This window comes from Akebia trifoliata, chromosome 3 (assembly GCF_017979445.1).
Source record: "Akebia trifoliata isolate Shusen 1 chromosome 3, ASM1797944v1, whole genome shotgun sequence".
Classification (NCBI taxonomy): Eukaryota; Viridiplantae; Streptophyta; class Magnoliopsida; order Ranunculales; family Lardizabalaceae; genus Akebia; species Akebia trifoliata.
Window position 1 is genome coordinate 43,113,005 of NC_141377.1, and position 144,179 is coordinate 43,257,183.

General features: G+C 35.0%; 8 protein-coding genes and 1 pseudogene across 21 annotated transcripts; 3 read left to right on the plus strand and 6 right to left on the minus strand.

Moving 5' to 3' along the window:
- Positions 1 to 14,900: 14,900 nt before the first annotated feature.
- Positions 14,901 to 22,299, plus strand: LOC147407150 (ABSCISIC ACID-INSENSITIVE 5-like protein 5). 3 transcript variants are annotated; one of them, XM_086435561.1, is made up of 5 exons: positions 14,901 to 15,059; positions 15,423 to 16,691; positions 19,179 to 19,250; positions 19,352 to 19,381; positions 21,819 to 22,299. In XM_086435561.1, exons 2-5 carry the CDS (start codon positions 15,567 to 15,569, stop codon positions 21,897 to 21,899), a joined length of 1,308 nt encoding a protein of 435 aa, XP_086291687.1. In that variant the 5' UTR covers positions 14,901 to 15,059; positions 15,423 to 15,566; the 3' UTR covers positions 21,900 to 22,299. The 3 variants fall into 3 exon arrangements, with proteins under 3 accessions (XP_086291687.1, XP_086291689.1, XP_086291688.1); XM_086435563.1 differs by lacking the exon at positions 21,819 to 22,299 and adding an exon at positions 21,408 to 21,809; XM_086435562.1 differs by lacking the exon at positions 14,901 to 15,059 and having other exon boundaries at positions 15,083 to 16,691.
- A 2,102-nt stretch (positions 22,300 to 24,401) lies between these two features.
- LOC147407151 (uncharacterized) lies at positions 24,402 to 34,238 on the plus strand. Of its 2 annotated transcripts, XM_086435559.1 has the most exons (8): positions 24,403 to 24,768; positions 25,431 to 25,542; positions 25,617 to 25,712; positions 25,779 to 26,465; positions 30,251 to 30,617; positions 31,344 to 31,425; positions 31,689 to 31,944; positions 33,989 to 34,238. In XM_086435559.1, the coding sequence occupies exons 1-7, from the start codon at positions 24,550 to 24,552 to the stop codon at positions 31,893 to 31,895; spliced, it is 1,770 nt and encodes a 589-aa protein (XP_086291685.1). In that variant the 5' UTR covers positions 24,403 to 24,549; the 3' UTR covers positions 31,896 to 31,944; positions 33,989 to 34,238. The 2 variants fall into 2 exon arrangements, with proteins under 2 accessions (XP_086291686.1, XP_086291685.1); XM_086435560.1 differs by lacking the exon at positions 33,989 to 34,238 and having other exon boundaries at positions 24,402 to 24,768; positions 31,344 to 31,508; positions 31,689 to 31,822.
- A 4,812-nt stretch (positions 34,239 to 39,050) lies between these two features.
- DJ1C (Class I glutamine amidotransferase-like superfamily protein) lies at positions 39,051 to 44,103 on the minus strand. The gene is made up of 8 exons (XM_086435573.1): positions 43,819 to 44,103; positions 43,550 to 43,750; positions 43,277 to 43,426; positions 42,975 to 43,154; positions 41,646 to 41,723; positions 40,946 to 41,146; positions 39,789 to 39,926; positions 39,051 to 39,703 (listed from the first exon to the last, which is right to left on the minus strand). The coding sequence occupies exons 1-8, from the start codon at positions 44,029 to 44,031 to the stop codon at positions 39,476 to 39,478; spliced, it is 1,389 nt and encodes a 462-aa protein (XP_086291699.1). The 5' UTR covers positions 44,032 to 44,103; the 3' UTR covers positions 39,051 to 39,475.
- Positions 44,104 to 44,353: 250 nt separating this feature from the next.
- On the plus strand, positions 44,354 to 51,970 carry LOC147407153 (methylcrotonoyl-CoA carboxylase beta chain, mitochondrial-like; annotated as a pseudogene). The gene is made up of 10 exons (XR_015176715.1): positions 44,354 to 44,613; positions 44,714 to 44,833; positions 45,958 to 46,392; positions 46,500 to 46,590; positions 47,698 to 47,941; positions 48,021 to 48,185; positions 48,333 to 48,407; positions 50,932 to 51,063; positions 51,344 to 51,409; positions 51,500 to 51,970. The product of XR_015176715.1 is annotated as a methylcrotonoyl-CoA carboxylase beta chain, mitochondrial-like (transcript).
- A 1,182-nt stretch (positions 51,971 to 53,152) lies between these two features.
- Positions 53,153 to 112,776, minus strand: LOC147407154 (putative RNA-binding protein C660.15). 3 transcript variants are annotated; one of them, XM_086435576.1, is made up of 14 exons: positions 112,742 to 112,776; positions 68,839 to 68,948; positions 68,666 to 68,755; positions 63,043 to 63,108; positions 62,592 to 62,657; positions 62,384 to 62,469; positions 62,229 to 62,274; positions 59,411 to 59,465; positions 56,855 to 56,931; positions 56,495 to 56,630; positions 56,270 to 56,403; positions 56,083 to 56,187; positions 54,238 to 54,378; positions 53,153 to 53,475 (listed from the first exon to the last, which is right to left on the minus strand). In XM_086435576.1, exons 2-14 carry the CDS (start codon positions 68,854 to 68,856, stop codon positions 53,407 to 53,409), a joined length of 1,089 nt encoding a protein of 362 aa, XP_086291702.1. In that variant the 5' UTR covers positions 68,857 to 68,948; positions 112,742 to 112,776; the 3' UTR covers positions 53,153 to 53,406. The 3 variants fall into 3 exon arrangements, with proteins under 3 accessions (XP_086291702.1, XP_086291700.1, XP_086291701.1); XM_086435574.1 differs by lacking the exon at positions 112,742 to 112,776 and adding an exon at positions 69,198 to 69,356 and having other exon boundaries at positions 68,839 to 69,033; XM_086435575.1 differs by lacking the exon at positions 112,742 to 112,776 and adding an exon at positions 69,169 to 69,304 and having other exon boundaries at positions 68,839 to 69,033.
- LOC147407155 (alpha/beta-Hydrolases superfamily protein) lies at positions 71,639 to 82,907 on the minus strand. 3 transcript variants are annotated; one of them, XM_086435567.1, is made up of 5 exons: positions 82,536 to 82,905; positions 75,403 to 75,596; positions 74,187 to 74,220; positions 72,905 to 73,518; positions 71,639 to 72,033 (listed from the first exon to the last, which is right to left on the minus strand). In XM_086435567.1, the coding sequence occupies exons 1-5, from the start codon at positions 82,840 to 82,842 to the stop codon at positions 71,749 to 71,751; spliced, it is 1,434 nt and encodes a 477-aa protein (XP_086291693.1). In that variant the 5' UTR covers positions 82,843 to 82,905; the 3' UTR covers positions 71,639 to 71,748. The 3 variants fall into 3 exon arrangements, with proteins under 3 accessions (XP_086291693.1, XP_086291691.1, XP_086291692.1); XM_086435565.1 differs by lacking the exon at positions 82,536 to 82,905 and adding an exon at positions 78,210 to 80,255; XM_086435566.1 differs by lacking the exons at positions 74,187 to 74,220; positions 75,403 to 75,596 and having other exon boundaries at positions 82,536 to 82,907.
- RID3 (Transducin/WD40 repeat-like superfamily protein) lies at positions 86,965 to 102,807 on the minus strand. Of its 5 annotated transcripts, none has more exons than XM_086435568.1 (10): positions 102,492 to 102,807; positions 100,332 to 100,472; positions 99,986 to 100,195; positions 99,322 to 99,435; positions 99,055 to 99,188; positions 98,785 to 98,932; positions 95,678 to 95,874; positions 92,658 to 92,785; positions 90,454 to 90,704; positions 86,965 to 87,469 (listed from the first exon to the last, which is right to left on the minus strand). In XM_086435568.1, the coding sequence occupies exons 2-10, from the start codon at positions 100,440 to 100,442 to the stop codon at positions 87,272 to 87,274; spliced, it is 1,491 nt and encodes a 496-aa protein (XP_086291694.1). In that variant the 5' UTR covers positions 100,443 to 100,472; positions 102,492 to 102,807; the 3' UTR covers positions 86,965 to 87,271. The 5 variants fall into 5 exon arrangements, with proteins under 5 accessions (XP_086291694.1, XP_086291697.1, XP_086291695.1 ...); XM_086435571.1 differs by lacking the exon at positions 100,332 to 100,472 and adding an exon at positions 101,120 to 101,181; XM_086435569.1 differs by lacking the exon at positions 100,332 to 100,472 and adding an exon at positions 101,120 to 101,181 and having other exon boundaries at positions 99,986 to 100,199.
- Positions 112,777 to 114,048: 1,272 nt separating the features above from the next.
- LOC147407157 (heat stress transcription factor B-4-like) lies at positions 114,049 to 115,456 on the minus strand. The gene is made up of 2 exons (XM_086435578.1): positions 114,981 to 115,456; positions 114,049 to 114,887 (listed from the first exon to the last, which is right to left on the minus strand). The coding sequence occupies exons 1-2, from the start codon at positions 115,227 to 115,229 to the stop codon at positions 114,225 to 114,227; spliced, it is 912 nt and encodes a 303-aa protein (XP_086291704.1). The 5' UTR covers positions 115,230 to 115,456; the 3' UTR covers positions 114,049 to 114,224.
- A 22,638-nt stretch (positions 115,457 to 138,094) lies between these two features.
- On the minus strand, positions 138,095 to 140,153 carry SBP1 (S-ribonuclease binding protein 1). 2 transcript variants are annotated; one of them, XM_086435580.1, is made up of 4 exons: positions 139,996 to 140,153; positions 139,752 to 139,849; positions 139,322 to 139,605; positions 138,095 to 139,014 (listed from the first exon to the last, which is right to left on the minus strand). In XM_086435580.1, the coding sequence occupies exons 1-4, from the start codon at positions 140,043 to 140,045 to the stop codon at positions 138,487 to 138,489; spliced, it is 960 nt and encodes a 319-aa protein (XP_086291706.1). In that variant the 5' UTR covers positions 140,046 to 140,153; the 3' UTR covers positions 138,095 to 138,486. The 2 variants fall into 2 exon arrangements, with proteins under 2 accessions (XP_086291706.1, XP_086291705.1); XM_086435579.1 differs by having other exon boundaries at positions 139,322 to 139,644; positions 139,996 to 140,152.
- Positions 140,154 to 144,179: the final 4,026 nt, after the last annotated feature.

Consider the following 144,179-nt stretch of genomic DNA (forward strand, 5'->3'; position numbering starts at 1 on the left):
ACCACGAATATTATAGGATAAAGAGCGTTATCTGCCCGAATATTTAAATGGCAAATAGGTTTGGGATCTGGCGAGTAAGATATTCTACACAATACAAATCTCAGTCCCTATCACTGTTATCACATTAAAAAAAAAAAAAACAAACAAAATTAATTTCATGTTCCAACGGTCACTACCACCACCTGGAGTTTAAGTTGACCAACCGTTACTCTCTCTCACGAGCTCACTTGTGATCCCACCGCCAGTCACGCTACCATCACGTGTCTCTCTGCGACCATCCGCTCCACGTGGGTACCACTCTTCCCATTAAAGACCGTTACCTCTCAGCACGTGCAACCAAAGAGTACTCCATTGTAAATATCTCGCTAGTCGAATTATTGACGAGAACAAGTCTTTTCCAATTGGATTTACATTGTGGCATCAGTTGGGGCCAATGTCGTCTTGTGTTTTGTGGGATTTTTGGATAATGGAAACAAGCAACGCTCACTTTAACGGTCGAATCTTTCAGGATCGTCCCATCTTTGTCTCGTTTATCACGATAAATTTTCAAAATATCAGATTTTGGTAAGTTGGACTTATCCTTCAATTGGAGCAGTAAACCCAATCCCTATCTAAAATTATAAGGGTTAGGATCTTGATCTTCAACCCACAAAAATAGGATTTGAGTTATAAAAAAAAAAATGATTAATGATATTCTAATTAGAAATATTTAGAAAGTCTTCCCTGGGTCAATACTCTGCTGATAGACACGTAATCATAGATCTATTTTCTCGAGATACACAAATGCATATTTCTTTTAGGGATTTACATTTTTGTATCCAAAGAAAATAAATCTATGGTTCCATGTCCATAACACGTCAGTCAAGTTTTGATCGAGGGAAAATTTTCTAATTAGAAAATCATTATTCAAAAACAAAAAAAAATTCAACCCATTAAATTAAATCAAGGCCAAGGTAAGGTTTACAATGCTCGATCCCATCGTCAGTTGGCTTGTATATAATTATATGTATAACTTGAGCAATTGAATCCCTATTTTTTCTTAAATCTTAAATGACTTCAAATTCAAAATTTGTAGGAACATTTTTTTTTTTGCTAACCGAGTGTCTTGGCTAGCTTGCGCGCACCACAACTAATCTCGGGGAGGACTACCACAGCAACCCACCGCCATGGTCCCCCAGTTAAATCATGAGTAAAACCTAAGAGGGGATTCGAACCCGTGACGTACGCCTAACCCACACTTCACGTGCTCGCCCTTACCACTTAGGCAACCCATGGGTGGGTTGTAGGAATATATTTTATGGGTCAGGTTCAAACGACAACCATTTCAACACACATATAGACAACGTGTTTTGTCTTATATGGGCAAAAATGGTTGGAATGGGCTGATTTTTTGTGAGGATGATCTCTGTGGTGAGGAGATCATCCTTGCCAAAAATCAGCGACTTCAGACCGTCCAATTTTTGTTCAAAAATTATAGACCGTCTAATTTTTATAAATCAATTTTGATGGGTTAGAAGTTTTGGAATGGGATGATTTTTTGCCAGGATGATCCCCTCATCACAGAGATCATCCTCACAAAAATCAGCCATTCCAAATATTTTTGCCCATATAAGACAAACACGTTGTCTATATGTGTGTCGCAATGTGTGTTGCAGGAACCCGACCCATATTTTATATATATATATATATATATAAATTTTAAAAATCAATCTAAAGTCATTAAGGTTAGGTTTGGACGATAAAAATTAAAAAATAGAAAAAAAAGGTCTACTCAATGGTACGGTTCATCACTTTAAGGTTAGGTTAGGGCTCGAACAAATCCGACCATAACCCATCGCTAACAGCCTACCTTTGCACTTTTCAAGCTGATGATTAATCCATTGACCATGGATTTCTATGAAAGCCAATAGAAAATGATCAAAACACCCTTATCTTCAACCTCTTGCTAAAAATTCCACGTTTTTCTTCTAAAATCCTTTCTTGAACCTTTGGTTTTGGTGATAGGACCACCAATTTTTATTTGTATGATTTTATTAATAAATCAATTTTCTCTACTATTTTGTTTGACAAATAAATTGAAGTGTTTATCCTAAAGATTGGAGAGATTGCAGAAAATGCACATTTTGAGAAAAAAATTTGCTCAGGATAATTGTGCTCTCTCTAACTCCAAATACCCAAACTCATGTTATAGTTTCCATGAGATTGACGATGAGGGTAATTAAATTTTTTTTTAAATCTCTCAACAAAGACCATTGCCGTAGGAGATATGTCATCAATTTGAAAATATGGGCCACTAAACATGGAAGATATGTCCAATTCTCCCCCATAAATCTATTGAGATAACAATACTGAATATAGTGCATTACATATAGGATATGAGGAGGTTGATCACTGTTATTTTTTTCCTCATTTAGATGAGGCGTGGGGTTGTGGCCTCTCTTGTCTGGGAAAGGAATCTCTTAATGTGAAACTGTTGAAGAGTTTTGGTCGCTTGTCTTGGCAAAGGAGGACACCTCCACTTGGGTTGGATTTAATGTGATGGGTGACTCGATTGCAGGGTTTGTCAACTTTAGGTTTGGATGGCGACCTCACATTTGAAATAAGGGTCATGGTTGAAACTTTGTTTTTTTGTTACTCATAATATCACTATTTCCACACACATTATATGGAGGTTCACATGTCGTGTTTCGAATAGAGCCAGGTGTGCATTCTTAGAGGCTGCTTTCTCCTTTATCTTCAATATATTGGGAGAGATAATATCATAGATTTGTTGGTAGTACTAAAGATGTTGGACAAAGATATGATTTTTGGTACACACATCACCTTGATAAGGAGATCTTGAAATGAATGACAAGATGTATATAATATGAATCTATTATGGAGGTTAAGATAATTAATAAGAATCGTTCATAGAAGTCCAATAGTGTAAAAATCAATTATTAAATATAGATTATAGAAAGAGCGCATGAAAAAAAAACCTTAAAATCATGCATGGAAACTAATCAATGCAGTTGAACGTGGGAGATCTCTGTGGCAAGATTTGACGGGGTGGGAATGAGAGCGGATCCTATGTATCCCTAAGGTACTCTTTCCACAGTGTGGAGAGGCCATGTTGAAAATAATTAATCCATCAAACATGTAATAATCGTGGAGGATATTTTTGTAAAACACTAGATGATGACATGTGGCACACTGAGATCCGAACAAATTCACAAATTATAAAAAAAATAATCCGAGCTTGAGGAAGTAAATTCTCTTGGCAAGTTAGGGATAGTCATTCCAAACTCAGAACTCGGACGATCAAGGAATGGAAGGTGGAAATGAAAGAGCAGTACACGACTAAATCCCTAGAAATTAGGGATCTGGGATAAGATACAATTTATTATAGGTCGATAAATCAAGAATTGTTTTGGATAAAGGAGGTTCCTAAATAAGAGCGAATAAGGACATAATCTCTATTGGATACATTCCAAATCAAGCTCTACCTCTTAATTAAGATAATGACAAAATTGGTAAAATGATCAAGTAGATCCTAAGATTTCACCTCTATAAATAAATAGGTAAAGACATCCTAAGGTACACTTTACTTTTTCCTCATTTCCATTATTTTTCTTTTGCATTTAAGTTGACTTGGGCATTGGAGGGGATGTGTTGCAGGCACACCCAGGAGTTTAGAAAATCAAGATCATCAATAGTTATTGCAGATCCCAAGGTAGTGCAAGTTTTTTGCATCTACAACCGTATAATTACATTACACAGAACTACCCCATAGCCTGGAAAATCAACGATCACTGAAATCCAAACATTCAACGAAGAGATTTTGATATCTCTATCACATGGTGCATTCACAACTGTATAACTACACTACACAAAATTACAGGGGGGAAGTTTTACAGAGGATCCACTCCCAATTTAAAACTTACTGACCCAATCCTTTTGTCGGAGGTGCTGCTCATGCTCTCAAACCTCGCTCTGGCTCTTTTGGAGTGAATCTTTCTCCAATCCCCGCTCTCAAAATGTTGAAACCCGCTCACATAAAATATTTTTATATCTTAAATAACTATTAGTTATATATGTTCTAAAAAATAAATATTATAACGAATTATTACTAAGTATTACAATTATAAACAACAATATTATAATAACTAAAAAAATTAAAATATTACTATAATTATAGAATTAATTTGAATCCTTTAAAATAGAAAGAGCATGGTAACAACCTTAATATGGTCAAACTATATAAATAATATAAAAAAAATACAAATAAGCAATAGATGTAGTGCCAGTGAAAATATAACAACTATGGACCATGGTGGAGTCATGTAAAGTTTTAAACCCTCCCGCTCTCACCTGCTCTGTGATTTGGTCACTAAGGTTTAAACCCTCCTCCATATGTTTATAAGAGTCACAATCTTATAGATAATCTTTTATCCCAACTATTTTGCATCAACAAGGTGAATTTTCTTTAACCATTTAACTCCACCAAGAGTTATGTCCTTTGTCCATGCATGTATCTTCAGATCTGTCCTATCTTGAATCTTGAGGTCTATTCATTGGATGAAAAAGTGCGTGTAAATGGTGGTTTTTAAGCACTGATTTTTTTCAAAATCGATGTCTAAAGTCCTGCACTTTTTTACGTGATCCCTCCACTCACAAAAAATATACTTTAAATTTAAAGTCCTTTTTTAGTAGCATAAGAAAGTGAAAGGAAAGCTAAAAATAGGATAAATCTGAATATACATGAACGGATTAACGACATAACTCTGGATGGAGTTAAATGGTTAAAGAAAATTCACCTTGTTGACACAAAGTAGTTGCGATAAAAGCATGTCATGATGATGCTGATGATGAAATTAAGGATTGATGAGGTTTTGTACAGTTTAACACAAGGCTACGTTTGGGATATAGACAATCATTCACCATGAACTGACAATATAACTATATATGGGCGAGACTAGAGTCGTTGCATATAGTGAAAAACAAATTGAAGCAACCCTGTCCATCGGATTACACGAGGCATTTCCAAGTAGGTATTCCAAATTTTGGTGGAAATGTAGGAGCATGAAATAAGTACAAAATGCCACATGTCTTATAACAAAATTTTGAAGTAGCCTGCCCGCTTCAAAGTCGGACTCACCTATTATAAGGATGATCTTCTCATTTTGGGAATCAAACCTCAGAAAAAATAAATAAATAAATAATTTTTCTTTCACCAAAAATGACCATCTTCACCAGAAAAAAAGAAAAGAAAAAAACAGCCCTTGTATGAACACGCTTTCCCTCGTAACTCCATTTTGGCTGAAGTTGGAAACATAGAATTACAAATCATAAAAATGTCTTAGTAAAATAGTTTGCATCGTTCAAAAATACAAAATCACTTTCATCTCATTTGATAATATCAGATGATTGATGCAAAGGCCAGGGATTTATAATAGGGGAAACAAGTTAGCCTTGCTTTTCTTAATTGACTAGAATACAGTTGTACCAAATCCGGGTTTGGGATGTTTATTTTTCTAAAGATCCAGCCCAATTAAGGAAGGGTGGGCTTAGATTAAATATTTAGGTCTGATTAAAAGCAATCCATTAAACGCCCAGCCTGTTGGAGGAGATAAAATGCCAAAAAGGATTCTTGAGTGGGCCCAATGCAAAGAAGAGGACGTTTCGTGACTCGTGAGAGAGTCAATGGTGAACAAGGGGTTGATAACTGATAAGGGGATTGGGTTGAGTAACCCAATAGATCAGCCCAAGCCTGATCCGAGTTCCTTAGGTTCAAATTTCCAAGTGATCATACAGTTGGACCTTTGGGCTTTCCTTAGATGCAAATTTCGAGTGATTGTAGGGTTGAATCTGTTGGGCTTCCCCTTTGGGGGTCGGCTTACGGTAAAACTAGTCATAGGAGTTTACTCCCTTTTGACATGCTTTAGAAACTGGGTGGCCTTCTGAATTCTATGAGGTTAGGGTGTACGACCTACGATATAAAAAAATAAAAACTTCTTTTGCTTACGGGAGGTGGAATCATTGAATTGTTCAACTTTTCATCATAGGGTTGGAATCCATTCATGGGCTTGTCTAAGAAAACTGTGAGGAAGGCCAAATCCAACTAACCATCACATGCATCACCGAACCGAGCATTCAAGAACTCAAAATCATGGGAAATTTCGATGATCCAAGTCTAAAAAGATCAAATAGCACCTTCATTAGGGCCCACGGACTCCACAACTATTGGCCCATCGTTTCGACGAACTTGAATATAAAAAAAATAATTCCTTACTATTTGATTATTGATCATTTTTCATTAATAGTTTGAAATCCTAAATTTTGTTCTTTATTTTGGATGATGAGAAAAATTAATCAGATCCACGCGAACATGTCCTTTCTTTTAGCACCTTCACTAGGTGCCTATTTGATAACGCCTTTCAAAAGGGCTTTTGTTGCATTTGCACACTATTTTACATATTGTTTTGTGCTTGGTAATGAAAAGTGGCCCTTAAAATTTGTGTTTTTAACACAATTCATAAAGCACCATTTTGGAGCTTTTCGATTCCGCGTACATAATTTGAATTATTAACTTTTGTTATTCTTTCATTACTTCATATTACTTTTATCAAAGTTTGTTGAATTTTAATGACAATAATAAATGTATCAACATTAATTAATTATTTTAATAATTTGAAAAAAAATTATATTAATATAATAACATATTTATTGAGGTCATTCTATTTATTCGATGAATTCTATGTACATTATTAAACATTAAAGGTATTTTGATTATTTTATTAAAATATAATAAAATCGAACAGTTGTATCAAACAATAATTATCAGATTCTACTAAATTACAAAGTATTTTTACAAGACTTACCAATCAAGTTTTCCACCATCACAAATTTTTTTTTTCTCCAGTTGGTTTGTTAAACTGTTTCAAGTTACAGAATCGAGTAGCAAAAGTTGACAACATTATCAAACAAGTCCTAGGTGATTTTTTTTATGCCAGAATATTAAGTGATGTATCTTTAGGGATTTTTCCAACAATAAAAAAATTCAAGATTCCTCATACAATCGATTAAATCTTAATTGCAGATGTTGATGTTGGAAGTTATGATGCCTAAATTCAAGAATCGTGATAATCTGTCTATCCCACATGGCACACTCAATCAACTACTGACATGACAAGTTTAGGAACCATAGATCCGTGCTCTTTGGTATACACAATTGCACTTCCCCATTTAAAAAAAAAAGTGTATCTCAAGGGAATTGTGTATATCGAGGAGCACATATTTACGATTTCCAATCTTATCACGTCAGGTAATCAATTGAGTTTGCCACGTGGGGTAGTCCTATTATCACGACTCTAAATTAAATTAACAGTCAATATTTAAAAATCTCATAAAAAAATTCATTTAAATCTTACCTTCCTTTTATTTTATGGGTTTGACATTCTCCCCTTATAGGAAAAAATATCTCGTCCACTTATTTTTCTTATAATTTCTTTCTTGATTCCAAATGCAACCATGTGCGCACTTTAGCATCCATGTCGATCCTTATGAAAAATAGCTTTGTGGAGGGGACAGACAGAAATTATTTGTCCTTTTGTGATGTTTGTCTTATTCAATTAGTCAGATCCTCTACTTAGTTTACTAGAGCAGTTGGCTATCGTTATCATCTCTTCTTCTATTACCGCGTGACACGTTTCATCAGATTTATCTTTTGTTTATGGAAACATTTTGTCCACCTTTTGAACAAGAAGCACTAAGTAGAGAGTAAAATAGTTCTTAGGGTTTGAATTAGTTCCTATTTCAGATGAGATTATTCGAAATATACAAAGTACTCGCAATAACTTTGTTCGAGGATTCCTTAAAGCAGAATCAATTGCTAACAAAGAAAATTATGAAGAGGTGACCACCCCATGATAAAACTCCAATTGACCTGTTTAGTTCAATTTGAACCAACCAGACCATCTTGTACACGTGTATGTTAGTGACAATGACACCTAATTTTTTTTTTTTTCAAATATGATTAGACTTGTGATAATATGATTGTCATACTCAATCGACTTCTTGACGTGATAAGTTTGGGAACTAAAGATACCTATGTCTCAGGACACACAATTGCACTTTCTCATAAAAATAAATATCTCGAAAGAGCCGTGTATCCCAAAGTGTACAAATTTATCATTTCTGAATTTATCCACATTAAAAAGTCAATTGAGTATGCCACCTGACCGGTCATATTATCAGGACTTATTTGATAATTGCTTTGAATTTTCTTTTGCTCGTAAATAGGGTTGACAATGAGTTGGGTGTGGGGGCGGATTTAAAGTGGGGGCATTTGCCCTCACAAGAATTTTCAAATTCTATGGATTAATGTGCTATTGTGACAGGTTTTAACTACGGATAAAGAAATCTATCATTATTGTCCTCACAAAATAAATTTCACTCTAAGTTTCCCCTACAATTATTATTTTTCACTCTTGACTGTCCTCACATGAGCAAAATCTTGGCTCCACCCCTAGTTGGGTGTGGGTCGGATGAAACTATTTCCATATCTTTATTTTTATTTTATATCTGATTATCCATGTCCGATTTTTTACCGATTTATGCTAAGAATATCCGTATTTGACTTTTAACCAAATTTCAAGAGAATTTCCAAGTGGTTGTAATACCTCATTGTAAAGATGCTAGAAAAACCTTAATTTGGGATCATACATATAATCATCCCATAATTTACCTAAATTTACAAAATTGACTAAGCTACTTAATAGCAGCCAACCATTTTTTCTTTAGATTTTTAAAAATAAGACCAAGCTCACTTTTATAATAACCAATGTCAATAACTGTAAAATGTTGATTTTTATTTATTGAAATATAATACAATGCATTTACACCATGCAGTAGTTTATAAGTTGATTAATTTAGAAAATTCTTTAAGAGGTCTATGAAATAATATTAATGATTAATTATTTTATTAAATATAAAAAAATTATTTATATTTTCGATAAATGCTTCTGGAAACTTGATTTGATGTATACAAATATTTTTCATTGTTTTCCAAAAATATCTCTCACTATTCAAAAAGTTCTATTAATCATAAAATATAAAATATAAAAAATAAAAAGCACCGACTTTACTTTCAAGCAAAATTTGCATTACTTTGATGGATATGCATGTATTTATCAGTGTTGGACACTGACTTCAACACTCAATTGACTTGGCAATAAATAAAGAACCGTTGATTTTTTTAACTTATATCTCGAGGAATAAATCTATGGTTATATGTGCAGTATCAGGTCAATTCAGTGTTGAACTCAAGTACTGTAGCACGACTCTTTAGTTTTAGGGGGTAAAAATCATTTTCCTCGAGGGTGGGATGGAAAGCATTTTCTCTCAAAAATGAAAATTGTTTTTGTGTATACAAATTAATTTTAAGAAAATTCATAATCATATTCGTAAAATTCTTATTTTCAAGGGAAATCATTTTTTCCACCCATTTCTCATGCATAATCATACAAACCCCTACCAGAAAAAGGTTTCATAACAATGTAGCAAGTCAAATATTTGCTACATAAGGAAAAGCATGGACTTAAATTGAAATTTGGATCCACATCAGACAATGTTTTAAACACAAAACTTGATTTTGAAAGTTTTTGGGGAGTCAAATAAACTTTGTGAATGTCTGTCACATGGATTAATTTTCTGCTATTTTTTTTAGCGGGCATGCTTGCATTGAGAGATTAGTACATCAAGATATAACGATAGATGGTACTATTTCAGTCAATAATTATTATAAACTTTAGTTATGATTTTATTATTCTACGCTAAAATTCCTTACATGATTTCAAAATTGACATCTGAGACGTATCGTCCAAATCGTCTCGATATTAGGCATGGGCGAGATAAACGAATAAATCAATTTTTTGGACGAAATTTAAAAATCCACTTTCATTTTTGTCATTTTTGAATGAGATATCTCAAACATATCAAAAAATTGATCCGAGATCACTCAATATCTGACATGAACGTGACGTGATCATGATTTTTAAACTAATTCGAAATCGAGATGTATCATCCGAGTTAACTTGATATTAGAGCTGAATGAGACCAACTCACAAAGTCATTTTTTGACTGAGATTTATGAGTCACAGTTTAATTTATTGATTTGTCTCACAAGTTGTCTCAAATGTATCGAAAAATTCGTTCGAGATGACTTGGTATCGAAGTTGAACGAGACGAGATGAAATACCAAGTTTAAAAATCATGAATGTGACACAAAATCAAATTTTAAAATCATGATTCCGTCCCTAATTAGAGGCCGAGTTTCTTTTGAATGGAGAGGAGAGAAAATATATTGACTTGAGGACATGAGGAGAGTTTTGGATGTGAAAGAGGTTGGAAGTACTAAGGGCATTAATTATTAATTGTTGTAGTGGTTATCTTGTACAGTGGGTACAGTGGGTCCATTATAGTGTGAAAGGAGAGGTTGAAGAAGAAAATATTATATTTCGAGAAACGTACCTTCTTGTCATTTTGTTTGGTGGTGTCGGGATCCAATGAGAACAAAATTAGCAAAAATATTATTCTTAGTGGAAGATATATTTGTATCAATTGTGTAAAAGATTTGAGGAGTTTAGCTATCACCATGTACTTGTGTTAATCACTTTGTTTTTCCAACATGAGACGCCACATGTATGGTCTATTGACCAGAGATTAATTGGATTACAAAAATGGTAAGAGAAGACCTAAGGTTGGAATCCCATAAAGAACCTCACACCCTGAACATCTTCCTTCTGTCTTCCATACATAGAATATTTAGGTCTAAATAAAGGATCACTAATTCTCTTTGGACTTCTAAGAAAAAAAGAGAGAGTTTTGAGATTAATTTGATGTATTTCTTTGGAAATTGATCTGAATCAAATTTCGTGTCTGTTTTAATCTTTATAGAGAAGTAATCAAATTTCTTTTGTGCTTAATCAGTCCTAGATCAATATGTAGTGATTATATCTAATTTTTTTATTTTTAAAATTAACAATATCATTTTTTGAAAGGAAAATGCTGAAATAATATTGAAATTGACTTCGTTTCTCACATTGTTGATGTGGATGTGTGTATAGAACCATAGATGCTTTTCATTGAGATACTAGTGATGACTATCTATATGGCTTTGTGCGTACTAATGTGTGAAAAGATACTCCAGCACAACATGACTTTTTTCTAAAATAAACTTGGTGAAGCATTAAAACACAACTGAAGGTTGGAGGTCAACCTTGATAAAAGTACTATGTTTCTAGTGGGAGACAACAGAGATATGGTGAATGATTTGGCCAACACCCTTGAGATTGGGAAGGGTTCGCTTCCAATTAGATACTTGGGGCTCCTCCTAAGATAAAACTTCAGTGATGATGATATGGAGGTGAATATCCTATTTGTTGTCTTAGCTTACGTAGAAAATGAACACATACACAAGAAATAGAGAGGACGAAAGATAAATTTTATGAGTTCATTGTGCAAATTAGAGATTACATCATTCTATACTTTATACTCATTTCAATAGAGATATTTCCATGCTATATATTACATTTCTATCAAAGCTAGCCCCAATATGTTCCTAGAATCCTCTTGCCCAAAAAACAAAACAAAAAAACTCTTTCCCCAACCTTGAATCCCCGCACCCTCTTTTTTCGAAAATTTTAGTTGTATTGGTGACGTGCCATCTCAATATTCTAATATAAGACAATAAATATGATATATGAGATGTGCAATCTATGTTAAATGAATAACTTTTCGTTTATTTGATTGAGGAAAATCTTGTTAGAGGTTATGATTTTGAAATGATGCATTGGCACCAGTTTTGACTAATGTACATATATATCAAGGTATCATGTGTTAATATGTAGCAATGTAAATTTTTTTATCTTACGCAAATGATTTTTGAGTAATGTCGGCCATACAACAAGAAAGAATTACTAACTTCTAAACAACCTGCACTTATTTCTATCATTTTATTAAAAAAATAAAAATAAAGAGTATTGTTTTATTTATTTACTTATTTATTATTATCAATATTATTCACAAGTCATTAAGTGTTTCTTAAGCCAAAATCTTCATGAGAATATGATGATCCCAGCAATTGATTATATTTTCTTGAATAATTAAAAACAAAAAAGTTCTTAAACAAATTTTTATTTATTTATTTGAGAAGCGCTTTCGTTACTAAGTGAGGAAAAATGCCTTATTAAGTCTCATCCACCATAAAAAAGGCATCGAGATGCGTAGAGCAAGACCTCAATATTTGTTACGAATCTCGGTGTCTTTTAACGATGGATGAAGCTTATTAAGGTCTTTTTTTTCCTCACTATGTTAGTAAGTCTAGTCGAAAGAGTCCTTGGCCTCACTTTGTGGCATCCAAAAACATGATCAAATGCTTCAAGGTTGTAAAGGACAAAATTTTATTAACTTTGAAGAAATAAATCCAAAAAAAAAAAAAAAAAAAAAATTCACTATTGAATTTTAATTTTAAGTTTGAGAATTAGGTGGAAGTTTGGTAGTCGTCCATTTTCAAAATCTTGGATCAAGCTCAAAAGAAAAAATAATTTGAAACCCTTTTTTTGGATGAGTTTTTAGATGAAATTTAGATGGTTGTGATGTTGGATTGTTGATGTGGTAATCCATTTGAGAAAAACTACCCATAGTCAAGCTTAAAATCTTACTGTGTTAGTAAGGAAATTGTTTTACTTTTTTTTTTTTAACATCCAATAATTTTTTTAATTTAAATTTTATGAAATTATCATTCATTCAAGATAGGTCTAGGGGTGTACATTCGGCCACCAGAACCGAATCCAACTTGATTTTTTAGGTATGGGTCGGGTATACATGAAATCGGAATAAACTCATAAATTTTCAAGTATGGGTAAAGATTAAAAGGGTATACTCGTACCCTATCTAAACTCAAATTTTCAAGTATTTTACAAGTATAGGTTCGGGCATATATTAAAATTTGATTTATTTATATAGATTAGTTTAATTTCAAAGTTTAAACCTAAATGAATGTTCAAATTTATAAATATATAAATCTTACAACATTAGAAAATTCTTGTACATACAAATTATATAAGACATTTCTAATATATTTTTAATTTAAAAATCTAAATATTTTATGGGTATCATTTACGATTATTGGTAACAAGTAATCAGTATTGAATACGATTATCAGGTATTTTACGAGTCAGTTATGAGCCGGTTCTAAGACATAAAAATTAAAAACCATAACTGAACCAATCGGTTAACAAGTATTTTGTACACCCTCTAGATAAGTCTAGAGGCCGACTACATACTTTTCACAAGTAGAATTAAGTGGATCGCCTGGTTTTTAAACTCGTTCGAGATCGAGACATATTGCCCGAGTTAACTCAGTATTAGAGCTGAACGAGACCAGCTCACAAAGTCATTTTTTGACCGAGATTTATGAGTCACAGTTCAATTTATTAATTTGTCTCATGAGACATCTCAAACGTATCGAGAAACTCATCCAAGACGACTCGATATCGGAGCTGAACGAGACGAGACAAAATACTGAGTTTAAAAACCATGAATGGATCAATTCGTACTTAAAAGGGGAAAGCAAAATTGAGAAGTGTGACAAATGATTGTGTCCTATCCGCCAATTGAAAAAAAAAAAAAAGCTGCTATTGGCACTCCAAATTTTATTTATTACATTCTAATTTTTTAAATTATTTATCACATCCTACTTAAAGATTAAAGCACACTACTCAAACACTACAAAGGGTTGGCTTAAGCCATATTCTCGACATTACAATTTTTTTTTTAACAATTAGTTCAAATAATATCACTAGTTATTTACAATTACGATTAGACTCATATAAAATCCTAAATCCAAAAACTAGAAATCGAGTAAGAAAAAATGACAAAGCTTTTTTGGCACCCCAAGTTTTACTCATTCTTAACCATTCACTTATTTAAGAATTTTTCCCAAAACATGTACAACTTATGTTCAAATTTCAATTTCGATATATTGTTAATTTTAATTCTCAAAACATGCATTTCAAGTGAATTCCTCACTTTTATAATCAATGAATTCATTGATATATCTATAAATTCGTATATATGAAAAATCTTTAGTCATAAAAATAACGAATGCATATTTTAAAAATTAAAATCGATAACGAACATGTAATTTCATTATATTCAATGCACGAAATGAAGATTCTCCATGTTCTTTATCTTTAATTGGGATGCAATAAGTAAAAGTTAATGTGACAATAGTAGCTCTAAAAAATTTCACAATTTTAATTAGTCGGCTTCAAATTTTGAATGAACCCTTTTGTTATAAGATATGTGGCATTTTGAATTTATTTCACACCCCTACATTTACAATAAAATTTAAAATACCACGTGTAATTCAATGAAGAGGGTTTCTTCAAATCTTTCAAGCGGGCTGGCGCCTTCCAAGTTTTTTCTAATTTTAACCTGTTGTCGGAAAGTAAAAAAAAAAAAAATTAGCGGTCCAGAATTTTCCATGTAACTCAATCTGATTGGACAAATGTGACGTGGTCTTCAAACGAAGGAAACCTTTCGTTATAAGACACGTGGCATTTAAATTTATTTCATACCCATACATTTCTACCAAAACTTGAAATATCTCCTTGAAAATGCCACGTGTAACTCAAAGAAGAGGGTTTCATCAAATCTTTGAAGCGGGCTAGCCACATCAAAGTTTTTTATAATTTTAACTGGTTGTCGGAAAGTAAAAAAGGTTTAGCGGTCCAGATTTTTCCATGTAACTCAATCTGATTGGACAAATGTCACATGTCTCCAAACTTAGTGGTTGTTGGTCCACGTTTTGCAAACTTGGTGGCAGTCCAGCCAAAATATTAAAATAATGATTTTAATGCTTTTTAACGAACCTCGCTTTCTTAAATGCGGACTCGTGTTCATGTAAATCCAACTGTGGACACTTGTCGACTGCATCAACTGCTAGGCAGCGAACAAGGAAGGGAACTCTCTCTCTCTCTCTCTCTCTCTCCCTCATCCCAAAACAGAAAAAACAGGTAAAAAAGCGTTTTTTCTTTTTCTGAGATCTCACATATATTATCTCAACTTTTCGGAAATAAAACTGTCTTTTTTAAAATTTCCGTTTGTAGTTAATTGTATTTCGGTTCAATTTTGTTTTTAATCCACTTGATTTCGATTAGCTGTCGTTATGATATGATTTTTCTTGAATTTGGGGTTTTCGCAAACCAAATTAGGTGAAATTCAGCACTAGAAATTTGTGTTTGTTTAGGGTTATGGTTTTGATTTTTCTAGGTTATAGTTTTCTTGACTTTTTCGAACTGGGTCACTGAATTTGTCGGATATTTTTGGATTGTTTTAGTTTAGTTTATGATTTTTAAAATTTCACATATGTCTGTTAGGTGTTTGTTCAAATTTGGATTTGAAACTGAAGAAAACGAGAAACGGAAAAACCACAAGTTCGAAGGATTCATGAGAAAGTTAGTTCAGATAATAAATCAGTTCTTTACACCAATTAGCTTAATTACACGAAAATTGGATCTCATATGAACTTCAAGAACATGGGAGATGCTCCGCCTTCATATGGCGGAGGAGGCGTTGGTGGTGGTAGGCCGCCGGGGAATTTATCATTGACCCGGCAGCCTTCTGTCTACTCCTTAACGTTCGACGAATTACAGAACTCGATGGGTGGGCTTCGAAAGGATTTCGGATCAATGAACATGGATGAATTTCTCAAGAACATATGGACTGCTGAAGAGAGCCAAGCCATGGGAATGGGATCTTCCTTTGGTGGGGGTGAAGGAGGAGCTCAAGTAGGGAATTTGCAGAGACAGGGTTCGATAACGTTGCCTCGGACACTAAGTCAGAAAACCGTTGATGAAGTTTGGAAAGATCTATTTAAAGAGAATGGTGGGGGCAAAGATGGGACTGGCAATGGTGGATTAAATTTTCAGCAGAGGCAACAGACTTTGGGAGAGGTTACTTTGGAGGAGTTTTTGGTGAGAGCAGGAGTTGTTAGAGAAGATGCCCAAACAACTGGAAGACCAGATAATAATAGTGCGTTTTATGGCGAATTATTCAGTAACAATAACAATAATGGTTTAGCTCTTGAGTTTGGACAGCTGAGTCAGAACAATCGTGTCGTGGGTAATCGAGTTGGGGAGAGTAATAATACTCCAGTTTCAAATCAATCCACTAATCTAGGAATTAATGTGAATGGGGTCAGATCATCTCAACAACAGCAGCAACAACAACAACAACAACAACTGTTTCCTAAGCAACCCAACATAGCTTATGCCTCACAACTGCCTTTAGGGAACAATGCTCAGCTGGCTAGCCCAGGGACAAGAGGTCCGATTGTAGTTGGGGATCCAACAGTGAACAAAGGTTTAGTTCCGGGTGGTGGGCTAGAATGTGGGGGGATGGGCATGGTTTGTTTTGGACCTGGAAATGCAACGGTTGCGATAGCTTCTCCTGCAAACCCTCTATCTTCAGATGGGCTTGGAAAGAGTAATGGTGATTCGGCCTCCTTGTCACCAGTTCCTTACATGTTGAATGGAGGTTTAAGGGGAAAGAGATGCAGTGGGGCAGTGGAAAAGGTTGTTGAGAGGAGACAGAGGAGAATGATAAAGAACAGAGAGTCAGCTGCAAGATCACGGGCTCGTAAGCAGGTGATTGTTTCTTCAAATAACTATTAAACACTTTTTTGTTTGTGTTGTGTTCTTAGTTAAAGTAGAATAAGATAAATTCAAAGACTCATACCTTAAAAGGCTGGACCATTTAACCTCATGGACATGAGACACCCTCTAAGAGTGGGAAGTGCATCAAACAAGTAAAAGTATGAAGGATCACTCATAAATACATAATTCTGCTATCAACCATATCACTTATGCATACCATTTTTTTTATACAGTTCCCACACCCACTATATAGGGTATGCTCTTTCTTTTTTACCAAATCCTGAAGCAAGTACCCTTCCCAATTTCTACTTAAATTAACTTCGGAACTTGTAAGGTTAATGTCAAATTATGCATTTCTTGTTATGTTACTATTTCTTCGATTCACTCATGTCTAACTTTTTAATTACATTCAATATTTTCTGAAAATGACAAAATCTAAGGCACGCTACCATATATCTTCTTTTTGGAGGTTGGGATGTGTACTAGGGCTATGTCACAATCAGTGTTCATGTGACAAAGGACTAAAAGGCACTACAAAAGGTTTTTTGCAGATACGTACCCACCTAGCAAACATGCTATCCCAGATGCCATTCAACAGGCTATTCACCATTATTTGTTGCTTGAAAACTTCCATCACTCTACGCACGACCATGCATTAGATGCAAGGAAATGAAATAGAGACACCTGACATTGATGGATCGACTTTTCACACCCTGCCTATAAAACCTATTGTAATTCAAGGAGTTCTTTGATCATATAGTTCTCAACCTTGGAACAATCGGAGGGTTCTCATGACTTTTTAGCCATCTATGCACCCTGAAGAGTAACATAGTAGTAGAAACAATGGCCAAAAGGCCATATAAGAGGTCCCTCATTGGCTAATGCAAGTACCTGTCGGTCGTTTCCTAGTTTAGGTGGGATCCCACGCTCCTTTCTCTCATGGGAAACCTACAAGTAGCCATCCTAAATTCCTAGTCTTCCCTCTTGCAATGGCATGCGTCTAGCATATAAGAAAGGAATGAGGGAAAATGGGAAGGAAAGTAGTTTCACAAGATGCTTTATGAAGTCCTAATAGTTATAAACTTTATGCTGTTGCATACCATGGATGTGTTGCTTCCTAATACTCGTATAAAGTTTGGCTATAGTTAAAGTATTTTATCGATTGGTTCTTATCAAGTGAAATGTCTAGGTTTCTGGGGTGACAAGTAAGATACAATTTTTAGGCTTTGTATTTCTTTGCCTCAATTCATCTTGTGTTATCTCAACTCTGTATAGTACATTTTTAGTCAGTTCGTCTCAATTTTCAGCTTACCCAGACTTGCCCTGAGACCAAGATATTAAACTCTAGATGCATTATTGTGTATTGTAGCTGACATGACATGAGGTGAAAGAACTAAGACATTTAATGTACTATGATCATCATACAGGTGACGCTGTTAGTGATAATGCAATGGTACATATATACGTTCATAATTGTCATATGTGATCACATATGAGATTTTAATGACCATTGGTCATTATGTCATCACACACTTAAGTATGCGATTGAATAATATAATATGTGATCGCATATGTTGTGTGTGATTGCATATGGCCCCCCAATGGTAAAGTTTTGACTGTTGGGCAAAACCTTTTTTTTTTTTTTTAAACCTTTTACTTCTATAAATACCCCTTTGCCCCGAGCTCAGTTCAAAATAAATAAATAAAATCCTACAACACTCTAACCTACTTCTACTCTCATTTAAGTTCCCGTTCAATTTCATTTTAGATCCCTTCGAAGTTCTAATTTAGTTTTTTATGACTACACTCTCTACTTTTCTACTCCCTAAATCATCTACATCAAGGATCAAGAAGCAAGATTTGAAGAATTTTGCAACTCTCAAGAATCAAAATTATTAATGCACACTTTTTTTTCTTCTTTCAAATTCGCTAGTTTATGTATTCTTTACTACTTGTTATACTTGCAAATATAATTAACTATACTGAAATTTGTAACTGAAGACTATAAAAAATATTATTTCTACAGTTATTGTTTTTAAATTGGAAAAAAAATGTATTTGGTGATGTGTGACCACGTATACTATTGTGCAATTGCATATGCACAGAGGCAAAAGTTTGAAGTTGGAATGTAGCATATAGATTTTGCAACATTGATGCTTCTGACATGAGGAGCCAACATGAAGTTGGAATGGTTTCACCTAAGAATGGATATAAACATTGAAAAAGATTGATCCCTATGACTTGAAGCTTTCTTGAGTTATAATTTGACAATGGTGGTTGGGGCGTGCAGACGTAGTGATTAGTCCACATCCCAAAAGGATGTGGGATCCCCTACATTACATTTAAAAAAAATTTATAAGGGGCCTTACAAATAGCTGACAGTAAATTTATGTAAATGTGTTGCTTATATATCTTCTTCTTGTTGTTGGGTATATGTGCTTATATGTTAAGTTCATTTTCTATTTGGGCTTCTTACAGGCCTATACCGTAGAATTGGAAGCAGAAGTTGCAAAACTTAAAGAGGAGAAGGAAAAATTGCTGAAGAAACAGGTATATTATTTAGTGCAGCTGAGTGCTTTGGCATTGTTTATGCATTATTTGAAAACTGTAGTGGTGGCAAACCCTCTTTGACTATACTTTGGTTGCCACAGGTGGAAATTACAGAAATGCAGAAAAATCGGGTAAATGGCTCTTTCACTTGTAGTTTCTTCATCTATCTAATACTAGTAAATCTATGCACCAAATGCAATGAAATTCAAAGTCTTGATGACTGATCTCTACCATTGAACAGATCATGCTGTCATGCAATGATTGTTTGTTCATGCCTGATGAACATTTTTTGAATGGTGCCCCAATCATCATTTCCTTGGTCTAGGAATCGAGTTAACATAGTTTGGTTGTTGACAGTTCCATTAATTTAACCATGGTTCAGGGTTTCCATAAGTCATATCTTTCCATTGATATGAAATTTGCATTAAAAGCACTTAAAGCGAACTGCTGAGAATTGAAACTATATTCTCAAGAAATTAAATTTGTCGCTAAAAGAGAAACCGGTAGTGTATTGTCCTTCTCCTGCACCATCCAATTAAATTTGGTTTGCATTCAATACGAAGCAGATTATAAACAAATCTTTGATGACAGCTTGGTAAGGAAAGTTCGCTTGATGAAGTTCTTTTTAGTTAGGAGGCAGATGTTCTAATTAAGAACATTTTTTTTTTCTAGCTAGCAAAGTTTGAGGCATATATAGTTGAAAAAATCATAGTTGACTCTGTGATTATGGTATCGTTCCTTACTTTGAAAATGGTGTTTAGACAGAAGCAGTAGCAGTGTTAATGCTGCTAATAATAACTTTAATTAAAAAAACCTTGTGTATGCTGATGTAGCAAGATATTTTGGTCTAGTGTTGATCTTATGCTACTTTTTCTTGCATGTGTTGTGGATATAAATAACTGCATGTTATATTAAAAAATAAATTCTTGCCGACTCCCACAAAGTTGGGATAAGTCAACGGTGCTGATGATAATATTCTGGGAGACTTTCTTTTTCCAAATTGGTTATTAAAAAAAAAAAAAAAGCAAATGAAGAAAGCTCTATAACTTCATCTCAACTTGGTCCAGACTAGAGATAAGATTTTTATGTGATTCATTCTTTCAAAATTTAGGCTCTGTATGGTTGCTAAAACCTTATGTGAACAAGAATTTATTTTTCCATGAGAATCTTTTCTTGAGAAAATATTTATTGATAAGAAAGGTATTAAATATCAATATTGGTAGTATTTCTGGAAATGGAAACATTTCAATCAGCATGGAAATCAATACAATTTTAATCGGAAATGATAGAAATGCTATGTGAGGGAAATATTGAAGAAATTTTCATTGAAACTCTAGGGAATGATAAAACAAACATTAAAATATAGTAGTTATGAATGTGCTAATATGCTTAGACTATTACCTATCAAAAATAAAAATACATGTGCGTAGACTTTATAAAAATAAGACGATATAAATATCTAACTAATTGTAATTCATTTCTACTAATGAATGAATATCATGTGTGATTTTCATTAGTGAATATTTTTATTATATGTAATTACAGGTCCATTTTACTAGCAATTTATATTTTTAGTTACTTTTATGAAGTTTCTTAGTATTTTTGGAATAATTTTGCTTTCAAGTATTATTCTTGTTAAATTTTATTGTTTTATCAGAATAATTTTGGAAAACTTATATTTGTATACCAAAATTTTGATTATTTCAGTTGGATCAGCAAAATAAATAGTATTTTCTATTAAAATATAGAAAAAAAAGAAATTTTCACTTAAATTTTGTGTCAAGCCTTGGAAATGAAAATATTTTGCTATATTTCATGGAAATATTTCTAAATTTAATACTATGTTGATATTTATTGCCATATGTGTGGTGACAACTGTAAATATTATTCAAAGGGTTTTCTGCAAATAAGATCTCAAAAATTTAGTTTCATCGACTTAATGAGTATTCATGGATCTTTCTGAACTATCCTAGTTCAGCAGATTTAGTACGCCCTTGCTAATTTCATGTTCCCAGCTGATTTATAACATTCCTATAACATACCAAATGAATTGGTTCCATTTTTTTTTGAAATATGGTTTTTTTTATTAATTGTTTAGTGTGGACTCTCTTAGTTTTACAATCCCAACTGATTAATTATAATTTTGTTTTACAACAGAAGCCAGAAATGGTTGGCACATTGCAATTGAATGAAAGCAATCGCTATCATGCATGAGTATCAATATCATATACAGAGTAAAAACTTATCAATGCGTGCAATACACAGTCAGCCATATCCTTTTATTAAATTTAATAAAGTAATTGATATTTTAACAGTAACAGTATAAGAATATTTTTTCTTTAAACCATGTTTTATCTTTTGCTCACATAACAATTTCATTTGTAATCCCTCTGTACTGTTCTGTTCCTGTATTTAAACTACATTTTCTCTTCCTTCTGCTTTAAGGTACTTCTTGTAAACGAGTAGACACATTTCGTGATTTGCTGCTTTATTGATGTATCAATGAAGCAAGTATCTTGAAATAAGTCAAATATTTTTTGTTTTCTTTATTTTATTTGGTGCCAACAGATTTTGGAGACAGTGAATCAGCAGAAAGGAGCTAAGAAAAGATGCTTGACAAGGACAAAAACCTGGCCCTTTTTAGAGTAAACGAGTTAGCACGTCAATGGATTATCTGAAATAGACCTTAATCTTCAAAGGAGGGTATAGGTAGAGCTGTACATATAGAAGGGAAAAGAAGCGTGATGTAAATTAAGGAGTGAAGAGTAGTATTTCCCATGGATTTATCTATCTTGCATCGTGTAAGCATATACCCCACACTTCTGTATTGATATGTAATGCCTAGCGAGTACATGTGAGCTGAGCTGACGACACACACGGTGAGATTTCTTATATTGGCTTATCTGCTTGGTTCATTGTACCTAAACAGGAGATGATAGGATATCATATCATGTAGTGTTACATGTCTTTTTTATGTCTCCTCTTTTCCTGTTTGTGTAAAAATAATGATTATAAAGAGTTGCTAGGAAGCTGTGTCCTGATTTCTCAATGTTGCATGGAGAGTAAACTAAATCATATTTCCTGCGTAAGAATTGTTAAGTTGGCTCAAAAATAGTGGCATCACTCTATTCTTATCTTTTGCTTCCTCCCCAACCCACTATTGTAGTAGCATGAACTTGCATTTCAAGAATTTGAACTAAATCACACACTTTAAGATTTGGAAATTTCTAATTGGAGAGATTTATTTGAAGCGCAATGGAATTAGACAATGGATTATCTTAGAGAGGTTAAGGAAGTTTAAGAGTATTATTGAATGTGGCAGTGTACAATTCATTCAACCAACCTCATTTTTGTGATGAGGCTTTGATGAAGTTTAATAAGGTTTGCCTCTCAAGTACAACTCCAGTAACATTGCAAGGTTAGTATGACGTTTCTTTTGAGTCGTGATGATTTGACTTGCATGTGGCACACACAATCGACTCTCCTGATGTGACAAGTTCAGGAGTCGCAGATCTGCATGCCTCGGGATATATGGTTCCCTGAGGATACACACATTTTTATGGGGAAGTGCAGTTGTGTATCCCGAGCTATACATATCTGTGGCTTTCAAACTTGTCAAGTTAGGAGAGTTGATTGAGTGTGCCCCGTGGGGTAGTCCGATTATCACAATTCTATTTCTTTTAAGAGGTTGCCAAACATGCTCATTGGGTTTCGTGCCTAGACCAACATGCTCAAACTGTACCCTTGCTGCTTTAAACTCATTTTTTAAAAACTCTGATCGACTCCCTAAGTTTAAATGAAAAGTTCTTTTATACATGGGTCTTCTAGTTCGACCACCAACATTAGGTTGCTAACGTATTTGTCTAATATGAGTTAAAATTTCAAAATGTACTGATTTTTTGTGAGATTATTCTCATAAAAAATCAGTCAAATCTAAAACTTTTAACCTTATCAAAAGTGATTTAGAATTGTGAATCGTTAATTTGTAATCCATTTTTTATGGGATTAGAATTTTTAGATTGAACCGATTTTTTGTGAGGATAATGTCCTCACAAAAAATTAGCAAATTCTGAAAATTTTAAGTCATATAACATTTAGCAAACAACGTTAGGAAGATGATGTTAGAAAACAAAATTTGTCCTCTGTGACTAAATTTTTTTGGATTGGATTGATTTTTGTGAGAATGATCTCTATGGTGAAGAGATCATCCTCGCAAAAAATGAGTCCAATCTAAAATTTCTAATCACATCAAAAGTGATTTATAAATTAATGGTAAAAATCAAAGATTCACAATTTTAAACCACTTTTGATTGGGTTAGAAGCTTCATATTGGGCTGATTTTTTTTGTAAGGATGATCTCCTCACCATAGAATCCATCCTCACAAAAAATCAGCTTAATCCAAAACTTTTAGGCCAACGTTGTTTGTCAAACACTACACATACAATGTAAATCCTATATGGGTTAGAAGTTTTGGAATTGGTTGATTTTTTGTGACAATGATCTTTATGATGAGGAGATCATCATCACAACAAATCAGTTTAATATGAAATTTCAAACCCCATTCAAAATGGTTTAGAATTGTGGATTGTCAAATTTTTACTGTTAATTTGTACATCACTTTTGAAAAGGTTAGAAGTTTCAGATTGAGAATGATCTCCTCACCATAGAGATTATCCTCATAAAAAATCAGCAAAATCTAAAATTTTTAAGTCATGTTAGGACAAATTTTCTCTCCCAACATTGTAAAACATTGAATAATTGAGGTTGAATAAGTAAAAAATAGTTTACTAAAAAATTTAAGAATTCAGTGGTGAAAATCAAGGCGGTTTTGGCTTGACGTTGGAGACAATGGCATTTAGGTCATTTTGCAGTATTCTACCAGAAAAAGTTAATAAAGGGGTATGTCTGTCAGTTTGAAAGGTCGGGGTGTATATCCAATTTTTATCAAAACATGGAGGGTGTGTGTCTAAATAACCCATTTCTCGTCCATGAAAGTAAAGAAACGGGCAAAAATTGCTGAGACTAAATTACCCCTACTTAACTTTCCCATACTTCAATTAAATTTCGTACCTTTCCATTAATGATAGGGTCTTTTAAGTCAAAAGACAATAAGCGCGAGAGATTTCCGTTAAATTCGTTCTTTAAGCACGCGCCACGCCCACAGGAACCCTGTTGTTCCTCTGAACCTACCACTGATCACTGAAGCAGATTTTCAGGTTAAAACAGGAATCTCTCTCTATCTTTCTCACTCTCTTCATCTCACAGATACTCTCTTTCTCTAATGAAAATAACACGAAAATGCTAGAATTAGGGTTTCCAGAGGAGGAGGAGGAGAAGAAGAAGAAGACGAAGCCATCAAGATCGGATTTCAGAGGTTGTGATGGAAGTCCCGATTCTGTAATCTTCACGAATGAATCCAACTTGAGTCACTTCTCTTCGGCTTCTGGAAGCGCTGATCGTCGCTCATTTGCATCCGATGTTCAAAATCACGAAGCTCTGATTTCCGAACTCTCCAAGGTGATTTCCCCGTCTCCGCAATCTAACGCTTTAACACACAGATTTATTGAAGGATTAAAGCAGAAAATTTCATCGAATTTTTCAGTTTTTTTTTTCGGGTTGAAAGCAAAAATCGATTTAGCTTATCTGGGTCATCAAAGGTGAATCTGCATGTTAAAAATCATATCTGCAATCTAAAGCTTTTTCTCTGTTTCGAGATCACAGACTTCACATTGGTGATCTGTGTTGAGTTTTCATGTAAGAATCCATTTATTATGAAACTGAAGCTTCTTTACTTCGTTGAAACTCTCTCTCTCTCTCTCTCTCTCTCTCTGTTTGGATCAAAATATGAAAGTGTGTGAATTTAGTATAAACGAAGTGTTCTTCCTTCAATCCTTATCATTCTTTAAGTTATATGAATTCAGATTAGGACTTCGAGATCGATATCTCTTTCTCGAATGCTATTCGACATTCAACTTAGAAAATGAAAAAATTTATCTGTTCGGCCAAGATCAGACAAAAGATCGGACAGAACTTCTTTGATTTCTTATTTTATTTTATTTTATTTATTTATTTATTTTTATTGTTCCAATTAGGGATGATATTTTTGAGCTTTACTTTTTGGCTCTTTAATCTGAGCTTTGTTTACTCCAACTGGCATTAAAATCTTTGATTTGATCCAGCATTTGTCAGGACACGATCTACATGAGTGTTCAAGTGGTCCAGATGTAGATCCAAACAGATCTGCGGTAAAAAGGAACAATCGTTATTTCAGAAATGAAGAAAAAGCAAAAGGTACTTCCAGAGCGCTTTAGATTTGCAGTTCAATGTCAGTTCTGTCACTAATTGCTTCCTTCAATTATTTATAGCCCACAAAAAAGAAGAAGAAGAAGAAGAAGAAACAAACAACAACAACAAGCCAACTCTAGATCCAGCAAAGAATCCCTTCTCTCAAGCTCTCGAAGGTACCAACCTTAATTTCCAAACTCTTTCCCGAATTTCCAATCCTGACAGCAACCCCTCTTCTCCAGAATGTCATAACCAGTGGCAAAGATCCGAAGCTCTTCCAGCAGCAAAGAAAATAGGGAGGCGAAGGCCTGTTTCTCTAGATCTGAACAATCAAGGAAGCAATGCAACTGGTTCTTCACCACGATTTCAAGGCATGAAGAAAAATTATGTTTCTTCTCACAAATTGGGTACATTTCCAAGTCCAGGAACGCCAAATTACTGGCACAGCGGTGTAGGTTGGAGCTCAGAACGAGTACCATTACCAACGAATGGTGGTCGGAGAATGTTGCCTTTCAACAACGGAAGGACTTTGCCATCCAAATGGGAAGATGCAGAGAAGTGGATCTTCAGTCCAGCTTCTGGAGACGGTCTTAGACGATCTTCGATGCCACCTCCTTATAGGAGGCCAAAGTCGAAGAGTGGGCCACTTGGATCACCAGGGACTGCATACTATTCGACTTATTCCCTTGCAAAACCTATGTTTGTTGGTGGGAGTTTTGGAAATTTCATTGCTGGTTCTCCATTTTCAGCTGGAGTTTTGGCCGTAGATTGTTTGCCTAATGAAGACCACTGTAGCGATGGTGGTAGTGGTGGTGACAATGTAAGATCTCATCCTGTACATATGGAGCCATGTATAGTGTGTTCAGCTAGCATATGTGGGTTGTCATTGGATGAGTTGAATCATTCTTCGTTGCCTGACGACTCCCAAGGTACCCAATTCCTGCCCTTGAGCTTTAGAAGATTATCATAGACAAACGGGTTGCTGGTTAGATTTCTCACCTAATCGTAGGGGCTAAATGTTCTCTTTTGTTGAAAATTGAATTAATGAAACCTTATGTAGAGAAACTATCGGGCAAAACTATTATGTGGTAAACAATGAACTTGTTTGACTTGAGAAGTGCTTCTTACCTTAGGGTTGTTAACATTTGGGAGGTTGATAAGAACCGAAGTAATAATTCAATTTAGGTGGTATGAATTAACTTTGTACATGTGTTAGTAGGCACCAAAATATTCTCCATCACTAATATAACCTACCATTACCTTATTCATGATCAACTACACCAAGATTCTTCTTCTGCTTGGTTACTACACTATGACAATTTGCGATCTCATGACCTTTCAAGCTATCCTACAGTCATATCTATCCAATTAGATTGGAAGGGTCATGAAAAGCTATGTGCAAATCTTTTTAAATTGAAATATGACAAACAAGAATGTAAGCAATTCAAATAAGCCCCTTTATGGTTGCTTAGAAAAATTGGCAGAAAATAAAAAAATTCTATGGAAAACTTCTACAATATCTTTCTTTGAAAAAATTGTGAGTCTAGAAATTATCCAAAAATTGTTATTTTGGTGATGATTTCGCTGAAAATTTTTCAGAAAAATATTTGGGTGGGACCGTAAAAAGCCTAAGTGATATATGGTAACTATTTATGCGTGCACTGCAATTATTGCTTGGGCGTGGGTCCCAAAAGAGGTCTACTTTTCTGGAAGACAGAATTGTTGCTGCCTTTTCTTATATTACTTGCCAAAGTTAATCTTTTCCATAAAGCGCGCTTACATTTCCATTTTCCATGAAAATAAGAAATCATGAGAGTTTTCTGTTTTGTCCTAACAAAAACTCTTGGATAACTTGTGCTCAAGACCCTTGTAAATCTGAACAGTATTTTGAGTCATCATCTGCTAATATAGAACACTTATTGGGGAAAAAAGGGCAACTCATAATGGGGAAGATGCTATTGGCCTCAACCCAAACCAGACCAGATTATACCCTAAACATGACCCACGACACCCAGAACAGATTATTTCATAAAAATGGACCATTTCTAGAAAGGACATGTCATGTTAAACTTTATAGCATATGAGATAAATTATTGTCTAAATATCCGTGGAAAAAATTTGTATGGCAAGCACACTGAAAACCAGTTGACTTGGATTTGTTTTAACCTTTTTCTTAAAGGGAAAGTATAGTTTACTTTGTTATGCCAATGAATTTCATGTTTCTGACCTGAGTGCTTGTAAGTCCCAAGTGTTATTGATGTGATCAAGATGCATCATACATCATAAAATCATTTCAGTGGAGTGCTTTTCCAATCCTACAAAACCATTTCCTGCAACCATAGATTAGAATTTATGTTGACTGACTCTAGTTGCTAGATGTTACTCTGTAAAGAAAAAAATATTATCTAGGGACAAAGTTTCAGTCAAACTGCCAAGTATTGATACTTCCAAATTAAAATACTTCTATACCCAATAGATGATCAATTCACGATCATCATTCTCTTCCTGAAAACTGGCATCCTGAAAACATTGCAACATACGAAAACTGTTTAAACATTATTTTTACGAGAAGGCCTTTTGTAATTTATAATCTAGTACACATTAGAGATTAGATTCAAAGTTGGGTTGGGAGATAAGGTTAGATTTTGGGAGGATCTTTGGTGTGGAACTTCATCTCTGTCTATCCAATTTCCATCTTTGTACGCTTGCTCTTTGAAAAAAAATAACTCAGTCCAGCAGTGTCTGATTCGAGACGGGAACACGAATTCTTGGGATCTGGGATTTAGGAGGAATTTCAATGATTGGGAATTGACGGAGGTCACATCTCTTCTAGATCTCCTTAATTCGATTCAATTCAGAGAGAACGAGCAGGACAGAAGAGAATGGTTCAAGGCTAAGGATAAGAAATTTTCTGTTAAGTCTTTCTATGATTGTTTGCTTCCGTTGCATGAGGTATCTTTTTCTCCATCTATCATTTGGTCAACTCTTGTTCCTTCTAAGGTGTCTTTCTTTTTATGGCTTGCTTCTTTGGGTAGAATCTTAACTTTGGATAATTTGATCTATCGGGGGTGGATTACCCCAAACTTCTGCCATCTTTGTTTGAGGGATGGGGAGTCAACCAACCACATTCTTATCATTGTTCTTTCGCCCGTATTATTTGGATGTTCTTCTTATCTCGTTTCCAGGTGGATTGGGTTCTTCCATTTTCTATTTTTGGGCTTTTAGAGGGTTGGAGTTTCAATATCTTCTCTGCTAGAAAGAGGCATTTTTGGACTATCCTTCCATTCGCCATTGCTTGGGGTCTTTGGAAAGAGCGTAACAACAGGGTGTTCCATAGCAAGGAAAGCTTACCTCATACGGTGATTTTAGAGACTCTGGGATTTCTTTTCTTCTGGTCAAAGATGAGTAAAGATTTTGAGGGATTGAGCTTCCAAGATTTTATTTTTAATTGGGATATGGTTTGTGAACCATAGCCTCCCGTCGGGCGTGTTTTTATTTTTTTGTATTTTCTCTTTCTTGTTTTTATGGTTTTGTTATTTGGGGGCTATCTCAGCCTCCTCTTATCTTTTTTCTTTCATTAATAAAATTTATATTTATCAAAAAAAAATCTAGTACACATTAAGTCTTAACACTTTATTAGATTATAGGAACTGCTTTCATTTCATCTAGTTTTTAGTGTTTTGATACTTATAATATAAGACAAACTCCTAGAAATTCGGCGGCATTAAAATTAAAATAATGTTCCATAGGCTTTTCCTGAACAAGATTCTGTATGATTTTCTAAGCATTGACCACAAAACTATAGATAACTTACATGCACATAGAGTACTCACTTTCGATCTCCTTTCTTTTTTCACATACCTGAAGATTTCATTCACATTAAGACATCATATAAGTAATAAACCTTATTGTACCATCAAACCACCTTGAATCATTCAATAAGTGCTTTCCCCATTAGTAACTCTAATAATTTATGATTCGTTCTAAATTTGAATACAAGTTATTAGATATATTCTCAGAATTTATAACATAATATTTAACACAAAACATCTGCAATGTGCCTAGTGTATATCAAAAATAAAAAAGCTGTACACATAGATTTAAAATATTTTCCATGCTTGCCAATAGGAGCCCATGAGCTTCTTTGGAATTGATGTTAGTTTTCTTTATCTTGTTTCATATCATATTTTCTTGGTTATGGGGGTGCCAGCTTGCTAAGTTTATTAAAGCCTTAGTGTTGATACTACAACATTGGTACAAAATCCGCCTTCACCTACTAATTCGTTTTGTTATCAAAAAAATAAATTTAAAAGAAAATCTTGGGCACGGACTGAATAAGTGCCTAATGTCTAATATGTAGCTATTGAATATGTGCTCAACAAATGTAGCTAATATATCATTGAGTAATGCTAGCAAGCACACCTGAAAGACGTTGAACGGACTTAACCCAATTAAAGGAAATTATTCTGACACAAGAACTACCACAAAAAAGCGCAACTTGTACAAAAATATCTATTTTCTTTTATCTTTGCTGGGTTAATTTGTTTAAATGTTTTTAAGGATTAACTTGCTACCATTTCTACCCAGAAATATGTATTAAATCCATCTTTTAATACCATTGAATATTTTACTCTTTCTGAAGATTGCGTGAGTGATTTCAGTTTGTTAAAGAGAGCCTTGGCCTGAGCTGGTTTCAAATGGATTGGATTTGCAGTTGAGAAACTTGATAGTGGAAAGGATGCAGCAACCATGATTTCGTGTAATGTTTCAAGAAGAGACATGGCAACCCAGATGAGCCCCGAGGGTAGCCCCCATTCGTCTCCCAAAGAAAGGGCTTCTTTCTCATCCTCTCCTCCTCCCTCACACCTTCCCATTGCGGAGCAGCAGATTTGCCAATCCCCTAAATCAGAAATCAGGGATGTACAGGTTGATGATCAAGTCACTCTAACAAGGTGGTCCAAGAAACATAGAGCCCTAGTGTCCCAGAAGCGCTTTGCACACACCAAAGACTGGAAAGGGGAAGCTGGGGAAGATCGATCTTCTGCTTGGGATGTTACAGAGACTGAGAAGTGCAGTGCAAAGTATGTATTATTAGCTTTCCTTTCCTCCAATTTCGTGCTTTTCAGTAGGTCAGTTATACCTTGATAGCATTATAAACTTACGGAGCACATTACATTGAAGAAATTGTGTCTGAACAAATTGTGTCGATCTTCTGTTTTTGGTTTTCTGTTGTAGTTGGTCACGTCGACCACTTTCTATTAATATTTTACTTATAAAAAGAAAACCTGTAAATCCCCTTGGTAGACTTCAGCCAACAACTTATGAGTTATCGGGCATCTCTATAACATCATTTAGGTCCTGCAACTTATGAAAGCATTTGTTTATCTCACAAAAGTTGGAGTCAAACCTCCATGAAATATTTTCAATCCAAAAGAAAGTAAAAAATTCTAGATCAAACAGATCTAGGGCTTCCTGTTCTCAAGCATTATTTGCAATTGAATGAATATGGTCGATTCTCGATTCTGTAACAAGACTTTGGTCAATCCAGCTATTTTATGGACTTCAGGTCAGTCACTTAAGAAGCATGAGATGCCTCTGATATTTCAAGTACTCCCGTCGTGTACCATATTTCAGAAGCTTAACTTCAGCAACCAAAATTTTTTTTTTCTCCGATCTACCAATAGAAACATTAATGGTTTGTTTTTTAATTACCAACAGAAGTTGAATGCTGTTGAAGATGACAAGGTTTAGGTAGAAAGAAGAGTAAAAATCTCATCTTCATATTCTATATATCATGTTCTGTGCAGGTTTAAGAGAGAGGAAGCCAAGATCACCGCATGGGAGACCTTGCAGAAAGCAAAAGCTGAAGCAGCGGTTAGGAAACTAGAGGTTCTCCTCCATACCTACATGACTTCTGTTTCTGAGACTGATGCTTTGCATATCTGTGAATCCCCCATACCTACATGATTCCTGTAGGTTTAAGAGAGAGGAAACTCAGGTTTATTTGTTTATTTTGTGTGTATGTTTTAATAAGATTTTTCCCCTTTGCTAGCGAAGTATGCCACACAGTGGCCTCAAAAGTTGAAGCTAGATATTTGGTGTTGTGCATATTCTGAACTTTCTGGCATTAATAATTACAAAGTTTGTCTCAGGTCAAACTAGATAAGAGGAGATCATCTTCAATGGAGAAGATCATGAAAAAGTTAAGCACAGCTCAAAGGAAGGCCAAAGAGATGAGGAGCTCAGTGTCAGCCAGCCAGGACCATCAGGCTGCCAGAACTTCCAATAAGAACATTTCCATCCGTAAGCCCAGCCAGATGAGTTCCTTGAGTGGTTGTTTCACCTGCCATGTCTATTAATGCCTTATTCAGCACCCACCATTCCATCTTCTCTCAGCCGTTTTACTAGGTATTTTCAATTCCCTATAGTATCACTATTTGGTGTCTAAATGCATGAGCTGATCTCCTGTCCTGCTTTTTTGTTTTAAATAAGAAAATCATGGATTGTACATTTTTAGCATAACCAAGTATAGAGTGTTTTTCTGTCAATTCGACACCTCAAGATCCACTACACTTCAAATCCACAGTCTATGTTCTAGACCACCAATGTGGTAGCTGTCAAAGAAAATCGAATGCCTAAGTCAGATTCCATAGTAATTTTTCACCAGAATCTCATTAAAAACTTAAGTAATGCAATACCTCTACCTATATAGGCTTACCCTCCATTTTGGGATACTTCCTTATCTTTTCCGTTATTGATGCATCCATATCTTCCTAAATTTTTGGAGATCGTGATTGCCATTTTTTAAGGAGTTCCGCTATCAGTTACTTATAAACATGATGTTCCCACTTTATTGCCCATGAGTCCTGATATCATATTCTCATGCTCCCACAAGAGGTTCCTTCCATGGAGATAGGCACCATCCCGTCTGCTGGCATCATGTAGACAGGCTACCACTCCTCAATGACAGTGGACACTTGATCTTGAACTGAGGAGCTTTCCCCGAGTGCACCTCTCGAATTGAATCCTTGGCTGCGCCTCTCGAATTGATCCCTAGGCACTTTTTCTGTTGGCTGTGATGTGTTATTACTTTTTACCCACACACCAAGTATAATTATTGGGTATCTAAATAGTTTAGCGGGTCACCACTAACTATTGGATAGAAACATCAGAGTTATTATGGAAATTAAAACGTACCCCTTTCAGGTATTGGTGAATTTTTTAGATAACCCTTGCATTTTCAAATTGATGTCATATCTCCCTCGATCATTGATCTTCTATGAGACTAACAAAAAATGACCACCGAAATACCTTGTCTTTTCAACCTCTTGCAATCCTTGATCCTTGCTTTCTGAAAGATTTGGGGAGGAGTTTGACTGGTAGAGTGGGGTGGCTCAAGCTTCGTATAGTTGCAAAGTTTGGAAAGATATCCTTAAAGCCTTTGCCTTCTGAAAGAGAGTTATTTTCAAGGTAGGAAACGGCGAGTAGAGTTTGCTTTTGGACCGCTGGTGTGGTTTGTCAGCTCTCATGGAATACTTCCCCGATCTATTTGTCATGTCTCAGAAAAAAGTCATGCCAATATCTAGCTTCTTGGTTAGGTCAAGTGTGAATGTGTCTTGAGATTTTTGTTTTAGAGGGCTTTTAATGATTGGAAGATTGACAATATCACTAGCTTGGCTAATATATCTCTTTTGTGCCTATTAACCTGAAGGAGGAAGAACGAAGGGTATGGGATGTTAGTTGGGATAGAGTGTTTTCAGTATTAGTTCTTTTATCATTCCTTTGTGGATGTGTCATGTCACCTTTTTTGGCAGTTTGGGGTCCAAGGGTCCCTTCCAAAATCTTGCTTTTGATTTGGTAAACTGTGTTTAGAAAAATTCTTATGATGAATTATATCATTCGGAGGATTTCATTGCTCCAAATTTCTGCTATTGATGCGAAGAGGATGGAGAGTCGGAGGATCATATCCGCATTCATTGTATGTTAGTACATGAGGTTTGGTCGCATTTTGTCTTTGTTTGGCATCCTTGGTTGCTTTTCTAAGTTCCTCCAATCCATGTTCAAAGAAAGTTGGCTGTCATCATGCTTCTCTTTGTTTATTTTGGATATTTTGTTTAAAGGTGTTCTTCTTGAAGACTTCTCGGGTAGATGGAATTGAGTTATTGGCATTTCAGTTGATTAGCGTTTAGGGCCTGTCAATTGGTTGATTGTGTTCTGCTAAAAAAATTAATTATCAAAGGAAAGTATTAGTTAGGATGTCCCTCATCTAAATATTTGTCAATACAGGAGCTTTCTGTGTTTTTTATTTTTATTTTTCTATTGATACATGGGGCACACAACTCATGAGCACCAACTATCTAATCAAGAAAACCACTTCTGAAATATATGGCCCCCTTAACCACCTGATCAGCTTCTTTTGTGTTCTTTAAAATATTTTTACCTATTTATTCAGGATGCATTGTGAATGGTGGCTTAGATTGCTGGCTATGTACAGTGAAGAATATAAGTTGAGAAGAGGGTGATGACTTGGGACAACGAAGGTACAACTGTTTGGCACTTGAGAAGCATCAGGTACTTTCTGAAAACTTCTTGGACATAAATGTAAAATCCCCAGCAAAACTCTACATTAGAGTATATATCGGACATTACCATGAAGTTTCAAATCAGATGAATATATATAGCTACATATTGATGTTGTCCAATCTCCAATGTGCCACTGTTCTCTCCCTTAATTAGGTAATAAGCTAAGATATAACTCTCAGGCATTTTGACTTACTCCCTGAAAGTATCATATATCAGAGAACCTTTCTTATTTTGCCATGCTGCCCCACATTTTAAGAATGATGCTTTTGCCTGAAAACCCTTAACCGCCCACCCACAATGGAGATAATAATGTTCTCTTGCCTCATATCTGACAGTGGAGATCATTTATGTGGCATTTTATGTTTCATGAAGGATGATTGGATGACCAAGAGATTAAATGATACCTTTTCCTGATTTTGATCATATAATATTTCCATGTGGAGGAACACTTTGTTTGAGCCAACAGATCCAACGACATTATGGCCTATAGCATCTGCCTGTATGATGATTTCCATATATTGGATTTCTGCAAATCTTGTCAAGGAGGTGAAACCTGTTGGTTTTTCACCCAGACGTTGACGACGGATACTTTTGATTAATATCACAGGTTTTCTCCTATTTTTCAAAATTGAGAGGCATTGAATTTGGTGCCAGTGAACCTAAATTAAAATTGCAACTGAGTAGTGTTCTTTGGTTCTGATACTTTTGGTCTTGGGGTGAGCTTGCTAAAGTTATCACAAAATTCTTACAACAATTGAAGTTTTTCTTAGCATTAGAAACTACCATTGAAGTTGTACAATAATAGGTTGTGGAATAGAATTGGTATAATAGCCAGAAATCAAGTTTTTCAAACAGGACTGGTGAAGACGCCAGTCACATGATGGTTGATATCACATGGGCACTAGAAGGTTTTTGAAATTAAAAATGTCATTTTGACCTAAGTCTTCTTCCTCTCTGGGACTAACATAAATGGACCTAAATGCTCTCTACAAAAATACCCTTTAGCAGGCAACATGGGTTGGGTTTAGTCTGTAGAACCATTGCTATATTGAAATCATTACAAGGTAACTTGTTATAAAGTGATAACTATCCAAGATCTATGGCTGATCTGGGCTATAGCTATAGCTATATCTATAGGGAGACGCCACCACCTATAAGCAGCAATTACAAAATCTATTTCATTGAAAGAGAAATTAAACAGTAAGCTCAACTATGCACACTCAAAGTCTATCCATTGGAAGAAAAATTCATGTACATGGATGAATGGGTTCCCCCATATAATACCTAAAACAGTAACCTAAATAAAACATTGGATCTGATTCTTATTGGTTTTTATTTAGTAATCCTTGGAATCAGAATAACCCTACAAATAAGATAGGAAGTTTTTAATTTTTACTGATGTGGCTACTTATTGTGAGGTACATCCAAAGCACATGTGCCGCATCGGAACTCCAACAACATTGTGATGTGATGCTATAATTCGATTTTTACACGAATGAAATTACAAGAACAAGAGAGTAGGCTTTTTGTATTGGGTGTTCGCAGCCTCTGATGATGGTAGACTACTTAACATCCTTACAAATAAATCAAATCCACCACTCACCCGTTTACCCGGAAGATATCTGAAGGAGAAGATTCCTAATGGATCCCTAACATGGCCACTTAGAAGGCCAAAAATCGAAATGTTTCTAATTGGGCCCAAACAAATGAGTACATCTAAACCATTTATCTTGATTTCCATCTTATTATATAAACGAAATAAGCAATGCTTTACTGTTTTGGAGTAGGCAAATCTTGCAGTGTTGAAATAAAAGCTTGAGAACAACCATTAATTTAGATAGTTTCAGTTGTTGAATTCTCATCGGCTTATATTTTAGTGGATTTTTCAGATAAACTAAAAATCCTACCCAACTAATTTAGCTCTTTAATAATTTCCAATTATCATTCAAAAAAACCTCTATTACACTTTTTTTTTTCTTAGACCGATTAGTTGCACCCCATTAATTGTTGGTTGCACACCAAACTTAAAAAAAAAATTCCTATTTTTTATAACCTCTATTAACCTACAAGTTGCACTTCGATACCTAAAATTTATTCATCTTCTTGCACTTTTGTATTTTTGCTCATGTTGTAATTTCCTTATGGTCTCCACTTGTGATTCACTTTTATTGTGAGTGATTTTACACGTGCTCTTTTTTTTTATAAGTATAATATATGGAAAAAAAAGAGGGAGAACAAAGTACAAGGAGGCCAAGGAGACCTCTCAAAGAGCAACAAAACAAAGGAAAGCTAGAACATCAATGATTACATAAAGAGTTCCATCTAAAAATAAAATCATCAAAAGTAATTCTCGTGAATTCTATGTTCTGTTCAGACCAAAGGTACATCAAGCCCTAGATATCCAAGAAAATGCCGTGTGAGCTTCTCGACTTACTATTAAACACCCTGTTATTTCTCTCGTTCCACACCCCTCAAGCAATAATCAAGGGAAGTATAGCCTAGAGGAATCCTTTTCTAGGAGAGAAAACATTACTGGCCCACCCTTTTAACAACAAAGAAAATTTACGAGAAAAGACCCATTGAATACGGAATAGACCAAATATTATAAGCTAAGAGGTAATGTATTAAAATATGGTCAACAGACTCCCCATCCTTCAAACAAAGGGGACAACAATTAGGTGTGATCCAACCCCGAACAATCAAATTGTCCAGTGTAAGAATCTTCCCAAGGAAAACTAACCAAACGAAAAAGGAAATTTAGAGGGGACTGATTAAGACTAAATAATGGACCCCAGGAAGGATCACTTAGCATACGGGTTGAGCCACTTTTGGAAAGATCTGACAGAGAATCTCAAGTCCTTAGTCCTCGTCCATTCCCACATGTCCTGTACGCTTCCATCGAGAACACACGAATGTAAGAGATCAAGGAAAGATGTTACCTTTGTTAGCTTCCAATCATTAAAATTTCTCCTAAATCCGAAATCCCAAGTAGAGCTGAGATCGTTGTGAATCAAACATTGTTGGATTGAGCAGTTCTTTTTCAGAGAATAGGCGTACAATGATAGAAATTGAGTTGCTAGAGGCAATGTGCCACACCAATTATCCTCCCAGAATTTGATCTTGTCACTCGTACTTGCTTTAAACTTAATCCCTTTCTCAAACTTCACGCTCACTTTTAAAATCCCCTTCCAAACACTACATTCATAGAAGCCTTTAGCCTCACCACTAAACCATCCTAGCCTCTCTTTCCTGTACTTAGCCATAATGACCTTCCTCCAAAGACTACCCATCTCCTCCCCAAACCTCCAAAGCGATTTTACACGTGCTCTTTGGGTCTCATCTAAGGTACTATTTTTCCAATCTCTCTTTAGATTTAGTTTTAAAAATTAATATGAACTTATGTTGATTCTCATCTCTTGGATTTTCACGATCTTTGATCAATTCAAAGTGTTGACAGTGATATGTTTACTTTTGCTTTTATATTGTAGAATCATTGTGCTTCTGTTTACTCTTTTGCAATTGTTCTTTTTTTAAATAGAATGAATCACAGACGATATATATATATATATATATATAATGGAGACATTGATTTTTCAATATAAAAGTTTAAAAAAAAAAAAAAAATGGTCCTTTTTGTTGTATGTTAGTGGAATCTTCTTTGTTTTGCTATTATTTATGTGGGCATAGTTAAGAAAGAAGGAAAGAATTATGAAAAAAAGAGTGCACCATTTTTAAAAAAATATTTTTGGAGTAGAATCTTCCAAATTGAGTGCAATGGGGAATTTTTAAGTGATGGAGTGCAATTGGTAACGTGTGATGTGCAACTAGTCGGTCCTTTTTTTAGAAGCAATGTCAAAACCCATATGTGCAATCTCTGGTGTTATTTAACAAAAATTTTAAATGTTAGTCCTACAAGTAAATAACTCTAAATGTGTAGCCAAAACTATATCAAGGTCTAAAGGAGATGTCATTTTGTGTTACCAACATTTTCTTCAAAAATCAACCTTAAGAGTATCTTTATTGCTTATAAGTAGGGGTCAATGGATAGTCGAAAATTTGAATCCGATTCGAATTTGAATTCGAAAAATCGGATATTATCTGAAAATTTCGAATATCGGATTTGAATTCAGATAGTTTTATATATTCGAATTTTTATCGGATACGGATTCGGATATTACCATTTTGAATCCGATAATATCTGATTTGAAATAATATATAAGATAATTTTTTTAAATAATGAAAAATCAGTAGGATAAGGATAAATTGTGTTTATTTTTGTTCAAATTATTCAAATTCTAATCGGATATTATCCGATATCCAATAGGATAATCGGATTCAAATTTGGATAGAATTTTAGACATTCGTCAGATTCGAATTCGAATATCAAATAAAAATTTTAGATTCAAATTCGGATATTACTGTATCCAAATCGATAAACATCCGTTGACAGCCCTACTTACGAGTGGGTAGCATTAGCCTTCGCCCATGAATTACAAAATTTACTTGTGCAAGGATGGAATTTAGCATGCATAATGTTTCTTTTACATTATCGGGTGTCTCAAACCCAGATAAAGAAGGATTATATCAGGTCGAAAGTCCCACTAAAAAAAAAAAAACATCTTGTTATTCATCCAAGTTTGTGTTTAGGGCATTCTCCCGATCCAATGTGCTCTACCAGAGCATGATTAGGCATGATCATATTTTAAAAATTGAGAATTATTTATTAGGACAAAAATCTCCATTTTTTTTTTCTTACTTTCAGTTATTATTTGACAATCTATAACATGTCTGTGCATGCATGCAAATACCACTTACAAATAGAGTCTAAAGAGAAATATGTATACTATGCTGATAGTCAGAAACAAATAAAAAGAAATTAAGGAATTGAGGCATTTAAAAACAATAATAAACAATCAAAATTATCTAAGCAATGATTAACTTAATAAAATTTAGAAATTAGTTTGACTGACAAAAAGAACTAAAGTAAATGTTAGACTTAATTTTAACTATTAACAATTGAATAATTCTAAAGACCTTTCCACATAGAAAGCCTCCTCGGATCACACTAACATGTATCTATGGCAGACTGTTCAAAGAACCACATGCCAGTGCTCAATTATGGTGCAGGAATGACAGAATATAGAATTACATCAACGAGCAACACTATGTAATTATTTTAAGGCAAACCGCACTTTTAACAGTGTCACGGGACAGAAACAGCTGAGACTGCAGTGTAGGCAAGCTTGGATTAGGAGGTTGTCTCATTTCCCTAGTTGGCTGTGTTGGAGGGCTCAAAGGGTTCACTCTCCATGGCATATAACATCTGAAATTTCCCCATTCTATGCACAAAGCGTAACTAACTCCTAACCTTTATAACTTCTCGGTACTCAAAAACAAGGCCCTCTGCTACACTTCTAGCTCTTGCATGACCAAACAGCTTGCTCACAATAGCCAATGAAAAATCTATTACAGTTGCAAGACCCTTGCTTGTGATCAGTTTACCATCAATTACAACCCCAGCACCATTATCAACTAGGTTAGTGAGCTTGCTCATGATGGAGGGATGACCGGTGGCTCTTTTATCCTGTTAGAGAAAGAAAGTACCACCCTTACAGTTCAGTATTTAGAAGTTAGAAAAAAACCTGCATAAATCAACTCCTGTACATTACCTTGAGTAACCCTTGCTTCTGCAGGATTGCTGGGGATGAGCACATTGCTCCATATATTCGTCCAGCTAATTTTTGCTCCTTGAGCAGCTTCTTTAGAACCTTGGATTTGTGCAGCCTCGCAGCTCCAGCTGCTCCACCCTGCAAAAATTTGGTCAACCACCTCTTCAAATATGTTGGATAAAGTGAAAAAGGTCATCTCCAAGACTACATGTACCCATGCGAACTTTGACAGTTGGAAACCAAACATATAAAAGATTAACAATATCTTTTTGATTTAATCTTCTGACTCCCTATTTTGGGGTCCCCATATGGATATCATGTTGGAGATGGACATTGAATTGTCCATAACTTAGAGACATCCTTGCAAAATTGCAATCCATTTTGACAATCCTAACTTCATGAAAAGCTGACTAGAAGTTGAAGAATCTGGATTCCAGACTGTCCATTTGAACCATTAATTTGAGCAAACTCTATTATATAGTTACTAAAGTTAGAAACTTAGAATTAATTGATCTTTGGTGACAATGACCATCATGTTGAGCATGATTCACTGTGCAGTTGAATTGTCCAACATGATATCCATATGGTCCCACAAGTGAGAGTATAAATAGGGAGTAAGTACAGACCAGCTCATATATTTCAGCTTAGCTAAGCATTAAAAATATTTGAGCACAACGCATATTGGTATATCTTAATATCTGAGATCTGACATTTTTTTATATTCTTTTACCCAATGTCTCGTTCTCTCTTGTTTTGTGTCAGTAGAGGCATCTTGTTCCATTGGCTTACTGAGATGTTGAACGACACTGAAATTTGAACCTAGGAGCACTGAAGTGTGTCCAAAATTATTTCTTCTTATCTATGTAGCATAACTTGCCACATTGCCTAGTAGATGGCCACCTAATTCCTGGAGAAAGAAAGGATCAAAACTGAAACTGAGCACCTACAATAGGATACACTATTGTCTATTTTCTCTAAATGTGTTGGTCAATAGTTAACATGACAGTGCAACATTAAAGAATGTTTCTGTTGCATTCCAGATGCTGCAAAGCAATTTACCCCAAAAGCCTCCACTCAACGCTATAAAAACCACTAACTTTGGAAAAGAAAATTAAAAGGTGACAACTGTTGTTTGTCATATGATATTGTGGTCTCACCGGAAGAATGATCAAATCATAAACTGATTCAGCGGCATTTTCTATAGATTTGTCTGCAACAATTTTTGTGTCTCTAGATGCTACAATCTGAACAGATTTTTCGACCGAAGCAACCACAACATCCACCTTTGCTCGCCTTAGAATATCTACCAATGTTACCACTTCAATCTCTTCGGACCCATTTGCAATTGGAATAAGAACCTGAAAAACAATTGGATGATGGCAATAACTTCATGAGGCGCATAGGAAAGGCATAAAGAAACAAACCCATGTAAATGATCTAAGAGTTCTTCTGAATGGAAGTTGATGTCAATCAACAGTACATTAGAAAGAAGTTTGTTATGGCAAAGGAACGCAGAAAAAGGTGCTTCTATCTTTCTAAGTCATCATCATTAAAGCCTTATCCCAAAAATTTGTGGTCGGCTGATTGAATCCTGTTCCTCCTTTCATTTCTTCTAAAGCCGTGTCTTTTGTTAAATAACAGTTAGCAAACAACCAGGCCACATATAAATTACAATTAGCAGTTAGCAAATAACCAGGTCCTCTTCTTTCTTTCTAATAGGTAGGTATGCTTAACCTCCTCCCTTTCAGCTGATTTCTAATGAAATGTTATACCAATAAATATATTTTTTAAACGGTACGGGCACAAAAATTAATGGGAGAGACTCACATATTAAGCAAAAAAACATGATATACTTACTTGAGGGATATGGTCAACAGACCACTCCATTTTGTTAAATTCCTCCTTTTTTGGATGACTATCATCAACACTCATCAGCTACAGTAAAAGAAACAGAGCACTGTTAGCTTAAGATGATTAAATATGCAATAGTGAAAAATGTGAGACAACAAGTGGATTTCATACTGGTGAACCAAAAAACTTAGTATATCATTACCTAATATCTTCTCATGGTTTTTGTAGTATACGCACTCAAGCGATATCATGGCTTTCTCACTAATTACTTTATACACCATTCATTATGGGCATAAACATGTATTGACGTAAGTGAATGCAATCAGGACTTAGGAGGTTGAGTCGACATATAGTTATATCCAACAATTTCAAATATTCTCTTATTCTTTTGCTCATGTGTCAACATGCAAAGACCATGAGAGATTTATCAGATTGCCCTAGGCGAGTCACCTTGGAGTGCTTATAAGAAATCAAAGGGGGTTAAGAGACTCATAAATGCCAGTCGTTACTGAAGTAAAGAAGAAATCTCAGAAAGCCAAAGGTCTAAAATATGGAAGGATATCTATATAGTGAATAAAAGACTTCTCACTCGGTATCTTATTGTGGGTGGCTAAAATTATTGTACAAGGTTTTGGGAAGATGCTTGGTGCATGAACACAAAAATTACATGCTTGCACCAAACTCTATGATACGAATAGTTACAAAGTTGCTTAGATTAAGGAATGCTTTTGAATAGGGATTGGCTAACTAAAGGTGCTGTCAGGTATGCAGTACAATATTTAAGAGAAACCTAAAGAAAGAGTATGGTGGTTCTACTAGAGGTTTAAAGACGACATAATTCGAGAGAGTATGAGGTTTCAATGCATTTTTCCTACAATTTTTTCTTTCTTTCTTTCTTTGTTGGAGGACAGGGTTTACTTCGGCTATATTGCAAATGTCTGACTATTCTAAGCTTCCAAACATTAAGGTTTCCATATATCTTAATAATTAACTTACACTTATTACATTTAAATAATGGAGGACCAAAATTCATTTAGCCAACCCCAAATCTTTGGGATATCCGATCACTTATTCCCACATTTCTGCTTAGACAAAAGCCTTTTTGTGGTTTCCTATTGAACTTTTTCTAAATTAAGTGGCTTTCAAGAGCAACCATTGTTTTCGTAAGAGCTAACAAGGTCCTACCAAAACAAGGAGCTCATTGGCACTCCTATGTCAATATTAGATTTCTCCTCTTCATCGTCTCCTCTCTTTAGTCTTTAATCATAAAAAGTGCACTCATAGTTCCAATAAACATATATCCAAAGTAAATAAAAAATAAATAACAGGACTTACCAGTGCTCTTCCGAGCTCAGCAGTAACAGGCTCCCCAAACAGCTGCTCTACTAAAGACAAAGCAAATTCAAATGCTGTTCCAGGTCCACGACTAGTTGTAAGCTCTCCCGATACTTGGACATTTGATCTGACAGCCCAGAATGTTGGAAGCTTGTCTACAAAAGCGGGATGACAAGTTGTCTTGCAGGAACAAATTATACAAAATGAGCTCACCCAAACATACATTGTTACCTATAAACTCAGCAAACTTCAACAATTAACAATAGTCCAAATAAAGAAGAAAAGAAAAATAACCCATATACTTGTTTTCTTCTGAGAAGTCCCCACGGATGAAGTGTGACAGCTGGAGCAGCACATATAGCACCATACAACCTTTTCTCCTCAGCTTGTTTGCTAGTGATCTTTTGTAGAAGTTCACAATCTCTTAATCGTGCTGATCCTGGCATTCCACCCTGGAATCAACCAACTAAACTGTAATATGTAGGATAGAAGAATACAATTAAACAAGAAGTAATTAATTTTAAGTGAATTGGAGAATCTTAACATGAAATGCAGGTGAAGAATACTATACTAACGGGTAGAGCGACAAGATCGAAGATTTGATTGGAACAGTTAGAAATGCAGGTGTCAGCAACCAATCTGGTGCCAGTAGATGCTTCGACCTCGAGCTGAGGCTCAACTGATGCCACCACCACATCAGCACCAGCTCGACGAAGAACATCGACAAGTATTACAGCTTCCATTTCTTCTGTGCCGAATCCAATTGGGACCAGAACCTGTCCAAATATGAGAGGGTTTAGGGTTTTTGAGAACAAATATGAGAGAGGGAGATAGAGAAAGATACCTTCTTTTTAGAAGGTAAAGTGGTTGTTGTTGTTGTTGTTGCTTGTCTTCGCCTACAGTTGGAGGAGGAGGAGGAGGAAGAGAACCATGAGTGTTGCGCATCGAGGGGTGCGCAGGATAAGGAGCGAAGGGCCGTTGTGGCAGTTATTCTGTCTTGTCGTAGAGAATGGAACCTAAGGTGGGACGATGTGAAGGGAAACAACAGAGACTCCATAGAGTCGAGATACAGAGGTTTTGCTTAAGCCTCAGTCAGAGTGGAGTTTTTACTGGACTTATCTCCCTGGTTCAATGAGCCGGTTGTTGAGTTTCTATGGCGGTTTAGACCGGTCGAGTCAATCAATCCCTCAACAACTATGGTTGACTTAATAAAGGGGTAATGTATGTCATACATTTTAAAGAATTGGGGGTATCTCCAAAACGTGGAGGGGGTAATATTAAAAACACCCAAAATAGATTACTCACATTGTTGCATCTTACGTGGAGAAAGATAATCTTTATCTGAAAAATTAAAATTTTAAATAAATATAGATATAGCCGCGAAAACTGAAAGACAATAAAAATTGACAGTTTTCGGACAGAATCGGGTTAGAAATGTTTAGGGTTTTGGCTAAGAAAGCAACATCATCGTCATCTTTGCTTCCATGGAGAAACTTCATTTCCATTTTTTTTTTGCAAAAAATGGGAATATTGTTTGGGAGTCTTACCTGATGGCATCGATAGGTCTTCTGATGTTTTTGTTCGCAACTCTGAGGCCATGGAACAACAAATCTCTCAACTCCAAACTCACATCGATAAGGTCACCAGACTCTCTTTCTCTCTCTCTCTCTCTCTCTCTCTATATATATATATATATTTATAGAAATAATAGAATTTAATGGGGATTTCATTTGTTTCAGGTTCTCAATGGCGGTGGTGTAGAAGCTGTACAGAGAAATAATAGTCGGAATAAGCTTCTCCCAAGAGAACGGGTCAATCGTTTGATTGATCCTGGTTCATCGTTTCTTGAGTTCTCTCAGGTTTGAATTAGTTACATCTCCCTCTTCTTTTTCCCTTGTTGTCTTTTGGCTAATTCTTGTTCACGAAGCATTTATTAACATTTTAACAATCGAACAAAACATAATTTTGATGGTAATTAATGAAATTTGGTGGTAATGGATCTTTAAGTTGGAAAAGAAATGGGAGAAATTGAATTGAATTTTGATGCTTTAACATCGTGTCATGGTAGCCCTTTAGGGCATGGAACGACTTACAAGGATCCAGAAACAAATGCACTCCTTTCATGGTTTCAAATCTCGTCCGAGACCGATATCACTCACCCTGAGTCATCTTGGTATCATCCATGACAAGGCATCTCAACTGTGCGGCATCTCGCAATATGAATGAGTTTTTGTATGTTTTAATTAAAATAATAATTTTTTTAATTTAAATACATTATCTAAATAAAATGTGATTAAGCATTTTCTATTTGACCTCATTTTGTAAAATATATATAAAATTATTTTCATATACATATGTATATGAATAAATAATTGTAAACCGAGTTAAATAGTTTGTCTCGTCTAAGACGAGTTGACTTGTCTGAAACAAGTCGGTCTTGTCCGTGAATGAGATGAGACGTCAAACCGGGATTTGGAACCATGACTCCATTAGTGTAGATTAGGATTGGATTATTTTTATCAGTGGGGATGAAAATCTGGGATGCTATAGTTGCCATAGGATTCGTCCCCCCAACAATCATTGTGGACACGAATTAGGCAGAGTATCCAATTGATCCACTGCCCAACCCTAAATTGCTATTATTAGATGGTCTTGTCTGCTTGTCAAATTGCATTGTATTGGATGTTCGTTTAGAAGTCGCTCATTAGTGTAGATGTCTCTAAGAATGCAATTTATTCAAGTTCAGAACTATCCAATTGATATGTTTGGGAAGTTAGCAGTCCATGTGGGTTGCCTTGGTAGAATGGCAAAACAATCGGATAGTGAACATGACAATGTTAAAAAAAAAATGGTGGATTTCATTATGAAAACCTTCATGTTTGCTTTACACATGCACATATGTATCTCACTATCATCATGAAATACCCTTGATTTCTTTAAACATGCCTTGATTGATAAGCAACATATTGTGTGGTCCTTGAAGCTTGCAGGCCATGAATTGTACAACGAACCCTTACAATCTGGTGGGATAATCACTGGAATAGGACCAGTGCATGGATGACTTTGCATGTTTGTAGCTAATGATCCCACTGTCAAGGGAGGAACATATTACCCCATTACTGTTAAGAAACACCTTAGGGCGCAAGAAATTGCTTCTCAGTGCAACTTTCCGTGCTTATATCTCGTTGACAGTGGAGGTGCTAACCTTCCTCAGCAAGCCGATGTCTTTCCTGACAAGGATAATTTTGGTAGAATATTTTATAACCAAGCACAAATGTCTGCTGAGGGTATTCCTCAGATTGCTCTGGTTTTGGGGTCTTGTACAGCGGGCGGTGCTTATATACCTGCAATGGCCGATGAAAGTGTAATAGTGAAAGGCAATGGTACCATATTTCTAGCTGGACCTCCTCTTGTGAAGGTTAGTTCTCACATCCCAAATTATGTACGTCAAAATTTCTAGTCATGCTGTGTATAGGAAATATGTATTAAAAATATAGGTTATATCTGAAGGAGTAATTTTGATAGGCTGCTACAGGAGAGGAGGTCTCTGCTGAGGATTTAGGGGGTGCAACCATGCATTGTAAGATATCAGGGGTTTCAGATCATTTTGCTGAAGGTATATTCTTTCTTATACATTAACTATACTTTATGCCTTGAACGGTTGTTCAATTATGTTACGAAGATCTTTCCAATTTCCACAAATTCCTGCATTTATGGTGTTTGCTTTGCTTTTGATTGAACTTCCCATCATAGGTTGAATTGATGGATCAATTGGTAGTAAATTAGGAAATTAGTCCCGGTATATTCATATTATAACAACTTAAATTCTGAAAATGCATAAAAGAGTACAGACTATTGATCTTTCTTTATATATGTAATGAATTGAGGAAAGGAGAAAATTAGAACAGTGAAAGAGGATAAGCAATCCCAGAAAATAAGAGAAATGATGATGATAATAATAAGGAGAGTAAAGGGGAGTCTCTAACAAGCAATGACTATTTCCTTGCTACTGTTTTAATAGAAGGAACCCATGCATGACTTATCTCCTGACTTTTTTTTCCCCGATTAGCCAGATGATTTATCTCAGTACTTTGCGAGTGATGCTCATAGTGAGTGATAGAATATGTCACCGAACTACCGAGGAATATAAAAAAGCCACGCAAATAGTAAAGAAAATGTTGTAAGTATCAATCCACAATTATAAGTCATTTCCAAGAAAAAAAATTGGGAGGCATGCACCAAGAACTCTTTGAGAAGTAAGCTTTACTGTTCAGACAAAGGCCTGTTGTTTGCCTTTCAGGACAACTGATTACACAGGTGAACCATCTCATTTATTTCTATAGGAATAACAATGGTAAGAGTAACCAAATTCACCCATTTACCTAAAAAAAATGAAAGAGAAACGAAATTCACATCTTACTTGAGAAGAGGCTCAGCTTCTACATTATTTCTTTCTCTCTGGCTCAAAAAAGAAAATCCAAGTTGATTGTGACAGGAAAAAAACAATATATTTTTTTTAAATTCCCCATATAAGGATTAGAGTCACTTTTATAAGTGTTGGGGATTCGTATTCCATGTCATGGAATTCATTCTTGTTGACAGTCAAGGATTTGAAGAAAGATATAAGGGTAAAATGGAACTCTCATTTCATATGTTCATGAAAATGTCTTCTTATTTGGCTCCATGCTTAATTCCCTTTATGATCATTGTGTTCTGATTGTAGATGAATTGCATGGACTTGCCATCGGGAGGAATATTGTTAAGAACTTGTACATGGCTGGGAAACACGGGATAATGAATGAAATGTCGAATATTATCCATGATTATAAAGATCCATTATATGATATAAAGGAGCTCTGTTCTATTGCACCGACAGACCAGAACCAGCCTTTTGACATCCGATCAGTTATTGCTCATGTTGAGGAAGTGAATTTGATGAATTCAAGAAGTTGTATGGCACTTTGAGAGCATTTATATAACTTGAACTGAAGATGCGTATATTTCATTTTCAACTGAGAATCCTTATTCCTATCTACATTTATGCAGACTCTTGTAACAGGTTTTGCAAGGATCTTTGGGCAACCTGTAGGAATTATTGGAAACAATGGCATATTATTTACTGAATCTGCTTTAAAAGGGGCCCACTTCATTGAGTTATGTGCTCAACGTAACATTCCTTTGGTGTTTCTTCAGAATATTACTGGATTTATGGTAACACACTCTTAACCTTTATTCTTATCTTTTGTCGTCACAGTTTCCATCATTCTTGTGTCATAGGAATTTGAGTAAGGAGAGTTATGCACATCAAAATCATTAAATTATAAGTTTATTAATTGACCAAATTCATTGATTTTTTAGGTTGGCTCAAGGTCTGAGGCAGGTGGTATTGCCAAAGCTGGAGCGAAAATGGTGATGGCAGTTTCCTGTGCAAAGGTCACACTCTTGTCTTACTTTGATAACATCCATTTTTGTCAGTTAGTGAGCCAATTTGGCTTCATTTTGAAACTATGATTTAATAGGGAGAAGCATTTTTTCCAAAGTTAATAGAAATATCATGCGAGAACAGAACCTTTGGGACAGTGCATGAGGTTCATCCTTTGTTTAGGGCTAAACGTGCATGAAGTTTCAAGGCCAAAACTGCCATTATGTTACAAGTAGACATAAAGGCATCGACCTTGTTTCCCACAATAATATTATTATTACTAAAATACTATCAATGGTTTTGCTATTCATGAAACAAGCTAAATAGCTCAGGAATGGATCTCAATGACTTCTTAATTTTGTTATCAGCTTTGAGGGTCTGAATCTCTGGGGCATCTGGTTCTCCCGTCGAGATATTTGGGGCTCAGTTGACTTTTTTCCCCTCTCTTTAATTTCAGAATCAAACAGAAGGGACGGAATGACCATGTACAGTACAGATATGCAAGTGTAAAATAAGGCAAAAACTTCTCATTGTGGGGAAAAATGAAAGGAGGAAAAAACATGATCCATTATCATTTCATAGCAAATCTGAATCAAATGATTAATTCAGTCAGGCAATAGATACTGTAGTATGACCAACTTGTCTCAGCTCATGTAATAGTGTTTGTTGCCTGTAGTGCACTAGATTGTGACTCAGTAGCATAAACATTTATTCAAGTAAAGAGGGAAGCATAATCTTGATCTAGGTGCTCCTGTATTTCACTGAACTCAGAAGGTTATACACATACTCTAGTACCCAAATATCTCACTATGCATGTTGGTAGAGAATTTCCGTAAAAAGTGACATGGTTAATTGACCAAAAATTGTAAACAAATGATTTCTGGTCAAAGAATTAGCCTTGGTTGTCAGCCAAGAATTAGCTTTGGTTCGTTGCCTCAATCAGTGGAAGTTAAGATTGAAAGATTCATGAAGAATTTTCTGTGGAAGATAAGAATGGTGGTAGAAAGTACCATTTGATGAATTGGAAGATGGTTTGCACTCCAAAGAAGAATGGAGGTTTGGGGATTAGAGAGCTAAAACTAACAAATAAAGCTCTCCTGAGCAAGTGGCTTTGGAGATTCGGGGAAGAACGAGATAACTTGTGGAGGAAAGTGGTTCAAGTTAAATACAGAGAGAAGATGTTTGGCTGGAATAGTGAAGATGCTAGAAGGATTTACGGGTGTAGTGTGTGGAAAGGCATTTTGAAAGGTGTCGATAAGTTTAAAAGGGAGATAAGATTCAAAGTTGGGATGGGGGACATGATTACATTTTGGGAGGATTTATAGTGCGGAACTTCATCTCTGTCTACTCAATTTCCATCTTTTTACGCTTGCTCTTTGAAAAAACATAATTCAGTAAGGTAGTGTCTACTTCGGGATGGGATCACGGACTCTTAGGATCGGGGATTTAGGAGGAATTTTAATGATTGAGAATTGACGGAGGTTACATCTCTTCTAGATCTCCTTAATTCGATCCAATTCAGAGAGAACAAGTAGGATAGAAGGGAATGGTTCAAGATTAAGGATAATAAGTTCTCTATCAAGTATTTCTATTATTGCTTGATGCCGTCGGGGGAGGTTTCTTTCTCTCTATCTCTCATTTGGTCCGCATTAGTTCCTTCTAAGGTGTCTTTCTTTCTATGGCTTGCTTCTTTGGGTAGAATCCTTACCTTGGATAATTTGATCTATCTGGAGTGGATTATTCCAAATTTTTGCTATCTTTGTTCTAGGGATGGGGAGTCTGTCAACCACATTCTTATTAATTGTCCTTCTTCCCGCGTTATTTGGATGTTCTTCTTATCTCGTTTCCAGGTAGATTTGGTCCTTCCTTTATATTTTTTTGCGCTTCTAAAGGGTTGGAGTTTCAATATCTTCTATTGTAGAAAGAGGCTTCTCTGGACTATCCTTCCTTTCGCCATTGCTTGGGGTCTTTGGAGAGAACGCAATAACAGGGTTTTCCATAATAAGGAGAGCTCGTCTCACAACGTTATCTTGGAGATTTTGGGTTTTCTCTTCCTTTGGTCAAAGATGAGTAAAGACTTTGAGGGAGTGAGGTTCCAAGATTTTGTATTTAATTGGGATATCATTTGTGAATTGTAGCCCCCCGCCGAGCGTGTTTTTGCTTGTTTTTTTCTATTTTCCTTGTTGCTTTTCTTTCTTGTTGTTAGGGGGTTACCTCAGCCTCTCATTCTTCTTTTCCTCATTAATATAATTTATATTTATCAAAAAATAAATAAAAAATGTTGTTTGGAAGAATTAAATTTCAAGTGTGTTCTCTTCTGCAACTTGCCAAAATCTCAATCTTTTTCATTAAATATGCAGGTCTGAATTTGCATTTTAAAACCCTCCCCTTTTTTTTTATTGTAAACATTTCTTTGAAGTTACGTAGAATAGCTTCTTTATTATATTGCCATTATTTTATTTGGTAATGGTAAGTAGATTGGGTTCTGAACTTCTATACATTATCTGGTTGAATTTAATAGGTGTAATTCTACAGGTCCCCAAAGTAATGATTATAGTTGGTGGTAGCTTTGGTGCAGGGAATTATGGAATGTGTGGGCGTGCATGTAGCCCCAATTTCTTGTTCCTTTGGCCCACTTCCAGAATATCTGTGATGGGTGGTCCTCAGGTAACTGTATTCTGAACATTTTTCATTCAATCACATATAAGATTCAATGACAATTTGTCGAATCTCACCTCTTGGGGCAAACACCTTAATCAAGTCTATTATTGCAAGGAGCAACAAACTATATTCCTCAAGATCACTTTAATTTAAAATTTGCTATTTTTCCACAATTCTAGTGAGCATGTTCTAGTTTTCCTGTAGATTTTTTTTTTGTAGCACATGATGTGATCTAATGTTTATCTCAATGGAAGTAAGCTTACTCTCTAGTTTGTTAATTTTGAAGGCTGCCGGCGTGCTGGCCCAAATAGAAAGCAGCAACAAGAAATGAGAAGGAGTGAGGTAAATTTCTGCTCTCAATGTTTCAAAGGCGACTATTCTAATCCAAGTCTGGAAACCGTGGAGTATTGCCTCATGTGTGTATTTCTTGCTGTGGAGCAAGGAAGAAGAGGATAAATTCAAAAGCAAGGTTGTCGAGGCATATGAGAGAGAGGGAAACCCTTACTACTCAACCGTGAGGCTCTGGGATGATGGCTTCATCGATCCCTCTGACACAAGGAAAGTTTTAGGTTTCTGCCTCTCTCTTTCAAAGAAGCACACACCCGAAGAAACAAAATTTGGCGTATTTAGAATGTAAATACTTTAGATTCATGGGTGTCATGTCGTTCCTAAAAAGAATGGGTTCATTGCCAGAAAATTGGTTTCTTGTTGATAAATTAGAATAGATACTGAAATTGATGCCTTTTTCTAGAGAGTTCAATTATAAGGGAGAACCAACATTACTAAGAGAAGATGAATTTTGTTTTTGGTTCGGACTAAACTGACTGATTCCATCATCTCATTCAGTAGTGGTCTTGTACATGCATAAAATACATAAATTTCATGAAAGGCTGTGTGATGCTGATTCATCATAGGATATGGGAGGCAACATTATGAAATAAGTAGACTTACCAACATTATAAATTCACCAGGGTATTATGTTTTACTATAATATTCATATTCAGTTAAAGCCTTGGCAAAAAAAAAAAACTCGCACTCATTACCCGTATGACCTACGTGTTTGTGTTCTAAATGCGCAGTCCACACAAGGAAAAAAAATACCCAATTGCTCTACTTGATAGTGTCTTACCAAACCCATTCAGACCCTAACAGTGACTGGTTACATTTTGTTTTTTCTCGGTAAACTCTCTTCGATTGAACATAACATGAGGGATGGATTCATGAAAAGAAAAAAAAACCATGATCCCAACCATTTAAACATAAAATCCAATGGCTGAGAATTATCCTTGTATTAGGTGTCCATGTAAATTGTTTTAACGGATTCATATAGATCTTGACTGTTGGATTTCATGTTTGCACGGTTGAGATCATGTGTTTTCTCGTCATTCTTCATGCAAAAACGGGCATATTACTGGGAGAAACAGTTGATGTACCCCGATTCAAATTTCTAGTATGGGCAGTGTCCTTGACACTTGGAGAGCTAGTATAGCCAAGCTGTTCAGCTGATAGAGGTAGGTACCTATGACATACCCCCACCACTCTTCTGCAAGAGATTAACATAAAATGACCAAATTGGCTCATCTCCAACCTCTTGCCGAAAGACCTTAAAACAAAATAGTTTTCGAGTCATCACCACCTCAAGGGCATAAAACCATCCAAGCAAATGACTTTACATAGCAACCCTCCTTCACTAATGATCCAATGGTTATACCAATCTACGAAGCAAATCAGTTCGTTGAACAATTAATTTTGGATTCATAGAGTACAACAAACCACGTCAACATACCTGTGAATCCAAATCATAGCAGTTCATTAATTTTTTTGGATCCTACCAACCAAACCAAACCATAAATCTAACTTTATAATTTGACTACAGCCAAATTCTGCTTTCGACTAGATCAAATCCATGCTGGACCACACACATCATTCATGGTCGACTCCAGCTGACCATCTGGTGAACTTTGATCAATGGAAACTAAATTGTGTTAGTCTGTATATCCCATAGTAAGAAAGGTCAGCATGTCACGTCTCTAAGTTACATTGCATATCTTCTGACCAGAAACATAAAAAATTCGAAGGGTCATAATCTCAGAAGTTGATAAAGGGCAATGTTTATAACGGTCAACATCAATGGATGCAGACCAATGCAAAGTTGGTTTATTTTAATTCACTTACGGCCTGATGTATCTGATTGTTACCCAGTTTTAAATACTTAACATGGAAAGCAAGGTAAGGAATTCATTGTTCAGAATTACCTCCCTAGGCTACAATTCAAACTATTTAAATAAGTTCGGAACAACCAACCCAAAGAAGAAAGTTGGTTTTGCAAAGCCACCAAACCTCCTCTATCTAGTATGGCCTGTACCTCCAATCCATTCTCGAAGGCCTGCCACTGCTGCCGGCACCGCCAAAACTCCACTGCACCAAAGAAGAAAAAACAATGTATCAACATTTCACTCGTGATCCAATAACAAATGATTTGCAATCTCCACATTTATCGACTGAGAACAGGAAATTATTTGCTGAAATTGCTCTAGTGTGAATTGGAGTCGAGGTATGTCCAGTCAATGAGAACAGAAACCAGGCAGGCCAGACAAAAATTTAGTCGGGTTTTTCTCCTTTTAATCTAACTCTTCTGAGAGTCAGAAGGGCAAGATTACATCTTCCAAACTCTGGATCAGAGTCTACATGAGATCAATCAACAACCACAAGCCAAATCAAAAGCACATCTTGCCGAATCTCGCTGAACAACTTCTTGCAAGCTTTGAAACTTCTAACCCCAGTTTACACATTGAAGAATCGTGGACCGTCCAATTTTTGTAAACCAAGAGATCATCCTCACAAAGTCGGTCCATTCCGAAACTTCTAACCCATATATTGAAAAATGTTTGGCACAATGTTTGGTTTTGTATATGGCCCTTGAACACCCCCATACATGCCTATAAATATATAGGCTAGCGTCTGGTAGCCAATATTGGGAGCCAAAGTTTTGTCCAATATGTCTAAAAGTTTCAGAATGGGCTGATTTTTTGTGAGGATGATCTCTACACCATAAAGGTCGTAGAGATCATCCTCACAAAAAATCAGCCAATTCCCAAATTTTTAGCCTATGTAGGACAAAACACTGGCTACGTTATAGCATACATATATATATATATATATTAAACTATATGTACTTACATCATCAAAATCTAGACTCCCATACATCCTGCCATAAGCACGAATAGGACCACCATACCCCCCATATGGCTCAGCATTCTGTATAGGGTAGGTTTCACCTGTACCAGTCGCATCAAGTGGCGCAGCTGAATCTATGGCAACCTGCATGACAAGTTGAAAACAAATAAAAATGAATATCATCGACCAACGAATTCTCAGGTGGAAAGGAAACAAGATATCGGATGGCCAAAGTACGGTGTCATGGCGATGTTCGTCAATTAAGGCTGTCAAAAAAGTACATGAGGGCTTCTTTCGTAGCTGCACAACCCCATACTTTGTATCCAATCTTGCTAAGTTGTATTCGCCGATTTTGGGATTAAGCTCCCAAGATCCAAGAGGGATAATGGCAACAATGATACAGTTTTTGATGTATCAGACAACACGGAAAGAAATGGCTTCGCATCTTACACAATGACATCTTAAGAGAGCTTTTATATACAAAAACAACTTCTTGCAACCTCTAGTACAATCAAGGAACCAGCCTTTTGCAGCAAGGCCAAGGAAGATGGAATCAGTTGCGGATGTGAAAGATGAATTACCAACAACTTACAAGTTTGCTAACAGGAAGCTAGTAACTAAATTGTCTGAATGAATCGAGTTGAACACATCGATTCAAAAGGATAATTTTGCTTCAGAAGTGTCTTGAGGCTGTGAAATTCACAGAGGCGTTGCTTTGTTATGTTCACAGGATATGATTTAGTAATATCCTATCCCTCTTCAAAAGGTTAATTTTGCTTTGTTATCAGGACACTTCAGAATAAGGGTTCTAGCCATGATGGCATTTTTCTTTGTGTCAACAGTCCTTGGAATGTGCAAAGATTCGGTCATCATGATAATTGGCACTTGGCTCTCAACAAGGCACCATGAAAAAGAAAAAAATAAATATTGATTGTGTCAACACTTTCATCTTCATCTACACCTTATCCCAACTTCTGGGGTTGCAAAATGAATTCTATTTCTCCATTTTACTCTGTACCGATCCTCTGAATTTCTGACACTATACAAAGTGTCAAGCACTGATCTAGTTAAATTAATCATGTGTGCAAACACACTGAAAGCATAGAGAGCTTTAACATAAATTTTTCTTAAGAACTTATTTGATAAGCCTTCTAAAACAAAAGCCAACACATGATTTTATTTAAAAAGATCTCCATCTTCCTCTTTTTATTCTCTTCGGTTGGATTGCTTACTAAATGGACTGCCATTTCTCTTTATATTGTTGAATGTTGATAGATATATTTGTCTTTAAATTCTTTATAGATATTCTACTTGATTTTTCCCAACTCTCTCTGTCTCTTTAATCCCTTTTTTGTGTTTAATCATCAATGAGTAAAGAGGTTCTAATAAATATTTATAGATGTGCATAGAGCTACCAGGGACCATGTTAACTGGGAAAAGAAGCTTCTTGCCAAACTGGTTGTTATAACAAGATTTACATAATTCAAATGGAATAGGATTGTCAGAGGAAACCATTATAAGCAATGGCCTTCCACTGAAAATCTAAGGAGCCTCCTTTTGCTTATAAGTGTCCCAACTAAGTCATCTACTTATCCAACAAATACGACAGATTGATTTGTTTCTTTTGTATATAACTTCTTTTATGATAATCTCCTAAGAGGTTGGAAGTACATTTTGTCTAAATTCACACTTTTGATAAGCCACAAGAAACTGAGAAAGAAAAAACTATGTCAACGTCCTTGGAACTGGGCAATTTAAGATATCTTAGCTTCTGCTCCAAGGCCTGCTGAGCTGGGATCAAAACCCTGCTTTCACACTTAAACCTAAGAAAAAAAATACAATCATTACCTCCTGTCCACAGATCTCATGAGACCTTCGAGAGACACGCTCTACAACACCATCCTCGGCAAAAGTTACAAAGCCAAAACCCCGATGGCCGGTTCTCTTTGGGTCCTACAATCATTGAGCAACCATGTCTCAGTTGATTACCTTGAATTAACTCATCAGTTGGATATGTGAAAATATCTTTATTTACCTTGGGAACATAAACATCTAATATACGGCCAAATCTACCAAAGTACTGGCGAAGATCTCCAGCATTTGCCTCCTGCGGAAGTCTACCAACAAAAATCTTTTTGCTCACCCCTCGGGTTGGGTCAGAGACCCCTCCTAAATCATCAACAGAATCAACAAATTAACTGCACATTTAATTTATACTCCCAAAAATTACAAGCAGACCAACCAAAAAAAAAAAACTCACTTCCATAAACCGAACTTGGTTGGTCATATAATGTAGGAGCACCAAGTGCTGCATATCTAGTTGCCGCTGTAATATAAGCATTGTATGCACCATATCCACCATGTGCTACTCTGCTAGGTGGCCGTATGTCCTCGTCCTGACATCATATAGCTGAACTCAGACATCGATTTTATGTAAACAACATTTGCAACATTGTCATGGATCAGGAGAAAAAGAAAAAGAAAACTGTTACAAATACAAGAAAATATGTATTCCAGCTACAATCTTATGGATTTGGTTAAAATTGTTAGAAAAGGATTCTCCTCTAGAAGATAAAAGCAGATCTAGTCATGGTGAAGAGTAGTGGTCGTAGTGAGTTGCCTTTGGTGTTGCTCGATCCACAACTATGGTTGAACCTCCCAATTCATGAGTTTCTGCCATCAAGGTGTCCACAGAATCTGCAATACGGAAAAGTAAAAAAACGCCTTTACTTTTCAAGCCAGCAACCATAAAGTAATTAGAATTGAATCTAAAATCTAGGTCATAGGGCCACAATTTTGTATGAAAATGGAATGGTTAACACAAACTCCATGATCAATGACAAGAATACATGCACATATAAGGAATTGATCTAATGTAGACTGTTACAGAAGTTGGTAGGCATTTAAAGCAAACAAAGTGGAAAGCAAAACTCCACATCCATCTCTTCCCCCATTTTTTTCGTAGTATGTGGTTGTCCCCCACACTAATTTAATGTACAATTAATATGAAGATCAATCAAACTAAAGCAGTCTAGGACAAGCATTTGCAGGCAACAAGAGAAACTTGCCACCAACATTATGCCATGCCAGATTACATAATATTTTATGCATTAAATATAGATGGAAATATAAACAAAATACTGATTAACTCATCTGGATCATGCAGTATTTAGAAGCCAGAAGATGGCCTATGTTAGATGTTTCATTAAAACATCCAAGCATACATCATATTTCTCTAACCTAAATAGACAAGCTGAAATGCATATGCCTTTTGTCAGATTGTCCTTGTGCATCTCTTTACTTGTTAATGTTAGATCCAATGTATCACTTTTACCAATGTTACTGTAACGATTCTACAGGACAGACCGATGTTTAACACATTATAAAAGTAGAAGTAACTATAGGTTCAACAATTACTAAATATATCATACTATGGCCCCATTTGGATACAAAGTAGAAAGTAGAAAGTAATTATGGGATAAAGTATCTTTTAGAAAGTAGAATGAAATTTCTTTTCTCTTTAAAAAGTTTAGATTTAGATTTTTTCTACTCTTTAAAAGTAATTTTTTTTAAGTTAACCGAAACAAGATATTTTTCTTTTACCTTTTTAAGTGTATCCAAACAGGGCCTATATCCATTTTTTGCTAAAAGAAAATGTCATTATCATAGTATCTCATCTAATACTTCTCCTTTATGGCCACCAACTTATACCTACACTCGCTTCTACATTTATCTGGTGATTCTCCTTAGTCAATCCAAACTTTGAATATCTGTTATTTGGGAAGAACCTACTGCTTTCCTTGGCTTCTAATCCATAGAGTGATCCAATCAATTTTGACTTCAGAGGGTGCCCCAGTTAAAAGTGTTGGGGAACCACTGACTTTGTGCAACATCTTGCATGTTTTCTTAGATATTTGCACTACCCTAGATCTTGAATATTCATCCCAGATAACAAATCAGCTGCATTAGAAAAATATAAGGTCACTGTGTGTACCACAACAAGATGAGTAGTGTTCATTTAGGTAATTTTAATTATAAAAAAATGGGGCTTTAGATAGACTTGAATTAAAGGAACAAGAGTTGTTCGGCCAACTCCATATTTTGAGATAAGGCTTTGATGATGATGATCGCAGAAAGATAATTAAAGTTGATACTAGTGTAGTCAAGGTGAGTGCCTTGGTGCTCCTCAAGGCAGGGTGAACAGAAGGTGCCTTAATATATTTGAGGCAGGGCAGTGTAAGTGAGGCATACTAAGACACACGCCTTGACTACACCTAAGTTAAGACGCACTAGGTGCACGCCACATCAAAAATTGAATAAAATGCATGTATTGTTTTAAAAATAAGACAACAATTTTAGATTTGATTGTGTAATATTTACATACAAAAAAAATTCATTTAAAAAATATAATTTTGTCTTTTTGTTTTACATTTTTTCATTTTTATCAGCCCGAGCCCATTGGGATCGGGTTTAGACTTAATTGACTTAGGCCCAACAGAGGTACAAGTTTGGTCTTAGGTAGAGCATGCCTCTATAGGGTTTGGTTAAGGTTCAGGCAAGCCTGGTCCGAACCCACCCATTGATAGTTTTAGTTGTAAAATATTTAGAACCCATTTTTCACAAATTTTTTTTTTAATAATGCTATAATTTTATTGTGCCTTACTTCACTCAGGCGCATGCCTCAGACACTAGGAGGCCTTTTTGCCTTTAGTGCACCTTTTGCCCTTAACTACACTACTTGACAGAGAGAATCCTTGGGCATAATTAAATTTTAAAATGGTATGGGGATCTCTGAAAACCATTGGAAAAGACATGAAAAAATAATTGAAATGTCAGGGAAATATGTGACGAAACTTTCAGAAGTGATTGGATAAATGATTCTTTATAGCCTTGACAATAAAATGAGCTTTCAGCACAATAAAAGTAGACTGGTTTCCACATCTCCAGATAGTCTTAGCTTCAGTCATACACGTAACACAAAAAACAAAGAACTTTATAAGTCCCTCTTTAGTCATGTCCCCACCCTACCAACCACCTCATCCACTTCCCTCCCCTTCTCTCCTTCCATCTCATACATCTAATTTTTTATTAAAAGATTAAAAAAATTATCAAAAGAAACATAGGCTTTAAAGTGCCTTTATATTATAACAAATTAATGGGCTTAATATGGCCTGACCTGCACTTGCGAAAGTGATGAATCCAATCCCACGGTGCCCATTTGAGCCTTGATCCTGCAAAATATTGACCATAATCATATGGCAATCAATTCGCTCTAGTATAATGCTAATAGGAAATACAGTTGACCACCTAAATCAATCAACTACCACCATGAGCATAAACACCATCAGTCAAAACAAATATGACTGATGTTGGATTTTCATGTTTTCAGGTTACCACATATATCAATCATCTTCTTATTTATTGAGTTGATTAATTATCTTGGTTCATACAAGAATGAGAAACATTTGAGAGAAAGGATTTGATAAAAGAGAATTTACTATTGCATTTGTTTACTTCAAAGAAAGACCATTTTGAAGGGCATATAATTGTTTGGTCATGCCCACTAAACACCTTTCTTTACCTATAAAAAAAAAAGAAGCCTAAACACCTTTCTTTTCCTTCTTGAAGAAATCCTAATTGAATGATAAGTCGGTCTATCGACCTTTCCAAAAAATAAAAGCACATACATGCAATGCAAGTTAACTATCAAAAGGAATAAATACAAATCTAAAATGTTCTTTTTGTCATTACACACAATATTTGGTATGGTCATCATCATCCTGTTGTGCATCATTTTAAACTAATAAAACAAGATGTCTTGACCAAGTCAGAATAAGACATTGGGGAAATATGAAATGTATCATTGCTTGGTGCCACCGCAAATCCACAAACTAGTGTGACCTAAAAAGTCATTAAAACGTTTGCAAAGTTTTTGCATCACAAAAATTTGCAGTGGCAAGTTTACAAATCAATGCTACCAACGAAGGCCTAGATGCTAAATTAAGCTAAAAACATGCTTTATCTTTTAAACATGTTAAAATCATGGTCTAAGTTTCAAAATGCTTCATCAGAGATATTTTGATTTCTGCCCAGAATGGAATGAAACATTGACCCTGAAATACTGAATGTTTCGGAATCTCTCGGTTGAGAATTGAGATCTCGTTTTTTCTCCTAATTAGACATTGCCTCAAGAGAAGATTTTAAACCTAGGTTAAAATGACGAAACAAAAAAAGAAAGATTTAACTTCAATGAGGATTTTTTTTTTTCATCGGTTTAAATATTTGGTTCAATAAGGATTTTGCAGCATTACATACAATGACGTATTGTCTCGGTACCATAATGGATTGAGAGTTAAAATATGGAACCATGCAAAGGATGTTCCAGTGCTGGTTGAATCAAGTGACTTTGTTTTTTTATTAAATAAGAATGACATAATATGATAATAGTTTACCCAGCAACTGAATAAAACCATATACAGCAATATATCCTCCTTATAAATCATATAATGTCAAAACAACTAAAGTAGCCTTGTAATCATCATCATCGTCAAAAACCTTATCCCAAGGATATGGGGTCGACAACTAACGCAGCCCATATTTATTAAAAGAAATTCAATGAGGGTGAAGGTTAGATATGAAACCAGGAGATGGGGTATCTATCCCGGGTTAAGTGGGATCAGGTCGGCCAAATGGCTTACTGAGAACTACTGGTATACGAATCTGAATTGGCCCGACACGAAGAAAAGGTCAATTACATCGATCCTGAGCTCGGCTGCAGGAAGGTAATAGTTGTTCATATAACTAGCTAAGCAAAGAGCCTTGCACCCAGTAGGTCGAACAGGTCGGCTATCAAATTTGGTTCTTTATTGTGACTTTGTTGAGGGCTCTATAGTCAATGCACAGGCTACTACTGGAGTCGTGCTTCCTTTGGAACTACTCTGTTCTTTGAATAACAATAAATCTAGATGATCAAATCTCCAAATAAGGAAATTATTGTTAAAACCATGAGGGAAACGGTAGCAACAAATGGCCTCTAAAATTTTTCCCTAATGCAGGAAACAATAAACATATCAGAAATGTCGCAGGAAATGTAAAGGGAAAAGAGTGGAAAACAGCGAAGGAAAATGCAATGGAGCACAAGTTCCACTGGGGAAACGCTTTTCTCAAGCATTAGCCAAGAATTCACCTTGGGTTTGGAATACATTTACCGACTTTCAGGATAATGGATCACACTAGCTTCCACAAAGAGCTTCAGAGAAACCAATTTCTATTACTATGCTCTTATATGCGTGTTATACTATGCGGGATAAAGTGTATTTCATACTCTGATTATAATTAACAGAAGAATTACTAATAGATGCAATAAAAGTGTTAGAAGAATTTGATAAGAACAATTGTCAAGTCTCTTCGTGAGAGCTTGGCAAGAATTTATATTAATAAAATAGTCAAAAGACAAAAATGCCCTTACAAATCAGAAATAAATAAAAGCTAAATCTAAATAACAACTAGAGCTAAAATAACTAAATTATTTCCAATAGTGTTTTATCTGTTTCAATAATTTTTTTTCTGAGAGAAGAAAAACATCAGTCTAATATTAAATAAATTTTGCATAACTTTCCCAAGGACCTCTCATATGTTCTTCACAGAAGCCCAGCTTCATTCCCAGCACATACCTACTAGTCGAAATAAACAGATGCAAGAAATTTTCCTGCACTGGCATGAAAACTTAAATGTACCAGCCATGCAATAAGACCTCGAGAGGTAATTTTTTTCTCCATATCCTCAACTGTTCTATGAGGGAAAAGACCAAAAAGTGCCAAAGAGTTTTCAACTTCAGAAGCTTATCTGATATATAAATAGTTTTGTATTGTGTACTGCTCTTATCAAAGATTCTCAAAAGAGATTATTTAAAGATATAGGATGTAAACCTCATTCCAACAAACAATATTCTAGGAACCAAATATTTAACACTAGAAAGGCATACAGAAGCTCACCTTTGGCATGTAAAGATCTGTTATCTCACCGTATGTCTCAAAGTAACTGTGTTGGTCATGATCCACAACATAGGAGAAATATCATGTTCAGGAAATACAAAGCATTCAACTAAAGCATGGGCTTACATCATAAAGTACATGTAAAACATGATTACCTTCGGAACACTGCTTCTGTGACAGATTGAGGAATTCTAGCCACAAATATCCGTGTTATTTTTTTACCAGGGGCTCTCATCTCTTCCTGCCAAGAGAAAATTTTCAGTGGATCAAAATGAGAGCTTCGAAGCAACCTCAAGATGAAATGTTAATGAAGGGGAAAAAACACAGGCAAATGCAGCACTGAATAGTTTAATATTACACCACCTTTGGGGTTGCTACTTTCACTTCCAGCATTCTGTTCCCAAGGAAGTGCTCACCTTCAAGTGCATTCTGTAACGAAAGAATTGAACATTAAAGAAATATTTTGACATGAAAGCAGTGACTATAAGATGAGATTATGAATTTGACTATGTAAAAGAACTTGTCTGAGAGCTTTGTAAATAAATAAGAATGAGAACTCTTCCAACGTCAAGCTCCAGACTTGCATTGTCGGTCCCAACGCCCAGATGTAGGGCTTCCTTGTGTCGGCAGCCAACATAAAACTATTGCTAAAGCCTTTCACACGAGTGTGTGAATTTGATGTTTCAAAAAAATGGAATGGCAGAACAGGATTCAGTTTAGCCAAAGAACAAACAATACAATGCAAGAATAGTGTAAAAGTATAGACATGTAGATGACTAGAGATTGAATAGAAGAATATTTTAGAACTTCTTACCTTTGCATCGTCAGCTGATGCAAATGTTACATAACCAAAACCGCGAGACCGACCCGTGGACCTTTCCTAAAGCACAGGATCAATAAAAAAAAAATAAGTGTTTCCAGCCAAAACATCTTTAAAAGAAGAAATGCCATACACATTCAACCAAACTGACTAGGTCACATGAATAGTTTTAAAGAATCAAATGCATGAATTGATTCAAACTCATGAATGTAACATTTCAACAGTAGCCAAGGTATTAAAAAAACTAACTCGGGAATTAAGAAACTAACAAGTTACTCAGTTTTGAAAGTTTCATCGAAAATAAGTAATACAGATTTGAGTTATTTGTTTTTATTTTTATAAGAAGATTTGGACATGTTCACTAAATGATAAAACCATTCACCCCTTGAACATAGTAAGAATATATGTACATTTTTAGATGAAACACTAGTAAATTGATCCAAAAGAAGATATTTCATTGGAATTTTCTTAGGAACGAAACTTATGTGATTTGATCACAGTAGAAAGTTGCTTCATTAAGCTCATAGTATGCAAAAGCCAAAAGACCTATCGTAAAGTATATCTTCCATGGCTTCATACAATGCACATATTTGCGAGAATACCATCATTTGCTACTAGCAGCTACAGTAGTAAAGAAATGGTTGTGCATAAAAAGGAGACATATGGGGGAAAAAAGAACTCTTACATCAAATGTTGAGTAGGCAAATCAGTTTGTCTGTACATATCAGGAAAAAAAAATCAGTTTATATGTTTCTTTAGTGCCTTTGGCCCAAACCAATATGATATTGTCCGCTTAGGATTTTACCCCAAATGGCTTTAAAACGAGTCCAAAAACAGTCAAGCTTGCCCTAATATCCCAAGTTCTGAACATCTACCCAGTTGATGTGGGATTAAACTCACAACTCCCCCCCACCATTTCATCTAGCATACAGAATGGCCCAATTTCAACCCCTCAGTCTCAATAGTCCTTTCCATGGCTTGTTAGGCGCAGCGGTGAGATTGTAATATTCTCCCCACCATCTGGATGAGCCGTCCTCGGCTCTGATACCATTTGTAGTGCCCTTGACCTATACCAGTATGATATTGTTTGCTTTGGATTTTACCCCACATGGCTTTTAAATGTGTTATACCAGATAGGATCAAACTTGCCCTTATACTCCAAGCTCTAAACATCTACCCAATTGATGTGCGACTAAACTCACAACTCCTACAACTATTCCATCCAGCACACAAGACCACTCTACTCTGACCCTTCGATCTCAATAGCCCTTTTGTAGACTTGGGAGGCATACCTGTGAGATAATTATTAAATGCGACCGCATATGCGCATATGCGAGTCCCCATAGAATTTTTGCATATGCTACCACAACATATGCAAAAATAAAGTTGTTGGTCCAATATGCGATGGCATATGTTCCAACGGCTAGAAATGTAGCCGTTGGAACCTATATTTTTTTATTTTTTTACTTTTAAAACACCAAAATCTCTACAAAAAGAGCACTCTAACCCTCTACCCTCCCCGTACAACATAAACACATTGTGACTTCTACTTTCTAGCATTCAAATACTTATATTCTAGCATTAAAATACATTTATTTTACTTCTTTGTCTACTCTTGAGACAAGATCAAGAGTTCAAGACTCTCAAGTCTCGACTCAAGTGACTTGAGAATCAAGATTCAAGATCAAGATTCTCAACTCCCAAGGCCAAGATCAAGATTCAAGCAAGCATCATCATTATTCATTCATCATCAAGTTTCAAGCACTCAAGATCAATAATACAAGTATACAATACAATACAACATACAAGAAGTCAAGAATCAAGATTCATACATCAAGCATTCAAGATTCAAGCTTTGATATTCAAGATCAAGAATCAACTCATCAAGATTCTAAATCTTCATCTCTCCAAGAATCTAAGTCTCCCTACACTACACTCAATCAAATTCAAGTCACTCTCAACTCTCAAGTCAACTCACCATCATCTTTATTTTTCATTCCAAAATCAAATCCCATCTTCTCAACTCTTGACTCTTAGGTATTTATATATATTTTAATTATTAATTTGTTATTGTTAGTTAGTTAACTTGTTGTAACTTGTAAGTTAGAACTTAGAAGTTACATTAGAACATACTTTCACTTTTATTGAAAACACAAATAGAGATACTCATTCAAACTTGGATTTCCTAGAGCTTTGAAGTTAGAATAAAGTCACACATTCACACTTTATAATTTAAAAGAACATCACATTCACATATTCACTATCACTAATACCACCATCACATCATGTCTTCCTCGTCGGCTAACTCTTCCCTAAGGCCATAGTCTAATGACCCCAGTTGGAAAAACGGGCATTATTGTAGTGCCAAAAAAAAAAAAAATCAAGTTGTGTGTGAGTTCGGCTACATAAGCCAAGGTGGCATTGCACGCCACAAAGAACATCTAATGCATATGTTGGGATCAAATACAAGGGCATGTGACAAGATTACACCTGAGATTCGAAGGGAGATCATGGAATACATGGATAAGATGCCTAGGAAAAAACAAGTTGATGCAATTAACTTAGAAAGTTACATTGAAAGTGGTGGGATTGATAAAGACGACGATGACATCGTCACATATGATACTCCTCCTACATTGACGGGACATACTTGACCACCGGATCCTCCCCCGCGCAGAGCTGCTAAAAGAGCTCGAGCATGTGGTCCACTTGATAAGTGGTGTAGGCCACATCTAGACGATGTAGTGGATCAAAGAGCGAAGGGTAAAGGTCTAATTCAAACAACCATAGAATGTAGTACTAAAGATGGATAGCTAAATGGTTATACCAAGCTGGTATTGCTTTCAATACTGCTAAACTAAAAAACTTCAAAGTAATGGTGGAAGTGATTGGTTAATTTGCACCTGGTGTCAAACCACCTTCATACCATGAAATATGCAAGTCATGTCTAAGAAAGGAGGTAGAGTTTACCCAAGATTTAATTACCGAATATCGATAATCTTGGAAAACTTATAGATGTACTCTAATGACCGACGAATGGATAGATAGAACCAGCTAAATAATAATTAACTTTTTAGTTAATTGTCCTATAGGAACAATGTTCCTTAAATTTGTGAATGTTTTGGCCCTTGCATAGATCTCATATTAGAAAATATAGGTAAATTACACATATGTATTGTAGTTAAAGCTAGAAAAGTAGTTGCTTTTTATGTATAAACATGCTTTACTTTTACAAAGAATGTGTAATTAAATAAATGATAATTTACTTAGACCTGCAATAACACTTGCTACTGCCTTTCTGATACTACAAAGCCTTCATGAAAAAAGGCAGGACTTAGAAGCTTTGTAGTGTGACCAGTGTCAGCTAATTAGAACAATGGGCCCTGGTTTAAAAAACCCAAACGCAAATTGGTTGCCCAAGTTATCATGTCCCAAAACTTTGGGACGAGTGTTGTTAAAGCACTTAAAGATTTCAAAGAATTGTTGTGCTTAGATTAGTAGATGGCGATGAAAAGCCACCAATGAATTATATTTAAGACTATGGAAAAAGCAATTGATAAAATTAAGGAAAATAATCAATATAAAGAAAGAAATTATAATAAAGTAGTTGGTATTATAAAAAAAGAGATGGGGTAACCAAATGTTATATGCCTTATATTCGGCTGCCCACATCTTTAATCCAACCATATACTTCCAATCCACCAATCTTGATGAGACAAATTCGATGCATATGGTTGGATTCCTTGATGTCTTGAAAAAGATGATTCCAACGCAGAAAGAACAAGATAGGATCTCGTCGCAGCTAGATCAATACAAGAATTGCGAAGGAATTTTCATAAGGGAGATTATAAAGAGATATAGAACTATGAAGATTCCAAGTAAATATAAATAATTAGAAAAAATTAAATATATATTTTGTCTTTGTTTTTAAAATTAAAATACATATAACTTATAAGTTGCTAACAACCCATACAGCCGATTGGTAGTCCACTTATGGAGTTAATCCAATTATAAAGGATCCGATCTTGAAGAGATTGGCTATTAGAACACTTGGCCTAACATGTTCGGCATTAGGATGCAAATGTAATTGGAGCATGTTTGAAATGGTATAACAAATTAACTTAACTTTTTTACTTGTTGTTAGTTATTAATTGTTAATTGCTAATTACTTATTAAGTATTAAGTATTAAATATTAATTAAGTTAAAATTTGTCATGCATTGAACAGATTTACACAAAGAAGAGAAATAGACTTGAGCAGAAGAAGCTCAATGATTTGGTCTTCGTGCAAAACATTTGCTGACCAATATGCACACAGCCTATGTTGGTCGCATATGCTATTTAATAACACTGATCATGATAGTTTCACTCTTTCTTTCTTTTATTTTCATTTCTGCTAGAAAGGTTAGCTTTCTAGACTTCCTTATGGTAAAACTACAAAAGAAGAAAAAATGTGGGAACTCTATTTACAATTTTTTTCACAGGAGACTATAGTCTTCAAGAGCTTCAATATGATTTAGAAAAATATTGTACAGATGTATATAGACAACAAATGGATTTCATAAAGATACTAAGGTCATAAAACTATGTCACTTGAGAATCCTAACTTACTATCAAGTATAGAATTTGAGGCATGTGCTTGTCCATGATGTCATACAAGGTCCAATAAAGATTTCTAAGGGCCACACAAGAAAATACCATTTTCCAGGAGAAGATGAGGCAGCCAAATACATACTTGGCACCAAAAGCAAAATATAGGTATATTTGACAAACGGTCATCACCACTCACTGAACACCTGTGCAACAAGGACACGAAACTTCAAGGCTGTGGAGCACATACCAACGCAGGGGCATACACAACACACATCATAACACATTGGGTAGTATAACCCCTCTAATTCAATAAATTATTAAACAAAAAGGCTTTTGAAGGAGTGTTGGTGCCACTAATCCTCCACAAACTAACTTACTAAATAGCTAAACACAATAATGATTTGATATTAGAAACCTAATGTATAGAAATGTTTTCTTTTACTTTCAATATTTTTTTTACTATTTTTCGATTAAAATTTCATTGAGTTTAAACATAACTAAAACAGTATATTATAATAGACATGTATGGAAGTGCCACATTTTAGGCTTCTCAAGAGAATCATGCCCTACACACATGTTTTTGCCCTAGTTAGAAATTTAAGTATTATGTCACCAAGAAACAAGTATGGGCATGAATGAATATACAAGAAAAAATTGTTCAACCCCCAAATCGTAGAAAACAAGTTTTGTGTGATCATGTATATAACAACCCAGGCACATGGTTTTTTTTTTTTTTTTTTCTTTTTCCTTTCTTTTTCTTTATTACATATGAAAGTTGCAAACATACAGCAGAGGCCCAAACCAAATGGCGTATTAGTTCAGAATCCAATAAGAACAAGCACTTGTGAAATTCAACAGAGAAATGTAGCATACCCACCCTTAGTGCAGAAACAAATTACCACATCGCCGTCTAGAAAAAACGAAATTAGGCAAAAACACCATCATGTGATACAACAAAACCTTGCTAAGCAGAATAGAGGTTCAAAATCGTTAAATTGGCCAATTAGGAGTTAAAAAAAAAAAACCTTCATCACGATAACATCTTCCAGCTCCCCAAACTTGCTCATGTACTGTTTCAAACCATCAGTGTCGACGTCCCATGGAATACCGAGAACCTACCAAATAAATAAAATAAAATTAGGGTTCGGACTTCGGAGTTAGAGAGGATGATGAGTAAGAGAAAGATATAGAAACAAACCACGAGCTTCTTCTCCATGAGATTTGAGAGGACGCTCCAAGAGTAGAAGAAATCGAGTTAAAGAGACTTTTGTCTAAGAGAAATAAGACACCCTGAATCTCTCTTCTCTCCTCTCTCTCTCTCTCGCTCTCGCTCTCTGCCTCTCCCCCCTCCCTCTCTCGCTCTCTCTATCTCTCTCTCACTGAACGACCCCTCCTGCATCACATAAGTACAACTCTTTCTCACGGACACACAATAAGAACAAGAACAACAACAATAACCGAAACAACTGATCATTTTTTTTTATATATTTTTCTTTTTGTGAATTGTGATTCAATTTTCAACGTACACACACAAAAAAAAAACGATCACTCGCTCACCGATCTCCAAATGAACTCGCTCGTCGCTCCGCTCCCTCCTGCGCTCTGTTCAATCGTTTGGGGTTGGGGCACTCTCTCTCTCTCCCCTCCCCTACTTCTCTTTGTTAAAAATTAAGTAGAGTAAGGATCCAGTCAAAGTGTCCCGTTCCTAACCAAGGTCAAGTGGCATCCTTGGTGAATCTATCTACATACAAAAGATTTAATTGGTCATTTGTATCCATTCGTTATAGCATTGTCTCAAAGAACGTTTTATAATGGATGGATTTAAATTCTTTTTCAAGAGATTAGATTTAGTGGATACTTAGTTATCAAGCACTATGATAATATGATTATCGATGCCTAGGTCCACCGAGGGACTGACCACCTATTCATAGGTCAGTGGGTACCAAAAATGCCATGAGACATAAAATGGAATGCCACCTGACTTTGGTTAGGAACGAAACACCAGATTGGATCCCTACTCAATTAAATAAGGGTTCCAACTTCCAAATGGCTATGTGCCAAATCCCATGAGCATGGCCGCTTGGATAACACACATTGATCGAGATCCCTTACGGTATCTCGTTCCTATCGAAAGGATCAGTGTCTACTTTGAATAATTTGATTAGAAAATAAATACATAGTTTTTTTCTTTTCTTTTTTTTATAAAGGATCAGGATAGGGGATGACTATTTGTTAGTTGTTACAATAAATTTTAACAACACTGTCCAAATGTCGACCATTTTTTCATTATTTTTTTTGCAACGTCACATGCCGTCAAATCTTGTAAAATGAATGGCATTTGGACGTTGTAACAAATAATTGTTGCCTGATCCCACCCCTTTTATTATTATTTCTATCATAAATCGAATTAGTAGGTATCTAAATTATAAAATGTTATTTATATAGATTGTGGTTGTAATTTCTTGAATTCACCTAACCACTAAGGGGGTGGTTGAATGGTAGTAACTTGGGGCCAAGGAATCTACTATTTCTATGGTCTCAAGTTCAAATCCCACTACCCATAAAAAACCTTGGTGGCCACGCATTGCTCCACGTAGTGAGGTATAGCCTGAGTGCGGGGCGTAAGGACTAGTCTGGTGCACGCAAGCTGGCCCGAATATCCTTTGTTATCAAAAAAAAAAAAAAAAATTCTTGAATTCACCTCAAGGGATGAGTACTTGATTGATGTGCTCCTCAAGATTTGTTGCTTCAATATTCCTGGGTATAGCAGGGGTATATCGAAGGTATGTATCGAGCCTACAAGTGTCGATATGTAACTGTCCTACTGACACTGTCTCGGGGTGTTCCCTATCGCACACAAGAGCTCAAGACAACCCCTATAGGTCGCCCCAAACAAGCCCTGGGTTGAACCAAGGTATGCTCATGGATGACTTTGTCTTGTCATGAGGATGGGATGGGCAAGCGCCCCCTCCTTAAAGAGTATGCTAAGTCTTTTGACCATTTTCAAAAGGAAACATCAAAACATGAGGCAAGTAATACTAGGCTCTATGGAGGCCTAAACCCACTCTTAGTCTGGCCCAACTTGACCGTGACACTAATCAGGTGGATTCCCAACCATTCGAGTTTCAGCATCCCTAATTGACATTCTGACTTCTGACCATCCGAGAGTATTTCTCTGGGACACTAACTTCAACGCCTCGGCATAGCTCTTCCAATCCCAAATTCCCTATGTGACACATGCCATCATTAGATGACACAAATTGTACCCTCCACATCAATCACAAACATTTAAATTATGAAAATTAAAATAACCAAATATCAAAATCTATCAACTCAACAAAATCTCCCGAACTTGACAAGATTTACAAACATTGGATGAATCATTCCGAACCTTGGACAAATCAATGTGATGGGCAATTCATATTGTCTTTCTAGATTGATTGCCACTAAGGGTGGCCTCAAACGACTTTTAATGATCCATACTTTTAATGATTGCCACCCAGTTTTTTTTTGGCGTCTGTTGGGCCTCAACTTCAACCAAATAAGGTCAAGCCAATGCCCGTCGATATGTAAAGATCGCTGCAAACTTAATATCCTACTAGTGGTTTTAGAATTTGACTATAAAACTGAACTCAGACATGCCATAAGATCTGTTCCAAATTATAGTCATCGTCTTACTGCTACAATGGGTGGGTTTATAGGACAATGCTTTGTGAGTGATGATCCCACATCGTTTGGGTATCATAACCTTTTGGACTATATATAAACCTAGGGCAATCGTCACCTTACAAGCTGGTTTTATGAGGATGAGTTAGGCCCCTCCACAAGCTCATGCTGATTTGGGGGCTTGGACTGAACGTTAGGCCCCTCGACCAGCCCATGCTTATTTTGGCTGGTATGAGGCTTGTAAATGTTTGAAAGCTCTATAAATAGGCTATTTTGTGGATTATCTGCCATAATTCTTTACCTTGTTGAAAAGAACATAAACAGAAAAGATAGAAATGAAAAGATTTCCAATACATAAAGAGACTAATTAAGTTGTAAAATTACAAATAAATATAATAAATTAAGAGAATGAATTATACAACAGTGGACATAATCCCATGTATTAATCAAGTTTGAGACATTGTTGAGTTGAGTCTTGAAGTTGGAGAGGTGGGAATGAGGACTCCAATCGAGTGGCATTAACATAATCTTGAGGTGCATGAGCTGCTAATCCTGGGAATAACAAACCAATTACCCTAAACAGTCTCAAAAACCATCCTTCTCCATACTCTGGACCCTTTGTGTACCATATGATGAAGCTTCGGATCAGCTCCCAACATGCATTCACCAACTCGGGTATCATCCAGATTATTGAGAAGTAATTCTTGTTTGGCTCCTCGCCGACAATCTGTTTTTTCATGGGGACAAACAACTTGTGTAAGTGACCAGTGTGGCTATGAAAAAAGGTCATTTGAACAATTTTTACTTTTTCATTCATGGGCCTTAGAATTTGTCTCGTGAAAAACGCTTGAATCAAATATTTAGAAAATCCAATCAGGTTTGGACGTTAGCATTCCCCTATATATATATATGTGTGTGTGTGTGTGTGTGTGTCATTTGGAAGCTTTAAAGAGAGTCAAACATTTTTTCAATGTATGGGTTAAAAGTTTTATAATGGGCCGATTTTTTATGAGGATGATCTGTATGATGAGAAGATCATCCTCACCAAAAATCATAGTTTTCGAAACTTCTAACCCCATCAAAATTGGTTTACAAAAAATGAACGGTCCACAGTTCTTTAACTTGTAAACTAGGGTTAGAAGTTTTGGAATTAACTGATTTTTGTTGAGGATGATCTCTTCACCATAGAAATCATCCTCACAAAAAATCAGCCAATTCCAAAACTTGTAACCCTTATTTTGAAAAATGTTTGGCTCTCTTTAGCAGCTGACATTTGGGAACCAATGTTTGGAGCAAAAATTTGTCCTATATGAGTTAGAAAGTTTGGAATGACCTGATTTTTTGTGAGCCCCATCAAGTGTTTTACAAATTAATGGTAAAAATTAGTGGTCCAAAACTTGTAAACTGGGTTTAGAGGTTTCAAAACTTCTAACTCATATAGGACAAATTTTGGCTCCCTATTATTGGTAGCCGAGCATTTCCCATATGTATAATGGATCTTCAAGATTCAGATCCTAAATTATCATATCATGTCGATTTGGGGTGTGTGTGGTCCATTCTACTCTTAGGAGTTCAAAATGTATAAGAGAGAAACACACCTTCCCTTTATAAAAGCTATTGTAGTAGATGCAGGTTCCAAAATGCTTAAACAATAAAGTTGGGTCGTCCGAAGGTATCCTTGGCACGATATCATTACTGTAGACAAACCTAAAATACTTCACACCATGTACACTCAAGTGTTCCTTCATGAACTCCCCAACTTTATCGTTCCCAATCCTAGGCTGCCCAAACGTGTACACACCCTCCAATCTATCCAAAATCCACGTCTCCTCGTGCAATGCTAGGACCACCGGAAACAGAATTGCTAATGCTCCCCCTAAGCTGTGCCCTGTCAAAATGAACTTGGCTCGCTCGTTCTCTTGCAACATTTCTCTCAATTTTTCTCTAATGGTGTAGTAGGCGACAAGGGAACGGTTCCCTCCTTGTTCGATATCCTTAGGCCATCCCTTGCCCTTTTGTAGACCGAGAGCTTTCATGAATCCACCATGGACTTTGCCCACATTGGGGAGCTCGTACCAAGAGAGATCCATGTCAGTGCTCCATGCATCTGCATCGAATGGTTCTGTTCCCCTGAATGCTACCACGATTAGCTCGGGGTCAGCCCTTTTGTCATGGAACATGAAGGATTGTGTCGAGAATCTCTCTTGGTAATCTGCCAAACAATATAGATAAATAAAAGATTATATATGAATATGGATAATATGCTAGGGGGAATATAATAGGAGTTGGGATGTTATAAGAAAAAGTTGGTGTGAGAATAGAAGTTCTCACTATCTAATCACATGATTCAGATTTGTGGCAAAATCGGAATCGAACTAAACATGATCGATTATACAAATTTGGAATTGAACCAATCCAAACCAGCCTTGGTTCGGATAGATTCTCGATTCTCATACTTATTATTTTTAATCGTAAAATTAAAATAATTAAAACTTAAAACTAAATAAAACCATGAACTCAAAGAAGAGAAAATAAATGAAAGAAATTAAGAAAGGGATTTAAGACTTTGAGTATTGTGTGAATGTTTTTACGGTTTGTCTTTTAAGATTATATTTTGTTATATATATATTGGTCCGGTTCTATCATACCCCAAATCCGGAATCGAACCAAACCAAATCAATTTTTTTTTACAATCCGTACCCGAATCAAACCATACTCAATCCAAACTAATCCAGTTCAAAAGGCTTCAGATTAGTTTGATTATCAGATTAACCCGATCCAATGTGCACCCCTAATCTCATCTAATAATTATGAAATCTCTTACTGTGATATTATTGATACCAACTGAAGAAATGTTCATAAATATTGATTGCTTCTTACCATTCCAGAAATTGTAGAACCCCAACAACTCCATCTGCACAAAATCATGAACTTGTCAACTGTCCAACGTAATTATAACAAATCAAACGGACTGTTGAAGATAATTAATTAAAGTAGCAAAAAGCATTTTTGAGATAGAATTGAATGGAGGAGCAAAATTTAGTTGGCCAATTCATATTCCATCATTTGAAATAAAAATTTGATGGTGATGATGATGGTGATGTTAATGACGACAGTTGGAGGATGATGGGCATATGTCAAGGGGCATATAAAGTTAAAATCCGCGAATGTTAATTTTTTTTAATACATAATTAGTTGTAAAATTTCAACTTCCTAAAAGATTTCAAACAAATGATGTTCATTTTATAATGGTACTACATGTTTTTTAGCAAATGAATATTTAGATTGAAGAAAAAGTTTGAGCAAAATATATCTATAATTTTAAGAATGTTTAGATAAGTGCATATAATAGGTTACAATAAAATATAATTATCATTTTATAAACTTTTGAAATTTGATAAAACATTTGTCTGCTCTCTATAAGATGTATGTATATATTTTTGCTAAGCCTCTATAAGATATAAATTACCATGCATCATTAAAATTGGTCGAGTCAACTTGGCTCGATTGGATGCAAGGTGACTCAGCTCCAAACTCAATGGAACCAATTCATCGAATCCGCTAATCAACTTGATTCAATCCAACTAAAAAAATATCAGATAAAAACTTGTCTGAGTTATTTGTTTTATATAGTAATTTTGTAGGGTAACAATTTTTTTTTTGAATAATGATGAATGCACACGGTTTTGGTATGTGGCTAACTTGGCAACGACAAAGAACCGCACATCATTTTCTTGTGTATCCCGATGAAAAAGATCTATCGTTTTGTGCCCTTGCCACGTCAGCCGTGGACCAAAACCACCTGCATTCGTCATGACTCTTTTTTTTATTTTATATATATATACTTGTTTTCTAATATAATAAATAATTATAAAATTAGCATATTTTTATTTGACTCATCCAATCATGAGTTTTATATTGAGTTGACTCCACTTGGTGGACATGATGTATGTGTTTTTTAGTTTTAAAATTATGAACCAAACCATAGAAAAATATTCAATGATTCAGTTTTATATATCATAGGAATATATATTATCAGGATATCTATAAATCTCCATCGTTTGATTTTGTATTTAAATAGTATTTGCATGGTTACCTTCCAATGATCTTTGACAATGGATCTGATGAAAGCTTCGTTTTCGTAGGCTATTTTAGCCGCCATTACAGAGATTGCTCCATTATATCTACTGTCCCCAGGTTTGATGTTCATATCTAGTTCCACTCGCCTGTCTAGGTTTCCGATAGTTGATAGGAAAGTTGCAGATTTTTTATCAGGGATCACTACTTTTCCTACACAACAATCCCCCAAATCTCTGTTTTATATTTAAAAAAAAAAAAAATACAAGAAAATAACAAATATCGTTGGAAGAACTTCAAATAATTGGCTCTTCGGTTCCAACATTTTGGATCTTCAACTTGTGGTATATGTTATTTTAAGAGAATATGGCGAAGGTTGCATGGACTGAGGTCCACATTTAGGCTGCCAAATGGTTATCTAATTATCCAAATGTACCAGAAATCAACCTTTGGAGTTAAGGGTAATCATCCTAGGGACCCCATTGATAGGAATCGGAATTCTTTCAAGTACTCAACTAACTAGTAAAATTAATTTGATTATAATAACATTAATAATCTAATTAAATATTAAAGAGAAGATGTGGTGCAGTAAATGTACTTTACTTAAAATTAAAATATAAAGACCATGTGGGTCTTTATTTTTTACCTTTTCTCTATGTAAACATCCATTCAAATTCTACTTAAATTAGTAATAGTTTTATATTGTTTTTCATCAAATTAGGGGGTGTCTAATGTCCATTGTAATTGGAAAAAAAAAAGGGGTTAGAGATTGTTATTTTATGATATAGTTTAGTTACTTATTTGTATAAAATCAATCATTCATGAATTTATATAGTTGTATAATAAAGCATATGGCCGGTTGGGTATCGTTAGACCTTAATCAAGGACGGAGCTAATAAGGAGTTGGTGAGGGCAATTGCCCCTATAGAACTTTGAGACACCCTTATATTTTCAACTAATTACATGTCCTTATTTGTTTTCATTCCCTCATCTCTCTCCTCATTTGTCCCCACACCCTCACCTCCCTCCCTTCTTTCCATTTCAATGATGACGTTGCCCTTGACCGGGCCTTCTCATATACTAATTGAAAATTACTTAAATATCTTTTTCTTCAACATCTAACCAAAAGTCTCTTAATTTCTTTCTAAAATCATTCATCAACTATATAACTAATCATAATTTGCCCCCACTACAAGAAAATCTTGACTCTACCTCTAACTTAACCCAACCTGAATTTAATGGGTTGGAAATTTTTGTAGTTCAATTCCATGTTTTCCAACTTAAGATCAAGGCCTTCACCCCTTCTTTTAAGGAGAACCTGGTTGGTGGGTTGAACTGGATTAGTGGGCCAATTGACAGCCCTAGGTGTATAGCTGTTGATAACATGACTTGGGTTGTCGGTTTCCTAATCTACCTTCACCTACTAATAAGTAATTACCAATAATTCATAAACTTATTATTAAAAAGTGATTGTAGGATAATATTTTATTTATAAATTTATTAAAGAATTTCAATTAGTATAAAAGTCTCCTCAACCTTCAATAAATTTTTTCTGTTTCTTTATTGATCACTTTTATAATTTTGATCAAAAGTGGGACTTTTCCCATTTTTTTATTATATAAAAATTAAGTCTACTTATAAAGTAGCGATTTGCTGTAAATAAATGAAGTTGTTAATCTAATAAACCAACAGTAAATTACCACGCGTCCTCCACATAGTAAAATCAAAGACAATTACCCACCTCATCATACTTTGCCTTGCAAATAACTTTTCTTTATATATTTTCGTGGCAGCTTAGCATCCTCCCTTAATAAGATCATATCCGTACTCTCACAGTCCCACGCCGTCCAAGGACAATGGATGGGACCGTTGCCGTTGGGAGTTGGATAATGAATTTTGGATATTTTTGTACTACCCTCAAATATTTTGCATAATGTCTATAAGACCCCTCATTTTCAACCAAAATGCAAAAATTATCTATCGAGTCGAATCAACCGAACCTCGTAAGTGACTCTTGAGGTTTTTAGGAGTAATTGTGGATTGTAAGCAATCAGGGCTCCAACCATGACTAAAATAGTGGGATTATTATTTAGAATAATGATCCGTAAATATTCTAGAAAACAAAGAATAAAGGTATACAATTATTCTCTATAATTTACTCTTAGGAAATTAAGGGTCTTGTTGGAGGAGCGCTCTTGGGCATTAATTGTTACACGGTTTGAGGCATTCATCAAATAAGCTCAAATCTTGACGAAGCTTGCACGTCGGAATGAAAAATATTAGATAATAAAATACTAGTCATTAATATAGTTTAAAAGTTTTGCATTTCAGAAAGTTTTAATGCAAAATTTTGATTTCAGTCAAAATAGGATTGAAACATTGACCCCAAAATAATAAATGCCTGGACGTATGAGAATATGCAAATCGTTCGGTTGTAGCTAGACTAATCTAATCCTCTTGAAAAGTTAAATTTTTTTTAATACATATTTTGATTAATTAATGAGAAAAACAGGATTGCTCCTTTAGCAAAATTGCGATAAAGTTGAGCCATCTAATTCCCATAAAAGATGAATTCACGAGGAAGTGAGACCCATCTCTTTAGGATCTACTCCAATATCAAGAAATTGGTTAATCTGTAAAGAGATACGTATACTAGATTCCTATTCAAGCCCTAGTAATCCTACTAAGTGATCATTCAACATGGTGAGTAACCTTATAAGAGATTATTTCAAATTTTCTCCTGATTGAAATACTGCCTCGACTTGATTTTAATCGTAATTAATCATTAGTACAAGTATTATACATATATTAATTAAAGTGACTAACCTTGGAAGAGATTAAGCATGAGCATCCCGAAATTATGATTGCTGGACAAAAGATTCAGCCACATCTCCAACACAGATCCCATCCAAGACATAGGCCTTGTCATATGGAGGATTGCTTTTTGGGCAAGGATCAAGCTAAACATAACCCATCGACACTTAAACTCTCGTACCTTAAATTCTTTTGGGCATTCCACAAATTTGTTTTTCTCCATATCACATGAACATAAGAACCGAAAGAGATCTAAGATACTTGCTTCTTCTGGTTTCAAGACCATATAGTTTTCACAAAACTCTTCCTCACAAGCCATGGAGAGAGAGAGAGAGAGATGGGCTGTTGTGCGACACAATGTCTCTACACTTGACAGTTTAATGTAGGATTTATAATGGTGTTTGTGACTTTATTATAAAGAGAGATGCTTATCTACATTAAAGGTCCTTGACTTGTTCAGATCAAAAGTAAACGAAGCCCAGTGGGTTTCTTGCATTTGACTACATGTTTAATAATGCAATTCAAGATAAGTTTAAAATCTTCATATAATTAAAGCTTTTATTATAAAATAAATCATCAATTTTCACATGGTTTGTGGGTTATACGGCTTTTTAAATGTTTAATAATGCAATTCAATATAAGTTTAAAATTTTCATATAATTAAAGCTTTTATCATAAAATAAATCGTCAATTTTCACATGGTGGTGGGTTATACGGCTTTTTAAATGTAAAACTAACTCTAAGCACCCATATGATGGTCTTTAGGTTATTAAATAATGGAGATGGCTAAACAAGAAAAATAAGGATGAAAGAAAGCAAGCAACAGGTCCTCCTTTGGTCCATATTTGTGGGTGTAGGATATGCTGCTAATTTTCGGATACAAGACGTTCATCCGAGTCATAAATAATATATAAATAATACTAAACTGACTAAAAAAACACTCATATGCACTCACTGATGTGGCAGTGTGCATGGAATCATAAATTTTTCCTTGAATATTTTGAGGAAAAATTTATGATTTTGTGTGCATTTCTACATCAAGGAGTGTATTTGATTGTGCTTCTTTTTTATTTAATTTAGCACAGCTCATGACATATTTATCCAATGAGCCTTGTTACAATGAATCAAAATAATTCTTGAAGTAGCTAGCACTTAGTGTGCAGAGAACCATTGATGGTCTTCAAATGTATAACACTTGTATCTTGAAAACAAGCACAATTAAGGTTCCTGGACCCAAAAGTATTTCAAAAGGCATTGGATAAATACGCATCAATTCTTTTCTAATAAAGAAATACACCAAATTCGTACCTCCAACGAGGTTGAATCTTGAAAGAGGTCATCACTTTCAACCATTTTTTCTACAAAGAATTTTTTTTTACACGGCAATATTAGTGCGCTTATCACGTGTCAGAATAGAAAGGGTGATCATTTTAGAAAGAAGAAATGCACTCCGCGTTTTTGGTCAATATTGTAAATGCCCTGTCTGTGTTTTCAAAAAGATGACTTGGTCTTTTCATAGAGACATGTAAATGACATAAATGCCCTCATTTTCAATCTTTGATAGTTTGAAAAGAGTTATTTAACCAGAGAGTAAGACCCCCCCGTAGTTCAACTCTTGAAAGTTGATCATGAGGGTTAATAATAATTTTAGTTTTTGGAGGTGCCAACTAACTTAGTTGGTAAAGTCTTTAGGTGATGACATTAGAGATTTGGATTCATATCAGCATCGAATTATTGAACTCATTAAAAATAGGTTATCAATTCAAAATAATAATAACTTTAGTTTTTGATTGCTTGTGGGTGGAGGGAAATTGAGAGATGAAAGGGAAAATTTTATCAATTCATGTAAGCAACTAAGTGAAGCTTCCAAAAGAAGATTCTGGATTCAATAAGATAACTCCGCGATCATCAACACATTTTGAATTATAAAATAGGGAAAACAATAAATAAAAAAAAATCAAAATTAAGGTTTTGCTACCTTTAATTCTTTCCTAATTACCTAAATCAAGGACACAACCCTTATTTCTGAAAATTAGAAGAAAAAGGAAAAGAAAGAGCAACCCTTATTTCTGAAAATTAGAAGAAAAAGGAAAAGAAAGAGCAACCCCTATTTTCAAAACCAAAAGAACAAGAAGAAACTCTCTACCCCCACAAAAGAAAAGAAAAAAAACCTTAATAAAAAAGAAAAGAATAAGGAGAGAGAGAGAGAGAGAGAGAGAGAGAGAGTTGTAGACTTTCACATCTGAGAGTGAAAGTTCAAACACTCTAATTTTATGAAGGCCGAGAGTTCACAACTTGTCAACTTACGTGAATTAATTAAATCTTCCAAACACACAATGTTTATCAACTTGAATTAGTTGCCAACCCACCTACCCAATGAGCCATTTTCAAACACAACCTTGATTTTCTCACAGAAAATTTGTCATCTTTAAATTGTTAAACTACCAAGAAGGTTGAAACTCTCCATCAAATGAAAAATTGGCATTAGAGGAACAACACAAATTTCCCATGTATCAATACTGATCTTCTAGGGATTATAATAATTTTTTTCTAGAGATACATTCTTTTTTGGAGTTGCTAGTATTTCAATTACATCATCCCTTTGATGAAGAGCAGCAATTGTTTTTCTAACTTCTATAATGAAGTATTTTTAACCTATTAAATTAATTTGTTTTTTTTTTTTTTAAATTCCATCTTGTCTTCAATGTCTTGCAAAATCTCCTAAGTTTTCTATCCAATAAATGATCCTTTTCACCACTCTAAAAATTCTATCTTGGGGATTTAAAGATTGAAAGAGACAGAATCTTAAGGTTTAGTACTAGGGTAAAGTTAGAGTTGTGTTGGAGTAACATTGAAATGTATATCGTGGGAGACATTTACATTTCAGACATGGATGTGCGTCAAAATCATAGATGCTTTTCATCGAGATACAAGTTAGATCTCAATGAAAACATGTAGGATTTTGACACACATCCATGTCTGAAATGTAAATGTCTCCCACGATATACATTTCAATGTTATTTCAACGTTATCCGTAAAGTTATAGATGACTTGTTTTGGTTAGAAAATTGAAGAATTTTTTTCCTAAATATTAAAAGTGAGGCATTTTGTATATTTAACATAGTATCTCAAAATAAGACATAGTACAATGGGCATGTAATTGTTTAGAAAACACATGGATAACTCTAGTATCGATCAAAACGCGTGAGAGGCACGTCCTCACCCCCTATTTTTTAGGAAAGTTAGTCACCTCCGTCAAATCAAATTGAACCATGAGTTAGATGGAGTCCACACTTCACACCATTGGAAATTTGGATGGTTCAAACCTCGACGACTTTTTCCAAGAAAATTTAACTGGAAACTTGAATCGCCAAACACGTGAATATGTGGGGGTCCCACCACATGAAATTGATTCAGTGATACTTCTTCCATCCTGTGTACTCTACTAAATTCACTCCTACTGCCAAAATAAGAAGCTTCGTGGACGATTGGATAGCACAAATATTTTCGTTTTCCCTTTATTTGAAAGTCACCATGATTTAAAATAGAAAAACACTTTTCCTTACTAATATAGGAAGATTTTAAGCCTTACTTACTAAGACTCTTTTTGCTCGGGTAGATTACAATATTATCAATCCAACAACTCTCTAGAGTTCATGTAAAAAAGTCAAAAATAATTTCTTTTGGACTTGATACAAGGTTTTTAAAATGTAAGACTATCAAACTTCCACCTTACTCTCAAATTTAAAATAAAGATTTAATAGTAAATTTTTTTTTTTTAAAAGTTGATATAATTCTCTCCTCTAAAACCCTTGTAGAGGTGACTTGTGTTCACTACTTCGAGATCTGCACTCCTTGCATATTCCCTCTTTGCTCTCTCAGTCCTACACCTCAGAGCCTTTGATGTCTAAATTAGTCTACAGAATAACTTTTAGAGAGTGTTTAGATTCAAGAACGGAGTGATATGAGGTAAAATCTTGAGGTCATTTATGTACTATTCTTTAACATTATAAGAACGGAGCGTTTATAACAGAATAAAAACATGAAGTTATTTCAAATTGAGAGAATTTATAAATAATACTTCTACTTGAGGAAGTGAGATCGATCTCTTTAGGATCTACTCCAATATCAAGAAATTGGTTAATCTGTAAAGAGATACTTATACTAGATTCCTATTCAAGTCCTAGTAATCCTAGTAAGTGATAATTGAACATGATGAGTAACCTTGTAAGAGATTATTTCACATTTTCTCCTGATTAAAATACTGTCTCGACTTGATTTTAATCTTAATTAATCATTAGTACAAGTATTATACATATATTAATTAAAGTGACTAACCTTGTAAGAGATTAAGCATGAGCATCCCGAAATTATGATTGCTGGACAAAAGATTCAACCACATCTCCAACACAGATCCCATCCAAGACATAGGCCTTGTCATATGGAGGATTGCTTTTTGGGCAAGGATCGAGCTAAACATAACCCATCGACGCTTAAACTCTCGTACCTTAAATTCTTTTGGGCACTCCACAAATTTGTTTTTCTCCATATCACATGAACATAAGAACCGAAAGAGATCTAAGACACTCGCTTCTTCTGGTTTCAAGACCATATAGTTTTCACAAAACTCTTCCTCACAAGCCATGGAGAGAGAGAGATGGGCTGTTGTGCGACACAATGTCTCCCCACTTGACAGCTTAATGTAGGATTTATAATGGTGTTTGTGACTTTATTATAAAGAGAGATGCTTATCTACGTTAGAGGTCCTTGACGTGTTCAGATCAAAAAGTAAACGAAGCCCAGTGGGTTTGTTGCATTTGATTACATGTTTAATAATGCAATTCAGGATAAGTTTAATAAAATCTTCATATAATTAAGGCTTTTATTATAAAATAAATTGTCAATTTTCACGTGGTTTGTGTGTTATACGGCTTTTTAAATGTTTAATAATGTAATTCAAGATGAGTTTAAAATCTTCGTATAATTAAAGCTTTTATTATAAAATAAATCGTCCATTTCACGTGGTTCGTGGGTTATATGGCTTTTTAAATGTAAAACTAACTCTAAGCACCCATATGATGGTCTTTAGGTTATTAAATAATGGAGATGGCTAAACAAGAAAGTAAGGATCAAAGAAAGCAAGCAACAGGTCCTCCTTTGGTCCATATTTGTGGGTGTAGGATACGAGATGTTCATCCAAGTCGAATAATACTAAACTGAGTAAAAAAACACTTAAGTGCACTCATTGATGTGGCAGTGTGCACGGAACCATAAATTTCGAGGAAAATTTTATGATTTTGTGCGCATTGATACATCAAGGAGTGTATTTGATTGTTTTTCTTTTTTATTTAGTTTAGCAAAGCTCATGACATATTTGTCCAATAAGCCTTATTACAATGAATCAAAATAATACTTGAAGTAACTAGCACTTAATGTGCAGAGAACCATTGGTTGTCTTCAAATGTATAACACTTGTATCTTGAAAAATAAGCATAATTAAGGTTCTCGGACCCAAAAGTATTTCAAAATGCATTGGATAAAGACACATCAATTCTTTTCTGATAAAAAAATACACCAATATCGTACCTCCAACGAGGTTGAATCTTGAAAGAGATCGTCACTTTCAACCATTATTTTTTCCACAAAGAATATATTTTTTACACGGCAATATTAGTGCAATTGTCACGTATCAGACTAGAGAGGGGTGAACATTTTAGAAAGAAGAAACGCATTCCACGTTTTTGGTCAATATTGTAAATGCCCTGTCTGTGTTCTCAAACTGATGACTTGGTCTTTTCATCTGACAGATTTAAATACATAATGCCCTTATTTTCAACCTTGAAAGTTGATCATGAGGGTTAATAATATAGTTTTTGGAAGTGCCAACTAACTTAATTTGTAAAGTCTTTGGGTGACGATGATACCATAGACTAGCGTTCATGCCATCATTGAATTATTGAACTCATTAAAAATAGGTTACCAATTCAAAATAATAATAATTTTAGCTTTTGATTACTTGTGAGTAAAAAAAATTGAGAGATAAAAGGGAAAATTTTATCAAGATTCAAATAGGGAATACAATAAAAAAAAAATTCAAAATTAATGTTATGGATTAAATTACTACCTTTAATTCTTTCCTAATTACCTAAATCAAGGATACAACCCTTATTTCTCATAAGAAAAAGGAAAAGAAAGAGCAACCCTTATTTTCAAAATCAAAAGAGCAAGAAGAAACCGCCCACCCCTACAAAAGAAAAAAAACTTAATAATAAAAAAAAAGAATAAGAAGAAAGAGAGAGAGTTGTAGACTTTCACATCTCAGAGTGAAAGTTCAAATACTCTAATTTTACGAAGGTCGAGAGTTTGCAAGTTGTCAACTTACGTGAATTAATTACCAACTCACCTACCCAATCAACCATTTTCAAACACAACATTGATTTTCTCTTAGAAAATTTGTCATCTTTAAAATTTTAAATTATTAAGAGGGTTGAGACTCCATCAAACAAAAAATTGACATTAGAGGAACAACACAAATTTCCCATGTATCAATACTAATCTTCCAGGGATTAATATAATTTTTCCTAGAGATACATTCTTTTTCGGAATTGCTAGTATTTCAATCATCCATTTGATGAAGAGTAGCAATTGTTTTTCTAACTTTTATGATGAAGTATTTTTAACCTACTAAATTAATTCATTTTTTTTATTATTATTTTTAAATTCAATCTCGTCTTCAATGTCTTGCAAAATCCCCTAAGTTTTTCTATCCAATAAATGATCATTTTTCACCACTCCAAAAATTCTATCTTGTTCTTGGGATTTGAAGATCAAAAGATAATCTTAAGGTTTAGTACTAGGGTAAAGTTAGATGGTAAAGTTAGAGTCGTGCTGGAGTAACATTAAAATGTATATCGTGGGGGACATTTACATTTCAGACATGGATGTGCGTCAAAACCATAGATGCTTTTCATCGAGATACAAGTTAGATCTCGATGAAAACTTGTACGATTTTGACATACATTCATGTCTAAAATGTAAATGTCCCTCACGATATCCATTTCAATGTTATTTCAACATTATCCGTAAAATTATAGCTGACATGTTTTGGTGAGAAAATTAAAGAATTTTTTTCCTAAATATTAAAAATGAGGTATTTTGTATATTTAACATAATATCTCGAAATAATACATAGGAAAATGGGCTTGTAATTTGTTTAGAAAACACATGGATAACTCTAGTATCGATCAAAACGCGTGAGAGGTACGCCCTCACCCCCTATTTTTTAGGAAAGTTAGTAACCTCCGTCAATTCAAATTGAACCATGAGTTAGATGGAGTCCACACTTCACACCATTGGAAATTTGAATGGTTCAACCCTTGACGACTTTTTCCAAGAAAATTTAACTGGAAACTTGAATCACCAAACACGTGAATATGTGGGGGTCCCACCACATGAAATTGATTCAGTGATACTTCCCTCCTGTGTACTACACTAAATTCACTCTTACCATCACGATACGAAGCTTCGTGCAGGATCGGATAACACAAATATTTTCATTTTCCCTTTATTAGATTAGAAGTAACCATGATTTAAAATAGAAGTACACTTTCTTGCTAACATAGTAAGATTTTTTAAATCTTAGTAAGGCTCCTTTTGCTCGGATAGATTACAACATTATCAATCTAACAACTCTTTAGAATTCATGTAAAAATAATTCAAAAATAATTTATTTTGAACTTGATACAAGGTTTTTAAAATGGAAAACTACCAAACTTCCACCTTACTCTCAAATTTAAAATAAAGATTTAATAGTGAATTTTTTTTTTCAAAGTTGATATAATTATGTCCTCTACAACTCTTGTGGAGGTGAATTGTGTGCACTACTTCGAGATCTGCACTCCTTACTTATTCCCTCTTTGCTTTCTCGATCTTACATTTCAAAGTCCCGGATGTATAAGTTGGTCTACATAATAACTTTTAGATAGTGTTTAGATTCAAGAATGGAGTGACATGAGGTAAAATCTTGAGGTCATTTATGTACTATTCTTTAACATTATAAGAATGGAGAGTTTATAACAAAATTAAAACATGAAGTTATTTCAAATTCAGGAGAGAATTTATAAATAATACTTCTGCTTGAGGTCTCCCCCAAGAAAGAGCCTAGATTCTTCATTTTATTGTTCATAGTTGACAATATGCCACATACATGAAGATCAATATTTACCATTATATTCAAAATATAATGGAGATTAAATTCCCAATTCCCCACATCATTTTGAAGAAAAAGTTGCTTTCGTTACTGTTCACCTCAGTAGCCATCATGACATTAAATAACAGAGTGATTTAGGCATTTTCGTCTATAAAAAATTGCTATCAAAATTATAAGAGAGCTGCAATTGGCACCCCAAATTTTACTTATTACACTCAAATTTCTTAAATTATTTATTACACCCCAATTAAGGATTAGTAACACACTCTTCAAACATTACAAAGGTTTGGCTCAAACCATAATCTTGACATTACAAAACATTATAACCCTCCTTCAATCAATTTCAGTAGTTGTTTAAAGTTATGATTAGGATAAAAAAATCCTAAACACAAAAATTAGAAATCTAGCCAAAAAAAATAAAGATAAATAAATGAGAGTGCTCTATTCACACCCCAACTTTTACTTATTCTCAACCATTCATTTATTTTCTTTACTTTTTATTGGGGAGTAATAAGTAAAAGTTGGGGTGACAATAGCAGCTCTCTTAAATAAAAGTCATAATTAAAAAAATAATGGCTGTTATTTAAAAATAAATAAAAATCAATGTATTATAACTTATGCAAGCAGCTAAGGTACACTCATTCTTGTATCATTAATTGTGCCAAATAGTTCACTTCTTAAACAAATAAATCAGTGAAACCTCTAAATTAGCCAAAAACAGTGATTGAATAAGCCGATATCTCTCACGGGCCCAAGGGCTCTTTCTTAATAATACCAAAATGCCTGCTTTGAAAACGAAAGCAGAGAAGTTGAAAAGCACCAGTTTCAAGTTCAAATCTGGCAATCCTGAAGTGGACGACAACACCTAGTAGTGGTCAGATGTGTTGCAGGCAGCATTTCCATTAGAGCCCCCACTTTGGTCACCATCGACAAGCTCATTTACACAGAAATGATGCAGGTCTTCATACATTTTCTTCCATTGCTGGGCCATCTGCACAGATCTTCTGCACTCCAGTCTTAGTCTCTCCAACTCCATTTCAGAGGAAGCACATGAACCCTTTTGCTGAAAATGAAGACCAAGAAATGGCTCAGTGGCCGAGGTTTCAATTATATCACAAGCAGCATGGACATTAAAAACAAAAACTTATGGTTTACGATGATTTAAACTTCAACTCAGTAGGCAATTCAACATCCATCATGGTTCAGAACATACATAGTGGACAATGAATCCAATCTCTGCTATAATCCGTAGTCCATTGACCATAATGATTTGTATTACTAGAAAGTCACATGCACTCTACTATGTCAAAAATTTGTATAATAGTTCCCCTAGTTCATAAAAACTATCAGAAAATAGAATTTTGCAGATCAAAGAGAGTCAAGTTTTTTTTTCCTGTAGTGTTTCATCTCTACAACGTTTTTTCTTTACTTTTTGAATTCATCAGATCTAATGCTCTACGATTGAGTCATATAACAACATTGCATCATACTATAACACTGCCAGAATGTCAAACAATTTAAATTTACATTTGGTGTACAGATTTCCTAGCAAGTTATTCTTTCCTGATAATGTAACTATCAACCTTCAGATTATATTTCCTTCAATGAAAGACAAGATCCAATGAAAGATAACCTCAATATCATAATGACGAGCAGTATTATAGGTCCCTAGAACCCTACCCACAAAGCTACCAACCCTGCTAAAAGGATTTTCATGTATTCCCAAGAAAAAAACTTAGATATGCTCAAATGAGTTCCTCCAGAGAGCTTCAGGTGTAAATATAGTGGGGATAGCATTTGTCAAAAAAAAACTAAAATTGAGTCCCTTAATTGTGGAGGTTTTTACTAAGCTGTTTAGTTTATATTCACTTTTTGTATAGAAATTCTGTGGGGGGGGGGGGGGGGGGGGGGGGGGGGGGGGGGGGGGGGGGATATTTAGAGGTATTTTATAATTAGTGTTTTCAACACTAAATGATACGTAGGTTCAAAATCCGCCTTCACCTACTAATAACTAACCGCTAACCTGCTTTCTTATCAAAATGTATATATGGGTACCATGTAGTGTTGTTAGAATCCTACAACTGACGACTACAATCAAGTCTGACCCAAATGATAGCTATGATAAGATTTTTCATGCATATCTTATGATTATAGTGTAATTCAAGATTTAAGTCCCATGATTATCTCAAATCATCCCGTTTGAAAAGAAACACGGGTATCTTTGTGGTGAAACACGAGTATTTTACTAATTAGGTACACCAGCAAACAAGAATGGCAAAAAAATGCATGCATTCAAAAGATTGAGAACTGGGACTATTGATGAGTGATGGGAACTTGTTTAATTTGATGATGAAATGATCGTACATGGTTTTAGTTTTGGAAAAAAAAAATGACATTTTGGTTTGTCTAACTATGAATTCGGATACTGTCTTCTTCATGTACATCCTAATTACTGGGTAATTTGTTGTCATCATTTAGAATCAATTATAGAAACCTTTACATCAAATGATGGATAATGTAGTTAGGCAGATAGTATATATGTCATTTAATTTCTAGTTATTATTTATCATTTAAAGAAAATATTTATGAATCTTATGATTCAATGATTGCACTAATTCAATTTGAACTATACAGTTCATAAATAATCTGATTCAATTCTGAAAAAAGTTGGCATCATGCCTTAAAAGTCTCATGCTCTTGTAAAATACATCTCTTCCTCTTATTACTGCTCTGCATGTATCAATGCATATACAGAAATTAACTTAACTAATTAATTGTAAATGGCCCATAAAAGGTAGTATTATTGCACTAAACACAGGCTTTTAGCTTTTCCAAGCATTAAATACAGTTTAGTATTGTGTATCTTAATCTCTTTTGATGTGCATGTTGGTGAGTAAAAGTGTGATTCTTAGCGAATCAGCCCAACTACTTGTCTCCTTTGCATGCAAACTGGTGCAATAAATCTTTTTTAATGTGCATTTCGGTGAGTAAAATTGTGGTTCTTGGCAAATTGCAACCCAACTCTACATGTCTCCTTTGCATGCAAAGTGGTGCACTATTTTGTGCCCACTGAACTAAGAAATTTGGGCCACAGGTCAATAGACCTCCACACAGGATATGAGCCTGATTGGTTGAATCTACCCATTGGGTTCGAGAATTTTTCTTCATAATGGGTTATATGAAGACCGCCATGAATGAGTTCTAAGCCCATAATGAAAATTGCTCAATTCAATGGCTAGAAATCAATAATTAAACTGATTTGCATTAAGAAGGTCCGTCAGAGGGTGTGTCAAGTTGTAGTAGTGAGAATTATGGTAAGCAAAAGACTATCGTGTAATAGTTGGCGAAAGCTGTTCCATGAAGTATAACCAGAAATGAGTTACCTTAGCCTTCAAAAATGATGCCAAAGAATAAGAGCAACAATAGCTTTGGAAATTGATATTATGATGTCATAAATTTATTAAAACATGAAAAGGAAAAAAAAATGGCATGGCACAAGGCACGTCCAGAGTTTGTCATGAATAAAACCAACTTGTTTGTTAATGAGTAAAATTAAAATTAATACAATAATATAAGTCATCGTAATGATCTTTGAAACTGTCACTGTTGACTTTGTAAATACATGGAGAGTTTTAATGAACTAAGGCTTACTAGTGCTCATGCTTTGTATATACAAAGGTTAGTTTGATGTTAGAAACATAATATTGATGTACATTTCCCAGACCATTCGGATTTAGAACAATTCAAATTGTTTACTTGCAGAATACTGCCACATAACTAATTACATAATCACATGGACATGTTTTTCTTTATTGGATGGATGGATATGCTGGACTAGAACACATGACCTCAAAGTTGCATTGCAAAATGTAAACTGAGCTATGGGTCCAAGCCCCACAGACACGGTTTAAAAAATCTAGTACGTAATAAAAAGCAAGTCAAAATTTTAAGAAGTTAATGCGCAGAACACATAGATAATAAAATGCAAACAAGAATGGCATCTATCAGTTATTGCGAGAACATTAACATTAGTCCATAAAGAAGAACCTGAAGTTCCCTGATTTGATTCTTCATCACATGAGAACTGAGGTATTGAGCATCCAGTGGTTCATTGTGAGTAGCCTGAAGTGCAGTAACAGTCCTCACGTCAACATCTTCATCCATAGAATTTGCATATTTATCTAGTGGCGGTGGTAACAAGGATGCATGCCTTCTAGATAAGGAAACTTGTGTGTTCACTGAGGTCTGACGATTTAGTAAGAGTGGTCGCCTAACAACAAGAACATTGTTGACAGGGCCTGAGCAGTAAAAAAAAAGGCACCACAAAGAAAGTGAGAATGAGAACCTTACAAAAAGCTTGGGTATGAATTTAACAAAAAACACAGATGAATTTCAATATGAAGAAAAAAAAAATACTTTAAAAACAAGCATCACGCATAAATTGTCTAATTGGAGAAGAAAAATTTTCAAATATGGTAAAACAGAAGAAGAAAATAGCACTTCAAATTATTTGCATGCCACAGAATGGCTCTAATATAAAACAAGCTTTTATCTTGATAATGGACAGCAAGAAGTGATCCTTCAAAGTATTATATAATAATGCAAATAGAAAAATGGAAAAAGAGAGGCTACAAAATTACAAATTCAATGCATTTCCTTAAAATGCTAAACTGCAGCATTTAATATGCTGGACGGTTTCATAGTTCTAAGTTAAAGAAGCAGATGCCAACAATATGAACATGGTTGTCCTATGCAATTGCATATGTGCATATGCTATTTTCTATTTTTTCTTAAAAAAGAATCTCCTAATATGCGACTGTGTATGCTATTGTGCAATCACATATGCGTACAAGTATAAGCCAATCACCAAGCATAGCATATGCTTGATTCTCTCTTGCTCAATTCCAAGCTTTATCTAGGCCATCCTAGACTTATCCAATTCTTATAATTTGTCAAACTGGATTTGATTAGATCAAGATATGCATGTTACACGAAATTGGAAAATCAACCGAGTCTATTCACAACGAACACTTTCTTTTAAAATCACTTTTGAGATTTCCATCTTCAAAAAATAGTTTTCCGATGGGTTGACATCCGTTCACTCATTAAAAACACAAAATCCCAGTCGTTAAAATGTGAAATTTAACTGTCATAATTTGTCCCACGGATAAGTGAGTTATCATCGGGATACATGTTTTATCTCAATCATTGGAATTTGTGGTTTACTGATTGGGATTTTCTTTTCTTTATGAGTCATTTTTCATTAGTCATCAGATCCCGACCCTTTTCCAATATCTTATTGTCTAAATATTCTTTCAACAACTTGTATTCGTCATCATTATTTGTCTTCACCTTATTTCAACTACTAGGGTCAGCAACATGATTCTTATTTTTTTCACATAACTCTATCATGAACTATATTGGCATACTCCTTCATGTTCTTTCTAACTACCTGCATCCATGTCATTTTTGATATTTCTCTTCCTCATTAAGTGGTTGATTTATAACAAAAAGCACATGCCCACTGATATTGTTCTTAATCTTCTTTGTACATGCCCAAACCATCTCACATGACTTTCCCTTTTCTTTTTCTCTCATTAGAATTATTCCTGAACTTCCTCAAAAATACTTTTCTTTTATCCAAATACATATTCATAACATGACACCCCAAAAGCACTTCTTCACCATATCCATATAACACTAATTTATGGGGTCAACTCTTGATCAATTTTTCCATCTTTACAAATAATCGACCTAAGGAATTGGCCTCTTAGGGATAGTCATTGCTTATCAGTCAATCCTAAGAACAGGGTGTCCCTAGAAGTTCCTTGACTAAATTTGCACAGCATATGTTCTATGTTGATCCTACTTATCTTAAAATACCTAGGCCTGATTTGGTACAACTGCAAATCACTATATACTATTTTTCTGTCATACAGGAATCCAATTTGTTAGAATTAGACCTTTCACCAAGGTATGTTAATTTGAAACGCTTTAAACTTCAAAAGACCTAACTAATTAAATCTTAAGCATGAAGAACACCCTACTAATCTTCACAATTAGGGATTAAAAATAGTGTATGCACTAACGTACGGGATGCAAATTGTCTAATAGCACAAATGGCACCAATTAATTGAAATGTAAAGAGAAGCACAATGATAAAGAGCAAGCTCTATATGAATTAAATTATCCAAGAGATGTACAGGAAACCTCATAGAAGCAAATGATATATCTAATAGCATGGATAATACCTTTTGCATGTTTGAAAACACGAACAATTTGACGGGTCTTAGTGTCCCAAATCCGAATCGAGCCATCCTCCAACCCAGACACTAGTAAAATACCATTCATGCTGAACGATAAGCAAGTAACGGCCTTACTGTTCCATGAAATCAACTAGTGGGAGTTACAAATAAATCACAATTTTTTTGCTTCAATTTAAAATGAAGAAAGCAAAGTTAGCATTTTAGTCAATGTAGGATATTCAATATTGACTAATATTGGGATTGAATCCAATGTTAATTTCCCATAGACTATACATGACAAGCAAATTTTTTCTTTGATGTATAACTGGAGTAAGTTGCGTAATATACGTTTTAGAATCCTTGAAAATAATACTGTGTAATAAATATACAAGTTATTCTCTGCATGTACTAACAGTGATCAGACAAATTGCCCATATGTTAACCAAAATTTATATAGCTTCATGAGCATCAACTCTGGACAAAAGCCTAAAATCAGTGGATCATTCTTTCTTTCTTTTCATTTTTTTTTATATATCAAAAGTGAGTGTTATATAATATTGATGTATAAGAAAATATAATAGACCAGGGAAAAGCATCCCCAACAACGGAATATATATATAGCCGTTGGCTTACCTGCGCTAATTAATTAAGTTCCAATTTCTTTCAAAATAACCCCCATTCCGTCATAACCCATCCTAAAGACCTGTAGACTTCTGCCAATGATGCACCACAACCTTCAAAAATAATCTTGCTCTTTTCAAGCACCCCAACAAAGAGCATGCAGGAAAAAAATATAAAAAAGTCTAACCCATCTAAGGCACCCAGAGGACAGAGTAACTCCACTAAGAGTGTGTTTGGAAGCAGAAGTTAATCGGAGCTGGAGTTGGAATCAATGGAGTTAGTCGTAACTCCTCAAATAAACTCTAATGTTTAGTTTATCTAGGAATTCAGCGTAGTTGTAAAAAACTTCAACCCTTGTATTTTGCTAAGATTAGCTATGACTCAGTCCACTCAATTTGGTTTTATGTAATTTTTTTTACAAATAATTAACTTAATAATTAATTTAAATATTTATTATATTAAATAAATGTAATTTTGTGATTAAATATTTTTTTTATCACTATTTCATAATAAATTATAATTATTTAAATATAAAATTCATTTAATAAGTAATGAAACTGAGTTAACGATTAATATACAGAATGACTGAGCAAGTCAATTTGATTTTTGGGATGAGACAGTATGTCAGGATTTAGAGTAAGTCTAGCCTTACTAACTTAGCAAGAACATGATTTGATGCCACGTGGATGTAGAGGACGAAATTCTATAAATTTTGAAGAAAACAAAACATATAAAAAGTTAATTTCCAACGTTAAATTTTAATTTTCAATTTAGGAGTTTAGTAGCCATCCTTTTTCAAAGCAATATATCATTCAGATCTAGGTGGATATATGGATGGATCCATAGCTGACCTGGATCCGACCGAGTTAAGGGACATCAACCCATATCTAACCAATATTTTTCTTCGGATCTACTTCGAGGGTCCAAACCCGCTAAATTCGAATCACTCGAATTTCAGATAAAATCCGACCCATTTTATGCCATATTCTAATCACCTTATTTTATTAAAAAATAATAATTATTTAAATAGGAATCTAGATCATAAATAATGTAAAGTGAATTGAATGATTTATATTAAAAGTTTAGGCCCGATCCAGTGCGGCCTACTATGGATCGAGTTTGGGTTTAGTTAATCCATTTAGCTACTAGACTAGGCCAGGCTAAGCCTATTTAATAAGAGGGTCGGGTTTGGGCTTTGAATGTATACCTGGTGGGTGGCCCGGTCCGTTATACTATATAAAATACAATATATAAGAGTCTTATTATAAAATAACGATCCCCTTACCTTCATAGTGTCTTTGAAAATGGGTTTGGCCCAACCCCACAAATGGCCCGAATGTTGGTGGAAGTGGATCAGACTTGGGCTAAGGTTTTATTTATTAAGCCCGGCCCGATATTTTGATGAATTGGGTTGGGGCCTAATTTTTTTTCCTAAAAAAGTCTGGCCCATTTAAAGTCCGACCCAAACCCGGTCCATTGACAACCCTAATTTATATACATGATGACTCGAGTGAGTCAACTCGATTTTTGGTATTAAAGATTTTTTGCTTGGAGTTGTGAATCCCACCCACATAGGTGGGAGTTGTAACTCCTTTAAAAATGGGAGTTGAAGACCTTGTTGGAGTTGCAACTCCATGGAATTGGTGAAACAAACAACCAATTAGAATTCTAAGGTGGGAGTTGCAACTCCAATTCCCATTTCCAAACATGCCCTAAAAGAAGTCGCATTATGAGAAACCAATATAAAAGCAACCAAAATAACCATACAAAGCACCTCCAATATTTTCCCAGGTTTAACCAACTAATGTGTTTCACTTCATATGGTTCATCTTTCAAAGCAAAAACACTAATATTTAGGATTGTTATTCTCTTCAATTTACGATCCATTTTATTCATAAGTCAACATAACTCATTGACAACATATATTAACTTAACCGATGCTTCATAGCAATCCACAACTAAGCATAAAAAGACTAAACTTGTTGAAAACATTCATCATGGTACACACTTGCACTTCAATATCTCCCTTTACAAATAACATTGCTAAATTGAGAAACATGAAACAAACTAATATGGAATGTGTTTAACAATAAAAAGAATAAATAAAGAATGCTTTAGAAAAATGGAACCAAAAGGTGACTGAACCTTCCATTAAATTATGAATATCACCATAAGTCTCCTAGTGATTTGTTAATATGATGTGACAAAGCATACATGCCTTGCAAGTCAACCAAATTAAAGCCCAATATTTAAAAAATAGCATTTCTTGTAGCTACAATGCATATCATCATCAAGAACTGAAGATAAAATGCCATGATAGGAAAAAGTAGACAACCTTTCATTAAACTGAAAAGAAAAGATTTATGCATCAAAAACACGACATGGGTGAAAGGAAAGTGAAAGACCTGTGATCAGATAATGTGCCAATGATATGCAATCCATAACTGCCACAGGTACTTTCAGCATTAAGTGCAGCAATGTATATCTTGCCATCTCTACTGCCAGCGTAAAATACATGTTCCCCAGGGTCCAGTGCAATTGCATCAATTATAGAAGGGAAGTCAATAGTTCTCAATAATTTTCCCTTAGATATGCTCCAAACCTGAGACAAGTTGCATCACATACATATTTAGTAAGAGCTATAATGAAGAAATGGTAGCTGATATAACTAGAAACATTCTAAAAGATTTCTGAAGAAATCATCATGTGAGAATCAATGAAAAGGACAACCAGAGGTATCAAAGATGAAAGGAGATGCTACATGGCAGTACATTGATCCAAGTCACAAGCAAGGAAATTACAAAATGAATGAGCAAATCTAACAGCAGAATGGTCACGTGGCCAAAAGTAATATTATGTTCAGTGTAGAAATTCCATATTTTACCAGTCTGACCATTAAAGAAAACATAAGCTACATCCTAGAAAATATTCCATGTATTCCAAGATACTTGCGAAACAAAAAAAAAATTATCCATCAAAGAACAACTTAGACTAAAAATATGTGCTGAAATGTATGGAGAATCACCTTTTCTATTAGCACGAAGAATGGTAAAACATCAATTAAACATGGCTTAAATCAAAAAGTTGAAAAAATTCAGCTGAATTGTTGAGACTTTATCAGGTAACAGTACAGTTTGTGTGACTGCTACCTAGCGCCTAGGAGAGGGTGTTACCACAAGGATCAGTGTGCAACAAGCAACCAGAGAGAAAAGAATTCGCTTAGCATGGCACTTGCAGTTTCAGCAAGAGCATAAACATATCAACAGACGATAGATGTTGACCTGTCAACCATGTCAAGGAGTGCAACGTGACATATTTTAACCTAGGATTATCTTCTTCTTCTCCTTGTATAAATAAAGGATTCATGTTCATTAATTTACACACAAGAAACAACACTTTTAAGTCCACTTCTCCCCCATTTCTCACTCTCCTTTTGAGGTCTTGGCTTTGAGGTCTTGGCTCTGCCCTTTTAGTTTTCTTTGTGCAACAAGGCACAAGGCCCTTATGACTGCTCTAGTTGTCTTATGTGGGACTTGGAGTCTCTATCACTATATACGTGTAAAAGTTCTAATAATTCACAAATTCACATTCTAATGTTTAACATCCAAATCTGATTTCCATACTCATTGAAATCAAATTAATATTGACTACATCCATAACTACATACCTCCAATTTTCCAAGTTTCAAATTATCAAATAAAAAATAATACATTGAAATTAGTAACCACTTTAACCAAAAAAAGAATATAACCATTCAATCACTAGAAGAAGAAGCAGGGAGTAGTTCAACATAGAGAGCGAAATAAAAAATAGGGTAGGAATGGAAAAATAGCGGAAGAATATTGCTAGAGTTGCAAATTGACCATTGTTTCTAGAGATTGTGGCAAAACAAAAAATATTATATAGCTAATGACCTTTATGTATATAAAATGTTATAAGAGGAACAATTTTATAATTATAAGCATGGTTTAAAATTTCATTCCGTTTCGATGATTCAGATTTTTAAAAAACTGAAACATTCCCGAAAAATTTGAAACATCAACCATATTTAAAAAATGAAATCTTCCTCAAGAGATCATGATCAAGGGCTATGTCATCAATTTTAAAACACGGAGGTGTATCAAATATTTACCAAAACGTGAGGGGGTTATCTAAATGACCCAATCTTCAATAGGAGACCAATGTCAAGGCCATCTCATCCGTTTGAAAACCACTGGAGACAAAAAGGAGTCCCTACGTTTTAGAGAGAAGAAGATAGGAGAGAAGCAGATCAATTGCCAGGTACACCTTTCTCTCTTTCTCCGGATCTATCTTTTTCTCTCTCAGATCTCTCTCTCAACAGATTTCTCTTTCTCTTAGATTTCTCTTTCCCCCTAGATCTCTTGTGTAGAATCGTGGATTAGGAAAAATCATAGAGAAAATAATTAAAATTTCGAATATTTCGAACTCAAGATTGTTTCCTCTCAATCGGCTGAAAAACTGAAAATTTTCATATGAAACGGATCTTTAAACCAAGATTATAAGGACTGATATGTAATATTTATTATTACATACATACATATATATTATTACACACCCACATGAGGAAAAAACATATTTTTTTTCAACATTTCATAGGATAAGGACTAAGCTTCTAAGGAACAAGGCCTTCCCTTAAAACCTCAAAGCGATTTGCAAGAATTGCACCCTAAGGCAAGCCTTAAAACGTAATCCTTGCAAGTACAACCTTCTCTTTACCCAATTTATAAAGTACATCATAGCATCCCTTATGTTTGTCACACGAGTTGATTTATTAATTTTTAGCATTTCTATACCTTCCAAGGTTCTCACCAATATTCCCTTGTGATAACATGTACTCGGACCTTTCCTTTCATGGCATTCTAAAAGATATTACCTTGCAACCAAATTCCTTTCGTGATAAATATTTCATCCCACATCATTGTGATTTTTATGTTTTATTTTTTTTATTTTTTTCCTTTTCTCTAGACTATATATTTTACATACATAAGGGTGTGCCTTAGTAGATAAAAAGAACGAAAAGAAAGAGATATCATTAAGAAAGGAGAATGATAATGGCTATGAGGCATACTAGTACGTCATCACTCATCAAAATGGTATGGTTGAGATCATAACGATAGTCTCAAAACACTGAAATCTTTATCAATCAAACTTAGTTAATGAAAAAGGTATCCTAAACTAATTAGAAAATAAAGTGATATCCAAATCCTACCAAGTTTAAAAGTAACTATATGTGTTAATTATAATCCATCTTTTCATCTCCAAATCCAAATCAAACTAACCAGATCTGTAGGCATGTTACCTTATTGGAGACCACTAAGATCAGGCAATAACATACTAAAATACTGTGCTATCTTGACCTCACTGAATTCAGTAAAACAGAATACATCAACTCTGAACTGAACTTCACAGCATATGCACATGATAGGCACACAATAATTTGAATTTCTAGGACATCATGATAAATACAATTTAATCAATAAACCTACCGAACCTTACACGTTCGATCCTCAGAAGAAGAAATAATGATTGCATTGCATCCTCCATAACCTAAAGCAATATCAGTCACACGTAAAGTGTGTTCAGAGAAACTATGTTCATAGGTATGTTTTGCCATTTTACTTCCAATATCATCAAAGATCCTGTTACATAAATCGAAAAAGAAACAAATTAATAGAAGAATACAAGAGTTTGACATCTAGTAATATTGACAATAAAATAATTCAACAAAGGATATACGAGCATGAAAAAAGGAATTAAATACATGAAGAGCGACCAGACTCGAACACATCCGTCCTCGGCCCCAGAAATTAGAAGAGATTCATCTTCAGATAATACCAAGCAAGTAACTGCTCTATAATGAGCATGCCACCTCTTAAGTAGTCTTCCACTTGCAATCTGAATTGCAAAAGTTTTATTCATTAAAATTTAATTAATATATAATTAATCATTTCAAGTAAAATACTTCTATGAATATATTTTAGCTATAATCTGCATTTAGGGTTAGTAAAAGAACGTTAGGAAATTCCACCTCCCAAAAATAAATATCCCCAGATAACCCTCCTCCGATGATATAAGTGCCGTCACTATTAGAAACAAGTGGGTTGATTGGTTCAGCTGGAAAGCTTTTAACTTCTGCCTGGGGCTGCAATCCAAACATTAGCAAACTCATTAGCAAACATTGATTGCTCCAACCTATTCGATTAGACATAATTTTCTTTCATAGAAACAAGACCTTAAATAACTTTATCTTTCCACAAAGGAAAAAAATTTGAGAAACACCTTTTGTATCCAGGCAAGCTCTTTCATCCATCACACACAAGCATTTTCCTAGGGTGACTCCGTAAACACATTTGAATTAAGTTACTCACATACTCTAATTGATCGATTTAATTATCATAGAATGTTTTTGTCAATTAATTTGAACCAATTAGTCAATTAAAGTTTAAAAAAAAAAAAAAAAAAAAAATTCAATCATTTTCTAGTATCAATCCCATCGATAACAAAAATAAGGATGGGGGGTGTTTGTTCAAATTGAAATTGAGTCAGGCATTCAAACAAAGAATTTACAAACTAAATCAGATTTGGAAAAAATAAACAATTTTCAAATCAAAACGAGACAACAGACGCATTCATTCAGAAACTTTTGATAAACTATAGCAGAGAAGTTTGATAAACTATAACAGGGAGAATACCTTGTTCCAGGACCAGTAGAGAACAGAACCAGATGAAGAAGATGTGTCTCGGAGCTGAGAGGAGACGAGAAAGCGTCCGCCAACGCAAGCGAGACCATGAGAAGGAGAAGTACAAGAACGATAGCGAAGCTGCTCTGCTCCTGAATGCAGATCCCAACAACTAATCCCAAAGTCTACAGTAGATGAAGCGATCACCAATTCCATTGCCACCTGACTGATAATAGAAACCAAAGATTAGAAGTAGAAGATGAAGCTTAGATACTTTGAAGAAGGTTAGGTTTCTTCTGCTTAATTCAAAGACTTAGTTATGGAACTTTATTTGCCTATCGAAGTTTCTGCAAACTACCTTAAAACGAACTTTTCCCGCTAGGGTTTTACTTTCTAAGAATTTTTCTTGGGTTGGCAACGGATCGGTTTGGTACCGGATCAGTATGAAACCACTTCCGAACCGAAACATTTAGGCCCCATTTGATATAACTTCCTGAATCTGCTGTTAGAAGCTGAAACACTGAAAAGCTTGTTTGATAGAGCTTTATAAAAGTGTTTTGCTGTTTACCAGAATCTGGTAATTATTGTTTGATACAGCTTCTGGAATCTGCTGTATTAGGGTAAAATGACCAGAATACCCTTAAGGTTGATAATGCACTCAAAATGCATAAAAATTATCAGAATACCCTTATAAATATATAATTACATTAAATATATATAAATATAATAAATTTATATTAAAAATTTATAAAAATAATTATTTAAATTTTAAAAAATTTATAATTCTTTAAAAAATTATAAAAATTTTATAATTCTATAGAAATTTCGACAGCATCTCCTCTTAAAAATGGACATATAAAATTTTCCTAATAAACAAAATACCTACATAATACGCAATCCAACATAATGCACCTAGAATGCATAAAAAATTACTAGAATACCCATGTTCATAATTGCATGAAACAACTCCTTAAAATGTCCAAATTATAGCCCATCTAATAATAGAACCGTACAAAGCATGTATCATAACTAGGACCCTAATGACATTGTCAAACAAGAAAGTTTACTAGATTCACAAGACAAAAAGCAGCTTAAGTTGTCAATCAAGTAAAGATGAAGAAGCAACACAAGAAAACAAATACTTACGTAAGACGTATTCACCAGCAAATGCAGATTGTTCTTCTTTAACAAACTCAAATCCCAAACACCTTCAAGATTGTATTGAGAATCACATGTTAAAGTCACTTCAGTCAAATCAGCACTTAAATTTTTTATTGTCTTTTCAAATCAACCATTGAACTTTAAACACTATTGCAAGTTAGAAACACATTGGCTGAAAAAATCAGGCAAATTTTTGTGTACATTATCATGCCCTGCAAGTTTGCAACTATAGAGATTAAACATTCTCACACCACTCAATGAAGAATCTCTCTTGGCATACAAGGTTTTGAACCCCAAAAAAAATTATCATTCTAACTACAAAATATAATGAGTACATCCCAATTTATAAACTTATCCATTCCTCCAAAATAAAATTAAAAACTCCTACAAAAATTAACCCACGTGCCTGACTTAATAATAACACCTAATTAAACTCAAAGAAAGTCCTAATTAAACCCTATTTATGCATATTCTAGGCCCACTGATCAAACTTAGGCTTGAGGCAATTGCACACAACTATAAGGGTCCTGGGTTTGGATTGAACCCAAACCCAAATTTTATTCCATCAAATAAAATTCAACACAAATTTAACAAAACCTTTACTATGAATAGAATTATTCCCAAACAAAAAACCTGATTGATATATTTATTTTTATTTTTAACAAAGCAACTACAACTACAACAACATAACAATTGTGACTTAAAACATCAACACCACCAAGAATCTAGAATAGCAGATAATATTCAATTCGATTCAAACTACATTAGGATTTTGATTTTGATTTTATTTTTCCCAATTTGAATTTGAAATCCAACGGATGTTACAAACTACATCGAATGTTATCGGGTATTCAATTAGATTATGGAATACCCAATAATATTCGATTATAAATTTATAAATTAGATTATCGAATACCCAATAATATTCGATTATAAATTTATAAATTTATAAATTAGATTATCGAATACCTGATAATATTCGATTCAATTTATTAATTTTTTTTTTTTATAAATTTATAAATTAGATTATCTAATACACAATAACATTCAATTCGATTTATAAATTTTATAAAATTATAAATTAAATTATCGAATACCCGATAACATTCGATTCGATTTCTAAAAAAGCCCCAAGTTCTGTTAAAAAAATTTAAGAAATTCTGAAAAAAATTCCTAAGCATCAAACAATCAACTCTACGAGAACTCCACAACCCACAGATTCTAAAAAAAATCAAAGAATGGAACTCAAAAACCTTCAAAGATCTGGAAGGGGTAAAAATTCGAAGATCAAAGCTCGAAAATCTTCGAAGATTAAAGCTCAAAAACCTTCAAATATCTGGAAAAAAAAAAACCATACCTTCGTCAACAATCTGGAGCGAATATTCGACAACGAAAAGCTGGTTCGCCTTGCCGTCGATCAGAAATCATCAATGTTTGCAATCAATCACCCCCTTACTCTACTAGCCAAATCCGACCCTATCCGATCCGATTCATAAATCCTCGAACCGAATCCGATACTACAGAGGGATTTAGAGGGTTTCCAGTTGAAGTGGAAGAATGAGTTTTAGTTATTGCTGCTTCACCTCTATTACTGCTGTTGTCGCCGCATTGGAGCTATATGAGAGAGACGAGAGGTGAATGTGGAAGACGACGGGTTTTGAAGGATTTTTAGAAATCTCAAACATGGTTTTAATAGTCGATATTTCAACTCGTCTCGGCGTCTCGTCCCCACCAATACCGAATTCTTCCGAGTCATCTCGTCAATCAAGAATGAGATAACTCTATTAACTCGATTTACAATTATTCATTAATACATATTTAAATGCAAATTATTATAAGGTGAATGGGAGATTACTAGTCACAATATTATATTTTATTTAGAGAATAAATATTTAAATTATAAAAGATAATTATTTTAACTTGAACAAGTTTTATAGATTTAGGGTATGTTTGATTGCACATGGAAAATAGGGTGGAAAATCAATTTTCATGAAAAATGACATTTTTCAAGTGTTTGATTGCACATGGAAATGGAAATTCATTTTCCACCCCATTCTAAAAGTTCACTAAATCATGGATTTCACTTTTCCACCCATATGGATGGGAAAATGAAATCCACTCATATTTTCCATCCTCAATTCTTCCCTACCACCACCATTACCACCACCACCACCACCACCATTACACTAACCTCGTCGTTGTCATCGTCGTCGCCGTCGGCTCCCTCTCCGACCACCTTCTCTCTCTCTCTTCTTATTTTTCTTCTTCTCCATCCCTCACCTTCTCCGCCACCACTACTACCACATTCTCCCCCCATCTTCCTCACTTACCGCCACCGTCGTCATCGTGGTCGTCGCCACCGTCGCCATCGTCACCGCCGCCACCATTGCCATCGCTGCTGCCACCTTCGTCGTCACCGTCACCACATCCTCTCCCCTCCCTCTTCCTCATCATCTTCTTCTTCCTCTCCCCCTCCTCTCATCTTCTTCCTTCTTCTCTTCTTCTTCTTTTTTTCTCATATTTTTCCAAGATTTTATCCAAGTGAAATCAAACAATGGAATTTGATTTTCCAACCCTACTTATTTTTCACAACTAATTTTCCATGGATTTAAAATTCCATGGAAAGTGACTTTCCATGCAATCAAACATACCCTTAGTCAAAATTTTCAAACTATCACCTTACTCGTCTTGGTTTTCAAACATGACATGGTGTGCAGTGAGTCATCTCGGTTTCTTATTACATTAGAGACCATGCTCTCAAGAAATGCTATTCAATTCAAATAGTGAATGTCTTAATTTGAATCCAAAATTCGATGGATATTGTGAGTTAACTTACAAGATTGAATCTAATAACTAATTTGGAACTTCAACTCATCTGATACTTAAATTAGATTATTCCCCATCGGATCAATGGTTTCATCTTGATTCCTTGAGTTTTCATCTTTTCATAATCAGTAATCTTCAGCCTTTCCTTTTTTTTTTCTATGATGAGACTGTTCGAACTCCTAGGGCTGACTAGCGGGACAAGACAATTGGCTTCCTAGAGCACCATATCTTACTCAAATCCCCCGGATACATGCAATACCCTCACCAATCACACATAACAAGCAAAATGGGATATATCCCATTGGGTGGCTAACAAGGGAGCTTCAACCTTAATATTTTATCTACTTCACTTTTCAATTCTCAAAACAAAATTGAATTGAAAAGCTCGATGATTTTCTATGAACAATTAAGGAAATGCTGAAGATGATAAAGAGAATATATGTATTTAAGTTTAAAGAGCCTAAGGTAATTTATTGAAGATGAAGGATTTTGAGAGAGAAAAAAAGAAAATCAAACTTTTTAGAGAGAGAGAGAAAGAGAGAGGAAGCTACCTCAATGGTCCTTGGTCAAAGAAGATTGTTGCTCTAAAACCCTAAGTTGCAATGTGGAGAGTCGAGATAAGTGAAATAAGGGTTTTAAAGCTTAGTATTCTATCTTGTCTTCTCCCCCACTGTAGTGACACACCTAAGTCGTAATATTTACTTATGAATACTAAAAATTGTACAAATTAAGGTGAAAGAGGATTTAAGAAGATGCTTAGCTATAAGATCATAGTTTTATTTAGACAAAATAAATAAATAATTTAAAATTTAGGTATTTTTATTTAAAAATATATAAATTCCTGATTGACTTGGTGTAGTTTAATTTTTTTAATCCGTCCAATGTTTTAAAACTATCAAAGGAGCCATTGCGATTCTCAAACAAGTCAATGTGAAGTGTTGTGTAAATGTCTTGTCTTCTGTTGTGGTACGCAAAGTTGCAGGGGTCGTACCCTCGTCGAGACTCGAGCACAAAATCCAGTCCAACTTTTTTAAAATTATGAAAATGGTAATTGTGTAATATTTTCTTAAGGGTTTTCTATTTTAGGAGTGTAGACACGTGATTTTGCCATTACGATGACTACATCTACAATGGTTTGGAGTCGCCACCATTCATAGTATAAGTGGGTGTGAATGGTCACCCGATGTGCATTTTTTGAAAAAGTGACATTTTTGACGTTTTAGTGACTCTCGATGGATAAGAACTAATCAAACAATGAGATTCGAGGTAAGTGGCTCGATTGGAGAAAAGGGAAGGTGTTAGGCACCCTTTTCTCCCCACTAGATAGTGGTAACCTCAACTCAACTCGGTCATTTTGATTAAAAAAATACAAAAAACGATATGCCACGTGTTGTGCATTTGTACCCTAGATAGGGGTTCATTTTCGGCTTGATCATAGGGTCATTCCATTGATGGAAATGACCCTTATAGACCTTTAGCCTTGGGGTCCATTCATCCTAAAAAATAAAATGAAGGGGAGAGGGTGATAGAAGAGGGAGGAGGAGAGGGTGTAGAAGAGAGAGGGGGATGATTGCCTTGAACCCACCTTGTATCTTCTTTCTTCTTTTCTTCTTCTTGAGTCCTTAGTATTTTATGAAAATACAATTCTTGTATGGTTGAAGGAGTAGAGAAGAGATGATGAGAGAGATGAGTGGAGTATAATATTTTTTTTTATATGAGACTTGAGGAGGATTGGTGATGGTTGTTAGTAGTAAGAGTTGGAGGTAATTTGGTAATGAAAGTTGGGGGCTTTTTAGGAAGAGGATGAGGGTATTTATAGATGTTGAGGAGTTATTTTAGGGATATAATGGGGTGAAGTGAAAAAAAGGATAAAATGGCTATGAGTTTGAGAGAGAAGTGGGTGTAATTTAGAGGAGATTGGAGGGTATTTAGGGAAGGGGGGTTAAATGGGTGAGTTTTGACCCAAATGGTTTGGATCTCACCCAACCCATTTGGGTGGAGTGTTTGGTGAGGTGAGTTTAAGATGGTGGTTGAGATTAAATGGTATTTGATTTAAGAGAATGGAGAATTTAAAGAGGTGGTTGATGATATTTTGGGAGGGTGAGGGAGATGATGCCATGTGTCAAAGTGGTTGGAAATGAAGGATTGAGATAGGTTGATGGGAGAGGTTGAGTGTTTGACTTGAGAGGATGGTGTAGGTTTAGGTTGTAGATGTAGGTTTTGTAGGGAATGATGAGGGTAGATTAGGGGAGGTATAGGTTAGGGGTGTGGGTTTGATGTGTTTGATTTGAGAGAAAATGTGATGGGTTGATGTGTTGGTAGATGAGATTTAAATAAAATTAATGGGGTAGGTAGTTGGGTGAGGGAGGTGAGATGGGGTGATGACATGTGTCATCTTTTGATGATAAAAGAGTGATTGGTTGATGTGGGTTGTGGTTTATGGGTTAGGGTTGTGGGTTGGATAATGAATTGGATATGGTTAATAATTTGTGGGTTTTGTAATGTTGGGCTTGGGTTTTAAAAATGATTTTGGGTTTTAGGGATTGGTTGAGGCGGAGCGGTGGTAGTAGAGGAGGGGTAGGCATCCCAAGTCTCATATTTAATTTTTTTATTTTTTTAGATTTTTGCAATCATTAGTTTGCTCAAAAATGCCACGTGTTGGCGAATCGGGCTTTTTAGGCCCGTTGGTGAAATTTATCGAAAATTTGGTGTTTTTTTATTTTGGAGGCGGAGCGGTGAATATTGGGAAAGCGTAAGGTAGGCCGAGTCCTTTTGGTGGGCCTCCTAAACCATTGAGAGGTCTTAGGGGCCTCGGTTTGGTAAAAATGTCACTTTTCAATGACTTGGGCCCTTAAGGCCTGTTGGCCCATTTATTTGGAAAATCGATATTTTTGGGCCCTTTCGAGAAGTGGCCCGTTCAAATTGAGGTGTCTACAAGGAGATAACACGTTTTAGTAACTCCCAATTTTATAAAATATACATCTTTAGGACTGTAAAACTTGAGAAAAATAAAATAATTGTTCTTGATCTGATTTGTGGACGTAGGCACACACTAAACCATATAAATCGTTGTATTTTGTGCATATTTATTCTCTATGTTGTTTCATTTTTTACATGAAGGACAATTGACATTGAATATCTTGCTCATTGAAGAAAGATATTGATATGAATTGGGCTAGCTATCTTGATGTTAGATGATAGTTAAACTCGTGGCAAGGACTAAGAGGCTTTAAAAAAATTTAGGAGTAACAAATATATTTTTATCACATATATAAAATTCAGATTGGATATTGTGAAACAACTAACCCAATGTGTGAGTTGTTTTTTATAATATCCTATTATTTCAATACGAACTTTTATTGAAATTTCAACTATCATTAACACCCGTGCTAAGAGACCATTTCACGATACTAAACACGTGTATTTAAGATGAAATTGTTAGATGTTATGCGGTCCTTCATTACTCCCTCTTCCATCTCAAGTTGGGCTCATCTTGTTTGGAATAAGGCAAGAATTCCTAGGCATAACTTCATAGCTTGGCTCACTCTCAAAGGCAAACGCAAGACTTTGAAGAAGCTCAAAGATTGGAGGGGGTTAAGAGTTGATGCAAAATGTAGGCTTTGTCACTCTCATGAAGAATACACGAATCACCTCTTCGGTCAATGTAACTTCACGAGGCCTATTTGGATCGAGATCTTGTGGAGTTGTCTTGTTAGCAGATCCATAGGGAGCTGCGAGGGACAAGTCTAGTGGGTGGCCAACAACTTCAAAGGGGGCTCTATCATTTGTTGGCTAAAACAAATGGCATTTTGTGATTTCATTTACCATACATGGAGGGAATTGGTGCAATAGGATATTTCAAAACTAATTCAAAAGCCCTTCCATGGTATTTTGTAACATCTTGGAAGATATTTGGATCAAGTATGAGGACCTTATGGATAATTTAGAAGATTCGGATTATAACAGAGCCTTTGTGCATGCATGAGAGCTTCAGGCTAAATTCACTCTTAGGAGAGGCATCTATTGCTTATGGACCAAACCAAACTATGGAGCATGGTATCTCAATATTGATGGTGTTTCTCAGCTTCCAGAGGAGGTCATGGAGCCATTTTAAGGGATCATGAAGATGTATGTTGACAACTATAGCTGGTTGTGATAATCCAAAATATGTGCTTCATCATGAACTTCAAGGCATTCTCAAAGCACTCAAGTTGGTTGCTACAAAAGGATGCAAAAGAGTTAAAGTTCAATCTGATTCTTGTATGGCAATTAACACTCTGATCAATTGTTGGGAAGCTCCTTGGTATGTCCTTCATTTGGTCTACTCTATGTTAAAAGTCTTCTTGCTTGGTTGTGTTGAAATTGATTGTTCTTTGGTGTCTAGAGAGCTTGTAAATATATCGAGTCAGGATACGTAGATGTGGTAAGTATTACTTGAGGTTGTGGTTGGTTTGGATCTACCTTAACCTGCTTTACATTTTTTTTTTTAAAATGACACAAATCTCAAACAGAAACAAATTTTATAACCCCAACTAACACTATCTTTAATTATTTACTAACCCAATCTGCCATGTTAATTAAAGGGAGAAAAATGTCAATCGAGTCCATTGGCCCATTAGTTTAGCTCAATTCGTCCAAAAAGAAAACATGAGCAATCCTGAACTTGAAAGGCCAAGTTAAAAATGTTCAAGCCCTTTATACTAGGACTTAATAGCACTCAATCCAACTTGACCCACATCTTTAATCAATTATCTTCTATTAAGAGATGGGCCAAATATATTGGTCAGAAGGCCCTCAAAAAAACATTTATACAATAAGCACTTGAGAGGATGGCAACAATAAGGTAACATTGCTAAAATATGATTAAATGGTGACTTGAACTTGAATTATCTTCATTTTGAAAAGAAATTTTGATCACTTCACCTGATCGTTGTTGGTTTTTGAAAGACGACTAAAAAAATATAAGAATACAACTTGTAAAATAATATATCATTTGGATCTTGACGGATATAGAGATGGAACTGTATTTGACCCAAATCTAACTCGGGTCAAGGGACATCAACCCATAGCCGAGCCATATTTTAATTCAGATATACTTGATGAAACCATACCCGCTAAATTCAGATTCGTATCACTCGAATTTCAGGTAAAATCTATACCATTTTAAGCCATAGGTAACAAGTGAGCCAACTCCTCTAACATGATATTTCAATACCATATGTTTCATTGCAGGCTTTGCATATTGTTTGATACAAAACCTTAGTCATAGTTTACAAGCCCTATATCTCATCTTGTCCACACTCACTGAGATTTACTTGACTCATTCGAGTCATCGCATCACAAATCAGTCAAAGAAAAACTCTAGCCTGACTAAGGTTTCTGGGTATGCCATTTGGAGGGAAAATCAATTATAGTCGTAAATCTCACGTTGGGTAATTAATCAACAATAGCTGATTTTTCCTTAAAGTGGCACACTCATATAATAAACATTTAGAATTATTAAAACTAATGATTTGCACCAAAAAGACTTGGTTGATTTTCACTACTTCAATCAACATTTTAAAAAATATATAATTAACATTCAAACTGTGAAAAATTAAACGAAATAACAAAGATGACAAAAATTGCACAAACACAAGGATCTACATGGTTCGACAATGTGCCTATTATAATAAAGATTAAAGATAAATTGGAATTCCCAAATCATCTTGATCTTTAGTGAGATGTCATTTAAATAGATAGTTTAATTACATATGGTTACAGGTTAGTTACAAAACTATCCTGACCACATGATTCTATGCATCTCAATACATTTTTTTAACTTGAAACATAACTAATACTCTAATATCCTCCTGCAATCGCATATTTATCTGAAGAACGAACATGCGATTGATTACATGATGTAGTATCCTTGACTCATGACTTGATTGTTGATGGATAGCCAAAAACAATGATCGTGCTTGTTGAGAACCACTTGCTTTTTTGACAAAACTTGATGGTAATTGACTATTGATTGAGATGAAGATATCTTCCTCATAATTTTCTTGTAAGAGAAAATAATGATATATATGCATATATGTATGTATAGAAGAGAAAGAGGAGCAACATGCTCAACTCAGATGAGCCTAAATTTGGGCCATTATCGATTTAGTCTCGATCAAAATCCAATAGATTTTAATCCAAGAATTAATCAAATGGTCTACATTGAACCAATTAAGAGGCTCAATGTCGAGGCTACCATGGATTCGGTTACTGGAGATGGCCTTTGTGGGTCTTTAAAAGAGAATGGCCTCCATGGGCCAAGTTGGATTTACTCGTGGTACCTATAAGTACAAGTGGTGAAAACATTTCACTTTCAAATTTTTTATTATTTTTTTAATCTCTCTCACAAAACAAGTTGGGACATAATTGGGTGCTAGACCCACTAGTCCCAGAACCAAGGCCTTAGACATACACTAAACCTTGAAGAGAATGTAGTGAACTAGTTGGGCTTCAAGAATAGTCCATTAACCATCAATAAAAGACAAAGGCACAAGAAATGTATGGTACGTTGTGTGAAACTCTTATTCACTCCTTCCCTATATGATCCTGAATGTTGATAGAGTCTCCCACCTCCATCGAAACTCTAAGAAAACTGTTTGAAAAGAAATCGACCACCCAAAGAAAGAAATTTGGCCAACGGGTACGTTTGGTGAAAATAACGCATCAACAATTTATTTGTACGGTTGTGTGCAGGATCAATCTAACAAAAATGAGTGAACAATGAGATCTTTAAACTCTTGTGAGAAAGATAGTAAACATGGAGACTTCCTTTCTCGCTTTCTTTTTAATTAATGTTGTTAACCATTAACAGATCTGAATGGACGACTTCTCATTCTTGAATCTGGTGGGAGGATGATGTGGAGTGTTCTCCAAAAGTTCTGCGTGTATCTCGCACAACAAAATTCGATAAAATGACTCAGAGATGATTACCTTAAAAACACAACTTAAAAAAAAAAAAATGGAATGAGCCCGACAAGCAGCGGTGATGCCACCTGTTGGAGAAAAAAGTGGATCGTTAAGTTTTCATCAAATGATCTCAAAGCTTTGATACCATATATAAAGACTAAAGATAAATTGGAATTCCCAGATCATCTTGATGTTCAGTGAGATGTTACTTAAATAAAGAGTGTAATTATATGTCGTTACAGGTTAGTTACAAAATCATCCTAACTACATGATTCTATGCATCTCAATACATTTTACTAACTTTCAACATACCTCCATGGAATAGAACATGAACAAAAATTATTTTCTCTCAATTTTTACAACGCTGGAGATTTTTATTTATCAAGTCCAGAGTTCTTAAAACATGTTTTTCTCTACCTGCACCCCCGCAACTCTATGTAACGTAACAAAATACAAGACATCTCACACACAACAGAAACATCATTGGAGTCGATATGAAGGTCGATTCTAATACTTTTTGTGTGTGTGTGTGTGTGTGTGTGTTCACTTGCCTCTAGCCGGATTGGTTTCTGTGTTTGGAGTGTTTTGAAACCATAGCCCAAATACTCAACATAGGGGCGGAGCCAGCATTTTGCCCATGTGGGATAGCTAAGAGTAGAATATATATATATATATAGTTTTGCGGGGTAACTTAAGAGTGAAAAAAATATTTTGCGAGGGCAATTAAGAGTGAAAAATTAATTATGCGGCCAATAATGATGGATTGTTTTATCCACCACTAATATCTATCGTAATAGTTCATAGACTTTTAAAATTCTTGTGGTGGTGGGGGTAGGAGTGAGGGGGAGTGCCCCCACTGTAAATTCACCCATGAGTAAACATAGTTTTAAAACTTGTTGATTGGATTTTGTAATGATAACTAATTCTCCAAACTTGATGTAACAAATTCTCCAAATCAATTTTGTGGGAACTGGTAAAAAATTCAACGAGTTGGGTCATAAGCTTGACCTAGTTATTTGATTGAAGAATCATATCGAGTGACCCCAAGATTAATTGGACCTTACATTGTACATTAAAGTGGATAGGAATAACAGATGCCTTTTCACTTGTATCATGAGGAAAAGCATATACGGTTCCATACACTTTCATGTTATGGTGTGCGATGTGAGATCCTATCTTGAGGTCACTTGAGCATTATTCTTGATTATTGAATACTATTTTGGCGGAGATCAACAATTTTCTTTTTATATTTGTTTTCAAATATTAACAAATATTTATATATTTTAATTTCAACTAAACGAGTCGACTCTGGAGCTTTCAAGTTGACTCGACCCCTGGTCCCAGGTCCCTTTCTCTAACTTTCCCCTCCCCATCGACTCCACGAAACTCAGACGTTTCGTCCACTGCACGTGCAAATTCACGTGTAGCCCAAAAAGGACAAAACATAGGTTTAGTGTTGAACTTGATGGTGCCAAACTGGGGTTAGAGTATTCCATATCACACGAAATTATATTTAATTTAAAATTATAATAATAATGTATTACTTTGGGATTTTAAAACACGATTTCATCTCTTTCGCTCCTCAAAAGAATCCATCCGCATTCTCTTTCTTTCCTCTTCTTTTGCACGCTAACTTTTCACTTTTATTCTTTCTTCTTCTCTCTCTTATTGTGATTTTTACAGAAAAATAAAGAAGAACAGTCAAGGAAGAAGCCTACTAAAAAACTTGGTCAAACTAAAAAAACTTTCTTCTAGAGTGTGTTGGATGTAAAGACGAGAAAAGCTACAAAAGAGAGGTCTGTAAGCTAAAGTTGTGGTGTTCATCTAACAGTGCTCTCTCTCTCTCTCTCTCGCTCTCGCTCTCGCTACTTTGCTCATCTGATGTATATCTAAGAAATATGAAGAAAATAACCTTCATCTTTAATGTAGGCTGGATTTTGATCATGGACACTGGATTTTTGATCTGCACTTACGTGCAACACCAAGTGATTGCAACCATTAAATCAACTAAAAAAAAAAAAATCAAAATAGACAACAAAAGGAAGGAAGGAAGAATGATCCGTTGATAAAAAGACAACTGCAGCCAACAATATTGGATGAAGTTTTACAAAAATAATTATTTGAACGACAACTCGAACAGTTGTTACGGTAGCATGCAAGCCTACATTTTCAATCTGCACAATAGACTAGAGTTAATCTTAAACTCAAACTTCAACTCTTCCTTTGAAAGTGATTTTCATTAGGAGATTTCTACTCAACCACCAACGATCTACATTTATTACCTTGTTTAATATTTACGAGGAAACTAAAGGCAATTAATAAACTAAACATAATTGGCTTAGGAGTTAGGAAATTACAAGTATAAGTGTGGAAGTGTGGAATCAAGTTCTTCCAATCTCCAAACTCACATTTTCAATGTGAGAACCAATCCCAATATGTATGAAAAATTCCTCCCAATAATTATTTGTTTCATTGAACCTAAATTATTTTCTTTCAATTGAAGTAAGTTCCCAAATCTTTGATAAGAATCCCAAGGCGACTTTAAATCCTCGAACTGTTCAACAAAGTAATCCAGAGGAAAAACCCCCTTTAATTTCCATGAGGTGTGGGACGTGGACTTGAATTAGGGTGAGGCCGATCCTCCAGTTGCAACACTCATACAATATGTCTTATTTTTTTGCTCACAGAATTTCTCGTCACATTGCTCACAGACTCTCCACGTCAAGCCTAACCAGGGTAATTTTGTAAATTGTTCCATAGATGTCATCAAACTAAGTGTCATCAATATTCATTTTGACACCCCCCCCCCCCCCCCCCCCCAAAAAAAAAAAAAAAAAAAAAAGCATAATGCTCTCCCAGTAATAGTTTTGATCCGTGGAAAAGAAAGCACTGATCTCTAGGAAATCAATTTGTGTTTTGAGCATCAAACATCATTTGAGGTTAGAATCCATACTCCATGATGATAATATGATTTTTAAAGGACTAATTATCATTTGGTGTCACTAAGCAAACTTTGTCAGATTTTCTTTTCTATCGACTATTTCCGATTATCAGGAAGGAGAAAAATATGGCTTGGACGAATTAAAAATTGTTTTGAACCAAAACCCATACCTGCATTCATGGCTGGGGAACAAGATATATAATACCAACACAGACTTATATACACAAGAAAACACACACAACATTACACCTCAACAATGTAAGATACTCTCATACCCAAGACAAGACAAGCACTATCAAACATGAAAAGAAAGTAGTAGAAACAAGTAATAATCTTAGATCCTTGAATGGATGATATCATGAGAAAGAAAGATAACTAACATTGAGAAGGAGGCATGAGATTCAACCCTAAATCATCTTTACTCAACATTAATCTAGCCTTGTTGGTTTCCATACTAGACGGATGAGAAGTGGGTTCCGGTTGCAATCTCTTCTTTGATTGCAGAGACACACCAAACAGCTTTGTTCGACTGTTATTATTCTTGGATTCTTCTAGAAACGGTGTAGATGAACAAGTGGTGGAGTTGAAAGTTGAAGGTGGGGTTGGTGGCGTAGACGAGTTACCGATGATAAGTGAAGAAGGATAAGAATTGCTAGGAGTGACAGGTTTGACATGGTTCTGCACAAAGTAGATTATATCGTTGTAAAGCTTCTTCATGTGTGTGATTTCCGACATAAGCATTGAATTGCTAATCCGAAGTCTCTCGTTATCCTCCGATAAGGCCGATATCGAGCTGTTACAATTACCACCTCTTGGAGATGATAGTAGAGGTGAGTCATCACACCAATTCGCTTGTTCGTCCGAGTCTGATGGAGAAATACTAATTCGATTCGAAAAAGGAAATAGTGGTGAGTGAGGGTGGTGGTGGTGGGGCTGAGAAGTCTTTCTTCGATGAATCTCACACAATAAATGCTTCTCTCCCTTTTTGAAGTATTCGTTTGCAAACTCCCATCTGTCTGGTACAATCTTCCTGAAACCCTAATTTATAGAAAGAAAGAAACATAAGCACAAAAAAAAAAAAAAAAATCTTGCAAGAATTTTTGTTAGAAAGAGAGATGGAGGAGAGAGTACATAAGTGTTGAGCTGTCTAACAAAGCTAGAGAAGTTATTGTGCTTGAAATAGTTGGGGAGGAGATCACGAGCGAATTCTGGAGGACGCCAGACAATGAAGGTGGAATCATCGTCACCCCAAGAGACAATGTGGTCTGTGGAAGGATCATCAACTAATTGGTAGGTTTTGCTGAGGAAGGGAGCTGGAACTGATTTGTGGGAGTCCCAAGAGAGTAAGACTCCTTCGCAGTTGTCCAGCATAAGAGCCATTAGAGAAGTTTCAATACTGTTAGAGAGAGAGAGGTCTCTGTTGGGAGGATAGTCTGGGGTTTGATGGGTAAGTCAGTGTAGGTGGGGGAGATGAAAATGTGAGGATTAAAGAAAGGACTAAGGAGGAGTAGCAATGGTTAAAATTTTCCTTGGTTATGTAGAGAAGAGAATATGTGTCTGTCTGTCCAAGTCTGTGAGATAGGAGAAATTCAAGACAAACCCGTGACTCTCTATAGTCTATTAGTCTTCTTTAATATAAGGTAAAGCTTTGTCATTAGTAATTAATTTGGGTAAAATCAATGTTTTGTTATAAAACTCACCAAAAGCTAGACTCGCCTCCTTATGTTCCCATGACTCGCGAGTTAACTCTGAGTGTTAGTTAAAAGTACATTAAAAAGTAGTTTTTTCTTTCCAACTTCCAACGATGTTTGAAGTAAGATATGAAAGATATTCTATAACTCAAAAGAATCCCTAGGAAGCATGATCAAATCCTTAGGAGATATATGTTCTACCATCTAGCCCACGTTTGATCCTACCATCTAGCCCACGTTTGAAGCAAGCATCAAACATGATCATTTGATGTTTGAAGAACAGTCCTATTTTAAAATGGACTTTTTGTTGCATCAAAGGAAGTTTGATGTACAACATTAAACTTTTGAGATGGGAGGAAAATACATAGGATTCGTGGGAGGAGTTGAATTACGGGCCTGTTTGGTCAACTCATAGATTCTGCTCCTAAAGAGAAGTAAAGTTGAAGTGTCGTTAGAAGAAGTTTATACGTGTTGTTGAGCTAGATTAGCTTTCCCCAACCATGACCAAGAAGTGTCGTCAAATGTGTAGCAGTTGGGATTATTATTGAGTTTTGCTGGGATGACATTAGGATGTATTGCGAATCTCACATTTCTTACGTGGGGTGCGCACATAACTATAGATGCATTTCCTTGAGTAAAAAACATTTACGGTTATGAGAACCTCCATGTCAAAATGTGAGAATCGCAATAAATCCCAATGTTACACCCAGCATTAGTTATTATTATTTGGTAAAAACGACTCACAACACCTACATTTTGGAATTTTTAGATGACAATCAAATTGCCTTTACGGACAAGATGAATCAATTATAATATTAATTTTTTGAATAATGATTTTCTGACGCACCCCTCTAAGATATGCCTCCATCATAGAATCGTAGATCATTTGCCTTGAGATACATAGAACCATATATCTTTTTCTTGTTTATCCCAAGGCAAATGATCTACGATTTTGTGGTTGGGGCATATGTCAGAGGAGGGGCATCAGATTATCACAACTCTAATTCTTATTCCCTATAATAACATATCCTATTTCATTAATCTACATGTGAACTTTTAGTTGAAAAATAATATATAAATATTTCAACCACTGATCAATTTCTTTTTTGGGATTTATGATAATTTTTTTTACTATTTTAAAATTTTTAATTAAATACTTGTAATTAAGTATTTTTTTTTAAAATCACTTGATTTTTTCTTCCAATGCCCATCATCTACAAACTCTTGACCCCCCATGTTAAATTTCTTTAATCTATTCAATATTTAAATCTGTTGTATTCAATCTCACTTTAATCCATTATATAATAACCTTTATTTTTTTAAAAAATCTAAAATCCTACTATTTTTTTTTTTTTTAAATCCTATTTTTCTTCAAGATTGAAAGAGATAGAATCTTTTTAAGGTTGAAGATGACTAATTTTGAGAGAAAAATAGAATATAAGATTTTTTTTTTTTTACTACAGGTTGAAGACAAGGACATTTAAGACTCTTCGCATAAGTCTAGTGTAAGGGGCCATACCCATATATACCATTAGTTTTTCAAATATAAGGGTGGTATGTATCTCAAATATTCTTCCAAAACATTGAGAGGTATTGGGTGATGGACGGTGATAAAGACAGGGAAGGGAGGTGAGTATCCGGGGGTTGGTTCCACACTTCCACGTTAAATGAGTGTCATCTTTTGATTTTGTAGCTTTTCCTTTATTGTTTAAAATACTCAGACCCACCACGCACTCTGAATCCCTCCATCACTTTCTACTTAGCATATTTAGAGTGATTCCTTGAACTACGTGATGGGATTTAAAAAGCCTGCTGTGACAACATTTCCTTCTTTCTTCTTCTTCTTCTTTCCAACTTGTTTTCTTCTTCTAAGTTCTGTCTTCTTCTTGTTCTCTCTCCTCATATATTCCAAATTAACTTTAATATCTTATATTCTCTCCCCATCAATCCTTACTTAGATCCCAAATCACTTTAGGGCTATACTGGGCTTGACTTGACTGCTGACCTGGCTCAGGTCTTTGAATTATTGGGCCTAAAAGTTTCCATGAATATTAGAAAAAGGAACTAATATTTTCAAGTACCTCTTCTTATATATTTTTTTTTTCAGGTCATTTTCCTCTCATGAACCAAAGTGCCCATAAATTTCATATTAAAATAATCTCTCTCTCTGAGATCCCAAAGTGAAATAAAAGGAAAATGATGACTAATTATATTACAAATTAAGATACCCAACTGATTTTTTGACCATGTCCACAATAATATAAGGTAAAGAAAGAAAATTTACTTTCATAATCCTAATCCTTAAGATTGTCTTTTTTCCTAATATTCCCCTCCCTCCTAAAATTTGAAATCTCGCACTTGTTTAAGGACATGTTTGGAAATACAAAAATTGAAGCCTGGCTTGGTTGATTTGATTTAAACTTTTCCTACATTGTTTTACAACTTTGTGGGCCCATAATTTTTGACATTGTACAAATTCATATTAACATAGTACTAATACATGAGAAGATAGGTGATTATCTATCAAAATTGGGTCCCAAGTCAACAAATGTGGTGAAAAGGGTCGAGATGATAGATGCTCTACATGTACTTCAATTTCTTCTTGTAACATATAATCTTGTATCTTTAAAAGATATTCTTCATATAAAGTGAGGGCCCTTCAACCTCAATGCTTAGCTATAAAAATGAAATTCCATGAGAAGATACATCAAATTAAAATAAATAGATAAATATAAGACACTAGTAAGCTCAATTATACTATATGAAATTGAATATTGGACAATTGAGAAGCATCATTGTGGACGGTCAAATCTTCAAACCCTAAGATATTGATATGTGTTGTATAGGGATATGTGAAATGTGATCTAGCAAGGGGTATACTGAGCTTTGAGATCGGGTGAGGTATAGCTTAGAGCTTGGGACAGTTGAGAACGAAACCAAAAGGCATCAGGTGGGGGGGGGGGGGAAGGTTCTCAAACAACTTTTCATTACAAATCATGTCAAATCCACGATTTTTAGGGATTTGAGAGCACAATTAGAAGGATTCCATTGTTAAAAGGTTTCCTAGTAAAAATGGGCTCTAAAAAGGAAAATTTATCCTAGTTAAGTAAGATTACTTAATTAGGATAAGAATGCATGGGTTTGAAAACATCTAAAAAAGGGGAATTCTCATCCCATTGCTTATAAAAGGGGCACACTCATGCTAATCAAAGGTATGCAATTTTCATTTATTGAAACTTTGCCAAAATTGTTCTATGGGCAAATTCAGGCATCTGAGGCTCTATGGTGCAGACACATCCAAGAGGATTCAAAAGAGCAAGGGAAAGTTAATAAGAGGTTGGTTGTAGATCTTGAGGTAGCGCAGGATTTTTTGCACTGATAATCATGTTAATAAATTGAATGTGGAAGAGATGTGAATGTTGAGATGAATGAGTTGAAAGACTAAGAGAGATGATGAGGTGGTTTGAGATGTTCAACAGAGACCAATTTCTACCCAAATTAGAAAAAAAAAATTATTCAAGTTGAAGGTCCTAAAAAAGTGAGAAGAAATACCCATAATAATGTGAATGGAGATAGTGAAAGCACATGATATGAACTTGCTAACAATAATAACAAAAGACTTCCACCCATCAAAAGAAAAAAAAAACATATGGAAATGGTTCAGGAGATTGGTAGAACCACCAACCCCCCATCTCCAAACCCCCCTCCACACACACACCAAATGATGAGATAGAACATGTGAAACGTATTTAGAATATTGAGATAAAGATAGAGAGAGGGCACATGTGAAACGTATTAAGAATATTGTGTCAGCTTCAAGTCCCGAAATTCAACGTATTTCAACTACGAAGGAACACCTTCTAAATCTTTCTTTCTTTTCTCTTCTGCTACCTTCCTATTATAAGTCCCCACGCCTACTGCATAAACTGCACATGTCCAGCGGCTGACATGAGGCAGTGTTGATGGGTTTGTTTAGAGACCACGCTCGTGATCCTTGTTTTTTTTTTCTTCTATATATATATATTAACTTCCAGCACTCCACTCGCAATGCATTCAGCCAAACATCAAACAAAATGTTTGTGTACAGCCTACCTCTTAATCTACGACAAATTATCACCATCTGATCACAATAACCCAAAAGCCACAACCACACATCAGATCACTTGACCATGGCTTTGTTACTTTGTTATGGCATAGTGTACGAAGATCATGAGATGGGTATTTATATTTGTGACCATCAAAGAGGCAGGCCATTAAATGGAATGGCAAATTTGATGAACCTGGAGACACACTCACACACACGTCATATGACATGCTTTTTGGGCACACCAACTTGATGAACTTTTGGCCCACTTCTTGGTGGGCCTGGACACCTAGATGGAACTCGATTGGTGATTCTTACCCCTTGGATCCAAGTTCTCAAAAACCTCAATTCATTTGTAAGAAATCACGTCTGTTCATATCCAGTGGTTGTGACTCTTGATCAAGTCAACTTAAGATGTGAGGTGGGCCAAAGTTCATGATCAGTGGGTGTCAACTGCCAAAAGGGGAACGATATAAAGGTTTGAATAATGCTGAAGTGATCTCAAGATTTCCAGACAACCATATATAGATTCGTATCTATGGTTCCTACACACTTCCACGCCATGAAAGTGTGATATGAGGTACAATCTTGAGGTCACTCTAGCACTGCTCTACATTTTATTGTGTCCCGATTTTGATTGAAAAAAAGTGAAAGTGGTCACTTACTCGCTTTACCATCTAATTAATTGGCTAGCTGAGTCACCTTACTTTCCAATTAATATATTCATTGGCGCTTCCGTAAGGAGGCCTCCTTAACCCAAATCAATGTTGATGATAGGAGATGTCAATCTATACAATTGAACGATGGATGTCCCCATCATGTTTATACCCGCTACCTGCCTCCCCTCTAAATGAACAGACATTCAAAGTGGTCTGAGGACAATTTTCAATTTCATTATTGTATATTTTTTTATCTTCCCTTTTTCAAGAATACTCATTCAATCCAAGAATATCCTCCAACTTTATTATCTTTCATTTTTTCACCACATTTCAAGAAAACCCTTTCAACCAGAGTCACGAGAAACTAACTCGCAATTAACTCACTGACGTGGCATATGCATAGAACCATAGATTTTTTCTTCTGGATACACAAGGGAAAATATCTATGGTTCTTACACACTTCCACACCACAAAAGTGTTATATGAGGTAAAATCTTGAGATCACTCTTGCACGGCTCTAAAATTTTTTGTGTCCCCATTTTGATTGAAAAAAAGTGAGGGGTCGCTCACTCGCTTTACCATCTAATTAATTGGCTAGCTGAGTCACCTTACTTTCCAATTAATATATTTATTGGTGCCTTCTCTTTAATTAAAATCAATGTTGATGATGGGAGATGTCAAACTATATAATTGAACGAAGGATGCCCCCATCATGTTTATCCCCGCTACCTGCCTCCCCTCCAAATACACATACATACAAAGAGGGTTTTAGGTTTACTTGCACATGTATTTTGAGGAAAATTTTCAACTTTATTATTATATATTTTTTTATCTTCTCTTTTTCAAGAATACCCTCCAATTTTATTATCTTTCATCTTCTTACCGCTTTTCAAGAATACTCTTTCAACTAGAGTTGCAATAAATTAACTCGCAATTCATTCGTTGACATGGTATGTGCATAGAACCATAGATTTTTTCTTCGGGATACATAAGGGAAAATATCTAAGGTTCCATACACACATCCACATTAACGAGTGAATTTCAAATGACTTTTTTAGAGTGATTCTATAATTAGTCTTTTTCTCTTCTCCCATCTTTTCAGCAATACCCCCTCCAACTTTATATTTTTTTCCTTTTCTACCCGTTAACCCCAAAGAGAATGCTTGTATCGGTAGATACAGACAAACTCTTATACAATATAAAAGTTGGATATTTTGTTAATTTAACTAAGTTTCGGAGGTAAAGTTAAAAAAAAAAAAAAAGTTGATTACCACCATCCCATTTGAGTAGATTTTTCATTAACTTTATTTCGACTAAGAGGTGAGTCCCCATACCTTAGACCATAATTTTGAATGTATATAATTTTTTTTTTTGTATAACAAAGAATGGACTTCCTATGTTTTTTTCCCCTTAAGGATTGGTAAATGTTTCGTAGGAATCTCTAGGAATATCTTCCCCTTATCAACTTTATCGAAGTCAACCATCATTTCCTATTCAAATTTTAAAATGTCATTTTATTTATTTGATTTTTTTCTTATTTAATAATTTAATTTATATGTTTGTTGGCATTAAAAGTGCAAAACTAATGTGATTTCAAATATCTGATTGATATTACATAATTAATTTAAATATAAAATTATTTTAAATTTTATAATATTCTTAAAATATTTAATCTTTTATATAAAGAATATCCATTTATTTTATACCAAGATTTCTTAAAGAAAAATCAAAGACAAAAACTTCGTGTAGATTGTTATTCCAAGTAATCCTAAGACTTCACAAAAGGAACTAGGTAAAAAATTAAAGGCAAAATTCATTCAAATAATAAAAAATCTCTTTAAAATTCAATTTTCATAGCTTAAATTTAGACTTCCACTTTGCCCCAATTCTTACTACTACTATTCTATCCAAAATAGCAGAACTTCTCTAAAATAGTAAAAACTTCCCAAAAATAATAAAAGACAGAGAAAAAAAAACTTATCCAACCACATATCTAACCTTAAGCTGAGGCCCATTCGCCCAACCTAATAATAAGAAAGAGAGTTTCTATTAGCACTCCAACTTTTACACTCTAATTAAAATGAAAAGATAAGTCAATGATTGAGGATAAGTAAGAGTTGAGGTGCCAATAGTAACTCTCTCTATTTAGATTTCTATTGGTTAGGCTTAGTATTTTATATGCGCCTAATTTTAATTGTAAACAATGGCTGAAAGTATCTTATGAGTTGTGTTAAAGTGACATTGAAATTGACATCGTTTCACACATTGGAATTATAGATACTTTTCACTCATATCTCTATGACAAGCATTTATGATTCTGTACACGCATTCACATCAGCAATGTGTGAAACAATGTCAATTTCAATGTCTCTTTGCATTTTCTTTGTTTTATAATGCTTTCTAGTGTTTGAAGTAAGTACACGAACAAACTTTTGTAATATTTGAATGGTGTTTTAAACTTAATTATGGTCTGATAAATAATTTAAGAAATTTGGATGTGATAAATAAAAATTAGAGCCAATAGCAACTCTCTCAAACTTTCTTTAAATAATGATATATTTTTAACTCAATGAGACTTGCAAGACTAAAAAAGATTAGAAAATGAGTTGTGATAAATGCACATAATCTTGGTACATGGCTAATATGGCAAGGGCACAAAACTATAGATCATTTTCATCGAAATACACAAGAAAATGATATGTAGTTCTGTACCTTTACCATGTCAGCCGCATAGCAAGATTACGTGCATTCATCATTGTTCTTAGAATTGTGATAATTTGACTACCCATGTGGCAAACTCAATCAACTACCCTAACGTGACAAGTTCAAGAACCATAGATCTGTGCTCTTTGGGATACAAGATTGCACTTTCTCATAAAAAGTGTATATCAAGTGAACTGTATTTCCCTAGAAGTGTAAATCTACGATTCCCAAACTTGTCACGTCAAGTAGTCGATTGAGTATATCATGTTGGGGAGTCAAATTATCATGACTCTTATTCTTAAAAAATTAAGCAAGGAGTAGTGATAATATGATTCCTCCACGTGGCATACTCAATCGACTGCCCTGATGTGGGGTGTGTCAAAACCTAGACTTTATACCTTGGGATACACAATCACACATCCCCATAAATCTATATAATTGTGTATCCCGATGAAAGAAAATTTATGATTCTAACAAATCAGGGAGTCAATTGAGTATGTCACGTGGGATAGTCCGATTAGCACGGCTCTTAAGCAAATTAATAAGTGCAATAATCATGATAAAATGACTCCCATGTAGCATGATTCCGAAGTTTTTGATGTGTCATGTACTAAAATCGTAGATCTGTACTCGTCGGACACACAACTGCACGGTGATTATTACTGACAACTGGCTTAGAGAGAGAGAGAGAGAGGGTCAACAGCTTCAAAGATCCAAAAGAGGCCCCACCAAGAAACAACCAAAAACTCTTACACTCTGAGATTCTTACATTGGGTGAGGAGCTGGCAAAGAAGATTCTGTTCATATTTCTAAAACACGATGAGTGAGAAAGAACCTAGTCAGTAATCTCACATGACCACCGCCAGTGTCTTTTAATTTTTTTTTTTTATTATTATAAAAGAAAAACTTAAAAACCAAAAAACAAAATCCAAATCCAAATCTACATGGTGTTTTCAAGGAAACAGAGACACAGAACAAATACAGATGAAAAGCAATTTTTTTTTTATTTAAAAAATCTCTCCAAAGGAATCAATCTTCAATATTTTATTTTAGATATGACAAAACCTACAGAAAGGTTCTTTCTTCTGTCTCTTCTTCCACTCTCTTTTGTCTCTTTCTCTAATCCTCACACTTCCCCGAAACATAAACTTCTACTGATCAGTGATCACTTCTCATATAACACACACACACACACACACACACGTGTAACATTCTCGACCTCTGGTGCGCGCGCGCTCACACATACACACGATGTATTATTTATATGTATTGAACTACTTGAAACAATTTATGTGTCACGATGAAATAACCATATAATCACCCGGACAAGGGAAGGGTTCGTTTTTTCTTTCTTCGAGAAGATGCCCTTTACATATAGTCAAATGACAGTTAAATCTTTAGCTATCTTTCTTTCGATTTTACTTACAGATATCATCACTGTCCCTGTCACAGGTGAAAGTGTGGATTCTGTAGTGCCAGCTGTTGTGGGTCGCAACAATGTTCTTTTGGGTTACCTGACCCGTGAATGTTTTGCATCCTTTTCCACAAGATTTACCTGCAACAACAAGAAGTCAGATTATCCCTTTGTACAATATTCTGATATCTTTTAATACAATACTTGCATTTAGCAAAATAATAATAATAATAACAACAAGTAATAATTTTTTTTTTTGAAAGAGTTAAACAGTCAGATTTCCTTATTTCTAATCACTGGATTTCGTTTTATGAAGTTTGTTTCTGAATCGTCTATTAATAATTCAACTATCCAAGGTTGGTTCAAACATTCATGGGTTAATAAGTTGGCCCAAAGAATATGTCATGCAAATAAGGTTGGGTTCAGGGTTGCAATCCAAATCCTAAGAAATTTTTTTTGCCCGCATAGAATCAATCCAGGATTTTACAAAATTCAGTCTGACCAATTGCAAAATGCCATGTTTATTGAGAGAATCTACAATTTACAAAAATGCCCATGCTAGGAATGCCTTTAATATACTTGATGTTCCGTGAGACTAATCCAAGATTTTGTGAAATCTTGGATTGACTTTTCTATGTGCAACAAGTACTACTTTGCAAATAATTGCTTCATTATATGTGGTGTGTGCCACATATTTTGTGTCATGTGTCCCGTCATGTGGCATAACATGTCATATGAAAATACCACATAAGATGATCTATTATGTGGCGGAATTTAGAGCCTTAGCAGAAGGTTTATTAAGTGGAGATTGGAATGGGAAAAATATTATGATCGAATCAGATTCTCTCTTGTTGGTCAATGCCTGAAGGGTGGAATCTATCCTTGGCAAGTTGCTGAATGGGTGAGAGTTTGTAAAGAATGTCTGACTAACAACACTTGGGTAATCTCCCATGTATTCACAGAGAGGAATTTGGTTGTGGATTCATTGGCTAATTTTGCATCATCGATGCATGAAAGTTTTTGTTCGAAATGACTTTGCGGAATCTTTTCTTCTAGATGTCAGTAAATCTTATTTTGGAGATTTGCTTAGTTTACTCTTTTTCGTGGGATGTAATCTCTAGGTGGTACGCCCCCTATTACTAAATCGTTGTACCATATTTTTATTTTTTATAATACTTTACTTGCTTAGCAAAATATTAAAAAAAGAAGTCACCAATGTTTATAAATGACCACCACACACAATTATAAGTACCAAAATTTGTTACATGTCATGAAGGACATGCCATTCATAACTTATGACATGAATCCAATCGATCAATGGGTCAAGATATATGGAGGATAAGTTTTAGTAAATGGGAAGAAGATCCCTTATGGATGAATGCATTATTGTTAGACCAATATCATTAGAGTTGTTCTACAATGACTTCGTTGGACACTGCAATGATGTGGCAAGGCCCAAATAACCATGGATTTCTTTTCTTGATATACAGGTTGACAAATCATCGATTCTCTATGCATTGCCACATCAGTGCAGTGTTGAACGCAGTGTCCAATGAAGTTAGTTCAACATTTTCCATTGACTAATGCTGAAGTGACTTCAAAGATTGACCTCATTTCGCACTTTGCTGACATGGAGATGTGTATGAATCATAGATGATTTTCATCGAGATACGAGTGAAAAGTATTTATGGTTATGTGCGCAACTCCACGTCAAACAAGTGTGAAATGAGGTCAATCCAGCACGACTCTTTTCCATTTCATTATCAATAAGAATGCCCATACAAGATCACTTTAATTAAGGATCTCCTTTGATCTTAAAGGTATTCACTTTAGCCAACAAAAAAGATGCTCAATAAGCATGGCTTGATGACTGTAATCACATTTTCTTGAGCTTTCAAGGAAAAAAAATGAAAAAATGTCCAGAAAACAATGCAGAGAAATAATATGTGTATCTGGTGTACAGGGATTTCCTCGAGATATATAGTACTTTTTTCAAGGGACAACAAGCCCATTTTATAATTACTCGGGAATCTCTGTATATTCTATCATCTAAGCCGTTGGTTTGATGGAGAGCCTCAAACCCAGTTAGAGTATAGTGTTTCCAAATTACCTATAAAAAAAAAAGTATATTGTTTCCAAAGTTTGCACTTTGAAGACATGTACGTTAGGACCATTAGTTGGATTTCAAATCTTTGATTATAGAAAGGTATCAATCAATGTGAAAAAGATCCCAATAATAATTAATAAAGGACTTGGGTACATGCAAATTAGTCACATTTAAATAAAGTGAAAATAATAGAAAAGATCCTGGACGGGTCAGCATGCAATGGTAAAGGTCCAAAAGAGTTTTCTATAGTTTTCCATCAAGAAAAAAAGTAATCTAAATTTACTGACTTTAGAGTTCATTAAAAGAAGAGAACAACAAGAGATGTCTTTTCTCAACAATCTTTCTTTCTTTCTTTCTATCCAAGCTTTCTTAAAGACACCAAATTCAATCTCTACGTGAAGAGAAGACTTTGTAGAGTATGTAAAGTATTGAAGCCCAAGAAAAAGCTTCTAAAAAATACAATCTGATGTATAGGTCATATCAATCGGAGCATCAAGCATTGTATGCTTCATACAATATTGGATCATTCTAGTCCGTCAGATCAATCAGTAGTGCATTATATGCTTGATATTCAGATTGTTCCAACTGACTAGAGTATCTATTATAGGTCTTACACCAATGGGATGTTCGGCGTATTTATTTGATCAGACTATCCTGATTTGTTACGGGCCATCTGATTCAAATGGGCCCATTGATCAGGATGGATGGGCATGTTAACCAAACAATTTTTCTTTGAATACTGATAAACTGAGTAAAAAATTTCTCATCGGATGTTGAATGTATGAAATTATAGATATTTTTCTTATATATCTCGAGGAAAAAAATCTATGTTTCTGTGCACGCATCACTTTTGGTCGAGTATGAGTATCTTTATTTTTTTGAGTCAGTTTATCATGATTTTTCTCTTTTCTTGGCCGCTAAGTTGATAGAGATATATATTCTATGTAACAGTTAAAATATGATTAATCATAAAGTGGGTGGTCTAATGTCAACAAAGACAAGCAAAACAAAGCAAAGAAAAGTGGGGAAATGTGTCATTTGTATACGAGTTATATGTTAAGGGGAGACACAAAAGGCTGTTGGATCACATGCAAATAAACCTTTATTTTTGCCTTCTCTTCTCTTCTTTTTATGTTGTGGCCAATGACGTAAAAATAAAGGTGGAGAGAGAAAGAGAGAGGTGGACCCACACACCCTTCAGGGGTTCAAGGCTGCTAGTCCTCAATCCAAGGGAGTGAGTGGAGATCAAACTCACCTTTGCTCCCCCACCATCATCATTTCATGCATAGGAAGACCCACTTCTCATCTTCATTACTTCCAAAGCAATATTTGCATTCAGATGCCAGCCAATAATGCACATATCAAGGAATGATTAAAAGGAATTAGGTGTTAAATAATATCATATAAGATGCAATAAACTTATATTCTTCTGTCTCTTGTAATTTACATGAGCTTTTATTTATTTATTTATTTTAATCCTTTAATGATAAGGGACCCTTCAACCCCAACTTAACAATGATAGATTAATTAGAGTTAAGAGTTTATTTTAATTGTAATCCTACGATCAGAATGGTCATGATTGTCCTGTCTCATCTCAAGACATTCATCATCCGAATTTTGTGATCTTATTTCTTCGTTCCTTCTCCATTAACTTTTTTTTTTTTCCTTGGAATGGTAAAATCCTCACATCATATTTCAACTTCCCTCAACATCATAAATGTATAGGTATTATCTCTTCCCAGGGTTAATCAAGCTTAGTGATCCAATTGAATACTTTAAGGAGGGACATGATAGACCTCTAGTGGGCTACCAACTCAAAGAAGAATGGGATGCAATAATGATGGACCTTAATTACATATGTTCAAAGACCAATGCTAGTATAATGGACTTTATCTAAGACATCAATCAATAAGATCGATCAGTGGATGTTAACAAATGCAATCAATCACACATTCTATATTCATAGAAGAGACCGGATCGCATGCACCCAGGGTGCAAGATTAAAGCCATCCTCCCACACTTCAACGGATGCAACATAAGCCATAATTCAAGGAATTAATGTCTAAAATATCTTTTTTTTTTAAATTTCCTTAGATTTTGGCTTACGTGGCATGTGTTAAGGTGTGGGAGGAGTATTTCAATCCTACACCCTAGGTGGATATGATCTGGACTCTTCATAGAATATATGACCTGTGGAAGAGTAGTAGAGTATCATATAGGAAACATTGTAATTAGTTGTACTTTGATACATTGTATCAACTTCTCATAAAGATGAATAACAGATGAGTTAGAAATATAATTGTTTTTAACTAAAGATTTCTTTGTAATCTTTTATACAAACCTGAAGATTCCCACTCCCTAACTATGTGAGTATTGATACTATGAATTGAGTTTAAAACCAACTTTCACCTACTAATTATTGACCACTAATCTTGATTTCCTATGTATAGGTGTGGGAGAATGCTAACGTCTGGGATCTCATGAACACATTAGCATCCTTCACAATTTTGAATTTTTGAAAAAGTCATTATCTTATCTTTTAATACAATAAAAAATAAAAAAATAAAAACTATTTCTCTAAGTTGATCCTCGCAAGCAACATAAGCCATCTGATATACAGAAGAACAAAGAAGTCCAAGTAAATATAAACGCTAGATTCTTATACTACATCTAATATTAATTGCAGTAGCTTTTGATAGTAAACATCTCTCTCTCTATTGTAGATGATAATGGTGAAAATCTTGCCTACAAAAGCAAAATAAAAAAAGAGAGCATTTATTTGAAATGCTTTTATCCCTAAATGATAACAGATTTGTAGATGATCATGATGATGCATGGAGTGATTGCAGTGTAATGAAATCATTTAGAATCAAACCATGATCATTTGCCGTACAGTATTTATTGATAATTAAAAAAGGGGTGCAGAAGAAGAAAGTGGGAGGTATGAAGGGGATCCCCCAATGAAAAATCAGTCCCCCAATGAAAAACAAAAACACTTTTTTGACTATCTTAGTAAGGTTAAAAAAGCCTTACTATGGTTCATCTACCGTAAAAACAAAACATCGAGATCTGTTATATATATATGTCAAGATATCGCATCAATGGTGGATGAACCTTAGTAAAAGTCTTTTTTTTCCTTACTAAGTTAATAAGACTAGTGGGACCCAATTAAAAAAAGCTAGTAAAAAAGGGAAATGGATGATTGTTCAGTGATTCCTTCCAATATATAAGTACATTATTATTATTATTATTAGGTCAAATATATTTTTCTTCTAATGTAATGAGCACCTTCCATGTGCAGAACACAAATAAGCCTTAGATGTGACCTTTGAAAAAGAAGAGATTGGCTGGGGATGGTTTCATCATGGACTCACATTCACTTTCCTTCTCCTCATTCCTTCGTATATATGTATATATATTATGAGAATCTTAATTTACCCAAAACATTAAAACAAACTTTATTGAGGAAATGGGAATGAGGATTGAGGGGAAGGAATCATTGGGAGCGGATCCTCTGTCATGCTTTTTGCCTTTTCAACAATTGAGAGAGCACTACACATATCAAGACAGCAAAATTTCACATTTTAAATGTCCATGTCAAGTCTTTGATTAGCCAGCCTAAAGGAATCTCTTTTATTTCATTTTATTTTAAATCTAATCAACAACCTAAGTCCTTAGAAGACTGAGTTATTATTATTATTTTTCTACGTGGTGCTCCATCAATCAACCAATAGAAAAAGTGCTACAGAGAACTACAAAATAAAAAATAAAACATTAGAGTCGTGTGTTGGGGAGACATTGGGATTTATTGCGATGGAGGGGGGGTATACACATAATCATAAATGTATTTTCTCGAGATACGAGTAAAAATCATCTATGATTTATGTATGCACTTCCCCGTCAAAAATGTTAAAAATGTGAGAATGGCAGTAAATCCTAATGTCACCCCAGCATTAGTGAAAACATTATGTGCTCACATGTATTTCAGAACCTAAACTGGAATTGTTTGTTTTATTTTTAGAGATCAACGTTTTATTCTCTCATTTTTGCTTAATATTTATTACGAGTACACACTCACTGTTATCCAACTGGAACAGTGAATCTAAGGAAATGCATTAAAGCTGCTGGCTGGCTGCATCAACTGTGGCAACCATATCCATTTTGACCTTTATAACCCTTACTTACTCAAATTAATCAACCCGCATTGAGTTCCATATGGGACACACTTGAAGGATCTGGACAATTGCAAAGATGATCTTCCTAACTCAAGACATATTGACCCCTCGATAGATTAAAATTAATCCCTACTCGAACAATGATCTCCTAATTTGGATTACAGCAATGATAATGGATAAAGAAGATTTTGTTAAGAGAAATGAAAGCAAACATGGAACAATACAACACCTCACCATGTTCAAAATCAATTTCTGTACCATACAAACAATAAACCCAAGATAGAAATGATTTCATTGGCACCAAATCATCGTTTATTTCATTCCTATCCTTTCAAAAACTCTGCCAAATATCAAAACGAATGAAGGTCCCAAGAATTCTTTTTCATAATTTGAAGATATTCATTCTCAAACCAAGGAAATTAACGATAATTTGAAGATATCCCATGAGGGGTAAGAAAAGGAGACCAAATTGTTCTAGTGAAGGGATGGACACGACACGTACCATGAACATGATGCTAAGTGGTGCCTGTTTTAGTTTACTTTCATTAGTAGTATGAGAGGAGATTATTATATTCTTAAAAGATGAACAGCTGAGATGGGAAGATTTTCCCTTGGGAATCCCTTGTGAAATTTATTCATAGAGAAGCTGTATTAATCTCTAAGAAACATTATTTTTTTGGAAAATGCTGGAATGACACAAACGGAGACACAAAGGTGACAAAAATGATGTGGTGGCATGCACATAATCATAGATGCTTTTTACTCATATCTCGCTGAAAAGCATCTACAGTAATGTGTGCGCCACCACGAGTTTGTGTCTCCGTTTGTGTCACCCCTGCACGACTCTATTTTTTTATATCATTTCAGCTGTACGATTTGAGGCTCTCCATCAAACAAACAGCTAAGATGGAAGGATTATTCTTATAAATTTCTCAGTAAAAATAAAGCCCAATGAAACTATACTCTTAGGAAATATGTTGTTCAAGGTTCTCCCTCTCAACACTTTGTGGAGAAGTTTGAGGCTATAAAAGTCTTAAATAAAATACGGAAAACGCAACAGGCTGAGGCTCTCCGTCAACATGACCGTTTGAATATTAGGGCATCCAAAGAAAAAGCGTATTAATCTCTAAAAGATCTTGCCAAGAAATCCACTTTTTTCCTCAAATCCCAACAGTCATGTTGATGGGTTGAGGCAAGAAAAGTCCATAAAATAGCTTGGAGGGGAAAGCACAATATGCATGTGTTAAATTACATGCAGAAATAAATGATTGTGTATAGATAGCAAAAGTGGGAAACTTATAATATAGAGTAATGATAATATGACTCCCCCACGTGGCATATTCAATCGACTCCCCTGACGTGACATGTGGGAGAGCCGTAGATCTGTACTCCTTGGGACACACAACTGCACACCCCCATAAAAAGTGCAGTTTTGTATCCTGAGGAGTAAAGATCTATGGTTCTAGCACATATCATGTCAGGAGTCAATTGAGTATGCCACGTGGGGGAGTCATTTAATCACGATTCTATAATATAATGGTGAAAGAAATAATGAACCAAGTTATAAAGGCATTGCATGAAATTTATATTTAAATAAATACATTTAATGGTTACACAAAAAAGATAACTATGTACACTGTTAAAAATATCTTACTGAGAGCTCCGTGACATGAAATCGACCTGAATTCAACTTTAACTATATCAAATCTGAGGTTGGTCTTAATCCAGAAATATTTTCTGAAGAAATATGAAATCAATCACCATTACTCAGCTTCATTGCACCTGGCAATCACAATCAGAAAATAGATCTCCTACATGTCACTAAACCATTGCAAGTATCACAAGCTTCATTCAGACCTTCTTATTTAATGGTATATTCTGCTAAGTCTTACCCATTGAAGGAGTTGTGAAAATGGATCCTTTTAAGGGAAACAAAACACCAAAAGAAATCCCATAGTTTCACAATAGAATAGAATGCATTGAATATTCAAATCTGACATGAGTATGACATTGGTACTTCTTCTACTTAGAACAATCCACACAATATCTACAATGAAACTTGGAGAGAACTTGTGGCGGGGGCATAATGGTAACATTTAGAGAGATGCAAACGCCTGTAAACATAGGTTAAACAAATCCACCCATCCCGTTCTTGGTTATAGATATTTTAAGCCAAATTGCCCACTAATCCAACCTTTTCAAACCTATGATGCTAAAACATCACAACAAACTTTTACTTATACTAATACAGCGACTCAAGCCCATCTTTCTGTGAAATAACTTCAAGGGGAAAATATCATATAAACCCTAGATTTGACATTCAATGTTAGCGAGGACCAAGGCTTTAAAACTAACTTTTCTTTTGATGGATGCTGGTTGAATGCAAAAAAAAAGTATTAGAGTACCTACATATAAGAACAAAAGAGACACACAAAGCTACACTAACTATCAGGGAATCAAAGTTACGATCGACGTTATGGAATTATAAGAAAGGGTGATGTTTAAAAAAAAGAAGATAATAAAAAATAAAAAAAAGCAGAAATCACAAACAATTTGGTTTTGTGCAAGGTGATTATCAAATGAAACAATATTTCTATATAGACAAATGAAAGAGAAGTTATGACAACAGAGGAAGAATCTCCATCTAATTTTTATTTGTCTTAGCTAAAGGGTATGATAAAGCAATCTAGAATGTTAATTTGTTGTTATTGAGAAAGAAAGGAGCCCCAAGTGGATATCGACACAATAAGGACATTTATGAAAGGGATTCGACCATTGTGAGAAAAAAACAATAGTAAGGAAACAAATGAGTTTCAATTACAATTAGCCTATTTGACATTCACTTTGAGTTCATATTTGTTTGCTTAAGTCATTTACGAAAGTAACCGCTCATATTCAAGAGTAGGTCCCTTGATACACACACTATTGGCGTTTGGAGTCCAATGACTTTAGGATAAGTAAAACCATGACAAAGTATGTGTAGTGTATGCATATGTGAAAATGTATGAATTTTTTTGATAGATAAGGGAAAAAATAAATACAAATGGTAGATCGAGATAACCTACAAAGAGAAAACAAGAAAACAAGAAAACAAGCAAACAGAGACAGAAAAACTTCTCCAAGAGAACCTAAGGCTTCGAGAGATTACAAACAAAAGCCCAACAAACAAGAAAACCCTTGAAGAACACCACTCTAAACTCCTTGAAGATCTTACACCAAAAAATATAAAAATCCAAGGATCGACAAAAATAACTCTTTAGGGGCTTGAGCCTTCCCTTCAAACGTTATAGCATTTCTTTCCTTCCAAAGACCCCATAATCGCGAATAAAGTTAAACTTCAAATAAACCTCTTGGATGTATGAAAGCACAACCCCATTTGTGGCCATTCCATAAAGACACCACTCACAGAACCCGGCAAACAACACTCCACTCCAAACAAAAAGAAGTGATTCCACACTTCCTTTGCCCTCGAACATTGCACAAGAAGATGAAAAGCTGACTCCTCATTACCCAAGCACAAACAAGAAAAATTTGGTCCATAAAAACCCTTTTCTTCTCAATTGATCTAGCGTTACAATTCTACCCTTAACAGTAGGCCACACGAAAAAAGTCACCTTAAAAGGCACCCTAGGGCCCCAAACAACTACATGAGGAAAGGAATCATCACCACTCCAATTCAAATCATTATAAAACTTTCTTACTGAAAACAACCCTTTGGTATTAGTAACCCACAACCTTGAATTATCGCCCAACGACCCATCAGGAATATTATTGAGACTCTTTAACAACTCTAAAACCTCTGGAAACTCCCAATCATTTGAAGTCCTCTTGAAACCCAAATCCCAAGTCGGTTCTTGCAACTGAAATATTGTTTCCTAAAAATGGCATACAACGAAGGGCATTGCTCCTTCAAGGGACCAATACCGAACCAAGAATCCTCCCAAAATTGAACTCTAACCCTCCCCACCTTAAAGGCCACCCACTTCTTGAATTGAGGGAGAACCTTAAGGGGACACCTTTCCACACCCCACACCCATAAGGATTCTTAGCCTCACCACTCTCACACCCAAACGAGTCTTCCCCGAACTTCACCGTAATCACCTTGCGCCACAACCCTTTCCTCTCCATTCCAAACCTCTAAAGTCATTTCCTTAACAAAACTCCATTCAAAAAACCCAAGACCCCTCTACTCTTCACCGAACAAATATTCTTCCAACTAACCAAGTGAAACTTACTCTTCCTTTACCTTCCCTGTCGTGCCACAACAAGTCTCTAAAGAGTTTATCTAGTCTCAATTCCACACTTTTGGGAAGCGATAACAAGGAAATGTAATAAATAGGAATATTGAAAAGCACAATTTTGATCAGGGTTAACTTTCCACCCTTAGAGAAACATCTAGCTTGCCAAGAGTTCAACCTACCAAAGATCCGCTCAAACATTAAATCCCAAATACTTTTATATGTGTAGCCTCCCACCCCCCAAAGGTAAACCCAAGTACGGAGATAGAAGAAAGCCCACTTCGTACCCCAAGGATACTGCAAGAAACTCCACATCCTCAACTTGGCCCACTAGGTAAACTCTATTCTTACGTAAGTTAACTAGCCACCCAGAAACGGCTTCAAAACAACATAACAAGCCTCCAAGAAATCTAACTTGATTAATGTCACCATCCAAAAAGACTAATGTATGAATAACATATGATAAACTAAGGGAAAGTCAATTGAGATGGTTTGGCCATGTGCAAAAGCATATTACAATCCCAATTAAAAGGAATAGACAGAAAGTTGAAGGTTCTAAAATAGAGAGAGGAATGCTAAATTGAAGGAAATGAGAACAATGACAACGAAGCTATAAGAAAGCAAATATGTTCTTTTGGTCTAAAATATAATAGGAAATCAAAGGGAGCCCTTTTTTTTGTTGATTGTGTTCTTAGATAGAATTCATTGATTTTATAATTGGGGTGTGATTGATTTGAACCTGGTTTTGTTCGCTAAGAGTGGTTTATTGGGGTTTTAGCTCTTGTGGTAAGCCACTTCCACTTATGATGAGCTTTTTTTTTTTTTTGCTTGTATTTATTTTCTTGACCTTAATGAAATATTTTTTGCCTCTCAAAATAATAAATAAATAAAGAGAGAGAGGAAGAACAAAAAGAAAGTGGATTAAGAGAGTGAGAGAGGATTAGAATACACTTGAATTGATAGAAAGACATGGCTTTATACAAAATTGAATGGAATAAATTAATTCATTCAGCTGACCACAAATTGTTGGGATAATGCCTTGATGGCCACCATTGCTGAACTAGTAGCACCGCATAGCTGGTTATAAGCCAAGGAGGAGTGTAGTGTTATGTTTACAACTGCTATACAACTTTTGCAAATCATTTCATATGAATCCTGCTGTGATGTTTCAATAGTCTAAACAATGAAACATGATTGGGGTAGCCATATTAAATAATTTGAACAAACAGGTGAATTAATTATCATGATGATGACAGTGATGATAAAATGCACTGGGCAAAACATGATTTATCTTAGAGAGAGTGGAAACCAAAGATTCTAGAAATATAGATAAGCACTACCTAGTAAAGAAAATTAAAATATAAGAATAAAAAATTAAGAAACAGATTTAAATAAACTTTCTGAGCTCTACATTCATGGAAAAAGTATTTCAGTATTTTTTTCAACTAGAGAAAAAGAAAAAGAAGGTCAAAGTATGATAAAGTGACATTTGCCAATCCAAGTTTTACCAATCCGTGCAAAAAAATCGTAAAAACAAAAGTTAATGTGGCTTTTTCAATATCGAAAGTCTAAATTGGAACCTTTTTCATTTAGAAGGTAATATTTTTTTTAATGAGAAGTTTCATCTGGAAGCAAATCTTCTACCAAACCATCCATGCCATTCCAGAGAAAAATCTTAATTTTCTTCTATGTATTGTTTGCAATAGCTGTTTGGATCAAGAATAGAGACATTAAGTTATGAGGGTGTTAGATAGGCAAGTTTTTATCAGTACCACTAATCCCCCTTTTGAAACAAATTCAGTCTACCACTACACTAATCTCCCATCCATCTTATCTATGACCGGATTCCAAATCAACTTAGGTCTATAGTTAGCCTCCCAAGACTTAAGCATAACGCACTTAATTAACAGCGTCTCCCACACCAAAAAATCTTCAAGATTTTTGGCAAAGTGTCCATCCACAAGATCTATTTTTATCATTATTATCTGCTCTTGAATCAACACACTCTAAAATATGAATAAATATCAGGATCCAATCTATATCAGCCCATTTTATGTAAAGCTAGAATTATTATCAGGACAAGATGAAGACTATTCATGAACTAATGACTTTAAACAAACTCAGTGGGGAAAAGATTATTGCCACTCCTTTGGAGTGAAATCTAAAATTGTTACTAATTGCTAATCTTTATCTTCCCAGAAGAGTTTGATTTCTCATCTGTCCGCCTGACATTCCATTTTCCATTCTATGAATATATTCATGGATGCCATTTAGTCAGTTTATCTTAAAGCAGTTATCCAACCATGAGATGTGCTCATAGAATCTCCTCTCTTGCTCTGTTCTTTTGCCTTGCTAGTGTTGCATGCCTATGCTTAAACCATCCACAATCAGTTGATGGTCCTACAGCCAAGTAACATACTCTTGAACCATTTGTGTTTTTCTAGGTGACTTGTCAATCTATCAGACAAAGCGGAAAGCAGGAGCTTGTTGATTGTTCTACTGCTAAAGTTGACTTCCACCCTAAAGTCTGTTATAATAAGTGTAATGATTTAAATAGTGCCAATTCCAAATAGAAAAAAATATAAAGTGGTGATTGAGAAGACCAGCCAAAGATGCTGAGGAAAAATAGAAACAACAAAGAAAGCAATAGCTAAAGGAAGAGATTTACAGGATAAGATATAAAACAGAAACTCATCAAACAGTTATCTTCCCCAATCAATAGATCCCACCTAAAAACAAAATCTTAAAAAGATTTGACTCCAGAAAAATACAAGGCCTGTGATATTAACGATGACACCACACAATACCTCCCAACATTGAATATTACAACACAACCAAATAAATGAAAAAAAATAGTATACGGTTACCAAGAAATGTACAATTACAACAACATAACTTTCTAATTCCCAAATAGCACCAAGGCATATAAAGTTTTTTCTATGTTATCTCAACCTATGATCATTCCATTCCGTGGCTATTCTTAAAGTGCAAAAAACAAACATTTTCAACCTCCAATCTTGCAATTACATGTCCAATAAGCACTAGTAAGAAATGGCAATTCACAAGAATGAAAATGACAAAAAAAAAAAAAAATGACGTCGATCCTGAATAAGATACAACATCATTGCACACAAAAGTGAATCTTATACAATGAAATAGAAGATGGACAAATCAGAACCCCAACATCACTTCTTACAATTAGTTTGAAAATAACAATCACACAGATGCTATATTTGTTCAGTACTAACCACAAAATACTTCTAAAGGCTAGCTGATTTTTCCATTGAGTGTGTCGTCTATAAACTTTGATTTGTAATACAGAAGGCGTCCATTAAGCATTTGAGACATGCCCAAAGCAATCAAAACCCATGAAAAATATACAATCATCACAATACAATGCACAAATCCCACCCATTAGTATTGAGAATCTTCACCAAGCAATAGGATCAACTCCTAGATATAAGGTGCAAATTCAAAAAGAATTGGGAGAACAAATATGAAGCCCACCACGACCTGATAGACACAATCAATGCATAAAGCATAAACATCGGATCCAAGTTGTCCCATTACATATAAACCTCCATACCGATAAACTTATAGGACTGACACAGGGGACAATAGCTGAGCTTACTCTCACAATCCTTACACAGGCAGAGATGCCTACAAGGCAACAAAAGCATGCATACTTCATTGACTCTGCAAAACTTACAAGTCATCAACTCCTTCAAATCCATGTTCTCCTTGTGAATGAGGTGGAAATCAATGGCCCCACCATTGCAGCACGAAGCTGTATCATCCACCTCACTGTCGCCACACCCTTCTTTACTGTCTCTGCTCTGAAAAAAGACTTTTTGTAGATTGAACTTGAGGGCATTGATCATGTTCTCATTGTACTTGGCTCTTTGCTGCCATGCACCAGCTTCTATACTCAAGTGTTTCATTCTCTCTTCAAGCTCCATGTTATTCTTGTTTATTTCCTCCACCTCTGCTTCTTTTTCACGAAGCTTTCGAAAAATCTTTTCTTCCGCAAATGAGAGAGTTTGGAATTGGTTTGCCTGAACCCTCTTGAGGATCGCTTGCCTCAATTGCTCACCCTAGTAATGGGGAAAAAAATTGAGACGAAAAAGGCTCTAATGAAAATCCTGTTTTTCTCCTAAAAGCATTGGAACTATGCAGATATTTCAAAACTCCGACTTTATGAGACAAAGTTTATTCAAATTAAGATCTCAATATATTTTAATTTTTTATTTCTAGTCTTCGGAACAGGAAAATTAATATTAAAAATAAAGCATTTCTACAAAAGAAATATAGAAGTCTGTGTAATCTTGAATCAATCACATCTTTCTAGTAGAATTTAATAAAGTATTTCAAACCCGATAAGATAAAATAGACAATTTGTACCTGAATTTTGACGAATCGATCCATCTCAGCCTCCTGTCTCTGCAACTCCTGATCAATCTCGTCACCAAGAAGCGAGAAAACGGGAGATTCTCCAGATTTTGCAATACGTCGATCATCAAGAGATAGCCCTAGACCCGTTGAAACCGACCGAGTTTGCAAGAAACCTAAAGACGATATCTGCGAGTTATTGTTGGTCTCTAAGAAATCCTCTTCTTTCAGTCTCTTCTTCTTCGGCTCTGAACCATTACTCCATAACAGATCTCCACCTCCACCACCACCATCCGCTGCAGGAATTGGACCAGGAGCGAATCCAACAACATGAACTATCACAAATTGGGGAAAACCCCATAAATCAATAATATAAAAAAAAAAAAAGGAGCGGATTTAAGGGGGGGAAAATGAAAATTATATTGAGAAGGAGAGAGATTACAAGGAGGGATGCATTGAGTATGAGATTGATCAGAGAAATTAGTAGGGTTGAAGAAGGCGATCGGTGAGGATATCTGACCATCAACATTCAAAAGATTCCTGAAAAAAAAAATTCAATTAAAATAAACGGATTATGAGTGAAGAAAAACATTCAAACTGTCATCGATAAATGCAGAAAAAGGAAAGAAAATTTTCTATATGTTTTGGATCTTTAATGAGATTGAAGCCTTCATCTACTTTCATACCTACAGGGTTTCGATTCTTGTTGTTGGAACTGGTGGTGCTGCATCGCCATGGCGAGAGAGAAGAGAAAGGCGAGAGAGAGCCAGAGAAGGGAATAAAATAGTTACTGCACGGAGAGAGATAATCTTTCCTTCTCTTCGCCGGTTTTGTCCCCAGAATTAAATGAAATTACTAAGCAGTCCCTAGGTATCTTCAACTGGACTAAAGTATTAGGGTGCATATTGGATTTCGCCAAACCGAGAATCGGACCAAGGCATTTCGAATTAGTTTGGTTCGATTTTTTACCTCATTGACTTGATTTTGATTTACAATTTTGAAAAATCGATTGATTTGATTAGATTCACTATTCAAGGAATCCTAGAATCGAATCAAACCAAAAACCAAACAAATTCATTTATATATAGGGTCGGGTTCACTTGTCAAATTCCGAGACAAATTATTACATTCATTGGATGGTTTAAGATCTACGACACAGAACGCATCCAAATTGAAATAAACCATGTGCATTCAATCTCACTTAAAACTTTATATTTATTAAAAACACCTCCCTGAGTGCTTTATGATATAAGAAAAAAAATATTAAAAAAAAAAATCCCTATCTTAATATTTTTGAATCCCAAAACATACAAATGCATATATATATATATATAGGGAAATGTTCAGCACCCTAAGTTTTACCACACACTTTAACAAACGTTTTTTGTCCTACATGGGTTAGAAGTTTTGGAATGGGCTGATTTTTGGTGAGGATGATCTCTATGATTAGAAGATCATCCTCCCCAAAAATCAGCGCATTCTGAAATGTTTAGCCCCATGTTTACACGTTGAAAAATCGTGGACCGTCCATTTTTTGTAAACAATTTTTGATGGGGTTAGAAGTTTTGGAATGAGCTGATTTTTGGTGAGGATGATCTCCTCACCATAGAGATCATCCTCATCAAAAATCATCCCATTCCAAAACTTCTAACCCATGTAAGACAAAACACGTTTGTTAAAGTGTGTGGTAAAGCTTAGGGTGCTGAACGGGACCCATATATATATATATATATATATATAAGCTTAGGGTGCTGAACGGGACCCATATATATATATATATATATATGGGTCCCGTTCAGCACCCTAAGCTTTACCACACACTTTAACAAACGTGTTTTGTCTTACATGGGTTAGAAGTTTTGGAATGGGATGATTTTTGATGAGGATGATCTCTATGGTGAGGAGATCATCCTCACCAAAAATCAGCTCATTCCAAAACTTCTAACCCCATCCAAAATGGTTTACAAAAAATGGACGGTCCACGATTTTTCAACGTGTAAACATGGGGCTAAACATTTCGGAATGGGCTGATTTTTGGGGAGGATGATCTTCTAATCATAGAGATTATCCTCACCATAGAGATCATCCTCACCAAAAATCAACCCATTCCGAAACTTCTAACCCATGTAGGACAAAACGCGTTTGTTAAAGTGTGTGGTAAAACTTAGGGTGCCGAACGGGACCCATATATATATGGGACCCGTTCCCCACCCTAAGCTTTACCCTATACTTTAAACAAACGTGTTTTGTCCTACATGGGTTAGAAGTTTTGGAATGAGCTGATTTTTGGTGAGGATGATCTCTATGGTGAGGAGACCATCCTCACCAAAAATCAGCTCATTCCAAAACTTCTAACCCCACCAAAAATGGTTTACAAAAATGGATGGTCTATGATTTTTCAACTTGTAAATATAGGGCTAAAAATTTCAGAATGGACTGATTTTTGGTAAGGATGATCTTCTAATCATAGAGATCATTCTCACCAAAAATCAGCCCATTCCAAAACTTCTAACCCATGTAGGACAAAACACGTTTGTTAAAGTGTAGGGTAAAGCTTAGGGTGGGGAACATTTCCCTATATATATATAGGGTCCCTATCCGTGGCCAACAGTTTGGCAAACATTTTGGCAAACACTTTTTCAAAACTTGGGTTAGAGGTCTTGGAATGGGCTGATTTTTGGTGAGGATGATCTCTACGGTGAGGAGATCATCATCACCAAAAATCAGCTCATTCCAAAACTTCTAGCCCCATTTTACAAGTTGAAAAATCGTGAACCGTCCATTTTTTGTAAATCATTTTTGATGAGGTTAGAAGTTTTGGAATGGGCTGATTTTTGGTGATGATGATCTCCTCACCATAGAGATCATCCTCACCAAAAATCAGCCCATTCCAAGACCTCTAACCCATGTTTTGAAAAATGTATTTGCCAAAATGTTTGCCAAACTGTTGGCCATTGAACGCTACTCATATATATATATATATATAGGGTCCCTATCCGTGGCCAACAGTTTGGCAAACATTTTGGCAAACACATTTTTCAAAACATGGGTTAGAGGTCTTGGAATGGGCTGATTTTTGGTGAGGATGATCTCTATGGTGAGGAGATCATCATCACCAAAAATCAGCCCATTCCAAAAATTCTAACCTCATAAAAAATGGTTTACAAAAAATGGACGGTTCACGATTTTTCAACTTATAAAATGGGGCTAGAAGTTTTGGAATGAGCTGATTTTTGGTGAGGATGATCTCCTCACCGTAGAGATCATCCTCACCAAAAATCAGCCCATTCCAAGACCTCTAACCCAAGTTTTGAAAAAGTGTTTGCCAAAATGTTTGCCAAACTGTTGGCCACGGATAGGGACCCATATATATATATATATATATATATAGGGTAGCGTTCAATGGCAAACTTTTTGGCAAAACATTTTTCAAAACATGGGTTAGAGGTTTTGGAATGGGCTGATTTTTGGTGAGGATGATCTCTTCGGTGAAGAGATCATCCTCACCAAAAATCAGCCCATTCCAAAACTTCTAACCCATGTTTACAAGTTGAAAACTCGTGGACCGTTCATTTTTTGTAAACTGTTTTTGATGGGGTTAGAAGTTTTGGAATGAGCTGATTTTTGGTGATGATGATCTCCTCATTGTAGAGATCATCCTCACCAAAAATCAGCCCATTCCAAAACCTCTAATCCATGTTTTGAAAAATGTTTTGTCAAAAAGTTTGCTAAAAAGTTTGCCATTGAATGCCCCCCATATATATATATATAGGACTAGTAATGGCCAACCAGAGTCACAATAATGCACAAAAAAAAAAAAAAAAGGAATGAGATTGTGAACAAAATTTCTACTAAGATCATTCAAGATAAGAAAATTTAAAAATCAAACTTGAAAATGGCCAACTAGAGTCACAATCATTGCCCAAGATGAATTCAGTGAGTCAACATGGAGACGGTTAGGGTTAGAGAATGCAAAAGAGAGTGAAGACAATCTGTGGTGTGTTTGTTGGAGGTCGTTGTTTGCTTTTCTGTATACTAACAAATTAGTCACCAATTTGAGTGATCCAATTGACATGGCTCTAACCATCTAATGAGTTTCAATTTTGGAAAAATCACTCGTGTTATTAAGTAGATAATTTAGATTATAGATGTAATAATATTATATTACCAATGTCATTCTCATTATTGCCTCTTTTAATTGAAATCATTGATAGTGGTAAGGTTTTTAGCTATAAGATTTGATAATTGGTGTCTTGATATATATGTTTAGGACATCTGAGAATTGAACCAAACCAAATTGAACTAAAGTTGATTTTTGATTTGGTTCTAGGGGATAGTCTATTCAGTTTCGAATTTGTAGAATCAATCAAGCTTGGTTCGATTTCAATTTTACCCCCAAACCAAATCAAACCGTGTGCACTCCTATAAAGTATCCCCCTCTCCACTCTACCTCATGGTTTGAAAACTCGTCCAAGATGACTTGGACACGAGTGATCGAAGTACTACTTAATCAATGTGAATTGTCCATCACATGGACTTCATTCACATTGATTTGTCCAAGATTCAAGATGAAAGGTGTCAATGGGTCGGTTCCTAAGGCACTTAGAAACATAATCATTATACTCTTTTTAGTTTTGATTCTTGTCCGATCTGATTCCAAAATAAATGGAACCACCAAGAAACCCAGATGCCCATCGATTTCAATTCTCAATAACCGAATGAGGAAAAAAGTACTTCAAATCATTATAAAACTTTTTTCCTATAAAATTTTTTAACAAATAATCTATGAAATTATTAATTTAGTCATAATTTGTTGTATTGAAGATATAAGTTAATGATTTTAAAAAAAAAATTTCTTTTTTAAAAGTAA

What these genes read in the sequence shown, in the direction of transcription:
- SBP1 (XM_086435579.1), bottom strand. Translation starts at nt 140,045, where the DNA reads ATGGCGATGCAGCACCACCAGTTCCAACAACAAGAATCGAAACCCTGT. An exon ending in TACTCAATGCATCCCTCCTT is followed by an intron (nt 139,645 to 139,751) that starts GTAATCTCTCTC and finishes AATTTGTGATAG; the next exon opens with TTCATGTTGTTGGATTCGCT. An exon ending in ATCGATTCGTCAAAATTCAG is followed by an intron (nt 139,015 to 139,321) that starts GTACAAATTGTC and finishes CCCCATTACTAG; the next exon opens with GGTGAGCAATTGAGGCAAGC.
- RID3 (XM_086435568.1), bottom strand. Translation starts at nt 100,442, where the DNA reads ATGTTTCGGTTCGGAAGTGGTTTCATACTGATCCGGTACCAAACCGAT. An exon ending in TCTACTGGTCCTGGAACAAG is followed by an intron (nt 99,436 to 99,985) that starts GTATTCTCCCTG and finishes TTTGGATTGCAG; the next exon opens with CCCCAGGCAGAAGTTAAAAG. An exon ending in ATCAAATCAGGGAACTTCAG is followed by an intron (nt 87,470 to 90,453) that starts GTTCTTCTTTAT and finishes CTTCATTTTCAG; the next exon opens with CAAAAGGGTTCATGTGCTTC.
- LOC147407157 (XM_086435578.1), bottom strand. Translation starts at nt 115,229, where the DNA reads ATGGCTCTTATGCTGGACAACTGCGAAGGAGTCTTACTCTCTTGGGAC. An exon ending in TTAGACAGCTCAACACTTAT is followed by an intron (nt 114,888 to 114,980) that starts GTACTCTCTCCT and finishes TCTATAAATTAG; the next exon opens with GGTTTCAGGAAGATTGTACC.
- LOC147407155 (XM_086435567.1), bottom strand. Translation starts at nt 82,842, where the DNA reads ATGGCTTGTGAGGAAGAGTTTTGTGAAAACTATATGGTCTTGAAACCA. An exon ending in CATGCTTAATCTCTTACAAG is followed by an intron (nt 75,597 to 82,535) that starts GTTAGTCACTTT and finishes ATTGTTGTGTAG; the next exon opens with GAAAAGTAGTGATCCCTGAT. An exon ending in ATAGCTTTTATAAAGGGAAG is followed by an intron (nt 72,034 to 72,904) that starts GTGTGTTTCTCT and finishes ATGAAAAAACAG; the next exon opens with ATTGTCGGCGAGGAGCCAAA.
- LOC147407151 (XM_086435559.1), top strand. Translation starts at nt 24,550, where the DNA reads ATGCTAGAATTAGGGTTTCCAGAGGAGGAGGAGGAGAAGAAGAAGAAG. An exon ending in AAATGAAGAAAAAGCAAAAG is followed by an intron (nt 25,543 to 25,616) that starts GTACTTCCAGAG and finishes AATTATTTATAG; the next exon opens with CCCACAAAAAAGAAGAAGAA. An exon ending in ACTGAGAAGTGCAGTGCAAA is followed by an intron (nt 30,618 to 31,343) that starts GTATGTATTATT and finishes TGTTCTGTGCAG; the next exon opens with GTTTAAGAGAGAGGAAGCCA.
- LOC147407154 (XM_086435576.1), bottom strand. An exon ending in CATCAGCTGACGATGCAAAG is followed by an intron (nt 62,658 to 63,042) that starts GTAAGAAGTTCT and finishes CTTTCGTTACAG; the next exon opens with AATGCACTTGAAGGTGAGCA. An exon ending in CAGATCTTTACATGCCAAAG is followed by an intron (nt 59,466 to 62,228) that starts GTGAGCTTCTGT and finishes AATATTTTGCAG; the next exon opens with GATCAAGGCTCAAATGGGCA.
- LOC147407150 (XM_086435561.1), top strand. Translation starts at nt 15,567, where the DNA reads ATGAACTTCAAGAACATGGGAGATGCTCCGCCTTCATATGGCGGAGGA. An exon ending in GATCACGGGCTCGTAAGCAG is followed by an intron (nt 16,692 to 19,178) that starts GTGATTGTTTCT and finishes GGCTTCTTACAG; the next exon opens with GCCTATACCGTAGAATTGGA. An exon ending in CAGAAATGCAGAAAAATCGG is followed by an intron (nt 19,382 to 21,818) that starts GTAAATGGCTCT and finishes TGGTGCCAACAG; the next exon opens with ATTTTGGAGACAGTGAATCA.
- DJ1C (XM_086435573.1), bottom strand. Translation starts at nt 44,031, where the DNA reads ATGGAGTCTCTGTTGTTTCCCTTCACATCGTCCCACCTTAGGTTCCAT. An exon ending in TCGATCTTGTCGCTCTACCC is followed by an intron (nt 43,427 to 43,549) that starts GTTAGTATAGTA and finishes GGTTGATTCCAG; the next exon opens with GGTGGAATGCCAGGATCAGC. An exon ending in CTGTTGACCATATCCCTCAA is followed by an intron (nt 41,147 to 41,645) that starts GTAAGTATATCA and finishes ATTGTTTTTCAG; the next exon opens with GTTCTTATTCCAATTGCAAA.